The 144,179-nt window shown below is 45.8% G+C and overlaps 1 protein-coding gene across 7 annotated transcripts; it reads right to left on the bottom strand.

Annotated features, from left to right (window-relative positions):
* Positions 1-29,037: 29,037 nt before the first annotated feature.
* TGFA (transforming growth factor alpha) lies at positions 29,038-134,824 on the bottom strand. Of its 7 annotated transcripts, none has more exons than XM_021085860.2 (6): positions 134,594-134,824; positions 99,870-99,923; positions 47,647-47,764; positions 39,461-39,610; positions 36,739-36,848; positions 29,038-34,082 (listed from the first exon to the last, which is right to left on the bottom strand). In XM_021085860.2, exons 1-6 carry the CDS (start codon positions 134,631-134,633, stop codon positions 34,075-34,077), a joined length of 480 nt encoding a protein of 159 aa, XP_020941519.1. In that variant the 5' UTR covers positions 134,634-134,824; the 3' UTR covers positions 29,038-34,074.
* Positions 134,825-144,179: the final 9,355 nt, after the last annotated feature.

Raw genomic sequence — 144,179 nt, 5'->3', positions numbered from 1 at the left:
TCTTATGCAATAGCAAAAGACAAAAAGCCATACAGTATTGGAGAAACACTTCTGGACTTCCTGGCTGAAATACGAAGAAAATAATAAGGCAAAAAACTAAGAAGCATTTATCTATCAGAACAAGAATATTGGATTTCCCATCATGGCTCAGCGTTAATGACTAGTATCCATGAGGATGTGGATTCGATCCCTAGCCTTGCTCAGTGGGTTAAGGATCTGGCATTGCCGCGAGCTGTGGTGTGGGTCGCAGATAGGGCTTGGATCCTGCCTTGCTGTGGCTGTGGCATAGGCCGGTGGCTACAGCTCCGATTGGACCCCTAGCCTGGGAACTTCCATTTGCTGTGGGTGTGGCCCTAAAAAGACAAAAAAAAAAAAAAAAAAAGAAAATTGTTGAATGATGTTAAAAAAAAATGTTGCTTAGGGAGTTCCTGTTGTGGCTGAGTGAGTTAAGGACCTGACGTAGTCTCTATGAGGATCCAGGTTCAATCCTTGGCCTTGCTCAGTAAGTTAAGGATCCAGCATTGCTGCAGATGCAGCTTGGATCTGGTGTTGCTGTGGTTGTGGTGTAGACCTTAGATGCAGTTCTGATATGACCCCTAGCCTGGGAACTTCATATGCTACAGCTGTGGCCACAAAAAAATGAAAAAACATTGCTTAAGATTTGAAACAAGAAGTAGTAGAATGGAGGAGTTCCCATCATGGCTCAATGGAAACAAATCTGACTAGCATCCATGAGGATGCAGGTTTGGTCCCTAGCCTTGCTCAATGGGTTAAAGATCCGGTGTTGCTGTGAGCTGTGGTGTAGGTTGCAGAGTCAGCTTGGATCTGACGTTGCCGTGACTGTGGCATAGGCCACAGACTATAGCTCCGATTTGACTCCTAGCCTGGGAACCTCCATATGCCGTGGGGGCGGCCCTAAAAAAATAAGAAGTATTAGAATGGAGAGAAGAATGGAAAGGAGAGGAGGGGGCAGAGGGAAGAGTGAAGTTGGAGGGACTTAGTGGAATTATGCTCTTTGTTATATTCCTGAACTTCAGGCCCCAAAGTGCTGATGGGGGTGGGGTTGGGAATGGTATAAACATTGGACACGAGTGGCACATTTTAATACTGTTAAAGGGTCTTTTAGAGCCATGTTGAGGAACTTCGGGGATTTGGGAACATTGCATGGGAAAAGTCAGTGATGGATCAAAAAGCAGCAAGCCAAAGGGAACGATTTCTTTTTGAAAATCGAGTGAAGAAGTCTTGCTTTTATCATTTTCCTTATGTCCCAATAACAAATAGAGCTTCTGGCACATAAGGGAATCCATCCTTCCACACACAGCCCCCCCCCACACCCTCCCCCCACCCTTTTTTTCTCCTCTTTTTTTTCAGCCACCCTGAGGCATACGGAGTTCCCAGGCCAGGGATCAGATGCAAGCTGCAGTTGTGATCTCTGCTGCCGCTGTGGCAATACTGGATTCTTAACCCACTCTGCCAGGCCAGGGATTAAACCTGTGTCCCTGTGCTGCGGAGACACCCCTGATCCCATGTGCCTCAGTGGTTCCTCCCACCCTCACCTGGTTTTATTTCTGCATAGAACAGTTTCTCTGAAGGAACTCTTGTGGGGGTGGAGACAGTGCGGAAAGTAGAGTTCCTGTAGTTCAAGCAGGGCACCCCTAAACTCAAGGCCCTGTCTGCTGGCCTTCATGGTCCCTCTCCTCTTTACACAGGAGAATGGTTGATTGGGACGAAAGATGCTGCTCATTGTGGAGTCTATGAAAGGCCAGGAGCCAGTTTGAGGATCAGCAGCTGGGAAGAGAGCTCTGAACCAAGGCCTGTGAATAACAATGTTAGTTTTATTTTTTGTCTTTTCTAGGGCTACTCCTGCGGCATATGGAGGTTCCCAGGCTAGGGGTCTAATCAGAGCTGTAGCCGCCAGCCTATGCCACAGCCACAGCAATGCGGGATACTTAGCCCACTGGGCAAGGCCAGGGACCGAACCTGAAACCTCATGGTTCCTAGTTGGATTTGTTAACTACTGAGCCATGACGGGAACTCCAGCAATGTTAGCTTTAGCTGATGCTTTACAAATAAGTGCCCGTGGCTTTCCCATAGCTTGTCCATTTCAAGCCAGCTACTCTTTGTGGTAATTATGATTTTCCTTTTACAGTTGAAAGGTTCAAAGGCTTAAGTCAGTTTTCCAGGAACATGGACTGATAACGTGACAAAGCTCGGTGTTAGACCCAGTTGACCAGACCCCTACTCGCCTTTGGAGGGTGAGAGATGTGGCCAGGGAGTAGGCAGTCTCGCATCGGTAGGGGCTCCTTTGGGCCTATGTGAAGAACAGGGAGAAGGCCAAGGTGGGTGGTGAGACCAGCTCTGCTTGGGAGACAGGGTTTCACAGCTGGGAAAACACTTTAGATGACACTAAAACAGCTTCATAAATTTGGCTGCTCAGAAGCATCTAGACAAGTTAACAACAACAACAACAACAACAACAACAAAAGGCCATTTGCTAGACTCCGCCCCAGACCTAAATCAGTATCTCAGTGAGGAAAACTGAGAATACACCTGTATTTGTTCCAACAGCTTCCCTGGGGCCGGATGGAGACCTCTGAGGGGCTGGGAGCTGGGGCTACCCCCAGGGGCCCAATCCCAAGCAGCTGTGGGGAGCCCCCTGCACCCCCCTCCTCCCTGGGGCAGCAGGAGGGGCTTCTGAGTGGAAGGCCGGCGGGGGGGGGGGCGGTCCCGCTTGCTGGGTCCAGAGACCAGGTCCTGTGGACAGGACAGGAGCCTCCCAATTGCATGATCTGTGCTGCACGGACTAGTTTATTGCTGTCTGCCTGGGGACTGTGCTTACAGAAATGATTTCTTTGTCAAAACACATGACAGCAAGCCTGCTTTGGCCCCGGGCTTCTGTTTCATAACTCTTTTTATTGGAGCAGAAAGAAGCAGTACATTATTGTTCTTCTGCTCCACGTTTTCTCATGGCTCAAGAGAGCAACAAGCACTGTGTGCCAACAGAAAAGCCGGCTTTGTTGTCTGAGGACAGGGAGGTGAGAGAGACGCCTTTCACAGACCATAAAAGAGACACAGCACACAAAGCAGGCTCGGGGCGGATGGGATGGGTGGGAGGGCTTGGGAATGGCCGGAGCAGAAATCATTTGCACGCATTCACTGGCTCATCAAAGTTTCACATGTTTCAGTAGTAAAAGTGATCTGGGCAGGTATGTGTCGAAGCTTTCTGGCAGAGCCCTTTCTACCAGGAGGATCATTCCAGGGTGATTTTATGCAATGATGCTGTTTCTGTAAAAATGAGTGAGTTGATCAAGTGGTTGAGGACATTTTGATGTTTAAGGAACCTTGGTGCTGGGAACTATACTCAATATTTTGTAATAACCTATACGGGAAGAATCTGAAAAAAAAATATACAACATACGTATGTAAAACTGAATCACTTTGCTGTACACCTGAAACTAACACAACCTTGTAAATGAACTATATAGCAATAAAAAATAACAGTAATAAAAATTTTAAGAAAGAAACAAAAAGAAACCTTGGTGCTAATATATGATAATTTGTAGCAGGCTTTCCGTGTGTCACCTGTGCTTCATGTGACCTGTGAGGAGACAAGCTGGCTGGTGGCATCCTCAGCCACCAAGACTCAGAGGCTCAGTTCCCTTTCCTCAGCTCACACAGCAGAACCAAGTTCAGTTCCCAATGTGTGTGTGTTCATTTACTTTACACTGTAAAGTAAACCATTCAGTATTATATTTCCCCGATGTCATTGGTGTCATGAATCTGAATTTTTACACATTAGATTTTCTTCAGTGTGCACAGATGTTGATTCAACTGATAAATTAGCACAACCTAAGAAGATGTGTACATGACTTTGAGAAGTATTCTTCATTAACATAATTAAATGGTTTTCAATTGTGCAGAAATGAATAAACAAGTCAAAAATTCCCCCTGAGCTATGTCTCTTCTCTCTCCACCTCTGGACAAATGCTCCTTCAGGAACAGTGATTCTCAGATTGTAGGGAGCATCAGAATTACTTGGAGGGCTTGTAAATCAGATTGATGGGCATCATCCCTTGGGATTCTGATTTAGCTGGTCTAGGGTGGGGGCCTGAGAACTTGCACCGCCAAAAAAATTCCCTAATGGTGCTGAGGCTGCTGGTATGTGGACCTCATTTTAAACCCCACTGTTTTGCATTTTTTTTTGTCTGTGCGCATACAAGTGCATGTATACACACAGATTGTTAGATGTAGACCCATGATTTACTTGTAATTTTATTTATTTATTTATTTATGCTTTTTAGGGCCCTACCCAAGGCACATGGAGGTTTCCAGGCTAGGCGTCAAATTGGAGCTACAGCTGCCGGCCTATACCACAGCCACAGCAATGCCGGATCCTTAACCCACTGAGCGAGGCCAGGGGTCGAACCTGCAACCTCATGGTTCCTAGTTGGATTGTTTCCACTGCACTGTGATGGGAACTCCTCCTTATAATTTTAAAGTTTGTTTTCATTTAACAAAATAAGACATCATTCCAATCTGTAGATTAGGATCTGCATCATTCTTTTTTAAAAAAATTAATTTTCTTGAAGTGTAGTTGATTTATAATGTTATGCTAATTTCTGCTGTGCAGCAAAGTGATTCAGCTTTACCTATATATGTATATATACATATATATATACATTCTTTTTCATATTCTTTTCATTATGGTTTATCACAGGATATCGAACATATTTCCCTGTCCTATACTATAGGAGCTTCTTGTTTATGCATGTTACGTATAATAGTTTGCACCTGCTAATTCCAAACTCCCAGTCCATCCCTGCGTCATTCTTTTTAATGGTTGCATAGGAATCCACTGTGTGTCTGTGCCTTTATTTATTTGCCCAATCTCTATTACCGGATGTGAAGATTCTTTTCCATTTTTTTCCTACTATGAACAATATTACTGCTCTTTTCATTTATCTTTGCACATTTGTGCTAACATAACTGAAGGATTAATCTACACTAGAGAAACTTGGATGGATGATAGTGATTACATCTTAAAATTAAATACAACTGTCAAGTTATGCCCTACCCTCATAAAATTTGTTTCAAATTATATTTCTATCATTAGAATTTGAAAATCCCCCTCATCAACACTGAATGTTAAGAATCATTGTTAGGAGTTCCCATCGTGGCTCAGTGGTTAACGAATCCGACTTGGAACCATGAGGTTGCGGGTTGGACCCCTGGCCTTGCTCAGTGGGTTAAGGATCCGGTGTTGCCATGAGCTGTGGTGTAGGTCGCAGACTTGGCTTGGATCCCACATTGCTGTGGCTCTGGCGTACGCCAGTGGCTACAGCTCCCATTAGACTCCTAGCCTGGGAACCTCCATATGCTGAGGGAGTGGCCCTAGAAAAGGCAAAAAGACCAAAAAAAAAAAAAAAAAAAGAATCATTTTTAGAAGACCTACTGTATAGCACAGGGAACTGTATCCAGTCTCTTTGATGGAAAATAATATAATAAAAGGAATATATCTGTATATGTGTACGACGGGTCACTTTGCTGTACAGCAGAAATTGGCACAACATTGTAAATCAATTATATGCTAATAAAAAATTTAGAAAAAGAATCATGTTTATCTTTGCTTATCTCATAGGTAAAAAGTGCTCTATTGTTATTTTGCTTCGCATGTCTTTATGCGTGTAGTTGGGCATATGTTACTGGCCACTTATATGCCTGCTTATAGCCTTTGCCTGTTTTTCAGGGAAAAGAAGTTCAGAATGGCAGAAAAATGCATGATGGCAGCTTCCTCACTGTGTTGGGCACAGCTTGGGCTCCTGACATCCTGCTGAAGCCATTAGAAAGTGTCACAGAAGAGAAACAGGAAACAAGCCACAGAAATGAGCAGACGTGATTAAAGAAGTAAGTTTAGAAAAGCAAAATGAAGCAAGATTTTTCGAGGCCAGAGAATAAAAAAGTGAAGGGGCAGTGTGGAGGAGAAAAGGAATTCTTTTTTTTTTTTTTTTTTTTTTTGGTCTTTTCATGGCCATACCTGCAGCCTAGAGTTCGAATCAGAGCTGCAGTTGCTGGCCTGCACCACAGCCAGAGCACCACTGGATTCTAGATGCGTCTGTGACCTACGCCACAACTTGAGGCAATGTCAGATCCTTAACCCTCTAGGAGAGGCCAGGGATTGAACCCGCATCCTCACAGAGACAACATCCCATCCTTAACCTGCTGAGCCACAATGGAAACTCCAAGCCTCACATTTCAGAATGGTGAGTCGTTGGAGAATGGTGGCTGATGTGTATTCCTTTGACCAGCAACCTACTTCAGTTCTCCCAGGTGGGCTTTATTCAGTGTAAGGAAGGGCTTTCTGATTATATGGGCCAGTTCTAGTCTACATTTCTATTCTTAGAGACATTTCAGCTCAATTGGAGATCATTCTGGTGCCATTCGTCCTACACTTCAAATCATGGAGCATGAGCTTCCAAATAGCTCTGTGTTCCTTTTTTAAAATTAAGTTAGAGAAATTGGTCTGGTCAATGTGATTTTGTGTAGTTAAAAGTTTGAGGCTCTTTCCACCCCACCTTCTGCTGTGGTGATTGGAACCTTTCCCCTTCCTCCCTAGAAGCCTGGGCCTGCCGTGCTTACAGTGGCTCTGCCGTAATGTTACATCCTCTGCCTGGATGCTGACTGGCAGCAGCGTTCATATGACAGCAGCCCCACTCTGCAGCTGAGGCTTCCCCTCTTGCCATGGGACTTGAGCAAGGGTTTTGCACTCAGGAAGTTTCCAGCCATCAGGTAACCACCCAGATGTCAGCCTTCGCCCTGCTGTCTGTCTGCCTCTGCCCCAGTGCCATAGTCTTGGCTCCAGTCTCTTGACTGGGCTCTTTCCTCTTCCCCAGGTTTCTTTTTGTGCCCAGAGCATTAGTGAGCAGTGCAGAAAGAGGAGGGCACAGTCAAGGCCCTGGGAGCCTCTAGCTTTCCTTTCCTGTGAATAGAATTGGAGTCCAAGCTGGAAAACCCAGTCATCCCCAAGTCCTCCCAAACCCTCCCCTACCGTCTGTTTTACCAGTGACTAGATCTTATCAAATAACTCGAAAATATGTTCTAGTCTAAGTCCTTTCTCCCTTTGCTGAATGCATGCATTTGACCTGCTTCCTCCAATCACATCCCCCCAGACCATTTAATCATATACCATTCATTCATTCACTCATTCATTCATTCATGCATTCACTCACCTGCCATTCTGTGAGAACTGACATGTATTTGTGCTGAACCCACTCATTAAGTGCCCCAGGACTGTGAGTTATTAATTACAATGAAAACATCCAGGAAATCAGACCTCTTGGTTCAAAGGATTTGAGGGGCTTTCTGGGATGGGGTTCCAGAGGCAGATGAAATTGAGGTGGACCTTGAAGTGTTCCTAGGTAGGCAGTGCCATGAGTCATCCATCCAACAGTCATTCCCCATTCTTTTTTTTTTTTTTTTTTTTTTGGCTGCACCTGCCAAAAAACTTCATATGGAAGTTCCTGGGCCAGGGATCAAACCCACGCCACAGCAGTTACCCAGGCCGCCACAGTGATAATGCCAGATCCTTCACCTGCTGCGCCACCAGGGAACTTCAGTCATTCCTCATTCTTTTTTTGCCACAGTGGGGCCATTTGTTCCCATTCTCAATATGCTCTGGGAAGCTGCTTCTGACTTTAGCCACAGATAGGGAATCCTGACTGGTTGGAACAAACCACAGTGATTCCTGTTTCAGTGATTAGCTTAGGCCAACAGGACCTTAGGGGAAGCCTTCTGGTTAGGTTTTTTTGCCCTTGTGACAGTAAATGTATTTGGGAAGAAAAGGCCCTTCTTCTTCACAGATGTTACCATCCATGCAAGTGCTTCCTGAAACCACAGCAGCCAACTTGCAGCTGTGAGGGAAATATTGCCAACATGCTGAGATGGGCATCAAAAAAAAAAAAAATGATACAAATGAACTTGTTTACAAAACAGAAATAGACTCACAGACATAGAAAATAAACTTGTGGTTACCAAGGGTGGTAGGGGGGGTAGGGGAGAGAGAAATTAGTAGGAGTTTATATATACACACTATTGTGTATAAAATAGAGAAACAACAAAGACCAACCCTATGGCACAAGGAACTATATTCATTATCTTATAATAGCCTATAATGGAAAAGAATCTGAAGAGAATATATATTATTGCATATATATTTATATATATATATATATATATAACTGAATCACTGTGCTGTTCGACTGAAACTAACACAACATTGTAAATCGACTACACATCAATTTAAAAACATGCTTTTTTAAAAAAGCACTCACTAAGCAGCAATTTTCAACAGTTAGTCAGTCAGCATATGAGGCCCTTGTGGGGCAGGTGGCCCCAGGGCCGGCTAGAAGGGGTGTAAGTGAGGAGGGCCTACGGGAGTCCCTCAGGCATGAGGCTGCCTCATGGCTTCTGAGTCCCATCTTTGTGTCTGTCACCTCTCACTGCCCTCTGGTTTACAGGTGGGGGGCCCTGGCAGACACACTATGCCTGCCTTGTGACTACGTGTGCCTTCCCTAGGGCGTGTTCCCGCACCTTGTGCAATGACGGCTGAGTCGCCAGGCACAGGTCTGCATGTGTTTCCCAGGCAGCTGGCATGATGAAACCTGGCTGGCCCAGATCCCCTGCGAGGACTTGGCTCCCCTCAGCAACACAGTGTTCCCTTAACAGACACCTGACATGGTAGTGGGAACCGGCTTCAAAGATCATTCACAACACACCTGCTTTGTGTGTCCCTAACGCGTAACATGATTCCCAAGGATCAATGAGGGTGAAACCAACAAAACAAACGGATGTGCAATGCAGATTGTTTGTAGTGCTAATAATAACACAATAGCTATTTATCAAGCATTTGTTATGTGCCAGTCTTTGGACTAAGAGCTTTTAGGTGTTAACTCATTTAAGCTTCACAAAACCTCCCTGACTTAGATACAGTTAATATCTTCATTTTAATAATGAGGAAACTGAGGCCCATGAGAACATATTACAAACAGAAAAACGAAACACTTCCAAGTTGGCCAGGAGGGGTGAAGGAGAGCTTCCTAAGAAAATCGCATGAGAGCTGGAATGTTACAATTTTTTTTTTTAGATTTTTAGGGCCTCACCCATGGCATATGGAAGTTCCCAGGCTAGGGGTCAAATCGGAGTTGTAGCTGCCAGCCTGCTCCATAGCCACAGCAACGTGGGATCAGAGCCATGTCTGAGACCTATACCAGGGCAATGCTGGATCCTTAACCCACTGAGTGAGGCCAGGGATTGAATGTGCGTCCTCATGGATGCTGGCCAGATTCGTTATCACCGCACGGGAACTGCACGATGGGAACTCTGGAATATTACCAATTTTTGTAAAGCTTATATTTCAATTGGTGTATGAACAGGACTCTTTAAATTAATTGCAATGTATTTTTTAGTTCACTTTGCCAGGGTTTTCTAAGTGTACAATTAAATCACCATAACATTTTATTTTTTCAACATATATTTATATTTCTTTTTTTTTTTTTTTTGTCTTTTTCACCTTTTCTAGGGCCGCTCCCGCGGCATATGGAGGTTTCCAGGCTGTAGTCGCCTGCCTACGCCAGAGCCACAGCAACACTGGATCCGAGCCGTGTCTGCGACCTACACCCAGAACGGGCCTGGGGCTAATAAACTCCAGCTTTGAGAAACAATGCAAACTTGCCTCTACCCCAAACCTTGTCTATGGCCCTATTTTCCACTCCCCAAACTATAAAACTGCCTCCTAATCTCTCCCAAGGGGGACACAGTCTTTAAGGCATTAGCCTTGCTGTGGCCCCCTTTGCCTGGCAAAGCAATAAAGCTCTCTTTTTCTCCTTCACCCAACACTCTGTCTCCATGTTTCTATTCAGCAAAGATGGACTGGGGCTGTGTGTCGGGAACAGATGGACAAAAGAAGATCCCACAAAGTCTGATAACGTGTATACATGGGAGAGACCAGGAAAACTGAGTAACTCACCACACTGGCCGAAGCCTCCCCATAAATACCATCTTCAGCTAAAGACAAAAGAGGATGTTGGGCGTAGTGGTTTGGGACTTCACGTGGAGATGAAAAAGCAAATGTTTGGTAAATAAATAATTGGCAGGCCTTGCAGAGACAATGGGACAGAATTTTAATGTGAAGACTTTGCTGGATTCCGCCCTGTCTACACACCCAGTTCAAATTACAGTGACCTGTGGTGATGGGTCCCATCCTGGAACAGGTTCTCTATCTACATTCTTTTCTCTTTCTTTCTTTTTAGGGCCACATCTGCAGCATATGGAAGTTCTCGGGCTAGGGGTTGAACTGGAGCGGCAGCTGCCATCCTACACCACAGCCACAGCAATTCTGGATCCTTAACCCACCGAGCAAGGCCAGGGATCCAACCCACATCCTAACAGACACTATGTCAGGTTCTTAACTCACTAAGCCACAAAGGAAACTCCTCTACCTACATTCTTTAGGCAGTTAATTGAGATGGTCACAGTTCCTTCTTGAGTTTTTTGGGGGGCTTTGATTGCTTTCAGCTTGAAATAATCTGCATGCCAAGGAGACATATTGGGGGTGGCAAATTTTGTTCTTCTATGGATAGCCCTCTTGATTGTGATACTTTTTAAATAGACTTCAAATGGAAAAAAAATCTAAAAAAATCTAAAAAATCTAAAATTTTATTTAGAATTTTTCAATATCCATTTATAAGTGAGACTGAGTTCTCTCTCACTCTCTGTCTCTCTCTCACCCTGATTGGACACCAGTCACATTTGCTTTGAATTTGAAATGACAGCTTTCTAAACTCTGGAATGATTTTAATTCATTGAAGGAGAAAAGGAAGACTTTCCTAAGCAAGACAAGAAACCCAGAATCAATTAAGAAAAAAAATAGACAAAATTGATCATGTACATAACACTTTTTAACATGGCAAAATACATCATAAATAAAATCAAAAGACAAAATATACTTTGTGAAAGTATTTTTAAAACAGACGACAAAAATAATTACTATCACACAGACAGATTCTACAAGTTATAAGCAAAGAAAAACAAGCAGATTAAAAATAGAGAGGAATTCTCGTTGTAGCTCAGTGGAAATAATCAGACTAGCATCCATGAGGATTCAGGTTTGATCCCTGGCCTCGCTCAATGGGTTAGAGATCTGGCATTGCCGTGAGCTGTGGTGTAGGTCATAGACGCAGCTCAGATCTGGCGTTGCTGTGGCTATGGCGTAGGCTGGCGGCTACAGCTCTGATTTGACCCCTAGCCTGGGAACCTCCATATGCTGTGGGTGTGGCCCTAAAAAGACAAAAAAGAAAGAAAGAAAGATAGATAGAAAGAATCTGAATAATAATTCAGAGAAGAGGAAATCCAAATGGCCAATTATCATATAACAAGACATTCAATCTCATTAATTGTTATGGAATGTAAATTAAAATATCATTGACGTACTTATCCACATATCAGACCAGTAAAAACGAAAATGGCTTCTTACTACACACAGGGTTGATAAGGATACAAAAAATAGGCAGTCTTCCTCTGACAGATACGTGAATTATTACAATTTATTTGCAAACCGTCCTAGCAATACCTATTAAAATCAAACAAATGCTATGGTAGACACCGTTAGTTGTCTATCCAATACGCAGAGCTTTCTCTTCCTTGCAGTAGAATCCTAATTTTGTTTATGGAAGCAAGGTGGTAAATTGTCATTGATTTAAGCCATCATGACAATCCTGCTTTTTCCCAGTTATTCAACTTCTTAAATTCCCTTGCACTTGGTAGTGATCCCATAACCCAGTTTTGGTCAACAGAATGTAAGGGAAAGACTGCTGAAAGATCTCTGGGGAGGCCGCTGCCTTGCTGATGTAAGGTATCCGTGTAGCTGCTGCTATCTTTTTGCCTTTACCTTGAATGTGAACATGATTGGGGCAGCCATCGTGCAGTCCTGAGGAGGCAAGCATGAAAACAAAATGCCAAAATGCAATGTTGTGCGTGCTGATTTTATCGAGGAGCCTTACTGAGGCCTATAAGGCAGGAAAGAGCCTCTTAGATAGCTCTGAGTAATGGCTCCAAAGAGGTAGGGGAGGAGCCAGTATAGGTACAAATTTTTTGGCTAGGAAATACCTATAGTCAAGCATATAGCTTGAGGACTACTGCCAATCACACAGAGCAGATGTCTCAAGTTAATGATTTTAGTACTTTTTTAGGTATCTGAAGATGCAAGAATCTGTGGTTATTGAAATTCTTCTTGAGATACGAATCTTAACATTCTAGGGGCCCACTTATCCAAAGCACAGAATGCTTTATCCTGGTTTTTTCTCTCCTGAATTCCCCTCAGGGCTCACTGTAGGTGGGTGACTGCAGTGGGTTTTGACTTAACCCTTTGTGCAACTGGTTGATGACTAACACTGTTCTTTTTGTTCACACTAAAGATATCAGAGCAGAAAAACATACAAGAGCTTGGCTTTCTCACCCAATACCCACTACTTACCGCCAGATCTTTGTTATGTGAGAAAAACCAATCCTTATTTTTTTTAAACCTCTGTTGGTAGGGTTTTGGTTATTGATAGTCAAATATACCTCTAGTCAGACACATATATAACTTTTAACACAGCCATTCCCATGTGTGAACCCATCCTAAAGAATTGAAATTACCAGTATATAGAAATTTACATAGAATTTATATATAATATTGATTTGTGGAAGCAAACAACTGAGAACAAATGGAATGCCTATCAATAGCCATAGGGTTCAATAAAATGTAGTATATATTCATATAGTAAAATGTTATATAACTATTAGAAAGAAAGATTTGGATTGACGTCTATTGACCTTGGGGGAAGTTCATGATATATTATGTGAAAAATAGCAAATTAAATAGTTAGCATTTAAAGTATAATCTATTATTTGTGGAAAAAAAACTTCCGTAAGGGTATAAAGATTTGTACGTGTCTACCAAGCATGGAAGAGAGGGATAAAAATACCTGCAGGAATGATGGAACTAATACAATTGAGCAAAACAAGCCTGGTAGAAAAAACAATCTGCCTCAAGTATTATCAAACTATTTTTATTGAATTGCGAAGAAAAACATCCAATGTGATGCAAATACACATGATATTGGCAATTATCTTTTAAATATGGAGTTAAAAGAATTTTTTTAAAGGATATTTTTCGTTTTCTCATGATTTCTTATTCTTTTTTTGTAGAACATGAATTCCAATTTTATTTACCCTTGTATGAAGAATTCCAAGATTGGTATTATTTTCCTTTAAATAGATGTGAAGGTACAATTTAGCCTGAAATCCCTTCTGTAGTGGCTATACTTAGTTTTCAGAATGAAAAATACCCATTTAAAAGTGTGGTGCTCCTGGAGTTTTCTCATGTTGCAGTGGGTTAAGGATCTGGCATTGCCACTGCCATGGCACGGGTTCAGTCCCTGGCCTGAGAATTTCCACATGCCACAGGTGCAGCCAAAAAGCAAAAAAAAAAAAAAAAAAAAAAAAAAAAAAAAGTCGTACTCCTAAACAGAGATAGAATATTTGCACATTTTTTATTACTCAAATGAATTTATCACATCTGTAGTTGTGTAATGATCATAACAATCCAGTTTCACAGGATTTCCATCCCATAACCCAAGCACATCCCCCCACCCCCCAAATATTTGCACATTAAAAACAAAAAAACCTCTTTATAGTTCCTCATCCACACTATCTATATTAATTGAGAAAAGCCGCTGAGTAATGCTAATTTATTTTCATAATTTCAGTAACAGATTTATGGAATTCAGTTTTCACTCCCTCAAATTAAGAACGAACTTCAGATCATCACCTTCATTACTGGAAAACTGACTTTTGCGTGGGAAAGTGAGCCAGGTTATTTTTTCTTGGATAAGTTTCCCACAGACACAAGTTCTCTAGAATGAATAAACCACCCGTTTCAAATCATATATTTGAGGAACCATTTGTGAAGGCCCTTCAAAGTCATTTTGGAGGTATTGTCTTGACAAAGAAAAATGCTGGGAATTAATCCAATTTTAATCCATGGGTTGAGGTAGAGACTTGTCCTCGGATGACACGAGCCACACAACTTTCACTCACAAGTTAGAAAAATTGCCTTTGCATTAAGACACTAGTTAGTCACCAAACTTCTGTGTGGCACAGCAGCCCGCCACACTGTGCAGCCAATCTGTTGTGCCTCCTAAGGTCTGGGTCAAGCCAGGGCGGGGATCTAGTATACAGAGTTAATTATTCCATTCACCATGTGTTCTCTTTGTAATGTTTTAGCAGCAAAGAGGTTCCTGGTGAATGACACAATGAATTTAAATTCTGTTTCCATGCAGAATGAGGCCATCGTGGAATTAAATTTCATATGAAGTCCCAGGTTAACACAACATCACCATAGCACTGTTTGAAGCTATGCTGACTTAAAAAAAAAACAAACTTTTTTTTTGGTTGCAGCATGCAGTGGCTTGATGTGGGATCTCATTTCCCAGATCAGAGACTGAACACAGAGCACAGCGATGAAAGCACAAAATCCTAGCCACTAGACCACCAGGGAACTTCCCTAGGCTGACTAATTTTTCATCTGTGCATATTAGCTTTTCATAATGTTCTCAATGCAAAATAATTTAGTCCTCCATATTATGTATGATATGGGCATGTGTCTGAAGATTCTTCGCTTGTGTTAACCTCTAGTCCCCGTAAAAACCAAAACCAAAACCAAAAATACTTATTGGATTCCATGAATAAGTTTAGTTAGCTGTATGATATTTTTTATAACTACGTTCTCATCAATTACAAGAAAAAAATGGCAAATTACCTAGTCTTTTCTGCCTAACTTGCCCTGAATGTTTTAAACACTATCTTCATCATGCTGAGCAACAGTATTTCCGGTAAATGTGTATTCGTGTTGAGACAAAAATGATTGAAATGGTCCATTTCTTTAGTTGGGTGATTTTTTTTTCCCCATCTGACTGTTTTTTAGTTATCTTTTTGTTTTAGTAATAGTTTTATTGACATGTATTTGCTATACCATAAATTTTACCCACTTTAAGAATGCAATTAGCAGGTTATAGTATACTCACAAAATTGTGTAACCATCACCACTGCTTAATTTTAGAATTTTCAATACTCCCCCAAAAAACCCTATATCCATTAGCAGACACACTCTCTTCCCCAGCACATGATAACCCCTAATCAACAGATTTACCTATTTGTCATATTAGACAGTTCATGTTAATAGGAATTATGCCAGTATGTGGTCTATTCTGACCGGCTTCTTTCACTTAGTAGGATATTTTCAAGATTCATTTATGTTATAGTATGGTCAGTACCCTACTCCTTTTTTTTGCTAAGTAATATTCCATGGTATGGATATGCCACCTTAAAAAAATCTCTTCATTGGTTGGTGGACATTTGAATTTTTCTGTTTTTTAGCTATTATGCATAATGCTGCTATGAACATATATAGCATGAGTTTTGATGCTGACATATGTTTTCGTTTCTCTTGTGTTTATACCTAGGAGCAGAATTTCTGAGTCATTATTTCCATAATCAATTATTTGAGAAACTGCTAAGCTGTTTCCAAAGTAGTTGCAACATTTTTTTAAAAATTTTTTATTTTTTGTCTTTTTAGGGCTGCACCCTTGGCATAAGCAGGTTCCCAGCGTAGGGGTTGAATTGTAGCTGTAGCCACTGTCCTATGCCAGAGCCACAGCAATGAGGGATCCGAGGCACATCTGTGAACTACTCCACGGCTCACCACAATGCCCCGATCCTTAACCCTCTGAGCAAGGACAGGGATTGAACAAGTGACCTCATGGATGCTAGTCAGATTTGTTTTCGCTGAGCCATGGCAGGAACTCCCAGTTGCATCATTTTATATTCCCACCAGCTATGCATGCAGATTTTAATACTTCTACATCCTTGCCAACACTTGTTATCTGCCTTTTGATTCTGGCTGTTCTAGTGAGCATGAAGTAGTATCTCGTGGTTTTGATTTGCATTTTTCTGATGATTAATAGTGCTGAGCATCTTTTCACATGTGTGTTGGCCATTTGTATAGCTTTGGAGAGATGTTTATGCAAATTCTTTGCCCCTTTTAATTTTAAACTTGGGCTATTTGTGTTTCTGTTGTTTTATGAGTTCATATATTCCAGATATTTGACTCTTACTGGATATATGGTTTGAAAGTATTTTAGGAGTTCTCGTCATGGTGCAGCGGAAATGTATTCGACTAGGAACCATGAAGTTGAGAGTTCGATCCCTGGCCTTGCCCAGTGGGTCAAGGATCTGGCATTGCCGTGAACTGTGGTGTAGGTAGGAGACATGGCTCGGATCTGGTGTTGAGAGGCTGTGGTACCGGCTAGCAGCTGTAACTGCAGTTGGATTCCTAGCCTGGGAACCTCCATACGCCGAGGGTGTGGCCCTAAAAAGCCAAAGAAAAAAAAAAATTTCGTTTTGTGGATTTTCTTTTCACTCTCTTGATGGTGTTCTTTGAAGGACAAAAGATTTTAATTATGATGAAATCCAATTTATCTAATTTTTCTTTTGTTGCTTGTAATTTTATTGTCTTAGCATAGACTGTTGCTTAGCCCAAGGTCAAAGATTTACTCCTGTGTTTTCTTCTAAGAGTTTTATAGTTAAGTCTATGATCTATTTTGAGTTAATTGTTATCTATAGTGTGAGATAGGGGTCCAACTTCATTCATTTGCTGGGCTAGACATCTATTTGTCCTAGTACTGTTTGTTGAAAAGATTGTTTTTCTCCATTGTGTTGTCTTGGCACCCTTGTCAAAGATCAGTTAGCCATAGATGTATGGCTTTATTTATGGACTTTCAATTCTATTCTATTAATCAAGTTTTAGATCAATTTTGTCCATCCCTGTGCCAATGCCACACTGCCTTGATTCCCATCGTTTTAAGTTTTGAAATCAGGAACTATGAGTCCTTCTGTTTTGTTCTTTGTTTTAGCTACTCCGGATCATTTGCAATTACATATGAATTTTATTTTATTTTATTTTTTTGTCTTTTTAGGGCCGCACCCATGGCATATGGAGGTTCCCAGGCTAGGAGTTGAATCACAGCTGTAGCCGCCGGCCTACACCACAGCCACAGCAATGTGGGATTCAAGCCGCATCTGCGACCTACACCAAAGTTCACTAAAACGCTGGATTCCTGAACCACTGAGCAAGGCCAGGGATCTAACCCACATCCTCATCCATGAGTGCGGCCCTAAAAAGACAATACCTCCAAAATGACTTTGAAGGGCCTTCACAAATGGTTCCTCAAATATATGATTTGAAACGGGTGGTTTATTCATTCTAGAGAACTTGTGTCTGTGGGAAACTTATCCAAGAAAAAATAACCTGGCTCACTTTCCCACGCAAAAGTCAGTTTTCCAGTAATGAAGGTGATGATCTGAAGTTCGTTCTTAATTTGAGGGAGTGAAAACTGAATTCCATAAATCTGTTACTGAAATTATGAAAATAAATTAGCATTACTCAGCGGCTTTTCTCAATTAATACAGATACTAGTCGGATTTGCTTCCTCTGCGCTGCAATGGGAACTCTGAAACTTGTTGTTTATTCATCTATATATTCTAGTTTGCATCTACTAATTCCAAACTCCTAATCTTTTCCTCCCTTAACCCTCCTCCCCCTTGGCAACCACAAGTTTGTTCTCTATGTCTGTATCTGTTTCTATTTTGTCAATAAGGTCATTTGTGCCATATCTTAGATTCCACATATAAGTGAAATAATATGGTACTCATCTTTCTCTTTCTGACTTACTTCACTTAGAATGATAATCTCTAAGATCATCCATGTTCTGCAAATGGCATTATTTCATTCTTTTTATGGCTGTAATATTCCGTTTTATATATGTATAAAACACATCTTCCGTTTTATAAATATATATGAAACACATCTTCTTTTTCTGTTCATCTGTTGATGGACGTATAGGTTGTTTCCATATCTTGGCTGTTGTAACTAGGGCTGCTATGAGCATAGGGGTACACATATCTATTTGAATTATAGTTTTGTCTGCATATATGCCCAGGAGTGGGATTGCTAGATCATATCACACCTCTAGTTTTGGTTTTTTGCGAAACTTCCTTACTGTTTTCTGTAGTGGCTACACCCATTTAAATTCCCACCAACAGTGTGAAAAATTTCCCTTTTCTCCAATCCTCTCTTAACATTTATTACTTGTAGACTTCTTGCCATTCTGACTGTGTGAGGTGGTAACTTATTGTAGTCTTGATGTGCATTTTTCTAATAATTGGCAATGATGAGCATCTTTTCATGTACCTATTGGCCATCCATATATCTTCTTTGGAGAAATGGCTATTTAGGTCTTCTGCCCATTTCTTTGATTGGGTTGTTTTTGTTGTTGTTGTTATTGAGTTGTACAAGCTGTTTAGATATTTTGGAAATTACACCCTCGTTAGTCACCTCATTTGCATATATTTTCCCCCCATCTGTAGGTTTTTAAATTTTGTTTATGGTTTTCTTTACTGTGCAAAAACTTATAAGTTTGGTTAGTTCCCATTTGTTTATTTTTGTTTTTATTTCTGTTGCCTTAGGAGATTGACCTAAGAAAACATTTGTACGGTTTATGTCGGAGAATGTTGTGCCTATATTCTCTTCTAGGAGTTTTATAGTGTCATGTCTTATATTTAAGTCTTTATTGATTTGCACGTTGCTCTCCAACTTTCTCAACCCATTTGCTGAAGAGACTGAAGAACCCGCAACCTCATGGTTCCTAGTCAGATTCGCTTCTGCTGCGCCATGACGGGAACTCCCACTTGTGCAGAAGATTAAGATCTTCTCTCTCCACTCTGCTTCTGGAGAAAACACACGTGCACATGCTCTTCATGGGCAGAACCTAGGCTTCCCACACCCCTCCCGTTAGTCCCATCAACCCTCTAAGCAGCCAAGGTGTCTTGTCTTCCTGGTGCCAGGCCTTAGGGCTCAGGCATCCGATAAGTGGCTCTAACTCCCCAGGAAGGATTTCTGTCCATGTAATTTCTCTGCTCCTGCGAGTCCCCTCCCAGGGGTATAAGGCCTGATGTGATCACTTCTCTCTCCTTCCTACCTGATTCTGCATGGATCTTTTTTTTTTTTTTTTTTTTTTGTCTTTTTGTCTTTTTGTCTTTTTGCTATTTCTTGAGCTGCTCCCACGGCATATGGAGGCTAGGGATTGAATCAGAGCTGTAGCTGCTGGCCTAGCCACAGCAATATGGGATCTGAGCCGCGTCTGTGACCTACACCACAGCTCATGGCAGCGCCGGATCCTCAATCCACTGAGCAAGACCAGAGATCGAACCCACAACCTCATGGTTCCTCATCGGATTCATTAACCCCTGAGCCACAACTGCGTGGATCTTTCTTAAAGACTTGGTTGTGCAGGAGTCTTTCTGCCAGTCTCCAGTTAGCTTTCGGTGAGAATTTTTCCACATGTAGAGGTATTTTTGATGTGATTATGGGAGAGTTAAGTTCTGTGTCCTCTTGCTCTGCCATCTTGATCTCCTCCCTCTATAGTTATGTTTTAAAAATACCCAGTCTTTGAATTGTAACTGGAACATTTAGTCCATTTACATTTAACAAATTATGAATTTACTTGTGTTTAATCCTATCATTTGTCTCACTTTTTAATATTTTTTCTTCTCTTGTCTTATTTTGAATCAATTAGCTTTTTCTTTTCTTTTCCTTTCTTTTCCTTTTCTTTCTTTCTTTTTTGCTTTTTAGGGCCACACCCACGGCATATGGAAGTTCCCAGGATAGGGCTCGAATCAGAGATACAGCTGCCAGCCTACACCACAGCCGCATCAACTCAGGGTCTGAGCCAAGTCTGCAACTTACACCACAGCTCATGGCAACACTGGATCCTTAACCCATTGAGTGAGGCCAGGGATTGAACCCCAATCTTCACAGATCCTGGTTGGGTTCGTTCGTTACTGCTGAGCCATGACAGGAACTCCTATTTTTTTTATGTTTTAGGCCTCCCCCCCCCCATTAGCTTATTAATTGTATATTATTTTACTTTGTTTTAGTTAGCTCAGTGTCCTACTAAACTGGGATAGCTCCATCTTCAAAAAAACTTCTGGCTTACAAGAAAAAAAAATCCAGATTTCATGAAAAAAGTTGATTTTTATTACGATTTTTAATTAAACATTTAATAACTATAGCAGATGATTTTTTGTTGCATCATATGCTCTTGGACCATTTAATTTCAGCTGAAGCTTTGAAAGATTGTTCTACTGTTAGTGTCACACAGAGATCCCTAAGATCAGTGTGTTTGTGTTGGGGGTGGGTGGGTTGGGGGTGGAAGTTAATGACCCAGTGTCAATGCCTAACCAGTGGATTATAGATAAATGCCCCAGCCTTCGGACCTTCAGAGGCTCAGTTTGAGAGTGACATTCAGTGAGTGCCCAGTAGAACTTGGCCCCCATTTCACATAGTGGTAACCAGCTCAAAATACCTATCATTGGCTTTGCCTCATTCTTTATCTGATTACTTTTTGGTTCCTCACTCCAATTTCCTGGGATCACCTCCAAAATAAACGCTCTATCTTCAAGTTGTTATCTCAGATACGACTTTGGGGGGAACTCACATTTTATTTATTTTATTTTTTTGTCTTTTTTTTAGGGCCACACCCGTGGCATATGGAGGTTCCCAGGCTAGGGGTTGAATCAGGGCTGTAGCTGCCATCCCACACCACAGCCACAGCAATGCCAGATCCGAGCCGTGTCTGCAACTTACACCTCAGCTTGTGACAACGCTGAATCCTTAACCCACTGAGCGAGGCCAGGGATTGAACCCGAGTCCTTATGGATACTAGTCGGGTTCGTTACCACTGAGCTACAATGGGAACTCTGGAACGCACATTTTAAAGTAGACAAAATTTGAAGTTTGGCATTATGGAGGATAGACGTAATTTTGCAAAGTCAGTTGCTAGATTGCTCCTATACTTGCTGTACTGCCTATTTCCAACACTGAAAAATTGTCCTCTTTCAGTTGAAACAGGACTACAATTCACATCATTACCTGTTTTGATTGGAGGCCTCCTGAGAGAACATATTAAAATTCGTAGGAACCAACCTCAAGGAGGGAAATCATGTAGATAAAGGCTTAGGAGAAAACCCTCCCATCTTGCCCTCTCATCTCTCTCCCTATATAACCTTCTCCTTACCAGTCAGAAGCAGCTCACAGTGGTTAGGATCCACTAGTTTTCTGGAGGAAGACTACTGGGTATGGATTATCAGAGAGAAAATAAATAGAGCCACGAAAACAGTGCATATTGTCCGAAGAATCTGCTCTTTTCTTCCCTAGAGGGTAGAATGGTTAAGGATTTAAAAATTCCTGTACTTTAAAGTAGACACACTGGAATTCCTGTTGTGGCTCAGTGGAAACGAATCTGACTAGTATCCAGGAGGATGCAGGTTCGATCCCTGGCCTCACTCAGTGGATTAAGGATCTGGCATTGCTGTGAGCTGTAGCGTAGGTCGAAGAAGTGGCTAAGATCCCACATTGCTGTGGCTGTGGTGTAGGCTGGTGACTATAGCTCTGATTCAACCCCTACCCTGGGAACCTTCGTATGCTGCAGGTGTGGCCCTAAAAAGACAATAAACAAACAAACAATAAAGTAGACAGACACATAGAGTGATGGAACAGAATTTAAAGCTCAGAAATAAACTTTTATTTGTATCAACTAATTTTATATGGTCAACTAATATTTGACAAGGGAGCTAAGACTAATCAACAGGGAAAGGATAGTCTCTTCAATAAATGGTTTTGGGAAAACTGGATAACTCCATTCAGAAGAAGGAAACTGGACCCCTCTCTTACAACACTCACAAAAATTAACTTGAAATGGATTAACAGCTTCACTGTAAGATCTGAAACAGTAAAACTTTTAGAAGAAAACAGGAAAAAAAGTCTCACTACAGATAGGGTACCAGGGAGAGTCCCAAAGACCTATTTGACCTGTGAGATGCCTGAAGGTAGCATCCAATAGCGAGTCTGGATAAGGCAGCCCCACAGGAACCAGTGATCCCACATGACATTGCTCTCCTGCCTCCAGAGATGGACACTGGTCCAACCAAAGGCCAGTGTGGCTGAGGATTCTGTTCAACAAAAAGTTATGGCATCACCTTCCATGCTTCAGTCATCAGGCTAAATGTTTAGGCTACAAAGATGCATAGGACAGAAGGTTTTGACTTTGAGAAGCTCATCACCTGTTAGGTTTGCTGAGGGAGGAACGTGCAAGGCCTAGTTGATAAAGCAAAAGAGATTTATTAAGGCATCGGGGAGGGACCTGGGCTGAGTTCAAGATGGCGCTGGCCCTGACTGTGAGGAGGAGCTGAGCTTATAAAGGATCTGGGGCGGGAATCTGTGGCTGGAGTTCACGGTGGAAACGTGTGGAAGGAACGACAAAGAAGGAGGAGGAGGGGAAGGTCAAGGGAGGGGCAGGAGGTTGAGTCCTGGGACAGAGGGCAGTTAATCCTTGTAGGTGGTTAATCTATGCTCGACCTTCTGGGAAAGGGTTTAGATCTTGTGCTGGACCCTACCCCTGGCCGCCGCAGGTCTCCAAGGTGAACAGCCACATTTGAGGGGTGGGGTCTTTCTCCATCCTCCTGGAAGACTATCATCACCCAGGGCGCAAGATACTCCCAGGCAGAGGAGAAACCCATAAAAGCTTGACACCGAACAGTAACAGCACCGTGAGATGAGTCTCTTAACAGATTATGTACCAAGTGCCCTGGGTGCTGGGAAAGTTCTGCATGGAGGCTCCAGAGATAAAGAGACGTATGAGCCTGCTCTGGAAGGAACAGAGGTTTCTCAGGACAAGAAGCAGGAAAAAACATTCTCAGCAAAGAAAACTGTGAATGCAGAGAGGCGTGAAAATGTCTGGCAGAGCTGGCGATAAGAGAACAGCTTGAGAGTGAAGGCTGCAATCGGACGTGACCTGCAGACAGATTTCAGTGGGGCCACAGAGTGGCTTATAAATTTGAACCACATTTAGATATGGAGCTATTTCATGAAAAAGTCTAGATTTTCTGCTACTCTTGAAAGCATGGAAAATCTGGCCACCTACAGGATATCCATTGTGAACGGGAACTGAGAAGTAATTGCCCCCTTCAGAAGAGGTCGGTGCACCCCATTGTATCACCATGTCCACCTCCCATTCCAGATTCAAACTACTCATGGGCATTTATGCTCCCATCCAGCAACTGTACTACTTCAGACTGTCAGCTTCACTTGGAAGTATTTGCATGTTTAGCCTCTGGTTAAGCATTCCTGGAAATTAGAGAGGAAGGTGGAGGGGGTGGGGCGGGAGGTGAGATTGGCAGAGTTAAAACTAGCAAATGTGGGAAGCCATTTACCACCCCAGGGCAAAAAGAACAAGTGGAGGAAGTGGTGTAGAAGAAGTGATGAGAGGAGTTCCCATTGTGGTGCAGTAGAAATGAATCGACTAGGAACCATGAGGTTGCATGTTCGATTCCCTGGCCTCACTCAGTGGGTCAAGGATCCGGCGTTGCTGTGAGCTGTGGTGTAGGTTGCAGACACGGCTTGGATCTGGTGTTGCTGTGGCTCTGGCATAGGCCGGCAGCAACAGCTCTGATTAGACCCCTAGCCTGGGAACCTCCACATGCTGTGGGTGCAGCCCTTAAAAAAAAAAAAAAAAGAAGTGAGGAGAGGGGAGGAGGGACCTGAAGAGCCTAGACCTGGAGGTGTAATTACTGGAGATACAGCACTGGAGCAGGAAGGGAGTGAGGATAAAATACCTCGGTCTCAGACAAGCTCCAAGGAGATATTGTACAGCCCAGGGAAATATAACCATTATTTTGTAGTAACTTTAAATGGAGAATAGTATATAAAAACATTGAATCGCTAGGCTGTACACCTGTAACTAATATAATATTATTGGTCAACTACACATAAGTTAAAAAAGTAACAGAAAAGAATTGCACCATAAAAACAAACAGGAGTTCCCTGGTGGTTCAGTGGGGTGGGGATTCAACATTGTTACTGCTGTGGCCCTGGTCGCTGCTGTGGTGTGGGTTTGATCCCTGGCCCAGGAACTTCTGCATACCATGGGAGTGGCCCAAATAAACAAAAAAAAAACCTTGGTCTCTCCTCCAGGGCCTTCCAGTAACTGAACCAGAAGCCAGAGGGGAAGAGAGCCCTACAGAGGCTGTTGACAGTGGGGCACGGGGCAGAGGATGGTGGAGAGTGGCTCTGGAAGGGTATATCTTGGTACTTGGGGATCGAGAAAGAGCCAGGAAAGGCCCTCTCCTAACAGTCACTGAGGCTGTAGTCCCTGGGTATCTACCTGAGCAGGGTTAAGCCATAGGCTCTAAAGCCAGCAGGTGGGAAAGAAGGGGGCTGGGCAGGGCCTGAGATGCCCATCAATCACCAGGAAGCCCTGGGAGGCCAAAAGACCCACAGAAGGACAAGAGGAGGGACAGAGGTTTAAGTCTGGGCTCACAAAGACTATTCCAGAAGGATGCTGTGGGAACTGGAGGTCTGGAGCACTGGGGAAACACAGACCCATGGCCAGGAGATGGTGGACAGGATGCTGGAGGCAGACCGGCCCCGGAGGTCTTCCTGGCTCATGCTCTAGTTCACCAGGCTACCCCTGTGTTCCTGGTGATCACCCAGTCTCTCTGCTTAGTCACTTCCATATTGGGACATGCACTAGCCCAGGAGGCAGCTTGGATGATGAGAAAGACCCTCTACTGAGCTGAGGTCAACCTCGTTGCCTCTGGCCCTGCTCCTTGAAGCCACACTGAACACCTTCCCACATCCAAGGACCATTTTCCTCACTCCTTTGGGTCCTTTACCACTTCAAAGGTGGCGTCCTGGAACCACAACCCTCTGGATTGGCCTCCTTTATCACTGGCTCTCTGAAAATAGTCCTTATACACTCACCCCTCCCCGTGTCTTCTTTTATTAGGAACTGAATGTCATTGGAGGAGGTGGAGCAAGGATTCCCTTGAGTTGGCCAACATGTCAATGATGGCATTTAGGATGGCACCAGGTTTTTTTTATAATCCCGAGAATCAGGCTGGGCAAGTGGTAGTTTATAAGTTTTATCTCAACAGCTCCCTGAGCTCAAGAGGCAGGAGCTAAACAGACAGACATGGAAGGCTCAGCAAGTGTCAGTGACACCCCAGGGTGACAGCCAAGAAGCAGGGCTGCAGCCAATCCCATCTTTACTTCTGGACCACCTTCCATCACAGGGGCTCTGTTTAGGGGGCTTCTTTTACAGAGGCAAGTGGGAGAGCTGTGCTGCAGGAGAGGGGCACTGGTGCTTATTCTGTTCTGGTGGGACAGGGTTTAAATACACCAGCTCTTTACAGCACTGTCCTTCTGCGTTGTCACATTTCTAGACCCGAGGGGTCCTTCCCTAGAACATGCAGGGTAGACCAGCCCAGGGCGTGGAGCTGTTCCCTTGCCCTGTCTGCCACTCTACTCCCCTGACCTCCTGAGAGGGGCTCCCTGCCCTGGACTTGAGCTTGCCCTGGAGGACTTCATGGTGGCAGGGGCTCTTCCTGCCCTAGGGTACCTGTGTGGCTGCTTGTCTGAGCCTGAGGCTTTTATTGGAGTAAATGTCCCTGGAGAGAGGATTTTTTTCCTCTCTTGTTTACTTTTCAGTATAAATGTCACCATATTTTTATTCCTACTATCAAAATTTGGTTCCAAAAATCCATCACCCGGTTGTGCGTGACCTCAAACCCCAGCCATGTGGTACTCCTTAGGGGCCCCTCTTCCCATAGGTGTTATGTCACTTCTTTGCTTTACTTATTTATTTATTTATTTATTTTTAATTTTTGGGGGGTCTTTTTTCCATTTCTAGGGCTGCTCCCGCAGCATATGGAGGTTCCTAGGCTAGGGGTCTAATCGGAGCTGTAGCCACCGGCCTACGCCAGAGCCACAGCAACACCAGATCCGAGCTGGATCTGCAGCCTACATCACAGCTCATGGCAACTCCAGATCCTTAACCCAAGGAGCAAGGCCAGGGATCGAACCCGCAACCTCATGGTTCCTAGTCGGATTTGTTAACCACTGCGCCATGACGGGAACACCTCACTTCTTTGTTTTAGATGATCCCACTTGAAAGGAGGTCCAAGCCTCCATGCTTCCCCAGGTCTAACCTGCTGGATATTAATGGATACTTAAGCATGGACCAGGGGGTGGGTATTTCAGTCCCAGGCATCAAACCTCTCCTGGGCCATGAGCTCCCTGGGGCTTGGTGTATTCCAGAGGGCAGTAGGGATTGGACTAGAATCAGGGGAAAAGATTTGAAAAAGATACCCCAGGAGTTCCCGTTGTGGCTCAGTGGTTAATGGATCCGACTAGGAACCATGAGGTTGCAGGTGCGATCCCTGGCCTTGCTCAGTGGATTAAAGATCCGACATTGCCGTGAGCTGTGATGTAGGTAGCAGATGCGGCTCAGATCCTGCATTGCTGTGGCTGTGGTGTAGGCCAGCAGGTGTAGCTCGGATTAGACCCCTAGCCTGGGAACCTCCATATACCACGGGTGCGGCCCTAGAAAAGACAAAAAATAAAAAAATAAAAAAAATAAAAAAGATACCCCAGCTTCACCCCTGCAGATTCTAGAATTCAATTCATCTGGGGTGAGAGACACTAGCCTAGTGGAAAAGACATTGCTAGACCCAGTTTATGTGATCATGGGCACGTGATTTCCTACGTCTAGAGATAAAAGGCCGAGACAGAAAGCTCAGGGGCTAGGTACAGAACAACTCTTGCTGAGAGCAAACGTGGCAGAGGAAGAGGGAGTTTCAGGAGACGGGGAAAGAATGCTGGTGCTAGAATTCCAGGCTGCTGCTGGGCAAGAAGCCAGAGTGGAGGCAAGACTAGGTTACACTCCAGCACCCTCACTCTGGGCCAGGCAGGAATCAGGACATACAGAAACCAGGCAAAAGAGGGGTCTGATGTTTGGGCCAATAGCAGCCCAAAGACTAGGCTGTAACAGGACTAGGTCAGGTCACGGATTCAAGTTGGCAATAGCAAAATCACCTGGATACATGAGGGAAGGTCTGGATGATTCCAAGTTCATGGGGGCTTTTTCCAGCCCCTCAGTGCAGTGCACCTGCATGGCCACCAGACACTGGTAGTGGCAGAGCCAGTGTTGGCAGGAGGGCTTGGAAATCAGAGAGGAGGAGAAGGAAGGGGCTAAGTAGAAAATCCAATGATTTAGAAATTGGGGACTTCCCGTTGTGGTGTAGTGGAAACGAACCCAACTAGTATCCTTGAAGACAGGGGTTCAATTCCTGGCCTTGCTCAGTGGGTTAAGGGTCCGGCATTGCCGTGAGCTGTGGTTGCAGACGTGGCTTGGATCCCACGTTGTTGTGGCTGTGGTGTAGGCTGGCAGCTGCAGCTCTGATTCAACCCCTCGCTAGGGAACCTCCATATGCCATGGGTGTGGCCCTAAAAAGAAAAAGGGAAAAAAAAAAAAAAATCGGGCCTGGGGATGTCCCTGAAGACTGACTAGTGCCACCAGGGGGACACTGAGTATGGGCAGAGGTTTCTCCCTCTCGCTCCTCCAAGGTGGTAAAGGCTCTGCTGAGGGACAGATACCAGGCCAAGGCACTTGGAAAAGGCCGTAGCTGGGCTGCTGTCTCCCTGTAAGTTAGGCCAATCCCAAGCCCTCTTTGGCCTGGACCATGAGCTGCACCTGCTCATCCCTCATACACAGAGCGGAACCTTCCTTAGGACCCAGACCGTGCATCACACAGCAACTGCTTCACTTTCCACCGCTTCTCCCTGAGCTTATGCTGCACATGCAGAGTCCACAGGTGGGTCAGAGGAGCAGAGGCTTAACCAAGGGAACTCAAGCGCAGCCGTGCTTGTAAGAACTGGGTTGACAGTTTTGGAAGAGTTCCTTATGGTCAGAAACGGGGAGGTGGGGAACGGGGGTGTGAGTGAGGTGTGGAGGAAGAGGGCCAGGCTGTTTTTTTCCTTCAACTAGTCTGAACAGAGAAGAGCCAAATGAGTGCAGCCCTTCCTTCGAGATCATACTGTCTGATGGGTATTAACTCTTTTTCTTTTTCTGGTTAAGGCCGCACCCACGGCATATGGAGGTTCCCAGGCTAGGGGTCCAATCAGAGCTGCAGCCGCCAGCCTATGCCACAGCCACAGCAACACCAGATCTGAGCTGCGTCTGCCACCTGCGTCACAGCTCACAGCAACACCGGATCCTTAACCCACTGTGTGAGGCCAGGGACTGAACCTGGGTCCTCATGGATACTAGTTGGATCTGTTACCGCTGAGCCACAACAGGAACTCCTGATGGATATTAACTTTGAACACTAAGGGGTAAACTGTGTTTTGTTTCACCTCCTCTGAAAAGCTCTAGAAAGCTTTTCCTAAAAACTGCAGCCCCACATGAATTTGCCCTTCACCGAGCCCCAAAGCACAGTGGTTCTCACACTTGAGCATGTATCAGAATCGTCTGGAAGGTGGAGGGGCCTTGGGGCATCTCCAGAGTTTAATAGGTGTGGGGTGGGGTCTGGAAATTTGCATTCCTAAGAAGTACTCAGGTTCCCAAGGCTACTGATCTGGGGACCATGCTTGGAGAACTATAGCTGTGAACACACGCTCTCTATCTTACAGTGTTGGGCTTTATTTTCATTTTGTCTGGAATTAGTGTGGAATTCCTTTCTGCAGGTCCGTTGACCTTCTCAGCCAGATTTTGATTCCTTTGGGGGCAGAGATTATTTCAATTTTTTCCTTCCACACTAATTAGCATATTGTTGGACACTTAGTAAATGAAGTACTTATGTATTGAGAAGAACTTCAGAGAACTTTGTTTTTACAAGCAGACAGGGATCAACTATAGTTAATTTTAGGAGTCCCACATTTTGCAAAAGAGCATCTATTTTTTCCCCCCCTCATCACTGACATGTGCAGAGAAAAATCTTAATATGCTTCAGCCATATCCCAATCTCATGAAAGAAAAGCTCCAGTCTCGATTTAGGAAAAAAAAAAGAGTTCATTCCTTCATCCTTTCAAACAAGGTACAGTACAACTGAACAACAATACATATTACTGAAAAACACAACTGCATTTTATATCGCTCACTACTCTTTAAATAACTATAATTCAGATATTAAGGAAAAGAATGGCTAATCACATTAAGGCATTACAGAAATCAAAATTAACTTACCACACAAAATAAATTAAACATTAAATATTAACCTTTTCAGTGCAACATATACAGAAGTCAGAGTAACAAGTTCTTAAAAAAAAAGCATCAGGTTTGCTATCATAAAGGTAATGAAGAGTTGAATACTTCAGTAAATTATTACACTGGGTAGAGGGGTTGTTTTCAGTACCATGTGTGTATTTACCACGAGATCTTTTAGAAAGCCTGGTAAAATCAGTGGCTAGAGAGAACAGGTCTTACGTTAGAACAATAAGAACAAACGTATGTGTTGGTCCTGTTTCTGGGATGTCCCCCTCAGTCCTGGGCTTTTGAATCATCCCCCTGTCCCCTCCTCCACTGAGCAGGTTGGGAGAAATCAAGGCCCAGATCCTACTACAGGGTTGGGATCTCCTGAGCAGGGTTGGAGCCTCATTGAACAGTTGCTGCCAAAATTGCCTGGAAGAGCGGACAGGGGTTCGTGCGCACAGAGGCACGCTGGACCTCAGAAACCTGAAGATGCCAGACGCTTTCTCTGCCTGCAAACAACAGGCTCCCAAGAAACTCTAGAATCACACCTCCTCCTTCCCCAGTGTGTGTGGGGGAATGTCAATTCCACCTTCTCCTCCCACGGGAAAATAGATTCTGGGGACATTCCGCCCTGTCCTCTGCTGGCCACTATGACAAGCTCCTATCTGGCTTGCTTACACGTGACGTGGGTCCCGAAGTGTCTCCCAGATACAACAGGCTGCTATATAACCTTCCATCTAGAAGACGATGTTTCCGGCCAGTATGCTTAAGGAAGTCACAGCCCATGAAGCAGTGGGAGAATCCAGGCTCCATAAAAGATGTGGAAGCACTCCCTCCACCCCCCCTTTTTAAGCGAGGGGGTTTTCATTTCTCCTGAGACACACTGGAAACAGCTTTGTTCCCCACCCTCAGGTGTGTGGCTGCTTACCAGGTCAGCTCTTGGGAATGACTCCCTAATCATAATGAACTCGGCTTTTTTTTTTCCCCTTTTTACTGTGGCACCTGAGGCATCTGGAAGTTCCTGGGCTAGGGGTCTCAACTGGAGCTATAGCTGCTGGCCTACACCACAGCCACAGCAACACCAGATCCGAGCCAAATCTGTGACCTATGCCATAGCTTGTGGCAATGCTGAATCCTTAACCTACTGAGCGAGGCCAGGGATTGAACCTGCATCCTCTTAACCTGCTGAGCCACAACGGGAACGCTGAACTGGGCTTTCTAAAAGGCAAGGAAACACACGGTGCCTACAGAGATGGATTAGAAGATGATTTTTAACCTGAAAGGGGGGCACTTTTATAGCTAACCCAAGAAGTCCCAATACTATGAATGGCACAAAAATCTAATGATTGTTGGCCATCTGATTTCTGAAAGAGAAATCAGTAAAGAAGCGAGGTTCTCATCTCTTGGAGCATGGACAAAGGGCTGACCCGGCCTGCCTTCACCCCAGTTTCTGCTTCCAATGCTTTTCAGACCTGCTGCTCTGAGAGGCACTTCTGGGGAGGCACACGTTTGTGCCCGTGCACGCTGTGGTGGTACAGGCACAAGAAGGGAAGCACTGGCAGCTGGTACTTGCTGAACTGGAGCATTTACAGACACTGCAAGTGAAGTCCCCCCAGCGAACTGAGAAGGTTGCCTCTGCTTCCACCCTCATCTTCTCATCCTTCTGCAAAGGCTCTTGGACTTACACTGATCCTTCCATCCATGAGGGGGAGAAAACCCCACAGGATGTTCTCAACCTCAGTTCATGTTCTTTCAAGGCAACCAGACCTCAAAGAGTTTCTAAAAGACTGAGGCAGATTGTCCCAAAGTACAAGCGGGATCTCACATTAAAAACACATGATGCTACTCCACTTTCACGAGTCTCTCTGAACGGCAATCAGACTTTCAGGAGAGCCTGATGAGAAGAGGGAATACAAACTGGGGTCTGCAAACCAGTGTCAACTGCGATGGTCTCCTATGGTCAAGCCTCAGCCCGCAGATCTGCTGCTGTAGGACCGGCCTAAGGAATGCACACCTGAGCCTATGTTCTTTTATGACCAAAACCCCAGGAGCTGTGTCAGTGACACTGTCGAGGGCCAGCGGGTGAACAGATCCCATTTCTGCTCTTGGTGCCTCGGGCGCAGCATCATTCAATGAAAGTGCCAGAATTAAGACATGGGTCATATCATTGTCTCGGTTGTAAGGAATACAGAGAGAATTCATTGAGATAGACAGACTGGGGCAGAAGAATGTGGGGAGGACAAAATGAGTTGGTAGAAATTTCAAGCCACCTTGGCAGAGTTTACAGATCACTTTCTCGCTGTGAGGAGCTAGATGCACTGGAGGGTTAATAGGTAGAAATCTTCCATTTTTCCACTATTAGTGAATAAAGAGTTCCCTGACATGAGGAGTTTATATATTATTTCATTGTTATTCTGTTTCCAAATTTTATTTTGCTTATTTTATTTTTCTCTTTTAGCTGTACCTGCAGTGTGTGCAAGTTCCTGGGCCCGGGATCAAACTTGCGCTACAGCAGTGACCCAAGCTGCCGCAGTGACGATGCCAGATCTTTAACCCACTGCATCACAAGAGAACTCCTCCTGTTTCAGATTTTTTAAATTAAGCCTTTTTTTTTTTTAGGGCCGCACTCTCAGCATATGGAGGTTCTCCCAGGCTACAGCTAATCAGAGCTACAGCTGCCGGCCTATAACACAGCCACACCAATGCCAGATCTGAGCCGAGTCTGTGACCTGCACCACAGCTCACGGCAACACCGGATCCTTAACTCACTGAGGGAGGCCAGGGATTGAACCCTCGTCCTCATGGATGCTAGTCAGATTCGTTAACTGCTGAGCCACGATGGGAACTCCCTGTTTCAGATTTTAATGACAGTTCCTAGGGAGGAGCTCCTGTGTGCAGTTGAAGGAAACCACGCTTCCCAAAGGCAGGCCCACTGCGTTGAAAAGGACCCAAAGAACAATTTTTCCTTCTCTGAGGGAAAAGCGAGACCCACACTGCTGAGGTGGCTTGTTAGGGTTTTTGTTAATAAAACCAGTATCCTGACTGGAAAAGAAAAAAAAAAAAAATCACTTGGATATTTCTTCTAATGCTTGAAAATAAACAGGAAAGTTCAATTTCTCCTTTTTAAAAATAAAGCATCAAATCCACCAAGTCATAACATGGAAAATAAGTGACCGGTCCTGCTTCCATGGACGCAGACCCAAATGCCTGTGGCTCTCTGCTAATGCTCTGTTTCCAAACAGTTTCTTGGAGGGCCCACTAGAAGGGGAACATGTTTAAGAAGAGAGCCGTGCAGTCACTCTTGTGTTTCCCCAGGCAGAGGCACGCACACACACACTCCCTTCCTCGACAAGGTGCCAGATCTCCACTGACAGATCCACTAACTTTTCAACAGGAATGTATCCTGGGGCATTTACCTGCTTCAGGTATTAAATGGCATGACCTCTGAACCCTGATCTTTGCTCCCATCAGCAATTCATCTGCTTCCATCTCCACCCATCTTGGGCGGCTTTTCTCAAGCTTCAGCTGTCTCCCAAAGACCAGACATTTCTTTTCTTTTCCTTCTTTTTTTTTTTTTTTTTTGATGTTTTTAGGGCCACACCTGTAGCATATGGAAGTTCCCAGGCTAGCGGGTGAATTGGAGCTGTAGCCATTGGTGTACATCACAGCCACAGCCACACCAGATCCGAGCCGCATCTGCGACCTACATCACAGCTCACGGCAATGCCAGATCCTTAACCCACTGAGGGAGGCCAGGGATCGAACCAGCATCCTCATAGATACTAGTTGGGTTTGTCACCACTGAGACACAATGGGAACTCCCAGGCATTTCTAATCAGTATAACTTTCCAGCCAGCAATACATACATCATTACTGCACATGTCTGAAAGGGTTTTACTTTTTTTTCTTTTTTGTCTTTTTAGGGCCATACTCAAGGCATATGAAAATTCGAAGGCTAGGGGTTGAATTGGAGCCACAGCCGCAGGCCTACGCCACAGTCACAGCCAAGCCAGATCCAAGCCTCGTCTGTGACCTACACTGCAGCTCATAGCAATGCTGGATCCTTAAACCACTGAGCGAGGCCAGGGATTGAACATGTGTCCTCATGGATACTAGTCAGGTTCATTACTACTGAGCCACAATGGGAACTCCTGGTTTTACATTTTTGACATTGACTTAGGAGATTAAAAATAAAACCATTCTCCATCTACTAAATAAGAATTCATCTCTGAGGGTGGTGATGGCTTGGGAAGGTCTTCAACCTCATGCGACGATGGAAGACTTCAGGCTGGTTGAGGGTTTCATGGACAGAGAGCAGACGTGCCCTCCTCTGGTGTCTTCACGTAGCAAAAAGCAGTTATGCCTTTTCTACCTTCTTCCCCCATGAGCGGATAAGAAAAAAACTGTACCAACTGTGGGACTCTCTGGTGTCGGGTAGGATGGAGCCTTGTGGGAAGATAGGCCCATTAAAGAGAAACACAGCCTGGCATCCGTGATGGCAGAACACACCCACACAGCCCTGGAAGCAGATGGGACGCACACACCTCACTAGGTAAATGGGAGGTCCGCCCCGTGCTGGTCCTTTTGGACCAGTCGTTAAGCTGTGGTGCACTGATTTCTTCTCCAGGTCACACTGCATAAACCCAAGCAGACAGAGTTCTTGACAGAGTTTGGAAGAAAGGCCCACAAGAGATGCAAAGGCCGCATAGGCGATCGCAGGCAGAGTCGGGAAGGTCTGTGGGCATGTCCCAGGCCGCCCTTGCTGTCCCGACCTCAAGAAGTCCTTTCTTCCTCAGGCTGCCGCGGGCCACCTGGCAGGACTCCTCCTCTGGGCTCCTCAGACCACTGGACGGAAGGAAAAACAGGTTAAGCTCTGCGGGCCAGACCCCAGCCAGGCTGGGCAAACAGGCTTGGGACAGATACCTGGGGAGGCCCCAGCCAAAGTCACCAGCTTCTCTTGGGCTGTCCAAGCCACATTCTGAGGTCCCTCCTCAGGGGCAGCAGCTCCTGGCACTGTGCTTTCAGTGCCCAAGGCAAAGCGGACCGAAAGGGAAACGGGCTATGGCCGAAGAGGACAGGGGTGCATGCTGGGGTAAGGGCCTTCTCCAACGGGAGGTGACAGGGATGGCTTAGTGGGCAGCTCATGAGCTGGTCGGGGGCTCTGGCCACAAAATGGCTTCCTTAAGGCCCTTCAGACATAGACCCCCTTGCTTCTCAGGGCTGGGCCCTGAAGGCATCCTGGCTCTGTCATGGGGGGGCAGCATGCCCCCAGTCCCCAGCAGCCCCTGAATCCAGTCCAGTCTGAACATCTTCCTGCCCTGGTCCGTCCCATGGTTTCTCTGGAGGTGGGGAGGTACCTGTTATCTCAGAAGAGGGGCTTCAGCCTTGGTGACCATCTCTGGAAGGTCAGACCCATCCCAGGTTCAAAGCTAACCTACTCTTAGATGTGGGTGGAGCAGAAGTGACATGAATAAGAAATTTACTCTACCCTAAAGGACTCTAGAGAGGAGCAGACTGATGGTACAAAATCTACTCTTTTTTTTTTTTTTGCTTTTTAGAGCTGATGTGTGGCGTATGGAAGTCCCCAAGCTAGGGGTAGAATTGGAACTGCAGCTGCCAGCCTATACCAGAGCCACAGCAACTCAGGATCCGAGCTGAGGCTGCAACCTACACTGCAGTTCATGGCAACACTGGACCCTTAACCCACTGAGCAAGGCCAGGGATCGAATCTGCATCCTCATGGATACTAGCTGGGTGTAACCACTGAGCCACAACGGGCACGTCTACTCTAAATTTTCTTAAAAGGCATACACCCTTTTCCTATTGCTGCTAAAAGACAAAATAAGAACATTTGCCCTCATTAGCTCCATGGATGGTCCCCCGGTGTAGAGGAGGAGATATGAGTGGGGCCTTCAGAGGCCCTTGGTCTCATCCTAGCGCCCCAGGGCCTCAGGGTGGGACCCACGCAGGCCTTGGGCAGACTTAGTTTACACATGCCCTCCTCCATGAGGCTATTGTGAAGACTGATGAATCAGCACCTTCCTGAATCGAAAGACCGCTTATGCACAATGACTATGGATCTTGAAATGAAGACCAAGTAAAGGGTGCTTCTGGGCCTTCAGTTCCTTCCAGGTCAGATCACCAGGAGGCCTAATGAACACGGCAGCGATGCAGCTTCCCAGTGGCTTTTCTTTTTTTGGTCTTTTTTTTAAGGGTCGCACCTGAGGCATAGGCAGTTCCCAGGCTAGGGGTTGAATTGGAGCTGCAGCCGCTGGCCTACACCACAGAGCAATTTGGGATCCGAGCTGCATCTGCGACCTACACCACAGCTCACGGCAATGCCGGATCCTTAACCCACTGAGTTAGGCCTGGGATTGAACCTGAGCCCTCATGGACACTAGTTGGGTTTGTTACCGCTGAGCCACAATGGGAACTCCCTCAATGGCTTTTCTTCCTGCCCTTGCCAGGCAACCTTGAGCCTCTGGAATGCAGACTGTTAACTAGAAAAGGACGCCCCCAGGTGGACAAGCCTGTGGTGACTGTCTCCTGACCCCCCACTTCCTAACAAGGAATTTATGCTGGGCACTATTGGACAAACCAGGGTTCCAGAAATACTGGTGGGAGTCAGACTTTTCAGAGCTGGTCTGGATAAACTTGCTATTGGATTCCAGGAGCCCTGAGCCAGCGATGCTCAGATGAAGGCTCCTGCGACGTGGATTTGGCCTCATGTGCAGACATCCAATATTTTTTGTGGATGTTGGAGAAAACACTCATGAAACAATGGTCAACTGAATGAAGATCACAGGATTCTAAGACTTTTGCGTCCTTCGAGAGCTTCAAGAGAGGCCAACTCCCTCATTTCCCTGATGGGAAAGATGATTTCTCAAGAGAATGAACATCTGTTGCATGTCTGCAGCCTGTGAGACAATATACCAGGTACTTTATATCAGTACTTACTCAATTTGCAAATTTTTTAAATAAGCAAACAGAGGAGTTCCCATCGTGGAGCAGTGGTTAACGAATCCGACTAGGAACCATGAGGTTGCGGGTTCGGTCCCTGCCCTTGCTCAGTGGGTTAACGATCCGGCGTTGCCGTGAGCTGTGGTGTAGGCTGCAGACGTGGCTCAGATCCCGCGTTGCTGTGGCTCTGGTGTAGGCTGGTGGCTACAGCTCCGATTTGACCCCTAGCCTGGGAACCTCCATATGCCGCGGGAGCGGCCCAAAGAAATAGCAAAAAGACAAAAAAAAAAAAAAAAAAGCAAACAGAGGCTCAGGGAGGTTAAGTTATTCGTTAAAGGTCACACAGTCACCAGCAGGGATAAAAGAGGTCGCTTCTGAGTAAAATAAAGATTCAAATAAACTAAAGCTGACTTGGTGGGATAAACAGCCTCTTCTTTTTCTCCCTTCTTTCTGCTTCATCCTCCAAGAACTTCTGCCCTGATCCGGAGGAGCTGGTCCTTCTCCCAAGGGGAAAAGGCCCTTCCTCAACGCAGCCCCTTACCTGTTTCTGAGTGGCAGCAAGCGGTCCTTCCCTTCAGGAGGGCACTGGGCTTCTCGTGCCGGCAGATGAGGGCCCGGCACCACTCACAGTGTTTTCGGACCTGGCAGCAGCTGCAAAGATGCAGAGAACACGGTTTGGGGAGGAGCCTGGCATGAGTGCCTGGCTGGCACAGCGTCTGCCCAAGGGGCCTGCTGAGCAGCTCTGGGCTTGAACCCAGCCTTCCCGTGAGGCCTCTGGAGGGACAGACCCAGCAGGGGGCTGAGGAATTTGCAGGGCAGTGGCCTCTGGGGTGGGAGCTGGACACCCAAGGAAGCACCTGTTGGCCACCCGGAAGGACCAGTTCCATGTGGCCCCTTTGCTCTGGGTTGGCAGGGCAACCTGGCTCCAGTTGTCAGAGGGGACCTGTCACTCCCTGGCTGCTTGCTCTGCAAAGCAGCAGTTGAGGAACCCCAGAAATGAAGTAACAATCTCAGAACTGCTGTCAGGATCAGCAGTGGCCGCTTCAGGCTGGCAGGGCTGTGAGAGCTGGGAAGGGGGGGTCATCCATCAGGAAGTGCGAGCAGCGAAGCAGGGACTGCGGGTGTGGGCTGCGTGGACCCATGGAAGGAATGAAAAAATGAGTCATGCATCCCCGTGGCTTCAAGGCTTTTTCTGAGGCCGTGGAAGACTCATCTTCTCAGTGCACCTGCTGCCTGGAGTCCTGAAGCGTCAGGGCCATGAACGCTCTGGCCTTTCTCTGCAGGCAGGAATGAATGGTCTGCAGAGTCAGCTTGAAAAAAGAGCCAGACAGAGGACCCGAGAGAAGAGCAGAGAAGAAAGCACTATGACCTTAATCAGCTACAAACACTGATGCCTGTTCCCCTGGGACACCTCGGAGGACTTTGTTTCTGCTCAATCTGACACTGTATATACAATCTACACATCCACTGATGAGGGCTGGGCGGGTCTCCTGACTGACATGAGCCTGGAAACAGAGGAGGAAATGAGAGGCACTACCCCCGCCCCAACTCTCTCTGCACTGCCCTGAAAGGTTACTGGAGCTGCTGAAACTTTGGGCAGCAGAGCTGAGAAGGGACCCTGTGACGTTTCTGCCCAATCTGCCATGGGTGGCCAGAGCAGTGTGCCCAGGTGCCTCCTGAGGAACACAGTCTAGGTTGGGACCAGCTTACCCCATGCAAGAGGGAACCTAGGCCTTGATCCCAGATGACCAGTGACCGCTGTCTTGCAGTTACCCAGCCAGAGGTGCCAGCCACAGGCACTTCCCAGACAGTGAGATCCAGGCCTCTAGATCCCTCCGGCATGGGATGAACTGGTCCCAACCACCTCTGCCACTCAGGAGGGACTTGGTGCCTGGGCAAAAACAGCAGCCTGGAGGGAGTGAGGGCTTAGATGCTGCCTTAGCGATTTTGAACTTGATCTCTGGCAAGGATGGACTTTTCTAAAGGACAGAGGAGAGATGAGAAGGCTGTCTCCCTGGGACTAGAGGCTGCCTGGCTATCCTGGGTTGTTCGTGTCATCAGAGAGTATGGCACGAGTCTCTTTTCAGTTCCTCTGGGGAGGCCCACGAGGGCACCTAGTCTTAGGCCCTCCTGGCCACAGAAGCAGGGCTATGGGAATAATGGATGTGCACACTTAGCCAGCTGGGCATGAGACTTGAGGTCAGGGGTCATTAGATTGCTCCCAGGGGGCGGGGGGGCTGTCCTCATGAGTGGTAGAAGCTGAGCCATGTCCCAGCCTGAAAATACATTCGCCACCTGCCAACATGTTTCTCAAGACACAGGGGAGTAGACCATCCTGCTTGTGGAGGAAGGAAAGGCCAGCCCAGTGCAGACCTCAACCCGCTCCTCTTAAAGCTGGCTTGATCCGGGAGGAGGATGTGAGTGGGCCGTGGCTGCCGTCAACAAGCTGGAGGCACTCAGTTCATTACTAGAACCAGGAGTGTGTGCTTTAGATGCCTCAATAGCAACAAACCAATAAACAAACAGGATGGAGATTCTTATTTACTTGCCCCAAACCCTAGGCAACCTCAGAGGGCTCAAGTGTGGCTTCCTGCAGGAACACGCTGCCAGAAGGGCCTGTCTACTTATTGTCTCCACCACAAATTACTCTACGCTGAGCCAATCGCAGCCTTGGGCTATTGTGTCAGTCCCTTGCATGTGTCCAATGAGGTAACATACTCTGAGGGCTTGCTCTGTGACTTAGAGATCTCCAGAGAGTTCCAGGGAATAAATCTGGCCAGATGCTGGAAATACCACCACAGGGTCTCTCCCTTTGCAGAATAGTTGGGAGATGGGGGCAAGCAAATGGGGCTAAGGAATACCCAAAAAGGAGTTCAATTGGTCTAGGGCTCAGGAAGGCTTCCTGCAAGATGCCAGGCAGAGACTGAGTTTTGGAGGATGAAGAGGAGGAAGGCAGAGAAATAGGGAAAGGGGAAGACCTAATGTAATAGCAACAGTGGCTCTAGGATTTGCAAAGTGCCTTCTGCAGAGAGGAAGCGTGGCTATTGCTGTGCATAGGAGACTGGGAGCCATTTCTAGTGCCGTCTGGCATCCCTGCACACCCTCATCACAATGGTGTCACCAAAGTTCCTCTCTGTTTTGCTAACACCAATCAGATAACAGAGCAGTAAAGCGGTGACGACGTGACCCTGTTATTCAGGCTCCCTGCAGATGGCCCCAGGAGGGCAGGTGGGGTCCTGGCTTCAGGGGCAGCAAAGACTCACTGTATCAGCACACATGTGATGATGAGGACAGCCAGGGCCACTATGGAGACCACCACCAAGGCGGTAATGGCCTGCTTCTTCTGGCTGGCGGCCACCACCGCCAGGAGGTCTGCGTGTTCACAGCGTGCGCCGACGTACCCAGAGTGGCAGCTGAGAAAGACAGGGATGTCAGCACACTCTCCAGGCAGAAGTCTCATTCTCCCCACTCCCCAGGAAGGCTGGGCTGGAGGCACCCAAACCCAAAGGGGCTCCTCCAGCCTTTGCTCTTGGAGATAAAGGCTTCAGCAAAATCATTTCTACTCCCCTGCACAGGCACCTCTTGCTTGGAGAACAGGGGTAACGCATTAGCTTATCATCTGAGGGGGAAAGATGCTGCTGAAACCCTTCCTTATTATTGTTACCATGCCAAATCCTGGGGGAGTGAGGAAGGCGGAAAATGTTTATGACATGAAGTTCATTTTGGTAGTTCATAAAAATCCAGGTTATTTTTAAACTCAGCATGTGTATTCAGAATTTCTAGTGATGAGAGAAAGAAAACATGCTAAACCAGCAGGAGACAGACTGTGGTTTGCTTTTTTGTCTTCTTCGTTAAGTTTAATTAGTTTTGCAAGCATTTACTAGGTGGTCCAGTGCATGGGGTACTGAACTAGGAGCTAGCAACACTATCTGGTAATTGTAGGACTTGAAAAGCCAGTAGTCTCTTAGGAATCCTGGTCCTCATTTCCCACAAGGTGCCCTCTCTCCACTAGAGGATTAGTAAGGGCACAGAATAATTATTGTGAACGTGCATGCAGCCTGTAAAGGGCCATACCAACACAAGGTGATAGTATCACTGGTGTTGCTACTATTTGGAGACTCTTTGGCATCAATCTTTTCAGTAACAGCCCCCTCTAATGTACTGAAGGCTAATACTGCTTCTTCCATGTAGTTCTCACTTATGTTAAACTCCCCCCACCCAGATTCTGGGGTGGGAACTGCAGTGATTCTTGCATGATGATTCCTCAGGACATGTTCTAGTTATAAGGAAGTGACAGTCATTTTCTGCTGCAGACACTTTCTTTTTCTCCTCCAAGCATATGATTCTTCTCAGTAGAAAATACTTAGCTTACACAAGGTTCCTTTGTCTAGGGTGACTTTCTTATTGTAATAAAAATGTTTGATCACCACTCCCTTCTCAGGTGGGGTGGCTTCCTTCCCACACGGGACTTCCCCAAGGAGCGGTCTTGCACCAAACATCACACATGGGATTTAAAGGTTTTGTTCTACCCTCCAGACATGACAATGATAGTTAAACTTTTTTTTTAAGAGTCTATCTTTTGATGAAGTAACCTGCTTGTCACCTTCACTTTCAGATTAAAAGACCTTTGAAGAACAAGGAAAATGAAGGTGGATTAAGGGTCCTGGTGTGTGTGCTATTGTACTAGGGCTGGCTCCAGGGGTGTCGACATTTATGATTCCCTTAAACCTGGTCTCCTGAGCTGCCAGACCCCAGTTCAGATGCCAGAAGGAGTCAGAGGATAAATACAGTATATTTTCCTGGAACATAGATTTTTCTCAATGTTAACCAAACTTAATCATTTTAATGTTAAAGGAACAGGTACTGTATGGGCTTCAGATGATGGCAAACAAGGGATACTGCAAAAATTGCTGCTACGGCTATCACCTGTGATTCCGGAGCATATAGCTTCTGTCCTTAAGGCTGCTTAATGGAAAAGTCTCTTTATCCCAAAGCCCAATTTTTATGTACCTTATTTAAAGTTAGTCTTTCTTTCTTTCTTCCTTCCTTCCTTCCTTTCTTTCAAGAATATACTTGATTTACAGTGTTGTTGTTCTTTATTGGGGGGAGCAAGAAAAAGTCTGGTGACATACTTTTTTTTTTTTTTAATTTCCAAAGCCTCTACTAATATTAGACTTAATCACGCAGATTATTTTAGCACAAGTCACACAAGGAGGGGCAGAGTCACCTCACTGGTCACAAATGAATCATGCTTGACTCAGCTAGCTCCCACCTGGATGCACTTTAGAATCACCTGGCAAGCTTTGGAAAATGCCAGGGCCATGGTCACACCCCTGGAGATGCCCATCCACTTGGTGGGGGCCCCCAAGTGCCCCTAATGTGTGGCTATGCCTGAGCACCATGGAGGTAGAACCTGAAGGACACAGAATTGAGAACTAACCATTCAAAATCTGCCCCTCTCCCGTTCCCCACTTTCCAGTCTCTCTCTGGGCATTTCCCCAGGGTGGGAGCTGAACCCCAGGCCCTCTGGTTCGGGTGCAGGAGAGATGGGGGATGTAGCACCCTTGTTTAAGAAAGGAATCAAAACAGAATAGGAGTTTTTTTATCATGAAGAGGAATGGCATATGTGAAAGCCTGACCATTTTCTTTTTTCTTTTTTTTTCTTTTTTTTTTTTTTTTGTCTTTTTGCCATTTCTTGGGCCACTCCCGCGGCATATGGAGGTTCCCAGGCTAGGGGTCCAATCAGAGCTATAGCTGCCGGCCTACGCCAGAGCCACAGCAACGTGGGATCCGAGCCGCGTCTGCGACCCACACCACAGCTCATGGCAACACCAGATCGTCAACCTATTGAGCAAGGCCAGGGATCGAACCCGCAACCTCATGGTTCCTAGTCGGATTCATTAACCACTGCACCACGATGGGAATTCCCTGACCATTTTCTCATATCCTTGGACCATTCCATTTCATCTGTTTAGACTGGATATGGCCAAACACCCGGCTCTGGAATTCTGATTATGTCTTCTTAATTCTTAAAACGAGGCTCTGGAATTACATGCAGGCTGTTTCCCCAAAATAAGAATCAAGAAGAAAGAAATGCACTGTAAATCAACTATAAAAAAAAAAAAATAAAGTAGCCACACATGGCTAGTGGCTTCTGTCTTGGACAGCAAAAGTTCCACCTGCCTTGTGGTCACTGGGTCCTCATTACCATCCTAAGAAGTACTAATAGCCCCATTTTATACATCAGGAAACGGAGGCTTACTGGTGCCAAGTCACTTGTATAAGAGACTCAGGTCTGTCTGGCCTCCAAATCTGTGCCTTTAACCTGCTGCGTTATCCTGCCTGCTGTGCAACCCTCAGCATCTGCTTCTGGTGGGATAGCGAGAGGGCGGGCACTTTTTCCAGGCTTGTGGTTGGGTGATGCCCTAACTTAATCCCTATACCCCACCATCTGCTGGCTGATGAGATGACAGCAGATCTACATAAAGTGGCTCAAACACCCACAAGAAAACGACTCCCCAATCCTGATCTCTTGGGAGGCTGAGTTCTCTGTCACACAGGCTCCCGAGGGGATGGTGGTCCCTGCTCTCTGGGTGTCTGTTCTGATTCCCCCTGGAAGGTACCGTGGCCAGAGCCATGTGGAATGTTTTTCTTGGCTGACAGCAGTGTGTTTTCCCACTTTGCTGTGGGAAAGTTGTCAGGAAGTCAGTCACTGAGGAACATTCGGACACTTCAACCAGTTGCCACTGGCTGCCAACACTGGAACCCTTAAAATGTGTCACCTGGGTGGCTTCCTTCAACTGTTTTCCTTTGTTTGAAGGTTTCTGCAGGCAGCAGACCAACTGTTTGCAGAATCTGCCTCAGGGAAAAACTGGTGTCTGAGTCCTGACCTTGCACTTCTATGGTTTTACTTACTGCCTTTGGAAATTCTTTGCCTATTTGTCTTCTGAAGTAGTTGGCTACTAGTGGGGATTTATTAAAGGGGGACCAACAATACAATCTAGGGGTCATTTGCAGCATAAATGTTTAAGGATAATGTTCACTACCTTTGGTGATTTCTGACTAGTTGTTTTAAGTTTTTTTTTTTTTTCCCCTTTATTTCATATTTTAGTGTGAGATGTCATTTTCATTCTCTGGAAACCTGAGGACTATTGTTTTCAGGGAAAACAAAGCTTAAGAATGACAATATTTTAGAAGCGCTCCCTCTTTTCAGACTCTAATCTTGGGGCCCTGTGGGTTTGTCCTTGTAAGGCTCTAACGTGGCCTTACCTCAAGGTCTGTCAGTTTTATCGACTAGGAGTGTGTCAGCTCCCCAAAGTTGGGGTGGTTCTTAAGAGTGGGGACAACATATTTTGCTTTCTCTGCATAGACTCTGAGTTTCTGGACTAATGAGAATTAATGAATGAGAACCCTCTTCTAGGCACTATAAATACAAAAAGGTATGAGGCATGGTCCTGCTGCACTGAGCTTATAAGCTCATGCGGTGGCAGAAGTGAGCAAGGCAGGCTGGTGTGAGCCAAGTAGAGGGGACAACAGATATTGAGGGGCTGATGATGGCTTCAGTGTTGGGGAGCATCAGGGAAAGGTGGAAACTGGAGAATTGGAGGGGGCAGGCCGTGTTCTAGGGAAGCTGGGCATTTGCTTGGAGATGTGAAGCCTGACTTCCAGAATGCTAACAGCTAATTCAGACCACCAAAGAACAATATGGACCACTCTCCACGGCAGGTGAAACATGTCTGTGGAGTGAATACTGCCCCGGGCCAAGATCTACTGGGGAAACTGAGGCAAAGAGGTGGTAGAGGCTTGCGTGGCCACGCCTCCCCATGGACGGTCAGCTTTTTCTTTTTTTTTTATGATGATTTTAATTTTTTCCATTTTAGCTGGTTTACAGTGTTCTGTCAATTTTCTACTGTACAGCAAGGTGACTCAGTCACACATACATGTGTAAAATCTTTTTTCTCACATTATTATGCTCCATCATAAGTGACTAGACATAGTTTCCAGTGCTACACAGCAGGATCTCATTACTTATCCATTCCAAAGGCAACAGTTTGTACCTACTAACCCCAGTGGGATGGATTGGGAATTTGGGGTCAATAGATGCAAACTATTGCCTTTGGAATGGTCAGCTTTTTCAAACTGCAAAAGTATCTCGGCTGATTCCATAGACCCTGCCTGTGGCCCACAGGACGGATTCCTTAAGAGTCTGTGCTCTGGGCAATGAGCTGGGGAATGACCCTGACCTTCCTCTGGAGGGACGTTTACCTGCAGGGGGAAGGTGCCAGCACCCTTCCTGGAAACAAGAGCTTAGCTGTTTGAGGAGAATTTTGTGAAGACGAGGCTGCGTGCCCTCTGGGGCAGCAGCTGAGGACCTGGGTTTGGGGGTTGGAATCCGTGGGACTGGATCCCAGCTTTGCCATGTGCTGGCTCTGGGACCCTGGGTGAGTTGCCTTAAGTTCTCTGAGCCTCAGTTTTCTGATTTGCACACTAAGGGCGAGGATCTCCACTTGAGAGGGAGGCTAGGGGGACTCTGTGAGTCACGGCATGCGGACTGCTGGGAGCCGGGCCTGCTGCAGCGCTGCAGCTTTTACTGAGCGCTTCCTATTATTATTGTCAGTGATAGTCACAGTGTGAGTGGGGAGAGGGACAGGCGGTTGTCCTGATCCCCAACAGGTAATGCTGAGTAAACGTGGTGGACAATTATCTCCCTGTGCCACTAGCGGGGCTTGGGTCCCAGACTAAGGAGAACAAGAGAGCCACCTGCCCCCTGCTCTCAGAAGACTTCTGCCAGGCGATGTGTGCTGGGCCATGGGAAAGCTTATTGCCTGGGGTCATCTGCAGATCCAGGCTCCAGGCTGCCGGCTCTCAAAATTTCTGGTGGAAAAACTGAGCTTCTGATACTCTTTTGGCCAGAACTCCACTCTCTCTCCAAAGAAGAACCTCCCAGGGCACAGCCTGGGGTAGCGCGGGGCTTGGCACTGGGCACTGCTGGAGGGGAGACGGCCTTCCACCTGCTGCACTGGGAGGCCTCCTGAGATCTGGGTCAAGGGCAACATTTCTGGCAGGGCCAGTGTTTTTCCACGATGACCAGGCTACTAAGAAAAATACTCCCATCGTTCCCTTGGAGGCTCCTACGTGTATTTTAATAAGAATGATAATCATGAATGATGGTGGCGGTGACTCCTCTCATCCTTGTGCTTTGGATTTACGGGGTGGGGAGGGCTCTGAGCTCTGCAGATGCGACCTGGCGGCTCCACCCAGTCCTCCCAGGAGGAAGGTGGCCAGGCTGCCTCTCCAGGTGAGGCTGAGAGGCACCCCGAGGAGCCTGCCCAGGCCCACACGGCTGCACCTCGGGAAGAGGAAAGCCCTCCCCCACTGCTAATGGTGGCAGGCTCTCCCGGTCCCTAGTCCCTCCTGGGCTCCTCGTCTGATACCCTCACGCATCCTAGTTAAAAACACAGCTGCGGATGCCAGACAGGCCAGGTCTGAATGCGGGCTCTTCGCCCAACTAATGGGGTCATTCGGGGACCTAACATGTGGATGCTGCTTAGAGCGGTGCCTGGCATGAAGCAAAGCTCAGTAAATGCTAGTTTTTACTAACATTTACTATTATTTACTGGTATTAGGTAGGACCATATGAAATGCTGATTTTAACCATTTTCCACCTATAAAAATGGCAACTTCATAAGTGATTTTTAATTTTGCCTCTTCCCTCATGCCGCCCCAACCCTGGGGGACATATGGCAATGTCTGGAGATATTTTTGATTGTCATGACTGTGGGGGTGGGTAGAGAGGCCGGGGATGCTAATCCTTTAGTCCACAGGCAAACCCCAACAACACGGATTATCCAGCCCCAAATGTCAACAGTGCAGAGGGCGAGTATAAGGCCACCTAATAGTATTCTACAATGCACAGATTAATTTTCTTTTATTTATTTATTTTTGTCTTTTTGTCTTTTTACGGCCACACCTGCGGCATATGGAGGTTCCCAGGCTAGGGGTTGAATCAGAGCTGTAGCCGCCGGCCTGCACCACAGCCACAGCAACGCCAGATCCAAGCCACATCTGTGACTTATACCACAGCTCACGGCAATGCCAGATCCTTAACTCATTGAGTGAGGCCAGGGATCAAACCCACAACCTCATGGTTCCTACTTGTGGTTTCTACTGCGCCACGGCGGGAACTCCTTTTTTATTTTTATTTTATTTTTTTGAGATTAATTTTCTTAAAACATCCCTTTCAAAACTGACATGGCTCTGACTGCCTAGAGAATAAAGGCCCACTTCCAATAGGCTCTGGCCTCCAATTTGTCACCAATCTTGTCTCCTCCCTGCTGTGGCCACACTGACCTAAAACAGCAGGTCCCCTGACACTCCAGGCCTTGAGTAACCTCTTTGCTCTCCCCACCAACCAAACATAGACACCTGCTCCAGGGGCTTTCCTTATGTGCTCTTCTTGCCTGGGATGGTTGACTGTTGCAATCACTGGTGGTTCTTAATTAATGTGACCCCTGGGTCCCATTCCTGGCAATTCTGATTCACTGGGTTGGGATGGGCCTTAGCTATATTTTCAGGAGCAGTCCCCGGAGTTCCCTGGTGGCCTAGCAGTTAAGGATCCGGTCTTGTCACTGCTGTGGCTCAGGTTTGATCCCTGGCCTGGGAACTTTGGCATGCCACGGGCGTGGTCTTGGCATGCATCTTTATTTCCAATTGTTTTGTTCTGTTAACCACTCATGCATACCAATCCTTTGCATGCACTTCCAGACTATTTTATTAGTTGAACTGTAAAGATGCTGGAGGGACAGAGACCTCATCTTAAGAGACTCCGGCTATTCAAAGGGATCCAACCCAGTGCCTTGTCCTCTAGAAATTATAACTAGTGAATTAAACTTGAATCCAAAATTAGGAGTTTGGGGTTAACAGATACACCCTACTATATATCAAATAGATAAACAATAAGGACCAACAGCATAGCGCAGGGAATTATATTCAATATCTTGTTATAACTTATAACGGAAAAGAATCTGAAAAAGAATACAGATGTATAACTGAATCACTTTGCTGTACACCAGAAACTAATACAACATTGTAAACCAACTATACTTTTTTAAAAAAAGAAAAAAAACTTGAATGCAGGAATTTTCAGGCTTTGTTCACCAGGAGTCACGTGAGGTGCTTGTTAAAAATACAGATCCCCAGGCTCTAATCCCTAGGAGTTCTGCTGCCTCAGTGGCTCTGGACTGGGGCTCTGGTACCTGGGTTTTAACCAGCTGGGTTTGAAGCAGGTGTTGCTCAGCCTGCTGTTCTGATTCTCTAACAGATCCAGCTCCAGGGCTCTCAGGGATGGCTTGAGCATAAGCTGGCATGGCCTGTGGAGCTAAATGCTCTTTTAATTGGTTGCTGGGATGCCTGAAGCCCCCAAAACCCCAGAACCCCAGGGGACACTTACACACATGCTGGCTTGTCCTCCTGCACCAAAAACCTGCAGGTTCCATGGAAGCAGAACTGACTGTGGGAATCTGGGCAGTCATTAAAATGGGACACCACAGCTGCAGCTATGGGCGGGTCTGCTGGGGAGAGAAAAGACATTTGGTTCAGATCCAAGACATCCCAGAGGACCTAACCCCCCAGGAAGCCTGGATGGCTGGGGTTTCTTGTCCCTACCAGCATCTCCTCCTCAGCTCTAACTTTCTAATGGCTAGTCCAGGACCAGAAATGCTGCACTGTGAGCTTTCCAGTGGCGCGTATTTACTTGACTTTGTAGAAAATAAAAATCTCTCCAAAGGACTCAGTGCCATTCAGAGCAACCAGAGCAATTTTACTATTTAAAGCCCTCCCCCAGAACGACCTACTTTTACTTCTGCAAAGGGATAGCGATTTTTTTTTTTTTTTTTTAAAGGTTGCACTCACAGCTTATGGAAGTTCCTGGGCAAGGGGTGGTATCAGAGCTGCAGCTGAGGCTTATACCACCGCCACAGCAACTTGGTATCTGAGCCGCAGCTCAAAGCAATGCCGGATCCTTAACCCACTGAGTGAGAACAAGGATTGAGCCTGCATCCTTATGGTCACTATGTTGGGTTGTTAACCCACTGAGCCACGATGGGAACTCCCACTTGTGATCATTTTTAAAAGAAAGCTTTCTGAAGTGCCCATGGGGCACAGCAGAGTAAGAATCTGGTGTTACTATGGTTCGGGTTCCATCCCTGGCTTGGGAACTTCCACACGCTTTTGGTGCTGAAAAAAAAAAAAAAGATAGTTTTCATAAAAATCTGTTTTAAAGGCAAGAAAGTTACAAAAGAATACTCTATAGCCATTAAATTGATGATGAGGCAGAATAATGATGGAAAAAAATGTTCAGGACATATGACTATAAGTGAACTAGTACATTGCAATGTAATCTGCATAGCATGACTGTATATAAACCAACACAGAAACATAGATGCAAAAAAATCTGGGAAGGATACACATGCAAATGGTACCAGTCCTCTCTGGGGTGGTGGGAGTAGGCATGATGACACCACGAAGGACACTTAATGCACAGAAGTCCACATGGAAGTGGCACAGGCAATACTGGGAAAACCAAGATGGGAAAGATGAGGCAACAGAGGCGATTCCACTCACAGCCCCGGCACCTGTAACTCTCAAGAGCTTGGGGCATCACCACCCCTCTCAGAGTTTTCCTTTCTTGGCCAGCCAGGAGCACCATAAAGAACCACACATGGAGAGACCTGCTGACCAGCCCAAAGGGTGCTGTTCTGGATTTATTTGGATTTATTTTATTAGACTTCAATAGCCTTGTTCTGTCCAAATAACCCTTGAGACACAGTAGGTAGCTGTTTCAAGATGGCACAATAGATATTTCTGTTGCATCTTTGTTTTTTTGTTTTTTTTTTTTTTTTTTTTTTTTTTGGCTTTTTGTGGCCACACTAACATATGGAGGTTCCCAGGCTAGGGACTGAATCAGAGCTACTGCTGTTGGCCTATGCCACAGCAACACAGGCTCTGAGCCGTGTCTGCGACTTACACCACAGCTCACAGCAATGTTAGATCCTTAATCCATTGAGTTAGGCCAGGGATTGAACCAGCAACCTCACGGTTACTAGTCAGATTTGTTTCCGCTGTGCCATAAGGGGAACTCCACCTGTTGAGTCTTTCAAAGAGTCCTCTTATTTTTGTGTTTTGAGCATTTGAGGAGTGAGTCTTTCTCATGTATTTTTTTGGGGAAAAGAAATATGTGCTTGGAGCTCTTCCTCTTTGAGTGAATTAATACCCATTTCATGCCCATTCATGGGATTTTAGACCAACCACGTTGCTGTCTCTTTATTCATAAATTGCTTCTAGGAGAATCATAATTTTCTAAGTTTCATAATGCCAGTGGAAAAAGCAAAGGCTAAAAATACAGCAGAAGAGTTCCTGCTGCAGTGCAGTGGGTTAAGAATCTGACTGCATCCGCTTGGGTCACTGCAGAGGTGCGGGTTCTATCCCCAGGTCAGGGCAGTAGGTTAAAGGATCTGGCATTGCCGCAGCTGTTGCTCAGATTCAATCCCTGGCCGAGGGATCTTCCATAGGCTATGGGTGTGGCCGTAAAAGAAAAAAAATATAGCAGAATCTTTGATGCAGAAGGCAAGAAGGCACTTAGAGGTTATGAAGGTGGGCTTAGGAGACATGCATCTGAGTCTGCCTCTGCTACCTGGATGAAGTACCTGAGCTGCCACCTGGATGAGATGGGGAGTCCACCGCTTTGTGCTGGCTCTGAGGCTGAACGAGGCCAAGCTTGTTAAGTACCATTCTCAGCAAACTGGTACATCCTGCTCAGCTCTGTGCTCTTCTATTATCATCACTGACAGTCCCCCAAGGCTGAGTCCCTTCTTTAGCATATAATCTCCCCCTCTGGCCATAAATTCGGTGCAGTGCATCTAAATGTCCAGTGTGCCCATCAGCCCCTAATGAGAGTGACTTTCACATGTGAGGACAAGCAGAGAAGCCTAAAGTCAGGTGGAGCTGGAGACCCAGGGCTCTGCTGGCAGCACCTGGCTGCACCACATCCCTGCCCAGCAGAGCCCCCAGGACACCGGGTCAGATTGCCTTGGCTGGTTAGAGTTACCTGTGAGCCCCAGGCCTGGGGGGCTGATAAGTGGCTTGCCACCCACTGACAGCAGACACTGGGATGGTAAATGAGGCTGGAAGGGTCTGCTGTGGTTCACACAACTGGCTTCTCTGTGCTCACTCAACTCATCAAGGAGTAAGGATGGTGGAGACGAGTGCATCTAATTTGATTTAGACATTGAAAAAGGCTTTTGATAAGCTCCACAAAAAGCCATTTAGACAACCACCTCCAAGCAGCTAGTGGCAGCCCCTTGTCAGGACTGAGAGCCGGGCTCCTCAAAGTGTGGTCTGTGGCCCAGCAGTTTCACATCCCCGGGAGCTTGTCAGGAAGCCAAGTCCCTGGGTCCCACCCTGGACTGTGGAATTAGGATCTTTGGAGTGGGGCCCAGGAATCTGTGTGACAAGCTCTCCAGGGGATTTTTAAGGTAATTAATTAATTAATTAATTAATTTGCTTTTTAGGGCCACACCCGTAGCATATGGAAGATCCCAGGCTAGGGGTCAAATTGGAGCTCCAGCTGCCGGCCTACACCACAGCCACAGCACAAAAGTGATCCGAGATGTATCTGAGACCTACACCACGGCGATTTTTTATCTTTATTTTTATCTTTGTCCTTTTTTGGGCCACAACTGTGACATATAGAGGTTCCCAGGCCTACACCACAGCTACAGCAATGCCAGATCCAAGCCGCATCTGTGACCTACACCACAGTTCATGGCAACGCCAGATCCTTAACCCACTGAGCAAGGCCAGAGATCGAACTCGCAACCTCATGATTCCTAGTCAGATTTGTTTCCATTGCACCACGATGGGAACTCCAATTTTTTATTTTTTTATTTTTATTTTTTACTTTTTTTTTTAAGGGCCACATGTGCAGCATATGGAAATTCCCAGGCTAGGGGTCGAATGGGAGCTATAGCTGCTGGCCTACACCACAGCTACAGCCAATGCGGGACTTAAGCTGCGTCTGCGAACTAAACCACAGCTCACGGCAATGCCAGATCCTTAACCCACTCATGAGGCCAGGGATGGAACCCACGTCTAGTCGGGTTCGTTACCACAGAGCTACAATGGAACTCCCTCCAGGTGATTTTCCAAAAGCCAGGTTTACTGGATAGAATTGATACACAGTACTGTTTGCCCTCTAGGTGATGCTGGCGTGCACTCATGTTTGAGAGACAGGCTTGTCCCACAGGAAACAAAGGACAGAGACAAAAGGCCTCTCAGAAAAGTCAAACCTGGGGACCCTGAAAGGAGATCCTTGTTGGAGCTGATCATCTTCCAGCTCTTCAGACTCCAGTGTGATTGACACTAAAGCCTGGAACCTGCTAAGGTTCTTTGTAGTAGAGGGTCAGGTCAATAGAAACGCATTAAAAGGAAAAACTCCGGATCCGGCTTTGGGAACTGAACTCTCCAAAACTGATGCGGGAGGGGCTGACTCAATGCCACAATCTCGTTTAATCTGTATTCATGGATATTTTGCCTCATCTCATAAATGACTTGTGGAGGCTTTATAAAAATAGGTACCATAAAGGAGTCCCCTCAAGGCAGTGGTTAAGGACTTGGCATTGTCACTGCTGTGGCTCAGGTTTGATCTCCAGCCCGGGAACTTCCACATGCCATGGGTGAGGCCAAAAGAAAAAAAGGACTAAAAAAATAGGTAGCATAAAAAGGAGATGCAAATGAGTAAGACGTGTGTGTGTGTGTGTGTGTGTGTGTGTGTGTGTGTGTGTGTGACAGACACACACATACATGGAGATGGAAGAAGGGACAGAGATAGAGAAATGGAGTGGGGGCAGAGAAGGGGAGTTGGGGAGAGAGGAAGAAACATGGAGAGAGCGACAGAGACAGGCAGTGAGAAAGGGAAGGACAGAGCAGAGCAAAGGATGATAAAGGAAGGGGTCAAAAAGAGTGAAGAAGTCAGGGATCAGGTTGCTAACCTACCGAGACACACGTCAGAAAGTCACAAGCACGTGCTGAAGCTCCAAGCCTCCTGGCTGGGTAAGCAAGGATGCACACTGCTCATGAGGCAGAAGACTGTTTAGCACATGCAGAACGGGCTTAGCTTTGCCCAAGTCTAAGGTTAGAAAGCAACCTCTATTGGAGTTCCCGTTGTGGCTCAGTGGTTAGCGAATCCGACTAGGAACCATGATGATGCGGCTTCAATCCCTGACCTTGCTCAGTGGGTTGATGATCCTGCGTTGCTGTGGCTCTGGTGTAGGCCGGTGGCTACAGCTCCGATTAGACCCCTAGCCTGGGAACCTCCATATGCGGCGGGAGCGGCCCAAGAAATGGCAAAAAGACCAAAAAAAAAAAAAAAAAAAAAAAAGAAAGAAACCTCTCTTTTGCAGCTACTTTTGAAGGGGACTTCCTGTATTATGTCTGTCCTCCGGGAAGACAATGCAGGAGCATCCGCCAGTGTAAACCGTTTGTCCTTTAACAGCTCACTAGAGCCAAAGAACCTGGGTGATGAGGAAACACCCTGCCCTGGTCATAGTGACAGCAGTGAACACTCACTGATTTGCTCCCTGCAGTCAAGACAGGGCGAGATGGGGAGTCAGATGCTTAGAATGCAAGCTCCTGGTCCTCCACAATCCCACTGTTCCAACTTGACCCAAAGGGCTTGGGGGACCCTGATGCTAGTCAATGACCATGATGCATCTCTAGAAGATTATTTAAAAAAATTTTTTTTCTGCTTACGAGAGTGATACATCACTGTAGAAACGTTTTGTAAATGCCAACGTAGAATAAAAAGCATCTTAGAAGACAAAACCCATCTTTAATCCACCACTTAGGGAGAACTATGTAACCACATGCTGTGTGCTGTAACACACACACACACACACACACACACGCACACACCCACACAAACACACACACATACACATCCATGTCAACTTTCTGTTTTATTCTGTTACTTGAGCTTATCTTCCTGATGTAATTCCAAATTATCTTAAAAGTGAGTGTTTAGTGCAAGACTCTGCATAGGTGCCGAACTGACCCCTAACTCTGAGCAGCTCAGTGGGTCCTGTTTCCAACAGCACATTCAGCAGGTGGGGGAACAGAGGATGTGGTTTGCACCGAGGAAGTGGGTGGGGAGGAGAGGACCAAACACTGGCCCTCCCCGCTTGCTGCAGCCTTAGAGGGAGGCGTAGGCCCATGTGCCTGGGTGTGCTGGGCAAGCCTCATGGACTAAGGGATTTAAAAGCCCTGCCCAGACTGTGAAGCTCCCCATGGGTCAAGGGGAGGCACTGTTCTTGTGTTGGGGCTTTTAAAGGTGTTTATTGCAGATCCCACCAGAATCAGCAATGAACACGCCCACACTACTGCATGGTCAGCCCATACAGACAAGACAGGTCCTACTGATGTTCCCAGAAGCTTTAGGGACGTTCTGGAGGAAAGGGACAAGGAGCAAAGAGGAAAAAGGTCACCACTTTCTAAGTGCGAGTTCCATGTCAGGTACTGTCACTACATTGAGGCAGGTAGGTGGTTGCAACAGGCAGAGGATTTGCCAGTAACTTTTTTTTTTTTTTTGTCTTTTTTTTGGGCTGCACTAGGGCATATGGAAATTCCTGGGCTAGGGGTCGAATTGGAGCTACAGTTGCAGCAGAGGATTTGCCAGTAACTTTTTTTTTTTTTTTTTGTCTTTTTTTTGGGCTGCACTAGGGCATATGGAAATTCCTGGGCTAGGGGTCGAATTGGAGCTACAGTTGCAGCAACGGGGGATCTAAGCCACATCTGCAACCTACACCATAGCTCACAGCAACGCCAGATCCTTGACCCTCTGGGCGAGGCCAGGGATCCAACCCAGTTCCTCATGGATACTAGTCGGGTTTGTTACCGCTGAGCCACAGTGGGAACGCCACCAGTAACTTTAATACTAAACAATAAGCTTTACAAGGACCCCCCCCCACCAAATGTATTTATATATATTACTGGGTCCCTTTGCTGTACAGCAGAAATGGACAGAACACTGTAAAGCAACTATAATAGAAAAAAATAGAAATCTTACAAAAAAGGGAAACCTCCCAATTCCCCATCTTCCTACAAATGTCTCACAGCCTCTCTCTGCCCCTTTCTCCTTTCCTCCTTCTCTCTCCTCTCTACCCTCCTCGACTGTCTTCCCCTTTTAATTTTTCTTTCTTTTCTTTCTCAAAACTCAAGGTAATAGCATGCCAAAGAAGGAAAGCCCTAGACACTCAAAATGGAAAAACAAACAAACAAAAAAAACCCCCTAACCCACCTTACTTAGGAAAGGATGGCAGTGAAGCCGACAGGAAAACTCCAAGGAGGCCCAGGGATGTCCGGCGGGGGTGGGTGGGTGGGTTCCCCAGGGATGAGGGGGTGGGCTCCCCACTCTCCCGGGCCCCGGACCCTGCCCTTTTCTCCTCCAGGCACCGGGTCTGATGAGCACTCGGGCTGCTTGGAAAATCAAATGCTCTGGTTTGCGGAACAGACCTCATACCAAGCCCGTCCACAGCTGGAGTTTCAAAGCTCCTCAGTTTCTGTGGCTCTGAAATTTATGAGCGGCCCCTCCGCTTGTTAAGCCAATGCCTATCTTGCAGACGCCACTGTTCTCCGGAGAAGCTGTGAAAAGCTCTGCCCAGAGACCACAGACCCGCTAATAGGGGCTGGAGCCTTGCCCTGCTCACCGGAGGAGAGTCTGGAATAGCACTCGAGGGGCGCGGAAACCAAGGATTCAATTCACAGAAGGGGTCTCCCCAGTTCAGAAGCGCCAGGAGGCAGCCATCTGGACAGCACCTTCCGACAGCCCGGTTCCCTGGGGAGTAGTGTCCACACCACCAAGGACGGTCACCCCCGTGAAAAGCATCCCTAATTGGATGTTCTGCTGGGCTGGTCGCTGGGAGCCAGCTCCTCACTCCCTTCTCCAGATGTCAGAAGTTGCGAACGCATTTGCCTGTTGCAAAGCTTACATCATTTATAGCCATTTCATTGCTTCCTTGAATGTCATGCCTAACTTTCTGATGATTTAAGAACACCACCTGGCTTTTTAGTTGGAAATTTCAGCCAGGTTTTTGACCCTGGGCTAAGTATTTTCTCTTGGAACACAACAATGGGAAAGCCAATGAATGCTTCGGGAATGTCTAGGAGAAAAGACAGTTGATGAACTGAATGAAGATGGGAGCTGGTCAGCGGTCCCTGTGAAACTAGGGGAGCGTATGGACCGGACTGCATCTAACATCCACACTCGGAAGCTCCCAAGTGCCAAGGCCTCCATCCACCCCAGGGCTGAGCTTAAGACACAGACTGTTGTGGGCTCAGGTCCGGGACGGAGAAGGCTCACTTTAGGCCCCCAGCAGGCCCATTTTACAGGAATGGAGCTCCAAGCCCGGAGGAGGCAGTGCATGATCCTGCAAAGCTAGCCGGCGTTTGGAGGAAAGGCTGGTACAGAGGCTTACACCTGGTGGCGGAGTGCTACCAGTTCCTAAGTGCCAGGGCTTAGAGAGACTGGAAGTACAGAACACAGGCACCTCTCCAGATGAAGATCGGTGAGCGGGGGCCGGTCCCCCTGGGATTTTGGGGTGAGAATAAGAACTTTTCAGAGTTTTAGAAATGATCCCGAAGAGGAAGAGCAACCCTGCCCGCCCTTTACCACAGGGATGAACGGCTGGTCAAGGAAGACAATCTCTAAGGGCATTTCCTGAGGCTGTGTGAGGAGGCAGAAGAACTTGGGGGCAGTTTTCAATTACGGGGAAAAAAAGGAGTAACCATTGTGGCTCAGCGGTAACAAACTGACTAGGATCCATGAGGACTCAGGTTCGATCCCTGGCCTTGCTCAGTGGGTTAAGGATCTGGTGTTGCTGCAAGCTGTGGCGTAGGTCACAGATGTGGCCTGGATCCTGCTTTGCTGTGGGTATTACGCAGGCCGGAAGCCGTAGCTCTGATTCGACTCCTAGCCTGGGAACTTCCACTTTTGCCCTAGAAAAGACAAAAAAAAAAAAAAAAAAAAAAAAAAAAAAGGCATCGGAAGCTGGCAGAGTACAGAAGAGGAATCCCAGCTACTTTCTAGGAGTTGGAAAATGCATCTTATTCTTAAGGGCTACTGACAAGGGGAACTCTATTTTGCTAATATGGGGATGTGAGAATGCTGGTGGGATGAAATAAATATAATCACTCAACTCAAACCCAATTAAAACCAACAACAGTGAATACCTGAAAAACAGTAAGTATAAAGCAATTTGAAAGCATTCTGCTTCACAATAAGAAAGAAGGGTCATTTGTTTTAATTAAGGAATGAGAGAAAGGTAACTCTCAGGAGCCTTGCACTTCCTCCTGCCATCCTACTGATGAGGTGGGGGCTGGTGGGGAGGGTGGCAGGATTTGTTTTCAACTACCACCCCCCACCCCCAAATTCTCAATTTTATGAGTAAATCTTATACTTGAAAGATATATATATATATATATTTTCCCTATAACATGATCCCTGAACACACTTATTAAATTTATTTTATTTTAATTGTTATTATTATATTTTTTGACTTTTTAGGGCCACACATGTGACAAATGGAAGTTCCTGGGCTAGGGGTTGAATTGGAGCTGTAGCTGCCAGCCTACACAACAGCCACAGCAACATTGGATCTTCAACCTGCTGAGCGAGGCCAGGGATTGAACCTGCCACCTCATGGTTCCTAGTCAGATTCGCTAATCACTGAGCCACGACAGGAACTTCACATCATATTATCTCCTAAAACCTCAAATCATCCTGTGGGATAAGCCTTAGTATTCTCTTTTTCAGATGAGGCAAGGAAACTAAAGCTTTGATAACCTTACCACTGCACGTAGCTAGAAAGTACTAGAATTGGAATTTAATCCGTTCCCTCTGATTCTAACAGCATCAAGAGGTATAGAAACAGAGAATGCTATTCAAGTCCAGGAAGACAAATGCTGGGAAGGCACAGAATCAAAAATCTATAAATCATGTGGCCAAGAGGAAGGGGAACATTTAGCTTGGTAGGCAGTTAGGAAACTAAATTACTTTCTAGTAATCAAAAAGGGTACTTTTAGGAGAAGCAAGAGGAAGTATTACTTTATCTGGGGGAGGAGTGGGGAACTACACAGATGGAACTTATTATTCCCACAAGGGAGCAGTGGCTGAAAAACATAGATGCAAAAGAGATTCTTGCCACCCGCAGATGAAGGTTAACTGAGGAGTGCTTGGAAGCAGGGTGGGAGCTGGTCCTCGGGGGACAGGACTCAGTGCTCTCCCAAAGCATGCCCTCCCCTCAGCCCCAACCTCTGGGCTGCACAAGGCTCATGACCAAGAAATCGGGAGCTTCTGGCTCAGAGCAGGGCTCACATGGACTCTGAATGGCTTTTGCAGCTTTAAATCAAATGCTGGGTGAGGGGGGGAGGGACCTAAGGGACATCTGAGCTAATTTAACTCCCTCTGAGCATTTCTCTCCTCAGGTAAAACCCCAGGGGAATCAGATGAGATGGAACCAAATTCAAAGAAAGGTCTCAGTGAAGATGCAGACAACATAGATAATGTATTTCCTACTTTCCTCCAAAGATGCTGGTTTTGGGAGTTCCCCTTGTGGCGCAGTGGTTAACAAATCTGACTAGGAACCATGAGGTTGAGGGTTTGATCCCTGCCCTTGCTCAGTGGGTTAAGGATCGGACGTTGCCATGAGCTGTGATATGGGTTGCAGATGTAGCTCGGATCCGTGTTGTTGTGGCTGTAGTGTAGGCCGGTGGCTACAATTCCGATTTGACTCCTAGCCTGGGAACCTCCATATGCCTACGGAGTGGCCCAAGAAATGGCAAAAAGACCGAAAAAAAAAAAAAAAAGATGCTGGTTTTTAACAACACCTCTGTGTGTGTGTGTGAGAGAGAGAGAGAGAGAGACACACATTCAGAGCTAGAGTCACCGGTAGTACTTGACCCCAATCCCGGTTCATCCTGAGTGTGCTTCTTTCTAAGGCAAGAGCAGACTCGACATTATTTTGATGCCTTTTTCTAATTCAACAGAAGAGGCCCAGATAACATGAACAGAACAAATCCTGGGCTAGGTTCCCCTCCTATCTAAAGTACCTGGACTTGGAGATTTCCCCAAGGTGGATTTTCTGAGGTTGGACTACAATAATGATGACTATTACTATTAATAATACCTCCTACATACAAGTGCCATGCCCAGCATTTTATACAGAGAATTCTGTTTAAGCCTCACAAAAATCCTGTGAGCTACTCAGCACTATCCCAGGCTTACCGATGAGGAAAGTTTAAAGGTGATGAAAGAGAAACGGTACCTTTATGTAGTTTTAATTGAATTTCTCTTAGGACAGATACAATTAATTTTTTTTTTCAAATAAAAAAAAAAGCTGAAGGAGGTTACGTTTGTTCGATGTGGCTAGGTTAGCAAATGGCAGAGTTGAAATGAGAACTCATGGTTGGCAGCCTCTCAACTGTCACACTGGCAGTCTCATCTTGTCACTTTGGGGAGTGTGTGTGTGTGTGAGAGAGACAGAGAAAGCGAGGGAGAGAGAGAGAGAGAAAGAGGTGAGGAGAGGGAGAAAGAGAGAATGGATGAGTTGAGGGTTAAATTCTCATGGGCACTTCCTGTAGTTCAGACAACTCTTTCATTTGGAGTGTAAACAAATCAGGAATTACCATGAAATTCTCAGGGCTATTTTAGAATTAAAAGAACTACAAGTCCCAAGGCAAAATGGTTTTAATTAGCAAAGAAGCCTTAGGAATCTAAAATAAAATCTCAGTGAAATCAAGGGAAGCAAAGATGCACAGCATACAGATTTCAATTTGACCTCTTACCTGTGTCCACCTGCAACACCGCCTCCTCCCCCCAAAGCGCATGAGGGACAGGCATGCGTGAGACATGCCCCCCAAAGCCCCCACCCTGCATTTTAAACTTACAGACGGTTAAAACAAGAGGGAAACAGAAGGGAAAGGCACCAGACTCAGAAGATCACCTCCTCCCCAGTCAGCTCTTCTTTCTCTTCCCCACAACCCTGTTCTCCAGCCCCTTCTCGCTCTACCTTGGCCTTGGTGATGTGAAGCAAAAAAGCAATTAAGAAAATTGCCGGTCATGATTGTGCTTTGAAGACTGAAAGCCAAGCCTCCCCTCTCTCTCACTATTTAATAGTGGGATTTCAAAGAGACGGATCATCTCTTTCTTTCACTCTTCAAACCAGAAAGTCCCTTTTTCTAATTACATCCTCTTGGGTGTCAACCGGCATTTTGAAACTACTTCACCTCAGATTTCCATTTACAAAGTACACAAGGACATATATGTTCGGCTCTCATTGGCCAGCTTTGAGTCAAAATGTGAACAGCTCTGGGAACTAGAGCTGAGTCCTGCTGGATGGGGAATTCTGTTTGGGCTTTGTTAGAGGAACAGCCCCGTTGGAGCCTGGGGCTACCTAGGTTTGCAGTCTCTGTGTGTCTCTGTTCTCCTCTTTATTTCTATAAAATTGTTAGGTAAAGGGGTTGGCAAGAAACCCTCAATCTCCCCTTAGGAAAAAAATGCTTCCTCTTGTTGAGTCTTTGAACCATAATCCCTTCAAACCCTTCATGGAGTACATGGAAGCACTACTGGGATGACTGTTTTTCTAGGACATTCTAGGCCCTCAGAAGTTGTAACAGATGCCTTTTTCATTTACCATCTGCAGATACAGTCTGGGTTGATGAAGGGGGCGCCTCATGTTAAATGAGGAAACAGAGGCATCCAGGGGTAGATTTCATGCAAAGCTTAGCAGCCTTAAAAACATAAACGCAATTTTGGGGCTAGGACTTTGTCTCGTGATAAATATGTGACTCTTCCTTTTCAAGGTGTTATATTGATGATTTTTGGCTTCCCTTATATGAAAGTCCTTTAATCAAGATGATATTCCAGAAGGAAAACACTGAGATGTCGAAAGAGTGGTGGGGGGAGTTCCTGTCGGGGCTCAGCAGAAATGAATCTGACTAGTATCCATGAGGATGTGGGTTCGATCCCTGGCCTTGCTCAGTGCATTAAGGACCCGGTGTTGCCGTGAGATGTGGTGTTGGTTACAGACGAGGCACGGATCCCACGTTGCTGTGGCTGTGGTGTAGGCTGGCGGTTGGTAATAACCTTTTGGGGGCCAGGAGTGACAGGTCCTTGCTGAATGTTTATGAGGTCAGTACTTGTAATTGAGCAAAGCATATGGATGGGGCAAAGGCTACTTCTTTGAGTGTAAGTCTGAGAACACAACAAAATATAAAGCACCTCTACCACAACTGGAGGACCCAGCTGTCTTGAAATGACACAGTTGATGTCAATTTACTAGATTATCAAAATCCTCTGGACAAAGAAATCACCAAGGTAGGACAGCACTGTGTCTGCCTTATCTTCAGTCTTCCTAATATAGAAAGTAGTGCCCTTTAGTTTCTTCAAATTGCCACATCTTGCATCTTACCAGTTACGAAAACTTAAGTCACCAGGAGAAAAAAATACATAGCAATTTAGCTCAGACTATCTTGATAATATCTCATCAATATCACTGGGGGCTTTCCATCCAGCCTTTGTTTTATTGGTAGTGGGTTACATATAAAATAACTTTTTACAACAGCCTAAGAAAGAGCTGTATAATTTATTTAAAAAGTAATACATGTTCACTGTAGGAATTTTAGGAAATACAAACATCCTAAGAAAATTACTTGCCATAACTGAGAAACAACCACGGCTTTTACAGAACACTTTACAAATGCTGATTATTTCTAGCAGTTTTCCCTTTTTGCTGTTGTCCTTTACATAAGGGACTATGTTTCTTTGACTTCTTTTCCCTTATAATGATTTAGCATACATGTATTCTCTTTTTAATCTACTGTGGTTATCTTTAGATTAAAAATATTTAACTTATTTTGTCTAATTACTATGTTAAGAATGAAGTTGGATGTTTCATTAGATGAGAAATTTAGTGTATTTTGACTTCTCCTTCCTCTTGTTTCCAGTTCCCACTTACTACAGTCTGATTTTCTATCTTTTTTACATTTTTATTATTATTTTGCTTTTTAGGGCCGTACCTGTGGCATATGGAAGTTCCTAGGCTAGGGGTCGAATCAGAGCTGCAGATGCCACCCTACGCCACAGCCACAGCAACGTGGGATCCAAGCCATGTCTGCAACCTACACCACAGCTCACGGCAACGCCTTATCCCTGACCCACTGAGCGAGGCCAGGGATCGAACCCGCATCCTCGAGGATATTAACTGGGTTTGTAACTTCTGAGCCACAACGGGACCTCCCCCTTTTACATTATTATTGTGTAATTTTGACAGTTTTGACACCTGTACTAACTACATCAACAACAGTTACTTGTACACATATTATCACTCTTTTTTCTACATCACGTCTGTCCCATTTTGGGGCTTTTTATCTTGGTACAATTGTTATCCAGCTGCAGAGGATCTTTGAAACTGAATATTTTTTCCAGGACGGGCAGGTGAGGGGTATTGTCTACATCATGAAATCCTACGCATCTGAAAACATCCTCCCGTGTTCTCATCCACATTCATGGCTTTGTATGTAAATGACAACTTGGGTCACAGTCTGTAGACCCAGAGACTTCCCACCACTGACTTGTGGCTTGTAGTGGATGAGAAGCCTGAAGCTCGCTTTCTTCTATTCTTTTGTAAGAATTCTGCTTATTTTCACTTGGATTGCATATGAGATTTTTTCTTTGTAATGAAAACTTACTGAGTTACGTTGAAACTTAATGCTTTCAGTCTTATTTTTTTGTGTGGTTTTTGGGGCCACACCCTAGGCATATGGAAGTTCCAGGGTTAGGGGTCGAATCAGAGCTACAGCTGCCAGCCTATACCACAGCCACAGCAATGCCAGATCTGAGCCATGCCTGTGACCTATACCACATCTCACAGCAACGCTGGATCATAAACCCACTGAGCAAGGCCAGGGATCGAATCTGCATCCTCATGGATACTAGTCAGATTCGTTCCGCTGAGCCGCAAGGGGAACTCCCAATGCTTTCAATCTTAAGGACACATAGTTTTCAGCTAAAGAGAGTTCTCTTGATTTCATCCATGACTGTGTCAACCTGAATTGGCTTTCTTCCTTCTTCTGTTGGAATAATTATTATCTGCTTATTGGATCATTTAATTCTGTTTTTCAGATTTTTCTCCTCGGTATTATTATCTTTGTGACCTTCTGAGCTCTAAGAGATATTTCCCAGGTCATTTTTAAAAAATTCACTGATTTGATTTGCTGTAATATCCAATCTGTTACTCACTGGTCCATTGTGAATTCAAAATTGGTTGCCGTATTTTTTCACCTCCTTGCAGCTGTTTTTTACAAAGAGCTCCCTACTGCAGTTTCACAGATGCAATGTCAGCTTGAAGACACGAATCAGAGGTTATTCAACATCTTCTTCCTTTTTATTTATTTATTTATTTATTTATTTATTTATTATTTATTTATTTATTTTTGTCTTTTGTCCTTTTAGGGCCGCACCTGCAGCATACGGAAGTTCCCCAGGCTAGGGATCTAATTGGAGCTGTTGCTGCTGAGGCTATAGCCACAGCCATAGCAACATCAGATCCGAGCCAAATCTGTGACCTACACCACAGCTCATGGCAACCCCAGATCCTTAACCCACTGAGCGAGGCCAGGGATCGAATCCGCAACCTCATCGTTCCTAGTCAGATTCGTTTCCACTGCACCACGATGGGAGCTCCTCTCATTTTTTTAGAAGGAGACATAGTCATTGAAATTCCTCAAGAATATTCTTCTCATATAATATATCTTTTCATGTGGCCAGTAATTTCTTGCATCATCATCTTTACAGACACAGATCTACTTTGTTGAGTATGAGGGAGAGTTAAGAGAGCTTCCATGAGAGTGTGGCCTTGTCCAATTTTGGGGGGCCCAGATAAAGAGAGAAAAGGGAAAGTCTAAATACTGGCCTTAAATATCTGGGAATCTGTTTGGTAGAAGAAGAAGGCACAGAAAGTGCCGAAGAGGGTTTTATCTTTGGGCCAGAAGGTTTTCTCTTCCCTTGTCTGCCACGCACCCATGCCGTAGGAGTAAGAGCTGACCAAGTACAGCACTCAGTGTGGCCCTGACTGGTGTCCTCTCTTGAGGTGTAGACGGGACCCAGACAGACCACCCCTAGCCCCACTGCCACATGGCCAGCTCTCACCCCCATACCCTGGCCTTCCAAGGTTGGACTGTTGGTGTGACTCTGCTCCTGACAATCCCCTGCCCTCCTTGAGAAGTGGATGCTGCTCGGGGGGCAGGGAGGGTCCCATCTGCACATGCCCTGGCGGAAATTCTTCAGAGCTGCTGGTACTGATACTTGTTTAGAAACAGTTCCATGTTCCATTGATCACTCACTCATTTCAATGAGACGCTAAGGGCAGATGGGAGAAAGCAGCAGTGAAGGTGGGATGCTCAAGTCCCCCTTCATTTGCCTATAGACGTTTGCTACACTATGTGCGCACAAGGTGATGAAAGCAATACTGCCTCTCCACCAGGCACTGATGTTTCTCCAGGGAACTATTTTATTTAATTTTTTTGACTGTATAATTCTTTAAAAATTTTATTGAAGTATAGTTGATTTACAGCGTTGTGTTAATTTCTGCTGTACAGCAAAGTGACTCAGATATATATACATATATATTCTTTTTTTTTTTTTTTTGTCTTTTCTAGGGCCGCACCCACTGCGTATGGAGGTTCCCAGGCTAGGGGTCTAATAGGAGCTGTAGCTGCCAAGCCTAAGCCAGAGCCACAGCAATGTGGGAACCGAGCTGTGTCTGCAACCTACACCAGAGTTCATGGCAATGCCGGATCCTTAACCCACTGAGCAAGGCCAGGGATTGAACCCGAAGCCTCATGGTTTCTAGTTGGATTCATTAACCAATGAGCCACAACGGGAACTCCATATATTCTTTTTCATATCCTTTTCCATTATGGTTTATCACTGGATGTTGAATATAGTTTCCTGTGCTCTATAGTAGGACCTTGCTATTTATCAGGAAGCTATTTTAAACATGAGTGCATTCTCAGTTCTCCCTGTAGAATCCCCAGCGAAGTCTCAGCAAGTGCTTTTGTGTGCTCAAAGGGTGGACTGTTTTCTCGCTATGGCAGATGTGTGAGCCTCACTGGGCCAGTGTCCCCCAGAGCTGCATCCTCACCCCTTCCTCCAAGGTCTGCTGGGATTCCCAAAGAGAAAACTCATGGCCAATGATTCTGCCCCTTCCACGAGCTAAAGGCTTTTTCTGGTAAAAAGTTAGATATTCCTGTTTAAACCCCACAGGTTAAACCAACCACATCAGAACTTTGTTCTTAAAAAGAGAAATGTGAGGGAATTCCAGAAACCCCAAGGTCATTTTATCTTTTAATAGTTTCTCCAAGTCACATTGGTTCAGAAATGAAGATCTTACATTTTGATTCTTTTTAAAAATTTTTAATTAAAAATATGTATTTGTTTATTTTGCTGTGCCTGTGGCATAAAGAAATTGCTGGGCTGGGGATGGAACCTGCACCAGAGCAGCAACTTGGGCCGCTGCAGTGACAATGCCAGATCCTTAACCTGCTGTGCCACAAGAGAACTCCAAGATCTTACATTTTGATGAAATATGTCTTTTCCATCAAAAGTAAAGTAGCAGAAAAAAAAGTTAAAAAAAGAAAGTGAAGTAATAGAAATAAATCCCTAAAGAGTTCCATCTCCCCATATCCTTCCCTAGCCCAGAAATGAAATATTATAGAGATGTCGGTGAACATTGGGTTGTTTCCACGTCTTGGCTATTGTGAATAGTGCTGCAATGAACATGTGGGTGCATGTGTCTTTTTTAAGGAAAGTTTTGTCCGGATATATGCCCAAGAGTGGGATTGCTGGGTTGCATGGTAGTTCTATGTATAGATTTCTAAGGTACCTCTGTACTGTTCTCCATAGGGATTGTACCAGCTTACATTCCTACCAACAGTGCAGGAGGGTTCCCTTTTCTCCACATGCACTCCAGCACTTGTTATTTGTGGACTTATTAATGATAGCCATAAAAAAGAACGAAATAATGCCATTTGCAGCTACATGGATGGAACTAGAGACTCTCATACTGAGTGAAATAAGTCAGAAAGAGAAAGACAAATACCATATGATATCACTTACATCTGGTATCTAATATACAGCACAAATGAACCTTTCCACAGAAAAGAAAATCATGGACTTGGAGAATATACTTGTGGTTGCCTGGGGGTGGTGGTGGGAGAGTGGGATGGATTGGGAGCTTGGGGTTAACGGATGCAAACTATTGCTTCTGGAATGGATTAACAATGAGATCTTGCTGTGTAGCACTCAGAACTGTTTAGTTACTTACGATGGAGCATGATAATGGGAGAAAAAGTATGTACACATGTATGTGTCACTGGGTCCCCATGCTGTACAGTGGAAAAAAAATTGTGTTGGGGAAATAACAATAAAAAAAATATTACAGAGATGGAGGTGCTCAAGTTTAACTCTAGCCAGCCCAGAGCCCTTCTCTCCCTCTGGTGTCCCTGAGCGGGCTCCCTGCCTGTGCTCCACTCTTCTTGTACACAGGGGCTCACTATCCCCAAGACAATTCCTTCTATTTGGAACAGTTTATTGCAAGGAAGTTCTTCCTTAGGGCAAGTTGACATATGCCTCCCTGAAACCTCTCTGCATACTAGTTTGACTCTGTCCTTGGAAGCCACACAGAATAAGTCTCCCTCTTCCAGAAAACAGTCCTTTTGTGTATCTGCAGTCAGTTTCCAAATCTCTGATACTTTGTGGTGATAAATTTCCAGCAACAGCCAGCCTCCAAGATGGCTCCCAGGGATCCCCAGGTCCTGGCGTCTGGGGCCTTGTGGATCTGCCTCCCACTCTGTCTCAGGGTTGGGCTGTGTGACTGAGAGAATACAGATAGTATGTGACTTCAGAGGCTAGGTCAGAAGAGGCATTGTAATGTTTGCCTCTTCTTCTCCTGGGTCATTTACCCTGGAGGAAGCTAGCTGCCCTGTCATCATGTCATCAGGACATGCAATGGAGTGGTCCATGTGGCAAGAAACTGAGATCTCCAGCCAAGAGTTATGGGATGAGCCATTATCCTGGCCCCAGTCAAGCCATCAGATGACAGCATCTTCCATAAAAGACTCTGAGCCAGAACCTCCCAGTGAAGCTGCTTCTGAATTCCTGACTCCCAGAACTTGTGTGAGATAAATTTTACTGATTTAAGCTGCTAAATTTGGGGGTAATTTGTTACATACCAATAGATAACTACACACACTTTTTAAATTCCTATAAATGCTCTTGAACTGAGAAAGTCTGTAAACTTTTTACCTCAGGACAGATGCTGACTTTTTGTTTTGTTTTGTTTTTGTGTGTGTGTGGTTTTTTGTTTTTTGTTTTTTGGTCTTTTTGCCTTTTCTAGGGCCACTCCTGTGGCATATGGAAGTTCCCAGGCTAGGGGTCGAATCGGAGCTGTAGCCGCCGGCCTATGCCACAGCCACAGCAACGCGGGATCTGAGCCGCGTCTGCAACCTACACCACAGCTCATGGCAACGCCGGATCCTTAACCCACTGAGCAAGGCCAGGGATCGAACCCACACCTCATGGTTCCTAGTCAGATTTGTTAACCACTGCGCCACTGTGGGAACTCCTAGTGTCTTTCTTAAAACAGTCCACTGCCAGGTAACAGTGATAACAACAATAACAACTATTGCAAAAACATTTACCAAATGCTTTAGGGGTTGGGCTCGGCGCTGAAAGTTTTACATGCACCATCTAAGTTAATTCTGTAAAAGTCCTGTGACATAGTTCTATTAAGTCTAACAGTTTTATAGATGAGGAATACAGGCTTAGAGAGGTTTAGGGTCTTGGCCAAAGAATTAGAAATAAGTAGAGGGGAAATCCAAAAACAGTGGCATGACCCTAGAGCCCACACCCTAAAGCTTTGGGCAATGGAAGCAGAGGACAGCAGGAATCCATCTCCTGTGATGCGATTTCTACACTAGCATAACTTAGTTCTTCATCAGTGTGCTAGCAATTCTGGAACACTGTTGGGTTATATAGGCTTGTGGTCAACTATAGCCATTAGCTTTTCTCCACGTAAACTCTTGTCAGACTTGGTCTCTTATCCTTCCTAATTAAATGGTTATTCTTAACCTAAATATTGTTGACTGTGTCACAGCTCAATGTAGTCTAGTTGGTTGGCTTTGATCCATTGTTCTAGCTCAATACTCTCCCCACCCCCACCTTTATTCTATCATCCAACCCTTCAGGTATCATTCCGGGCTTTTGTTGCCTCTAAATTTGATAAATTGGAGTTCCTGCTGTGGCCATTGGGCTAAGGATCTGGCATTGCTGCAGCTGTGGTGCAGCTCACAGCTGCAGCTTGGATTTGATCCCTGACCAGGAAATTTCCACATGTCATGGGTGTGGCCAAAAAAAAGTAATTAAAAAAATGAATCGTGGTGGCACAGTGGTTAAGGAATCCGACTAGGAACCATGAGGTTGCGGGTTCGGTCCCTGTCCTTGTTCAGTGGGTTGAGGATCCGGCGTTGCCATGAACTGTGGTGTAGGTTGCAGACGTGGCTCAGATCCCACGTTGCTGTGGCTCTGGCGTAGGCCGGTGGCTACAGCTCCGATTCAACCCCTAGCCTGGGAACCTTCATATGCCTCGGGAGTGGCCCAAGAAATGGCAAAAAAAAAGACCAAAAAAAAAAAAAAAAGAATTTGGTAAATTTGCCTTATATGTCTTTTTTCAATTCATTCATTTAATTCTTAACAGGAAAGGAAGACAAATCCTGCTGGTGGACCCTTGAAGCCCCCTCCAGGTCAATATGAATACATCAGCGAAGATTTTCTGGGTGTGTTCTGATTACAAACTTGCCGCTCTTCCCCAGAGTTGACAGTGAACCTTTGTAGGGTTTGCCTGGGGATTCCTCCATTTAGGAAGTCACTCTCATTGTTCCATTTCGCTGACCGGCCACCCTTTTAACTCATCTCTCCATCCTTTCCTACCAAATACCTGGATTTTGTCATGTGCCTTGCTAAATCAAACTGTATTATCTGGATCACATTATCCTAGCAACACTGTTGCTACCAATCCTATAACATTAAAAAGGAAATAAAGTTAGTCTGCTGTGACTTTTTTTTTTTTTTTGCTTTTTAGGGCCATACCTGCAGCATATGGAAGTTCCCAGCCTAGGGGTCAAATTGGAGCTACAGCTGCTGGCTACTACGCCAGATCCGAGCCACATTTGCGACTTACTTACACCATAGCTCACAGCAACGCCGGATCCTTAGCCTACTGAGCGAGGCCAGGGATCGAACCTGTATCCTCATGGATGCTAGTCAGATTTGTTTTTGCTGAGCCACAATGGGAACTCCGCCAAGTATAGTTTTTCAAAGCCTTTTTCTTGTGTGGCCGATAGCCACGTGGAGAAGCGTCTGTTTCCCATGTCCTTCAGTTTTCCTGACATTCTTGTAAACACCTGCCAGCACCCAGAGTAACACCTGCCTCCTAGGAGGCATCAACAGGCTTGCTGACTCAACAAAGTGCCATTCAGTACTGTTCTTTGTCATCTCTTGGGACATGTCTTTCTTTTAATCTTCTCCGTACCGCTTATTAAATGGTACAGCAGAAAACTCCCTCTCTGGATACACACAGGTCTTCTTCAAATGTTTAGTCCTTGTCTTTCCATGCATCCTCTGACTATAAACCAGTATGAGTCCTCCAACTCCCCCAGGCCATATTCCTTTCTAGAATCCTACTCATGGGACCACATTTGGGTTTTACCTGAATTTTTGTAGAATTTACTTTTCTGAAGTTGAACTATGCCTAGGGTTTCCTTTTTCCTGTTAGAAACTTTAAAATGACTGGGTCACTAAGTGATACTGTACAGCAGAAATTGATACCACACTGTAAATCACCTAGACTCTAATAAAAAATTAAAAAAAATAAAATGACACATAGACATACCAACTTGTTATCCTTTCTAGTCAAGACGGCATTCAAAAAAGCAGGTGCCTCTGTCTTCTCTACCTTCTGAGTAATATGACAGCCAACAAGCATGTAAAGAATTTTTCAGGTGTTCAATTTGTGGCACACTGAGATTTCCAAAAAATGTAACAATCTGATGCTTGCCGTCAAACCACATTCTATCCTCATGACTACTTTATAATCAGAATCCATGCAGGATTAGTCAGTTACTTGGACAAACCATCTATCCATAGAATTGATCCACAATGATGTTGCCTTTGGTATTCCTTCTTTTCATTTTTTTCTTTCACCACACCTGCAGCGCATGGAAGTTCTTGGGCCAGGGATCAGACCTGAGCTGCAGATGCCACCTACACCACAGCGGCAGCAATGCCAGATCCTTAACCCACTTTGCCATAGCAGGAACTCCACTATTCCCTCCTTTTTCTCTTTTCTCAAACATCCATGTCTCTGTTGAGCTTATGCGCAACAATTTGGGGCTGCCTAGCAAATATTTCTCCACTTCCAAATAGGACCAGATTTTCTTTGAAGGAATTAACCTTTTCCACCATGGGTTTATACTGCATTATGGCCACAATCAGACACTTATCTTCCCTCATAGCCTCTCTACCTAGAATTTGAATCTTGGGAAGACACAGAGATCATGCAGGTGGAGTTAAGGCCTTATAACTACGGTGTGTTGAACAGTTTTGTTCTGAGATGGATTTTGTAATGCCCAATTCCTGGCTCCCTAGCTTTCTTCATTTCCAAGTATGATTCTCTAGCTTTCTTGCTAGCCTTCCAACAAGGCTACTTTTGTTTAAGTTAGCCAGATTGATGTCTGCAACCAAAGAACCCCAGGTGATATGAACAAGGCATATTCTCCAATGACTTAGTCCAATGATGTCCTTCCCATCAAGTCTCCAACACCCACGGCATCTGAGAATCACCCATTTAATTCACTGGACTCATCCATTTGTTTCACAGTAACATTTCCCTAACAAGCCCACAAGGCATAAACTGGATTAAAATGTCAAATTTAACTTATTCATTGCCTCCAAAGTGAGCTCAAAGACTATAGTGACCTGAATTCTTAAGTACTGTTTTTGTTTGTTTGTTTTGCTTTTTAGAGCCACGCCCGAGGCATATGGAGGTTCCCAGGCTAGGAGTCGAATTGGAGCTACAGCTGCTGGCCTATACCACAGCCATAGCAACGTGGGACCTGAGCAGCGTCTGTGACCTACACCATAGCTCATGGCAATGCCAGATCCTTAATCCACTGAGCAAGGCCAGGGATCAAACCAGCATCCTCATGGATCCTAGTCGGATTTGTTTCTGCTGCACTACAATGGGAACTCCTTAAGCGCTGTTTATCGTAATGCTGTATTGTGCATTAGTAATGTTCTTTCTTAAGCTCTCCCTTCCTGTATTAATAAATAGCTTCATGGCCTTCTTTAATGTTTTCTGAAATTTAAAAATAAATTCAATATTTTACTGAAAATTGAGAACCAATTCAAAGGGGCTTAGTGGTGCTTAATTTTCAAATTATACCTGTCACCCCTCTCCATAGCATCTGGCTTTATAGTTTTATTTGAGTCTTTATCTTTCTTCTCCCAAGTTTCTGTTTAAGGACATATGGATTAGCTTGGAGGGGTTCTTTCCCCAAACATGTGCTTATGTCCCTGTAAATAACCTATCATCCATCTCTTGCTGAAATATTTATAGGCCATGTTTATATATATGTGTATATATACATACATATAAATAAAAACTAAATTTTATATAAATATATAAAATGTTTCTATGGGCAACAACCTCATTTTGATGGTTGCGTTGGCCATTCACCACCGTGTCTCAGATAAATGGTCAAGAAAGACCAGATACCTACTAATTAGTTACATCAGGTCAACACCATACCCTTCACCAGGATTCACAATTTACAACTGTATTGCCTCCTCCTGGAATTGAGGACTCTTAGGGTCTTTTACTCTTCCAGCTGTCAAGGTGATGGTATTTGAAAGGCAAATGCTCACACAGCCGGTCTCTTAATTAACCTGTCCTGCATATATTTTTCCTAGCCTGCCAAGTCAACAAGTTATTGCTTTCTACTGTCCACTGGAGCACAGCTGTTCTGCAAGTACCCACTTGGGAGATACTTTTCATGAATGGGAAGGTCTATCTTTGCCTCTGGACAACTTAGCAGAAATGCCCTCTGTAGACCCAGGCAGTGAAACCACGAATGTTCTGATGTATTCTACAGTGGCCCTAATGGGAAGGAGGGCCTGGGGAATAAGGGCAGGATACTTTACCTCGTTTGGCTCTGGTTTGGGCACTTCTAGGGTGCACGTCTCCTAGTGGTACCAGACCCCAACCCCAAGTTCTCACATGGTCTCTGAAAGACAGCTGAGAAAATCCCACCCAGATTCTTACGACAGCACCTCCTGCCTTGCCTTTTTTCCCCTTGTTTTAGTAACTTTTTGAAATCTGCAAAAGCAACATATATTCAAGGCAGAAAACTTGGGAAAACAGAAAAGCACAAAGAAAAGAAAAAAAAATGTAATCTGTAAGCCCATCACTCAGGGATAACCACTGTTGGCCCATCACTCAGGGATAACTGGTATTAGCCCATCACTTGGGGATAATCAGTATTAGCACTTTGAAGTATAACCTTTGTCTTTAGTCTGTGCCCCTACTCTGTTCCCAATAGGAATAAAATGATGCTATCATGAACATTTCCCCAACTCCGTAATATTATAGGAAAAGGTAATCTTCAATGGCTGAGGTTTCCCACTGATCCATTTCCTTTAAATCAGTTTCCTCTTGTTGGACATTGTGATAGCTTCCCAACAACTCACTCTTGCAAATAAAATAGAACGGAATACCCTTCCAGGTAGATCTTTGTTAATGCACATTTATGATTATTTTCCTGGGAGCAGGATTAGTGTGACAAAGGAATGCTCATTTCCAAGAGTTCTGAGACATATCACATTAAGCTGCAATCCGAGACATTCTTTTTTTTTTTTTTTTTTTTTTTTTTTTTGGTCTTTTGTCCTTTTAGGTCCACACCCATGGCGCATGGAAGGAACCAAGCTGTTGCTGCTGGCCTATGCCAGAGCTGCACCAATGCCAGATCCAAGCCGAGTCTGCGACCTACACCACAGCTCACGGCAATGCCAGATCCTTAACCCACTGAGTGAGGCCAGGGATCGAACCGGAAACCTCATGGTTCCTAGTCAGATTCGTTTCTGCTGCGCCATGATGGGAACTCCTGCAATCCAAGACATTCTTAATGTCTTCCTTCCATAAGGAGGAGATAAACGTTTGTTTCTCTCCTTCCCAACATTAGATATTACCTTCTCTTTCCCCCTTGTTAATTTCATATGGGAATCTCCCATATAAATTTGTATTTTCTTGATTACTTACAACATTGAATTTTTTTCATATTATCATTAGCATTTGTATTTCAACTTTGCTGAATTAGCTGCTTATATCTTTTTTCATTTTTGTATCGATATGTTCTTTATTATTTATTTGTAAGAGCTCCTTAAAATAATAAGAATAACTTGGTATCTTGTTATATATATATGATGCCAGTAATCTGTGGTTTGTTTATGCAGAAATCACCTCAGCAGTATGATTAGAGGCTTTCCCTTCCTTAAGATTATATAAATATTTATCTACATTTTCTTCTACTATTTCACTATCTACATTTAATTTTAAACAATCTGTAATTTATTTTAGTGTATAGGGTATACTTTATTATTTTCTAAACAGTCAACCAATTTCCCCAACACCATTTATTGACTAGTTCATCATTTCTCTATTGATTTGAAAGGTTACCTCTATCATAACCATACTTATTTTTTTGGTTTTTCTACTTAGTTCCCTTGAGATTCTATTTTGATATCAGTACCAAACCCCTTTATTTCCTGTAACCTTACAATACAGTTTAATATCTGACAGTACCAACTGGCCATTCTCCCTTGAGCTCACTCATGTTTGAAAACAGATAATTATCGGCTAATTTTTTCCAGTTCAACTTTAGAATCATTTACCAAGTTCCCTCCCTGATATCCAAATCTTTTGGAGACTGACATTAGAAATTAGTGATAATTGTGTAGCACAGTAAGTTAAGGATCTGGTGGCGTCACTGCAGCAGCTTGGGTTGCTGCTGTGGCGTGGGTTTGATCCCTGGGTCAGGAAATTCCACATGCAATGGGAGCACCACCCCCCCTCCAAAAAATAAATTAGAGATAACTGGTTCATTTAAGTATGAAGTTTTCCTAATCACAACCATGCTCTGCTTTTCCATTTATTCAAGTCTCCTTTTGTGCATCCGGTAGTAATGCTCCTTGGAACTCCTGTACACCACGACCGTTGCTGTCCTGTAATGCCCTTGGCATAGAGTTAACCATTCCTGATAGGAGCTGCAAAGGCCTCCAGGCTCGCTGGCCTGCTGCAGCCTTGCGCAAAAGAGGCTGCAACAGTGCGCCAAGGCTGGAGGGATGGCAACACGAATCACTGAGTTGGCAGCCTGAGTCCTGTGGCGGCTGGGACACCCCCACTTGATGACTTTGGCCCAGTCACTCCCTTTCCTGGGCCTTAGCTTACTCCTCTGTAAAATTGGTTCCCCCGATACAGCTCAGGTTCCCTTTCTCTTAAAACTCTGATTCTATCAAAAGTGAGATGGTGGATGAGAGAGCCCTTTGAGGAGGCTGGAGTCTCATAGAATTTAAAAGGTGATGTCTATGCTGGGTGCTGAAGGAGTAGGGATAAAGGCAGCTCATTTAATCTGAGGAAGCTTGTTGGAGAAGCGAACTTGAACGTGGGCTCTTCATAAAGGCACAGGAAATATATGGCATTGGTGCCCCAGGGCAGAACAGATGTGCAAAGGAACAGAGGCCAGAGGTGGGGGAGCAGCTGGGGTCTGGTGTGCCTGTGAAGTGGGATCCACAGTAGACTCAAGACTAGAGAGCAGTCATGTGGGAAAACAGAATTTGGGCAAGTCTTCATACGTCTCTTTCTTTTCGCTCAGGCTTGGGAGGCTGTTCTACAGAATTCACCCACTCTCTACAGAGAGGGCCTAATCCAGAAAGTCCAGTCCAGTCCTAAGATTTCCTTGCTTCCAAGAGGGTCAAAGAATCCAGGTAAACCAATTGAGGGGTCTTGACCTTGAATCAGACCTTGGCAGGCATTGAGAGGGCGTGCGGAACACAGAGCAAGATGCTCTTTCCTGGCCCAGGACACAGGCTGGGGCCTGGAGACCTACTTGGGGTGCCCAGGAGGAAGGCGCGGGCAGGAGCTGCCCCTCCAGGCCACACCCAGGCTGCAGAGGGAGGCGCAGACAGGCCAAGAGCCCAGAGCCGGGCCAGGCCCCTTCCTGCCTCTCGGACACAAGCGTCCTGATGCCCCACACCGCCGCCTCCCTTGGCAGGTGAGCGTCTGCTCCCACCAGCTGTGGGCGAGGTGGGCGTTGGAATGCTGCTCGGGGGCACCCTGGCCTCGCTCAACCTGGCGTCTCACACACCCAATCCTTAACCTCGTTCTCGGCCCATTTCATTCTTCTTCCCACACACTGTTTACTAAGATCTCTCCTCCCCACCAGACGAAGCACGAGACCAGGGTTCCCGGGGGCAGCCTGGGGAATGTTCCCACAACTGGGCGAGCCACCGGTGCACAGAACACAGGTCACCACCCTGCAGACTGTGGAGCCCGGACAACCGCTCAAGGGTGGAGGACCCCAATCTGCACCTCGGAGGGTGACTCCTAGTTTTAAGGACAAGACAGCCATCAGGCGATGTCTGAGAAAGAGGCGCTTTTCCTTTGGGGTTTGCAAATAACAACAATAATGTTAAAAAACCTTACAGAAAAAGGAAGATTAACGCTGGTGGCTTTGCTGTTTGTTTACACAGGAGGTGACAGGTGTCAGAGGACAAGGGAGAACCCAGGCAGCCTTTGATCATCGATGTTCTGCAATCTGGCCTCTAGCTGTATTATCTCTTCTATAGTCCAGGCCTCGCGGCCCAGTGTGGTCCACAGACCAGCAGCATTGGCACTGCCCAGGAGCCTGCTGGAATGTAAAGTGCCAGGACCCACCCCAGAGCTGCTGAATCAGAATCTGCATTTTAACCAGACCCTCGCGACTGCTACTGGTACCGCCCTCCCCCCACCCCCGACGCCTCATGGAGGGTTGTGTGCACACTGCAGTTTGCTAAGTGCTGCTCTGGTCCAGCACTTCTCAATCATGGCTACACACTGGAATCACCTTGCAGAAGTACCTATGCCTGGGTCCGCCTGCAGAGACGACGATTTAATTGTTCTTGGGTACTGTTGGGACACTGGGAGGTCTTTAAGACCCCACAGGTGATTCTAATACGCAGCAAGTGTGATACCTAAATATATTGAAAGAAAAAAATTAAATTCCTTCCGGAATTCCTGGACCGTGAACAGAACCATAGAAAACTTTGCAAACAACTAAGCAAAATTCTTTGAGAAGAAACTAAACATAGAACCGCTTGTGTGATGTGCTTTTCCCACAGGGTGTTGATAGATGATGTCCTCAAGAAGAAAAAAATAAAAACAAGGTTGAATCCTACTCTCTTCTTGCAAACCATGGCAAGAAGGAATATTTTTGTTCTTCAGTCTTATTTGAACAATTATTTTTGGTTGCGCCCTTGGCACATGGAAGTTCCCTGGTCAAGGATCGAACCTGTGCCACAGCAGTGACCCAAGCTGCTGCAGTGAGGCTGGATCCTTAACCCACTGTGCCACAAGAGAACTCCATGAACAATTTTATTTCTGCCTTGCAAATCTGGGGTCTGATAATGCACTCTGCACCATGGTTCCATAAGAACAGTGGCAGTTCTTGTGTTCCCTTGCAGAATACAGAGTTTCCTTTTACTCACATACTCCTTTAATGTAGTTGGACATCAATCTTTCTAGCCTAGAAAGGAGGTTTTATTTCATTGCCAGGGAACAGAAGTTCCAAAAAACACAAATGTCTTTCAGCATCATGTTGAGTAAATAATCAAGGGGGTATGAATTGGTCTCTCTCTGATTTCCTGCCTTATTTTGCTTTAAACTCATAGGTGAACTATGAAACGACATCTGCCCTCGCGTTTCAGCCACCTGGGCAGGACACCCAAGTCTAGGCTTAGAGGGCTTCCTGCACTTTGCACGTTTATCTGGTCCTGGGGCCAAAACAACAAGGTGTGGACATATCTGTGTACCAGTCAGCGCTTTTCCTTTCAATTCAAGTCATTCATAAAAGTGACTCAGGAAAATCTAAAGTGACTCTTGGCTCAGATCTCCCCAATCATATCAGGTTTGACATATGACATGACCATATTCCCTGGGAAATGACAGTGGAAAAAACAGTCACTATTCAGTATTTCAAACCCAGGGTAGCCCAGAGTTCACTGACCCACCCATCCACCCCTCATTTAATTGCTAAAGAAGGCACTGTTAGCTCCCGCACCCTAGCAGAAACCCAGCAAGTTCTTTGAGAGCTGGGCTGAGGACAAGGACTGGACCTGCTGGATGGTCCTTGTCCCAGATATTCAGCATCAGCAGTGGCGCCCGCATGGATCCCCCACCAGGACGAACCCATGTGGAGGGTCAATGTGACAATGATGAGGTGTCACGAGACTGGCCAGGCCCAGTGGCTTACAGTGTACAGGGGACCAGCAACTTTCCAGACTGAACCAAACTTTGCATCGTGGCATGATCTAGAAGTCACTTCACCATGCATGGGCAGAGGAGAGCTGCTCAACCCCACAGGGCTCCCCTCAAGCCCACCTGCGCTTCCATGAGTCTCCTTGAACTTGAAATGGTCTATATGAAAGTTGCCTTTTAAAGACATTTATTCCCTCATTTTCTTCTTCTTTTTTTTTTTTTTTTTTTTTTTTTTTTTTTTGTCTTTTTGCCTTTTCTAGGGCCGCTCCCGTGGCATATGGAGGTTCCCAGGCTAGGGATCAAATCGGAGCTGTAGCTACTGGCCTACTCCAGAGCCACAGCAACTTGGGATCCGAGCCGCGTCTGCAACCTACACCACAGCTCATGGCAACGCCGGATCCCCAACCCACTGAGCAAGGCCAGGGATCGAACCCGAAACCTCATGGTTTCTAGTCGGATTTGCTAACCACTGCGCCGTGACGGGAACTCCATTCCCTCATCCTCTTGAGAATTCAAAAGGAACGCATGTGTATACTATGAGAAGTCTCTCTCACCCTGTCCCCAGACAGCCAGGCCTCCTTCCTGGAGACAGTGGCAAAATAGGGTCCTATGCCCAGGACTGTTGATACTACTTTCCTTCCCAGGAGGGCTCTACTCCAATGAGTGAGAGTCTTTCTTTGCTTTCTCTGACACCCCCCCCAACCAAGAAAAGGCTCATATACAGCTTGTAGTGTGGAAGATACTACGATTCTGTTTCCTACTGAGTCCCTTGGGAACTCCCGGGGCACCATGCCACACCTTTGTGGCAAGAATTCACAAAGCCCAGGAAATGAGTTGCATGAGGATACATCTTCAGTGTCATGGAGGTGAGACCTTCAATTCTACAATTTTTTTTTGGTCCGTGCCTGTGGCATGCCAAAGTTCCTGGGCCAGGGATTGAACTCATACCACAGCAGTCACCAGAGCCACAACAGTGGATCCTTAACCCTTTGAGCCACCAGGGAACTCCAATTCTACAATTTTAGAAAACCAAATATTAACTGAGCTCTTTACCTGTGCAGGAAAACAGTATAGAAGAGAAAAACCATGAGCAACACATGCCCTACTTTCAAAGATCTCATACTTGGGCAAGGTTAGTACCCGCACTCCGATCTGTGCTGATACAAAGGAGAGAAAAACAAAGGTATCAAGAAGATGAGAGGAGGGAGTTCTCTGGTGGTCTAGTGGTTAGGATTTGGCACTTTCAGTGATGTGGTCTGGGATCAACCCCTGGTCTGGGAACTGAGATCCCACACTGAGCCACTGCATACTGAAGCCAAAAAAAAAAAAAAAAAGATGAGAGGAAAGGAGGCAAGACTATAGATAAACCTGAGCCTCGGCACAATAAAGGAAAGACAAGGGGAAGAAGAGCGACAGAGCTTGTCTCCTACTAATGGGAGCCTTCCACAGCCTACCATGGGCATTAACAGGTACTCGAATGTGGCTTTTGCTTCTCCTCACCTGGCCAAGGTGGGGCCTGGGGGAGGATTCTAGAGCAGGAATGAATGAGCTCCTGCATCTTGGATCATGGTCAGTTGAGTGTGGCCCTGGCATCTTCTCGTCTAGATGGTTCATCCATTGAGGTCAAGCCTGCACCAGATGAGTGGCCATCTCATCCCTATTTCTCATTGCTACCAGTCAAGCAGGTAGTACTTTTTCTCATTTAATAGACAAGGAAACAGATGCAGGAGATTAAGTGAGTTGCCCAAGGTTGCTCTGCTGGTTGGCACCAGAGCCATGGAAGGGACTGTCTCGTTAAGTAACCAGAGGATTTTTCCCCCCTTGTTTACTACGCTAGCCTGTTCTGTTCCCCTAGCTGTTCCTTGATAGCCCTTTTGATTACTGAACTGACTCTGCGTAAAGGAGGGGTTTTCCATATTCCCATCCTTCACTTCAAAACCCCAGTTCCATTTCACAATGCCTCCCCATGTTGGGATAACAAGTTATAACTTACGACCCCCTGGCATGTTTCTCAGTTACCAATTATGTGCCGAAAAACAAAAGTGTCTTTCAAGCTATTCCCTGATAAACAAAGCTTTACTTTTGGTGTGAATGGGAAATTCTAGAGTGGTTTGTTCCCAGGGGGGAAGACATTCATTCATTCTCATTTTATTTTTTATTTTCTTATTTTTTTGCTTTTTAGGGCAGCACTTGTGGCATATGGAGATTCCCAGGCTAGGGACCGAATCAGAGCTATAGTTGCTGGCCTACACCATAGCCACAGCAATGCAGGATCCAAGCCACGTCTTTGACCTACACCTCAGCTCATGGCAATGCCAGATCCTTAACGCACTGAGAGAGGCCAGGGACTGAACCCGCGTCTTTGTGGATGCTAGTCAGATTCGTTAACCCCTGAACCACGACGGGAACTCCCATTCTCATTTTAAAATGTAGCCTGGATCCCTTATAGACACAAGCTTCAATTTGCAAACTAGATGTATATATTTATCTTGAACATAGTCAAACTCAAACAATAATGGATCTTGATTGTGGTTCTTGCACTTATATGCAGAGCAAAGGATGTATGGGATAAAACCCCAAATGCCCATGTACCAAGTTACTAAACATGCAAACACCCTGTGGTATCAGGTGGTATAACTCTCCCTGCTAGTGTTTTGGACAGTTTTCTTCAGCAACAATCACCCTGTGCCTTCTGTGGGCCAGAGAGCAGACTGCATGTGAGGAGAGATGAAGAAGGTCCACTCTCTCTCTGGGCAGGTCCTGTGGGTGTGCTGGGCTAGTGACTATGGACACACGGGTTGCTCCACAACAGGGGCTTGATGTGACATTATAATCTCAAACTTCTCGTTCTGTATGTGCAGAACTTTGCAGTGATTTGGAGTAGGGGGTCTGAGTAAGAGGGATTTTCTAGGAAAAAATTCTTCTAGAAAGCTCTCAGATAACTACGGGAGAGTCCCCCAGGCTTGCATGAACGATCTTAGGGCACTTCACAATCCAATCATTATAGTTCTCATGGCTTCAGACCTCTGTGTGTATCTTCACTTGATTCCACTGCACACACTGCGATAACTCCAAGATCTGGCCTATGAGAATACCTCATACCTCGGCACACGCCCTCAAAAGGAAAATGCTAACAATAGTGCAGCCAGTGTCCAAAACAAATCTAAAATCTATTTGCCAGCTGCACCCACACTTATCAGTGTCATAACAATCATATATCTAATGACAGTAAAAAGATGCTGAAGAAGGACCAGAAGTTGAGATGTGACCCTCAAGGATGAAGCAATGTGATCTAGAGAGGTGACTTCCCAAGGTTGTGACCAGATGCTAGGTCTCTGAACTTCTTGCCCAGGACCAACTAATGTATAACTGCAGCTCAAGTATATGTTTGATTTTTCCTTCTTTTCCAAATATTTCTGGTTTCTACTTCGGCTATGCCAAATTACCACAAACCAAGTGACTTAAAACAGCACAAAGCTGTCATTTTACTGTTCTGGAGGTCAGAGGTCTTAAATGAATCTTGGGCTAAAATCAAGGTGTCACCAGGGCTATCTTCGAAAGACTCTAGGGGGGAATGGCTGCCTTGCTTGTCCCAGCTTCTAGAGTCAGCTAGAACTAGTCTTTGATTGGGAACATCATCGTTTCAACCTCTGCTTCCCTCATCTCCTCGTCCTGCTCTGACTTTGGGCCTCATGCCTCCCTCTTACGAGGCCCCTTTTGATTCCACTGGGTCTACCCAGATAATTCAAGATAATCTCTCCATTTCAAGGCCCTTAATTTAATCAATCTGCAATGTCCCCTTTTCCATGTAAGGTAACATATGTACAAGTTCCTGGGCTCAGGATGCGGCCATTCTTGGGGAACCCTTATTCAGCCTACCGCACCAAACAAAACGAATTCTCTTCTGTTTGTCCAGTTATCTGTTGTCTGCAGTAAATACTTGCAAGCTTGATAGCCCTTCTCACATGCAAAACTAGGTAGAGCAGGAGGAAGAGAAAGTCTATGACTTTGTTCATACAATTAAAGTCCAAGGACCAATACAAATTGGACATTCAAGGAAATGATCATGTCCACTAGAATGACACAAACCTAAGCAAGTGTTCAATAGTTCAAGACTGTACATGAGAAATCTGGCCTTCAATTCATAGTAACCTGATACAAAACTGAAAAACTTCCATCAAAATGGAAAAACAAAACAAAACTCCCAAAAGACAGGCCATCAAATGCATCACTGCTCTTTACTTGTAAGTTTCATTTGAGTCTCAGATGGTGACCTGAGCACTAAATGTTCTGTATGGTCCAGTAATACGGACAAAGGCTCTGTCCATTCATTTCAAAGCCATCCCAAACCTTCCCCAGCACCTCTTACCATCTCAGCACTTGGAGGTTTCCTGATACATCACTGTAGCTAAGTCACACAAACCTACCCGTGCTTGTTTCCTTAAGATTTATTCTTAGAAGTGGTATTTCTGGGTCAGTGGGTAAGTAGGGCATTTTAAAGCCTCACGATGAGTGTCATCAAATTGTTCTCGTACACGTGAGACTTATGACACACATGCCCAACAGTATGATTTTCCAACTTTATCTACTTTGTACACCAATCCTTATTGTTATTATTATTAATATTATTATTTATTGGTATATTATTATTTATTGGCATGTGGAAGTTCCTGGATTCAGGGACTGAATCCAAGCCGCAGCTGTGACCTATGTAATCCCTATGTGGGATCCTTTAACTCACTGTGTCAGGCAGGGACTGAACCTGTGCCTCTGCAGTGACCAGGGCTGTTGCAGTCGGATTCTTAACCCCCTGTGCCACAGCAGGAACTCCCAATAATTCTTTTTTTTTAATCTTTGCTAATTTGATCAATGAAAATGATATCTTGCATTAATTTGCATTTCTTTCATGACTAGCAAGACTGGACATCTTTTCCTTATTTATTGACATTTGTGACATCTATTCAAATAATTCGCTTGTTCTCTTACTGGTATATTAATTTTTTTGTTATTGGTTTGTAAGAAGACTCGAGGCATTAAAGATCTTAATCCTTTCTAGGATTCTAATATTGGCAGACATTGTCTCAATTTTCTTTACAGTGTTTTTTGTGACATCCAGAATATTATGATTTTTAGATTTCTATTTCCCTTTATGGCTTCTGTCTTCAGTGTTCTGATTAGTTCTCCTTTTGTGTAAGTTTTCTACCTATTCACGTATCTTTTTAAAGATAAATTCTATGCTTCCATTTAAGGAATATTCCAGTCAGCTAGAACTTATTTTAAAATGTCACTAGGTTTTCATTTATATCTTTCTCTCTTTTCCAATGTTTAGCCTATGACCTCAGAATCATTCGTGACAACACCCTCTCTTTCCCTAGGGGTGTGAATGCCACTTTAATCATGTCAACCTGTTATGTGTAATTGGTTCGCTTCTGGAGCTTTCCACACTGGCTCATGTATGTATCTATTCTTGTGCCAGTGTCACAATGTTTAAATCTGTGCAGCTTACATTATTTGTTACTATTTGATGGTACAAATCCCTCCACCCTTTTTTTCCCCTTTCTTTTTAGGGCCGCACCTGCAGCATATGGAGGTTCCCAGGCTACAGGTGGAATTGGAGCTGTAGCTGCCTGCCTACACCACAGCCACAGCAATACAGGATCCAAACCTCATCTGTGACCTACTCCACAGCTCATGCCAATGCCAGATCTTTAACCCACTGAGTGAGCCTGGGGATTTCATGAACCTGCATCCTCAGGGACACTACATCAGGTTCCTAACCTGCTGAACCACAATGGGAACTCCCCCTCTACCTTTTAAAAATTAATTAATTAATTTAGTTTTTTCCCCTCTACCTTTTAAAACAATGTTTTCGTGTGGCTTATTCTTAATGGTAAATTTGAATCATTTAGTCAAATTCCCCCTTACTCATTCTGATCCTGTGGGAAGACTTACTAGAACTGCCTTAGGTTTCTAAAGTAATAATAGGGAGAACTAACAATTCATACCATTGTGCTTTGCTATGGAGGCATGGCTCTCTTTATATTTAGTCAAAAAATTACATCCAAAGGCAAGCTTTAGGGGATTCTTCGAATAGATTCTGAGCATATCTTTTAAGGTTTATTCCTACATTGTCTACAGTCTATGTTTTGTAACTACTTTCTTTTCCTCAGTACACTTTTAATTCATTATTAGGAAACCACTGATTATTTTCGTACTTGCGCCCTACTGGATTCTCTTAATATTTCTTTCTCTCTTTCTTTCTTTCTTTCTTTCTTTTTTTTTTTTTTTTTTTGTCTTTTTAGGGCTACACCTATGGAGATTCCCAGGCTAGGGGACTAACCAGAGCTGTAGTCGCCGGCCTACACCACAGCCACAGCGACATGGGATCCGAGCCTCGTCCACGACCTGCACCACAGCTCATGGCAATGCTGGATCCTTAATCCACTGAGCGAGGCCAGGGATCAAGCCTGCATCCTCATGGATGCTAGTCTGGTTTGTAAACCGCTGAGCCCTGATGGGAACTCCGTCTCTTCATATTTCTAACAGGCATTCTGGTGATTTATGTGTGTTTTCTAGGTATATAACGATATGGTTTGTAAAGACAGTAATTTATCTCCTTTCGAAGCAGTTTCCTGGGCACCCTCTGTCAGGCTTCTAGTCTAAGAGGTCTGGCTATCACAGATCTCAGGGACGCTGCAGAGCTGCTGCTACATCCACATGGATGAACCTCAGAAGCTCCTGCCACTGGGAGAACTGATCACTAATGTATCTGGAGCTTGGCCCTGCTTTCCATTTGCTGCCATCATTATTTTTACTTTACTTTCCAAAAACTAGGCTAAGACGTGCATTACTTCCGTTGTGCAGTGGAAACGAATCCAACTAGTAACCATGAGGTTGCAGGTTCAATCCCTGGCCTTGCTCAATGGGTTAAGGATCCGGCCTTGCCATGAGCTGTGGTGTAGGTCGCAGATGAGGCTCAGATACCGTGTTGCTATGGCTGTGGTGTAGGCTGGCAGCTACAGCTCTGATTCGACCCCTAGCCTGGGAACCTCCATATGCCACGGGTGTGGCCCTAAAAGGAAAAAAAAATCATCCATAATCCTCAGGCTGAAGCAAAGATCTATAACTCCCTCCAAAATATGCTCCTGCTGGAACACTGCCTTGTTACCACCAGGTTCTTTTGCATAGAACTGTAAGAAATGATCTATTTCAAGGGCCACGGACAAGAAATTTTGAGCCATAGGAATAAACAAAACACTTCCTATTAATAAATCTATGAAGGTACAGAATAAGGCAAAAACTTGAACCAAAACCTCAGTCCTGCCTCTGAAACAAACTTATGCAGATAGGCAGGCAAACTGAGATCAAATCTCAGCTCTTTATTACTAATTCTTTTTTGGCTAGGGGTCCAATCAGAGCCACAGCTGCCAGCCTACACCACAGCCGCAGCAACGCGGGATCTGAGCCACATCTGTGACCTACAACCACAGCTCACAGCAACGCCAGATCCTCAACCCACTGAGCAAGGCCAGGGATCAGACCCGAAACCTCATGGTTTCTAGTCAGATTCGTTTCCATTGTGCCAGGACAGGAACTCCTTTCTTACTAATTCGCACCTTGGGCAAGCCCCTGAAACCCTCTGGGCCTCAGTTTCCCTATGTATCCACAGTAAGCGTGGTAAAGATGCAGTGGTGATGTGAAGTGCAAATTCATTTCTTTCTTTTTTTTCATTCATTCATTTCTTTCTTTACACACTCACTTAAATATCAAGTATCTTCTATGTGCCAAGCATCGTGTTGGGCACTGCGGGGCCATTAATGAACCAGCCCGACCAGATACTGGTCTTCAAGGAACTTAGGTCGACTGGGGAGGCAGGCAAATTCTAAGTAAATAAACACATGAAATCATTACAGACAGCAGTGAGTGCCACGCAGGAAAGGAGCGGAGGTGTGATGGAGAGCTGCTGTTGGAGGTCACCATTTGGGGACGACTACTCTGAGAAGGTTCTGGAAAGAGAGCTGAGACCCAAAGGACACAGATGAGTCAGTTATCGGCAAACTGGGGGAAGAGCATCTAGGCAGAAGGAACAGCAAGTGCCAGAGCCTAGAAATGGAGATGGGTGTGATTCCTCTGAGAAAAAGAAAGGAGGCCAGAGACTTGGACTCTGGAATTCGGGAGGAAAGAGATGTGAGCTGCAGCTGGAGAGGGTCAGGGGGCTTGCAGGGCTTGGATTTGAATTTTCTGAGAATGTGGATTTCCTACAAGGCTCAACCCACCAGCAAGCACGAAGGGTGCTTCCTGTCTGTCCTGACATGAGACTGGTGTGTCCGTGGCAAATGAGCTACAGGGAGAGGCTGGAGACAGGGCTCTGAGGGATTAGAGGGGTAAGGCACAGGTCTCAGAGTGAAGGGAGAATGAATGGTGAGGCCTGAGAAGCCAATGGCACAAGAAGAGCCCTAGGCTAAGGGTCTTGGGACAGACAGGGGAGGGGAAGATAGAAGTGGGGAAGGGAAAGTTCCCCTTGTGGTGCAGTGGAGACGAATCTGATTAGGAACCATGAGGTTGTGGGTTCGATCTCTGGCCTTGCTCAGTGGGTTAAGGATCCGGCATTGCCGTGAGCTGTGGTGTAGGTCAAAGACACGGCTCGGATCTGAGGTGGCTGTGGCGCTGGTGTGGGCCGGTGGCTACCACTCCAATTGGACGCTTGGAACCTCCATACGCCGCGGGGGCGGCTCTAAAAAAACAAAAGATGGGAGGGGGGAGAAGTGGGAAGGGTTTTTTTTCTTTCTCTCCCCTTCATCACCAAGATGAGCAGAGGGGCTGGAGAAGGGACCTCCACCCACACCCCCGCCACCATTTACCGCCTGCAAAAGAAGGCACATGCTAGCCTATGGAAGACACTTTCTTCCCCCTCCTGGCTTCATGTGGGGGAGGAGAGAAATGGCAAAAGCATATAAGAATGAACATGAATCCAGTTTATAAAAAGTCCACACCTGCCAGTGTATAATTATAGCTGATGTGTGTTCAATATTGTAGCTGACAAATACTTTCACATTTGTTAGATCTTCATTGCCATTGACAAGGTCTGCAAACAGAGGCTCAGTCTCTACTGGCATCACAATTCAAAGGCCTTTGCTTTTTTTTTTTTTTTTTTTTTTTTTTGCTATACCTGTGGTTCCCTACTCTGGTCATTGGAACCCTCTGGGGAGACTGAACAACGATGGAAGCCTGCACTTCACCCGTAGCCCCTGTGAATGAGGATCTCTGAGGGCAGGGCCTGGACATCAGTGTTTTTAACCTGTCTCCCCACCCTCATAATTCTAACATGCAGCCAGGGTTGAGAACTCCTGTCCTACCCAGTGGCCCCCAAACTTTAGTGTGAATATGGACCACCAAGGAGTCACAAATGTGGATTCCCTGGCTTCCCCTCAGAGATTCACATTTGGCTTGTGTATCAATATATAGTAGTATATGCAATATACACAATATATTCCTTGACTTATAAGCACACAGGCTTGGTCTTCCCAGCCTTTTGAAGTTAGGTATGGCCATATGAGTTGCTTCAGGTAATGATCCAAACCAGATCCAAGCTGTGTCTGCAACTTACACCACAGCTCATGGCAATGCTGGATCGTTAACCCACTGTGCAAGGCCAGGGATCAAACCCGCAACCTCATGGTTCCTAGTCAGATTCATTTCTGCTGCGCCAAAGCCCACTCCCCTAACAACACCCTGGCTCAGGGGATTCTATTTACCCACAAAGTTATACTACTTAAGCCAAGTTAAAAAAAAAAAAAAATCCAACCCACAGCATCAATGGCAAAATAGACCTTTGAAGAATTCCTTTGACTTCATTAGCCAATATGACTTTTTACAAGGGTGACGATCTGGATAGCTTTGTAGTACCAACCCTCAGGATCAAAGCTGATGACTTTTTTTTTTTTTTTTGTCTTTTCAGGGCTGCACCCTCAGCATATGGAATTCCCAGGCTAGGGGTCAGACTGGAGCTGGAGCTGTTGGCCTACACCACAGCCACAGCAACGCCATATCATTAACCACTGAGTGAGTCCAGGAATGGAACCTGGATCCTCATGGATATTAGTTGGATTTGTTACTGCTGCACCACCACAGGAACTCATAAGAATATTAAAAAAAAAAAAAATCTTAAAAAAAAGTCAACTCAAATTGGGCCAAAGATCCCTTCAGTATAATGTCTTCTTTCTCAAGGGTTCCAAATAACCTTTTTTTTTTTTTGGAGCAGATACGATTTTTCTGGCATGTTGTTACCGGATGGTTAATCCTAAAAGCCATTTAATCCCAATAGCACTACTTCCTCAATGAGCTCTGTTCTCAGTTTAACCATCTAATTATTTCTCCATCTTTCTGCATGTCTAACCTGTGCTTCCACTTAGGTTCTGGAATCATTCGAATCCAAAGAGGAATTAGGAGGAAGTCTTCTCATAGAATCACTATAGGAGTTCCCATGGTGGCTCGGTGATAACAAATCCAATTCATGTCCTTGAGGATGCGGCTTTGATCCCTGGCCTCACTCAGTGGGTTAAGGATCTGGTGTTGCTGCGGCTGTGGCGAAGGCCGGTGACTACAGCTCTGATTCCACCCCTAGCCTGGGAACCTCCATATGCTGAGGGTATGGCCCTAAAAAAAAGAATTGCTGTAAATGGTCCCCACATGCCATCACGGGAGAGAAGGGCAACCCATGCACACTTTAAACAGCAGTGTCAAAGGTCTTCCACGTAATGAGAATGCTAAATCCCTCAAGCACATAACTGTCTCGTTTCCACCTCTGTACTCCCGCAGCCTGTGATGTGTACCCCTTCCAGGGAGCCGAGAGCTTCGCCTTCCTTTTCTGCCCGCCGGTGCCTCGGGTCCTCCTGCCTTTGGCTGTTCCACATGGTGGTTTGGTTTCCCCAGCTTCGTCTACATCCTTCCTAGATCTCACTGCTCTGAACAGAGGATGACACTCCACATCTCCCATCACTGTCACCGAAGGGCCAGGCTGTGTTTGCTCTCTGTCGGGTTCCACAATTCTAAAAGGGAAGTTTCATTTTTTGGCATCTTCAGGTAGCAGGTTGTATAAGACCACTTCCCAGCAGGCTGATGGGCTTCCTCTAACCTGTCCTTTAAGTTTTGAGGGCAAGCCCCTGAGAGTTGAGTTATGTGGCTAACCCTGGTGTAGTCCTTGATCACGTTACTGCCTTTTTTTTTTTTTTTTCTTTTTAGGGCTGCACCTGAGGCATATGGATTTTTATTTTTAGGCATCTTTTCATCAAGCCACATTTAAATAGGTGAAAAGGCATAATTCCCTCTCCAGCTAACGAAAAGCTGAACTCAAGTGAAACTTAAGCTTCAAGAACAACTGAGAATTTCTAACCTAGAAACCACCCCACTGGATACACACTTGAGGCAGCCAGCTAATGGGGCCACCACACAGGATAAGACTACAGAGCAGGAGGGCTGTGTTATTACCCACATGGACTCTGTGACCGTGGAACCCTCTAGATTTAACCCCTTGTGTTTCAAAAGCCTAGTCATAGGCATCTTAGATAAATCTATAAAAAGGTCCCTTTAGGAAGCACCTCTCTGTGATTGGATCTATGCAAAACATTTACATGATAATAATCTATATACCTCAGGACAGAGTCCATGCACCATCGTTCTTAGCTGGTTACTGCTTTCTTCCAGCCTCACCTCCACACACCTGCAAGCACGTCCTCTCCCCCACAGTCTGTCTGCCCAACTCCATCTAAGCCTCCAAAGCTCAGTTCAAGAGCCACTTCCTGGAGTTCCCGTCGTGGCTCAGTGGAAACGAATCTGACTAGGAACTATCAAGTTGCGGGTCTGATCCCTGGCCTCGATCAGTGGGTTGAGCATCCAGCGTTGGCATGAGCCGTGGTGTAGGTCGCAGACGCGGCTCTGATCCTGTGTTGCTGTGGCTGTAGTGTAGGCCGGCAGCTGTAGCTCCAATTAGACCCATAGCCTGGGAACCTCCATAGGCCAAAAGTGCAGCCCTAAAAAGCAAAAAAAAAAAAAAAATAAAAAGGGAAAAAGAGTCACTTCCTCTAAGAAGTCTTTCCTGATGCCTCCCAAAGAACAAGTTTGGGGTTCCCCTCTCTCTCCCTCCCTCTCCGGGCACCTTGCGCAGCCCACCCGACAGAGCAGAGTGTGATTATCTGTCAGCTGAATCGTTCTGCTCTGAGATGCCGAGACTCTTGACAGCTGCGGAAACGATCCCTGAGTTGTTCCCCTGGGACTCCGCATGTCCCAGCACCGAGCCAGGCCTTGTTGAATGGAAGAAGGAATGTAGAAAGGAAGCTTCTACAGTTTTGTGATAAGAAGAACATAAATTGAACAGAAGCTTATGTATACATGTGCGTGCACACACAGAATACTCATGTGGGCACAGGTGTATACACACACACACATGTATATGTGCCCATACTTTGCTTTAAGGTGTAGATCTAACTTGTAGTGGAAAAGAGGATTCAAAACCCAAGCAAGTAGTTTCCCATCTGTCTTGTGGAAGGTGAAAAAAAGAGAATCAGAGTTATTTAATGGTAGGTGTTTATAAATCTTCCTTCAAGCACTATTTGTGGTCCCTATGAGAGGTATGTGTATTTCTCTCTCTCTCTCTCTTTTTTTTTTTCAGGGCTGCACCTTCAGCAAATGGAAGTTCCCAGGCTAGCGGTCGAATCTGAGCTACAGCTGCCGGCCTACACCACAGCCATAGAAACACAGGATCTGAGCCATGTCCGCGACCTACACCACAGCTCATGGCAAGGCCGGATCCTTAATCCATTGAGCAAGGCCAGGGATTGAACCTGCAACCTCATGGTTACTAGTCGGATTCATTAACCACTGAGCCATGACGGGAATGCCCTGAGTGTGTAATTTCAAAGCATAGTAGTGAAGTGCTTACATGCTGCTGTTACCTGGGTTCAAAGCCCAAAGCCTAGCTCTGCCACTTTCTATGTGGTCCAGGAAGTTACTTCTCTGTGCCTCAGTTTGCCAACTGTAAAATGGGGCTAATAATAACACCTCCATCCTAGAGTTGTAGGAATTAAATGCATGTATATATTCAGCATCCAGCATATAGTGAAGTGAGTGTTCCATAAATGTTAGGTCATATCACTATATGAAATCTATTGTGATCTATAAGATACAAATTCATTTTAACATGTGATTGAGTTCTCATAGCAGCCTTTATATAGTAATGAATTAATTATTATTATTATTTTTTGTCTTCTCTAGGGCCGCACACGTGGCATATGGAGATTCCCAGGCTAGAGATCTAATCGGGGCTGTAGCCGCCGGCCTACGCCACAGCCACAGCAATGCCAGATCCCCAACCCACAGAGCAACGCCAGGGATCGAACCCGCAACCTCATGGTTCCTAGTCAGATTCGTTAACCGCTGAGCCATGATGGGAACTCCTAATGAATTTAATATTAAAGGCACAACTACTATCTGTGGGGTGTCACATACTTTGATGTTCAAACTGGGTCTTGATTCTGAAGAAGGTTAGGAAGCAGGGACCTCGGGTTACCTCCTTAGGAAATGCCTACAAGGCTGACAATGATGTGGCTATCACCTGATTTGATATGCACCTTGGTTTCTAGAGCCTTTTGCGCTCCTGGGTTGTGTTTATTTAATGGGCTATCAGGCGGAAAGCCGGCTAGACCCAGACTTTTATAGGGGCTCCTGTGGATGGTTCCATGACTCATGATTATATTTCCATTTGTTACATCCCAGAGCACCAGGAAGATGCGTCTGTGGCAGATTTCATAGTAAGAGCTAACATTTTTCACTTTCAGGATTCAAAAAATGCCTTCCTAGACCTACCATGTAAGGCGGGGAGAGATGTTTATTATATCCAACCCCCCAGCAGTCAGGACAGAAAAAGGCCCAGAAGGAGAGCTTCCTAGCCCAGGCTAAATGACAGCTGGCAAGAATATCATCCTCCTGAGCCCCAGCTCCAGGGAACCAGCGTGAGGGGACCCGCGCCCTTCCTCCTGTTTCATCCTGTCTGTTTTTTCCCTTGTTCAGTGCTAGCATGTTTTGGTATTTAAGAAATATTTAGTCCTTTTAGTGATGAAATGGTCAAGATGTGTGAAATCCCCTTCTATTATACATTCTGATAAAGTTGGGGCATAACTTTCGAGACAGGAAATGAAGAAGAGATTCAAAATGAACTATAAATTAAACAGTTACTGAGACGGCTAAGGAGGCACCTGAATTCAGCTTGATGACAGCCAAGGACATCGGTAAATAACCAGACAACCTGAGCTGTTCCCCAAACTCAGAAACTGGAGGTTTGGGTTGGGTGCTCAGAAAACAAAGCCGATGCCTTACTCAAAGCTGCTGTGCTCATCATTTCATCACAGCAAGGTTAACAGGAAAGAGGATGTTTCAAGGTGATGGCCCAAGTTCTGAGGTTTTGGATTCTCTTTGCTAAGCTTCCGGGTGAATGCTAGAAAGTCAGCCCTGAACACAAACATTTCACAGACTCCCAGAAATTGGCAGTGTCCCACTGAGGGGGGTGCGTGAGTTCCAGGGATGGAAAGGAGCGGCTACCTTAAGAAGAAAGGCAGGTACCACCACGAAGGCAGGTACCACCATGAGGGTGTGTGCCACGCAGCTTCTTCCCTTCTGGCCTTAGCAAGGGCAGATGTCTGGGCCACATGCTGATGGTGGCCAGGAATCTGCACTTCAACACATGCTGCAGGATGACTTCTCTGCACATTGAAGCGTGAGAACCGCTGTCTTAGGGCTTAACTGCTGGTAATAAAAGCACCATGAAGACACAGGTCTTGCGTCATAATACCTGTGTCACCAATAACATAGTAAGAGTGGAAGCAGCAAAGCACTTATGTGCGTGTGCACAGAGCTCCGAGTGCTTCACATATAATCTCTTAATTCTCACAAACAACCCTAAGAGCAGGTAAGATCAGATGCTTATTTCATAGATAAGGAAGCTGAGATACAGAGAGGTTACGTAATTTGCTTAAGGTCTTCCAATTTGTTAGGTGGCAGAGGGGAAATTTGAACTCTGTCCAGTTCCAGAGTTTTCAGATTCTAGAGACTGACTCTAGGGCTGGGGGCCCGGAAAAGCCCAACCTCTCCTTTGAAACTCAGAGATAAAAATGGATCAGGATTTAGGAGCCACTGAAGAAGAGTTTGGATGAGCATCCCTAGAACTTGGAGGTGAACCTAGACTTATTCTGTTGGGGCCAATCTCTCCAGACAGTGAGGTCCTGAGGGTGGGCGCCAAGCTATAGGGACCAGGGTGTGTGTGGGGGGGTGGCTCATGCAGGCCAGTATGGCAGGTCCCTGTGCTCCAGAAACAGCAGCACTGCCCGAGCCTCAGTGACACTGCAGCTCTGGGACAGCAAGACCAAGGCAGCCTGCACTCAACTTGTGCTGGCCAGCAGATCTGCAGGGTAGCACAGCAGCCATGGCCTTTTTTTTCCTTTTAAAAAATGTCACTCCTTTTATTTCTGATTATAGTATTAAAATATGCTCACTGGAGACAGGGTAGAAAACCAGGCAAGAACAAAGGAAATTAAAGTCATTCATATTCCTATTAACCAGAGATCGTTAACGTTAATACTAGAGGATCTTTGCCTTTATTTTTGCATCTGTGTGCGTAGTTTATATGCACCCTCTTGTAACAGACTGGATGGTCAACAGGGACCTGCTGTATAGCACAGGGAACTCTACCCAATATGCTGTGATAGCCTACATGGGAAAAGAATCTGAAAAAGAATGGATGTGTGTAGGTGTGTAACTGAATCCCTTTGTTGTAAAGCAGAAATTGTCACAGTATTGTAAATCAACTAGACATCAATAAAACTTTAAACAATGGGAAAAGCTCAGATACATCACTCAATTTTATTACTTTATCTATTTACATGTGCATTCTCCCACATCATTAAATATTCTTCTTCAAAATGATTTTAAAGGGCTTTTCTTTAAAATCTATTCACCTGCCCCATAATGATTTCCTTCTTGCTGACATTTGAACTGGCTATATTTTACTATAATGGATATTAATCTCACGTCTCTGATTATTTTTGTAAAGTAGATGCCAAAAGTCTAATTGTTAGGTCGCAGGGTATGGACAATTTTAATGTTCTTACTAATACGAAGGAATCAAGTCCCCCGTTAATACTAAGCTCTTTCCCAGAAAGCTAATATACACAGCTATAAATAATACATGTAGCTGCCTCACTTCACACACACCAGCACTCAGTGTTTGCTTTCCCCAAACTACGCCTGTTTGATAGATTAAAATGTAACAGAGTATCTATCTTTCCCAGTGGAGTACAAGGTTCTTAAGAACAGAGACTTTGCTTTGATTAGGATTTAGCATATATCAAGTGCTCAATAAATCTTCATTGACTGAATGAACGATACAAAGAATCACTCTGGACCAGGGATGCTGGTCTTTGCCTCTTCCACGTCTAATGAGGAACTCTGCCTGCCCAAAGGCTACACTGCTTTTTGGCACCTTGTTCCCAGTGCAGCCTCCCCCTCCCAACACTGCCACAGCTGCTGGGTAACCACTTGACCGAGGAAGCAAACCCATCCAATTCTCTCTCTTGAGACTCTGAGCTAAGAGGCACGGGGATGGAATGCGCTGGTATTAGAAATATCTTCACAGCAGGTTCAGAGTAAATGGCCACAAATTGCGGGGCCTGGCTACTCAGCAGTAAGTCTGTGCTAAATAGATATCAAAAACTAAAACGTGGGAGTTCTTGTCATGGCTCAGTGGTTAACAAATCCAACTAGGAACCATGAGGTTGTAGTTCGATCCCTGGCTTTGCTCAGTGGGTTAAGGATCCGGTGTTGCCGTGAGCTGTGGTGTAGGCCGGCGGCTACAGCTCTGATTAGACCCCTAGCCTGGGAACCTCCGTATGCCGCAGGTGCAGCCCTAGAAAAGGCAAAAACAAAAACAAAAACAAACAAACAAAAAAAAACAAAGACAAAAACAAAAACAAAAAAACCCTAAAAAGTGGAGGAACAGGAAGGCTTCCATAGGCCTTGACTTTTAGAAATCTATGAGTTGTGTCACTTGCTTTGCTTTTTTCAAAGCTGGGAGATACTTTATCTGACCTCAGCTTAAACCATGGCCTTGATTTACCCAATCGATCCTTTCCATTCCTCTGTTAAAATGTCTAGACCTAGGTCCTCAGCAGGCAGAAGCTCAACTAGTTGGTTACTCTAGTTTACCAGCCCATTTCTGTTTTACCACTGAAGCTATATATTTACCAAGAGGACATTTGTGTTTGTTCCCAAACCTGTTTATGTCAGTTGTCCTCATTACTGTATTTACGTAATTTAATTACATATTACATAAACTAATGAGATATCTATGCATAAGGAAGGACCTGTTGTTTCTGTTATAATAGTGGCGTGTTTTGGACAGACTTGACAAGGGTGAATAAATGAAAAGAACTGTTGTCAAATTAAGGGTGAACAAGACAACTATAAAAGACTAGGTGTGTGGGGGGAAATGTACAGGTTTGTAAAGACACTTATTCTGCAAGTGTCTAAGTTCTCTGAAGAAATCAAATCTGCAAATTACAGAGGCGGCAACATGGGTGCAGCTTATATAAGTGAACAAATTCAGAATGCTAATATATAATCCACGAATAACTAAAACAAGAGTGTCATAAAACATTATCCGTCTTTCCTTCATGTCATGCACTCTGAAATTCTCTAAACTATTAAAATCATGAGGGTTTTTTTGTTTGTTTTTGTGCCCGCATCATGTGGAAGTTCCAAGGCCAGGGATTGAACCTGAGCCACAGCAGTGACCCCAGCCACTGCAGTGACAACATCAGATCCTTAACCCACTAAGCCACCAGGGAACTCCTCAATCCCATTTTCAAAAAGGTTGGTTGTGACCCGCCAAGGGGATTTTGTGACTCACAGTTTGGAAAGACACTGCTTTAATCCCACTCCTTCATTTTATCGAGGGGAGAACTGAGGTTCAGGGAGATTGAAGGGCACTATAGATATCACACAGCTCGTGAGTCAGAATTATGATCCTGGATTCCATGTCCTATGGCCCCTCTACTATGCGGAACAACCTTCCCTCTGCCCCAGCACAGTTACCTTTGCAGAAAGTAGCAGGCAAAATGAGGAAATGAGACGCATGTACCTGGGTCTCTTTGCTGTACAGCAGAAATGGACAGAACACTGTAAATCAACTATAACAAATTTTTAAAAAAAATAAAACTAAAAAAAGAGGAACTGTACAACACGAAGAGATCCTAAAGACGAAAGGAGGCTCCCTCCTTCTCTCCAGAGGCTCTAAGTGTCCCAAGCTAGTCCCAGCACTCAGCGATGCATGTGCCTTGAGCCCGCAAAGAAGACAAATCAAGTCTCTCGTGCTACAGACACTTCTTTGGAACAGTGAACCGTGTACCTGGGTGGAACACGTGAGTCTTCTAATTTTAGAATGACTTCAGCTCCACATGGGAAAGCTCCAGACAATGGAATGGGGAAGCAGTTTGCAGCTCTGAAAAGCTTTTGTTAGGCGAGATGAGCAATAAACAGATCCCTTGCTTGCTGGCTGACCCGGCTTCTACCTGTTTCTCAAACAAGTAACGCCTTCAGAGGCTGCTCCTTATAATCTGATTTGCCCTCCTCTGGCGGCCTCGACTCCCCCTCTCACCATAGCTAAGCTCAGTGTCCCTGCCACAATCTGACCACCATCTCCCCAAGCAAGCTGATAACAGCGACCTTCCCTGTCAATAACAGAGTGGTGAATTCTCCACGTTCTAGCATCATTGCCTCTGAAAAGTCTCCCAGATGCTAAATTAAGCAAGGCTTCAAACCCTGCCCAGTTCCAGGTGGGTGGCATGAGACACAGGCTAGAGGAAGGAACAGAAGTTCAGGTTTAAAGAGCCACCCCGGGCACCCGATCATGCTGGGCAGGTAGCAGAGGGAAGCCCGGGGCCTGGCTCCCAGGTGCCTGAGCACAGCCCTCACCACACCCCTCAGTCATTAGAGTGAGTCTCATGAAAATATGAGAACCAGATGGGCAGCCTGGGAACTATGCAACATTTCAGAGGGTTAAGCAAGCAGCCACCCAACAACTTAACCAAGATGCATTCTGTCCCTTGTAAGGGGCATGAAAAGGTGCCTTTGAAGACAGGTCATAGCTCTTCCCCTGCGAAGGGTGTGAAGTTCTAAGCTATAGGTGCTGCCACCCTCATCTTGCCTCCAGCTAATGTTTCTCTGCATGCTCTCCAAACGGACAACCAACCAGATCCAAATTTTCTGTCCTGACCCTCAGACTTTGCTCCTGTAGCAATTATTTTCTAAATCAGGTACCAAGCAGTCAGCTGTGGTTGCCTTATGTCACTTTGAGGATCTCATTGTGGGTTCCCATGCTGTCTTTTCACCTGTGTGGTGGGCTCTCTGAGGACAAGGACGTAGAAGTTGTCCAGTGACTATAATGTTAGAACCTGAATGTAAAACAGCATCTGACTCCAAAAGAATGAAATACATGGCAGTCACACTGCCACTAGCCTACCTGAGGCCCGTGGCAGGCATCACCAGTTGATCACCACCATCACACTACCACTAGCCCACCTGACGCCTGTGGCAGGCATCACCAATTCATCACTGCCATCACACTACCACTAGCCTATTTCCTAACAGTTTGAAGGTAGCCTTGTAATCCTTACCATAGCTTTCCAAGTAGTCTCTATCAATCCATCAGAGTGGACATGTGAAGAGTCTTACAGGCTATTCTGATTCAAGGCCAACAGATGAAGAAACTAAGATCCAAACAGGAACCAGATGAATAATTTGCCCAGGGACTTGGCAAAACTGAGACCAGATGGGTCCAATACCCAGGATTCCTAACCTCCAGCCTAAGGCATGTATCCTTCCAATGTCTCACCCAAAGCAGATGTCTGAGAAGCATTTGCTGATGACAATAATGCCAGGCTCCTATGCCTCTGGCATCAACTACCCTCTGCATTTGGGGATTTAAGAGAAAGGATGATTGGAGGAAACCAATGAAACCTCAACTACAAAGTCTAAGGGCAACTGTGAGGAGTCATGAGGACATGGAAATTTTTTTTTGAAAAACTCAAAAAAGCCACATGGGGTTCAGCTCCCATTTCATCAAGCTTGTGTTCTACCCTTAACTGGCACACAGAGTTTGGAATTTTCTCTCTCTGCTGCTCTGTCCAGTCAAATTGTTAGAACTTCATCCTGAGTGTGCCTGCAGCCCTTGGCTCCAGCAGCATCAATCCGAAATGTACCAAAACCTGGATGTGAGGGTGATCTGGCTGCGACATCTGTCACCCCATTGATCACCAGGGTTGATTTGGCTGATGTGGCTGGCTAGGCGGGTGTCCCCTTCTTCCCTCACCGCTCCATGTGCATCCCTCCCGAAGCTACACGCTCAGTCGAAGAGGATGACCATGCCCGATAGAGGAGGACCATTCCTCGGTCAAGAGCATATGAGTAGCTGCGCTCCCCTGATAGAACCTCCAAACAAACTCTCAAGGAATGTACCAAAACCTTCTTCTTTTCTTCTTTTTTTTTTTTTTTTTTTGCTTTTTAGGGCTGCACCTGTGGCATATGGAAGTCCCCAGGCTAGAGGTTAAATTGGAGCTGCCGCTGCCGGCCTTTGCCATGGCCACAGCAATGCAGAATCCGAGCCTCATTTGTGACCTACACCATAGCTCATGGCAACATCAGATACTTAACCCACTGAGTGAGGCCAGGGATCGAACCCACATCCTCATGGATACCAGCTGGATTTGTTACCTCTAAGCCACACAGGAACTCCCCCAAACCTTCTTATGTCCATCACTCTTTCTCATGTATCACCAACCAACTCTGGGATCTCAAGGTCCCCTGGACCCAAGAAGGTATGGCACTGCCCCTGCTCTCACCCACTACATTGAGCCACAGAATTGCATTCAGCCAGTTATAGGGTCATGGGCCAAAGAGCAGGACACGGCTACGGTTTTCTGAACTTACATCATCCTGAGGGAGAGGAAGCCTCAGGTCCTTGTTGACACCAGAGACAGTCTCAGAGAAGCAAGGCCAGAAAGGAAAGATGGAACAGAGATTGCCCACCACTGCAGCAAGGACAATCATTTTCTGGATAAATGTCACAGGTCTTCCCATGGCTACCCAGGAGAGCTTGGGAAACCCCAAAGGGCCTGGGCAGGAGCCACACCAGGCCCCTGAGGGAAACTACCATCCCCTAGGCCTTTCCTGTATGATGGATGGAATGGGAGGAGCTGATAAAGTAACCAGGAGTACCCATCCCCTTGGAGTATTTGCCATTGCTGCAAACTGTCACCTGCAAGTGACAGAGGAGAACCCGGCTCTTGGCTTCTAGGTCCTCCAGTGAGAGTCAGGAGGGCTGGAGATGCACGTGGGGGTAAATGCAGCCCGGGGCTGGGGGGGGGTGTTGGGACAATTCTGAAAAGAGTCCGGGGGAGTCATCCAGCTATCTCCCCCTCCCTATGTAGTCACATCTGAGCCCTTCATGATGGGGGACGTAATGAAAAAGTGAAAGAACGACTTCATGGAAACTCTGGTAGACCCTGGACTCTGCAAGCACTGCTCTCGGATGGACAGACCCTTCCACCCCCAGTCCCAACAAAGTGTAACACCGAGGAAGAGAGGAATTTTCTTCTGTGGCATCATGGGCCACCAAGGGGCCTGGGTACCTTCAGGGTTCAAAGGCATCAAGGATAATAACTCCAAGGGGAGGCTGTGGGGCTGGTACCCAGTGGAAGTGGCAGCATCACTTCCACTGCATTTGGAAGGAAAGAGAAGAGCAAAGTACCAAGGACACTGTGTGGCTGGTTAGAGAATTTACGAATACACAGGACCACCCCCTGCCATGGCTCCTCCCTGAAATAACCAGGGAGATACAGCAGGGGCCACCACAGTAACAGATGGGAGTATATTCCATGTCAACCAGGGAACAGTGAAACTGGCAGATTCCTGTATTGTTGGCAGAAAAAATCAGCTCAATTCACTTGGAAAGCTCTTCCACAATTTGCTACAAGGGTCATAAATATAGTTATTCTTGCTCCTGGAGATTATGTCCTAAGGAAAGAATCCAAAAGAAGGAAATCGCTTCTAGGCATCAAGCTGCAGCATTATAATTTAAACCCGAGGCAAAAAGAAATAATCCAATGGGAAATGCCTATTTAAATCACGCATGCCCATTTTAATGGAACATAGTGACATTTTAAATGGATACATTTCAAAGTGGAAAAATGCACAACTCCTAACCTTGAGTTGAAAAAGCAGGCATCCAAATAGCTTTCTCACCGCGACTAATTGTAAAACAATATCAGCGCATGTGGACAAAGGCTAAAATCCATGTGCAAATGGTGCAGAGACTGCCTCTGTGATCCTCTGCCCGCAAGCGGTCTGCCTCCCACGTTCCCCAACTTTCCCATCTGTTGATCAAGGATCTTGAAAATGAAACAAGGGAAATATTGCTACAAATGTCAGAAGAGAAACTGGAAAATAACTAAACAAAGATCAGCAGGCAGAGGTAGACAAGCGGGTTTAGGAATCTGGATTCTTCTTGAGATGGATTATGATGTAAGGGTTCCAAGCCTAGGGATCCTGCAGGCTTTGCTTTCCGGCAGCCTTGCCCACAGTGATTGTTGGATCAGAGATGGGAGAAGGCAAGTCCTGAGGGAGCAGGAGCAGGAGCAGCCACCCGGGGGGTGGGGGGTGGGGGGTGGGGGGCAGCAGTTAAGACCACCCAGGAGTGCTCCCTGGGCCCCTGGCACAGAGGGCTCAGAGGACAGCTGTGCCTCACTGGGCAGGAACCCCCCCGAGGCAGCTTAGGGCGCACCCAGGCTCCACAAAGCAGCCCGGGTCTGCAACCACCCCACATCAAGGGGTCAGGACTCACCACTCAGGGCGGACGTGCTGTTCTCCAGGGCCTGGCACACGGCCAACAAGATACCTGTCGGGGGGAAGATGAGAGGACAGGTGAGGGTCTGGTCAGCAGTGGACTTTCTCAGGCTTCGAGGGTCAGCCCCCAGCAAGGGTGAGAGTTGATATTTTACAAAATGGGCAGCAGGCAGGTTTAGTGACCGAACTGGCGGAGCTCAGTGCAAAACGAGTATGTGGGACCCTTGGTTCAAAAAGCAGGGAAAAGGGACCTCTTAGGGTGAATACAATGTGAAGCTGTTCCCTGCCTGTCTTTCTCCACATGTCATGGTGCTCCTTGTTTCGTTTTTGTTTTTGTTTTTAAACACTTTATAAGTATGTGGTAAAATATACACAGCAATTATTATTTTAACTCTTTTTGAGAGTACAGTTCAGCGGCTTTAAGTACATACACGCTGTTGCGTGCGTCAGGATGTATTTTATTTGTTCTTTCTGGTCTGGCTGTCTTTGAGGTATGACACGACTTGCAGTAGGGGGTGGGGGCGGAGCACGGCCCCTTGGAGGGCCCCCGGGCCCCAGGGACAGTGCACAAGTGCGCATGTGACCATGAACTACGGGTTTTCCCCTCGGCCAGCGAGGGGATGGATGTGTGTGACCCAGCTGGAGGCAGGGAAGACTGGTCAGGGGTTTCTTCTTCCCAGAAGTCAGTTGACCCCACCCAAGGTGGGCAGTGATCCCCCCGAGGGTGCTGCAACATCCACCCTGGGAAGCTGGATAGGGGAGGGGAGAAGCTTGCCCCGTCCCTCATCCAAGGAAATGCAGCGGGGCTGCCAGCCTGGATGGGGCGGTTGTCACCACGCCCTGCCCAAGATGCCGTGGGGGTACCTGCACCTCACTCCAACCTTTCTTGTGTCAACTTCCTGAGTGGCAGGCAAGAATCCACCCAGAAGAGGCAGGGAGGTGGCAGTAGCTGGGAACACAGGATCTGAGTGCCCCCTCCCCAGCCCCCTCATATTCCACTGTCCCAGGGAACTTCACTCACAAGATACCAATGCAAAGACAAAACTGTTCAGAATTTCAAGACTGCAGCATCCTGGTGTTAGTCCCCAAGGCCACCTGAGCCCAAGGATCTGCGACCACAAGGGTTGCATACCCATGAGGGTGCCCCTGCCAGCAGATGACCTTATGTGTCTGCACGTTACAGTACTGGAGATTTCTGGAAACTGAAGAAGGAACCTCTATGCGTTATGCAATCAGCATGAACTAAGTTAGAATGACTTCCTAAAACTGAACTCTGAAAAAAGATGCTGGGATGGCCATACAGAGGCTGTGCCACCTGTGGGGTAGCCCGGAAACGACAAAGACAGGCAAACTTCTGCGCTGTGACCCGCCCCCCCACCCCAGTGCTCAGGATCAGTGCCCCCTGCCCCGGCCGTGCATGCTGTGAGGGCTCCTTTCCCCTTTTACTCAGAGTGTAGACACAGAAGCCCTTGACTCTCAAGGAAGAAACACGCTTGGACAGATAAAGCAATTTGCTCACAACTTTCGTTTAGGCTCTTGACATGAGAAACATCTCAGAAACTTCAGACTGCTTTTACTGCAGGCCTGGCCTGGATTTCCCAAATATTCCTACAGAGTGTTGAACCACTCATCTGGGCTGGAGTTGGGTGGGTGGGTGGGGGGACAAAATGGGGTGGGGGACGAGGAGAGAAAGGTAGTAAAATCACACATCTGCCCCGAACAATTCTTTCTTGCCGCTCAACAGACACTTTTTCTTTTGGCCATCCTGTGGCATATGGAGTTCCTGGGCCAGGGATCAGATCCAAGTCACAGGTGCAGCAACACGGGATCCTTAACTCACTGTGCTGGGCCAGGGATCGAATCTGCGTCCTGGTGCTGCAGAAACACTGCCGGTCCCGCTGTGCCACAATGGGAACTCCTGTTTTTGTTTTGGTTCATTTGAAAAAAAATTTTATTGGAATATAGTTGACTTACAAAGCTGTGTCAATTTCAGGCATTAAGCAAAATAAATAAGTTATATGTATACACATATCCTTTCCTTTCCAGATTCCTTTCCCATATCAGTTATTACACTGTATGGAGTAAATTTCCCTGGGCTATACAGTTGTTCCTTGTTACCCGTCCATTTTATATGTAATAGTGTGCATATATCAATCCCAACCTCCTCATTTAACCCCCCCCCCCCCGTTTCCCCTTTGGTAAACATAAGTTTGGTTTCGAAATCTTTGAGTCTGTTTCTGTTTTGTAAGTTCTATTGTATCATTTCTACTAGATTGCACATATTACTGATCTCATATGACATTTGTCTTTCTCTGAACAGTCACGAACTTTGGAAGCACGCTCTTGGGGGTCCCCTGGGCAGATCTGGGAGGCCAGGTTTGTAATCCACGCACCAAGCGTTAAAGTGAGGCTTTCCTTCCAAAGGCAGGAAAAATCTGAGTGGTTCCACACAGTCAGCTGGGAACTTGTCACCATCTGCCTTTGCTGGCACTGCCACAAACCACTCTGGGTCAAAGGTAGCCAGTGACCTGCGGTACCGAAAGGAATGCTCTGCATACCTCTTGAGAGGAAGTGCCACTGGCTTGTCACAAACCATCCCTGAAAGAACAAACTGACTTCCCACCTTCCTCCCTGGCCCCGTATCCCACCAGTCACTACAGTGTCTGGACTCCACACCAACCTTTGCTTAAACAAAATTGCCACAAGAAAGCAAACACTGCCTGACTGCAGCCAGGACAGAACAGAGCCACTCACCAGTCTCCAGGGAGTGCGGTGGCGGCGGCGGCGGGGGTGTGTATGGGGGGGTACGGGGCTGAGGGGGAACTGCCCCAGCCTCAGAGCGAGTTCCTTCATCCCCTCTGCTCCTCACCTGGATGCTCCCAGCCGCCAGACTTGCAAAGATGTTTGGAGAACTAATTAGAGTTTGCAAAACCACCATGATCCACAGATGAAAGACACTGGGTTTTTATTCATAATTGAAGCAATATGAGAAGAATGGTTCCTTTCTATACCCTTATATCCCATGGAAAACAACTTCTTAGTGCTCTGGGCTCTCTCTGCAATCTTCAGTGGAGACCCTGTGATGGGAGGTGAAGCCTCTGCTTTCCCTAAGAGGGTCCCAAATCAAGAAGACAAGGTCAGGCCTCTTTCCCTTCTCAGGTGGGTGGGTACCACTTATTGGGCAGGTGCCAATCCCAGGCTTAGCACCAGGCTTTTTACAGGGATTATCTTATTTAGTCTTCACTATAACCCACAATATAGGGCACCTCCCGGCTCCCCTGCCTTTTGGTCCAGCCCATGGAAACACCCAATTTTACAGATGAAGAAACTGAGGCTTAGAGAGGTTGTGAAATTTGCCCAAGCTCCTGCAGTCAAATTCATTTCTTTCTTTCTTTTTTTAATAACTTTTTTTTTTTTTTTTTTTTTTGTCTTTTCTAGGGCTGTACCCGCGGCAGATGGAAGTTCCCAGGCCAGGGGTCGAATCGGAGCTGTAGCCACCAGCCTACGCCACAGCCACAGCAATATGGGATCTGAGCTGCATCTGTGACCTACACCACGGCTCACGGCAACGCCAGATCCTTAACCCACTGAGAAAGGCCAGGGATGGAACCTGCAACCTCATGGTTCCTAGTCGGATTCGTTAACCACTACGCCACGATGGGAAGTCCCTGCAACCAAATTGAAACTCAAGTCTGTCTACCTCCTGTGCCCGAGATAGTGTTTAATTATTACCTCCCCACACAACAGTTACTTGGACCATGGCCTGTCACGACACACTGGTAGGTGTGTATTTACCATTTTCATCCCCTAAATGAGCCCAGACAACAGATTCAGCAGACCTAGCCTCCACATTTGATCCGCCTCTTCCACAGGTCACTTCTGAGGCCTCTGGGCATTTTCCCACTGCCTCCAGGGGCCCCACCCCCCACGAGCAAGGTCTGCTGAGAAGGGTTAAGGGTGTGACGCCAGACTCCAGACCGTCCCATCTTTGTAAGGCCAGCTGTCCCAGACTGCCAGCCCCCAGGGATCATGCCTGCAAAAGCTGGGCTGTGTAAAGGCCTTCCAGAAACATGTGGCCTTGGCAGGCTTCAAGCTCCTCAGACACACAGGAAATCCCTCCCTGGAGCACCTGTGTGGGACAGTATAGCTGCAGGGACAGCCGCCACAGTCCGTGGCTGGGGGAAGCCAACACACACCTCAGATGGAGGCTTGGCAGCCACTGAGGCCTCTCACCTGAAGTTCAAAGCTGGACGCGTGTGCCACAGGGCCACCCAGCCAGCCCCCCTCTGGTATCCCTGCAAGGCTGCTCCTGCCAGCATCCTATTTCTATTTAAATAGCTGCAAAGAGGGGAATCCCTGGATTGTGAACTTGAAAAAGAAAAAGGGGGTGGCGGAGAGGGGAAAACCATCTGCAAAGGAAGAAAGACCTTGTGAAAGGGGGATCCCCCACCTCAAGGTAGAGCAGGAACCCAGCCCGCCCTCCAGAAAGGACGGCAGTGCTTCTAATTCCGCTCTCTGGAACACAGAGAGATGGTTCCAACGGAAAGAATGTCGAGAGAGGCCACCCTATTTATCTGCTGAGCCCATGAGGTGCAGCCACCATGAAGCCACCCACCACTGTGCCAATGGAAAATGCTGCTGACAGATCAGGGTGCCCATCACCCCTGGGCCACAGCGCAGGGCACCCCCTCCGTGCAGCTCCTCATGCATGACGGATGGGGACCCAGCCTGTGCCTTCAGCATGGGATTCCCTCATCCTCTCCCCTGACATCGGCCTGGTGACCACCTCCCCTCCTCTGTGGATACTCGGCTGTAGTGCCCTGACCTGGGAGAAGCATCTTCTGGTCACCCTGGCAGAGTTGACCATGCCTTCCTCTGGCCTCTGCTGCAGCCAGTACCTGCTTCCAGGCTCCTACCGACTCCACTCTACAGACGGGTGGTTCGCTCTAGAAAATTGAGGGCTCCATGTCTCACCCATTTTTAGATCCCCTAAGCTAGGCTTCCTAAGGGAAGGTTTTGGTGTCCTAAGGTGAGGTTTTGGTGTCGAGGATGTGGGGAGGATGGACTGAGGGTGCAGCAGGTCCTTGGGGATGACGGATGTCTTGGATTTGGAGGGGGTGGTGAGGAAACAACTGATGGAGGCGGGAGGGGCGGGAATCAGGTGAGAGAGGCAGGAGGGCGTGTGGGTGTCTGGAGGGCAGCCAGGGTCCCCCCCACCTCTCCTACTGTGCTTGGGGCTGGGGATTCATAAAGGGCAGAGCAGGAGCTCAGCAAGTGAGGGTGGGACCTAGAAGGTGAGAATCCTGCGTCTCAGCACGAGGTCTTCAGGTGACGCCCATGGACAGCCATGTAGGGCGCAAAAATATGTCTAAGTGGGTCACGAGGAACTCAGGACCTGCTGGCGCTATGATACCTTCCGGCACCAAGTTCTAAGGTAGTTTCTCCTGTGACTTATATTCCAACATTGGGATTTTATCTGTACACAGGGCGGGATTGCTAACTGCATAGCAAAAACTGCAATATTGGGAGTTCTCATCGTGGCTTAGCAGAAACAAATCTGACTAGCATCCAAGAGGACCCAGGTTCGATCCCTGGCCTTGCTCAGTGGGTTAAGGATTCAGCATTACTGTGAGCTGTGGTGTAGATCACAGACGTGGCTCGGATCTGGTGTGGCTTTGGCTGTGGTGCAGGCTGGTGGCTACAGTTCTGTTTGGAACCCTACCCTGGGAACCTCCATATGCCACAGATGCGCCCTAAAAAGACAATCAACACCCCCACCACCACCAAAAAAACCAACCCACTGCAGTATTGTGTGACTTTTTATATCTCAGTATTTTGAAATGCAAGAGGTTTGACAGCCAGGTGAAGATGCTGGCTTCAGGGTCAGAACCGATTAGGTAGAAAGAGGCAGGCAGAGGCAAGGTGGGAAGATGGCAGGACCAGGAGACTGGAGCCACCCCCTTTCTGCCCCCGAGAGAACATCCATAAAGGTCATGATCAAAAGCAGCCACACAGCATCCCTGTTTCCTCAGTGCAGTATTTCTCTCCAAGGAAGGGGTGACAGTTCCCATGTGCCCCCGCTTACAGAGACACCAGTGACACGGGCTTCAGAGGATGGCAGGCCAAGGGGCAGAGGAGTTTGTGGCAGAACTGGCCAGACGGGATTAGGAAGGCGCAGGGGAAGGCAAGGAGGGTTTAGAAATATGTGACAGGGGAGTGAATCACCTTGGGCAGACGGGCTCATGGGACAGAGGGTTCTTTCTTTCACCATCCCAGCAGCTGGAACACTGCTTTCAAAACACAGATGGGTCCCTGCTACCCAAGGAGAGTCTTCTTGAGAAATTATTTGAAATGGTTTGTTTTGTGTTTCAGGTGGCGGGTCCACACGCACAGAGCAGAGAAACCAACTCTGTTGGGGGGGGGGGGTCCTGACCCTGCACCCAGATAGCCATGACGTGGGACAGGTGAAACAGGAAGACACTTGTATGCCAGGGGGGTGGTAGAGGGAAGATCCCCAGAGCCTGTTTGGTTTCCTGAGCTCCCTCCTCACATTGTTCAGCCATAATTATCATTGTGGCTGACAGTGTTATTTTTTAAACTGAAGAACATTTACAATGTTGTGTTAATTTCTGCCATACAGCAAAGTGATTCAGTTACACATGCGCATGTGCACCTCCCCATACACATTCTTTTTTAAAATATTCCTTTCCATTATGGTTTATCATAGGACACTGAATATAGTTCTCTGTGCTGTATAGTAGGACCTTGTTGCTTATCTCTTCTGTGTATAATGAATAGCTTACATTTGCTAACCCCAACCTCCCACTTCATTCTCCCAGACACCCCCCACTTGGAAACCATAAGGCTGTTCTCTATGTCTGCGAGTCTGTTTCTGTTTTGTAGATGGGTTCATTTGTGCCATATTTTAGATGCCACATATAAGTGACATCACATGGTATTTGTCTTTCTTTTTCTGATTTACTTCACTTAGTATGAGAATCCCTAGTTGCATCCATGTTGCTGTGAGTGGCATTATTTTATTCTTTTTTATGGCTGAGTAGTATTCCATTGTGTGTTTGTACCACATCTTCTGCATCCACTCATCTGTTGATGGACATTTAGGTTGTTTGGCTATTGTCTTGGCTATTGTGAATAGTGCTGCTATGAACATAGGGATGCATCTTTTCGAATGATAGTTTTATCTGGATATACGTCCAGGAGTGGGATTATTGGATCATATGGTAACTATGATGGCATTATTAATGATAATAGCAGAAACACCTGAGCATGTAGGACACATGCTGAATCATCTCATTCAATACTCAAAGCCAGTCCTAGGAGGTAGGTAAATGATGCTTCCATTACATTTATTTATTTATTTATTCATTGCTTTTTAGGGCTGCACCCACAGCATATGGAGGTTCCCAAGCTAGGGGTCCAATTGGAGCTACAGCTGCTGGCCTACACCACAGCCACAGCAACATCAGATCTGAGTCTTGTCTGTGACCTATACAACAGCTCACGGCCACACAGGATCCTTAACCCACTGAGTGAGGCTAGGGATCGAAACTGCAACCTCATGGTTCCCAGTTAGATCTGTTTCCACGGTGCCATGACGGGAACTCCACGATGCCCCCATTTTAGAGGTGAGAATATGCAGGTACAGGGGACTGTCACCTGCCCAAGGTCACCCAGCTTGTAACACTGCCTGTTATGGACCCAGCTGTCTCTATTTTTCTTTCCTTCACTCTTGTTAAGTACAGCCAAGACATGCCAGAAAAGTCCTCCCCCTCCTCTTTTCTCCTGGATCTAAGCCAGTTGTACTGTGATGTGGGCAACACCCGCTAACCGGGAGCCCAGAGATTAGGGTCATCTGTGAGTGGTGTCACCTTTACCAAGTCCCTTCTTCACTCTCATTCCTGGATTCCTTATGTTTAAATGACAACGTTGGGCTAGAAGATCTGCCTGGTCTCTAACGATACAGAGCCGTCTGTCTTCCTCAACTATCTATCTGGGGAAAGGAGGTGGACATACTTGGCCTCATTCCACTGCTCATTCCATTATGGAGCCCTTGCCTTGAAGAAGGATCAGGCAAGACGCAGGGTGTGAGTGCTTGTCGCCCTGAGTGTGCTTGGTTTACGATAATTTTGTCTTCCAATTTAGCATGGCATTTCCATCAAATATCAAAAGATGGAAATGATCCCAAACTGAAACCTAAAAGGGCACTTTCTATTTCTACATTTTCAATGCAGTCTTGACATTGGCTTGATGATATATTCCAAGCCTACAGTCCATGAGGAGTGCTCTTGGGTCGGTGAGCTTGGGACCCTCAGCTTCCCTGCCTAACGATCCCCAGTGGTCATAAGCAGCAAAGTCCAACCTGATGAGTCTAAGGCAGAACCTCATGACTATGACGTCACGGAAAATAAGCTCCTGGGTAGTTTCCATATCTGTGCCCATATAAACCAGAATGCGAAAACCCACGGTATTCAGAATGAACCTTCAAGATCTGGGAGGTGGGAGAGACAGGCAGGTGGGTGCCTGCATTGCAACCCTGTACCATTTTCTAACCCTGACTCAGGGTCTATTACGGTGGAGCAGAAAGGAGCCTTGGATTCGAATCCTGGCTCTGCCACTCCTTAAGGGTGGGATCTCGGCCATGTTACCTAACCTTGCTGAGCCTCTGTGTTCTCATGCACGAATATGGATCACACTTCCTCACGTGACTACTGCAAGGATTAAATAAAATGAATGGAGGAAAAAGGACTCCTCCTTGCTATAGCAAAGGCAGATGAGCCTGCGCTGCTAAAGCCAACACACAAAACCCATGTTCCCATGTCACTGCCTCACTTCCAGGCCCCAGGCACCGTCTCCAGCCCTGACCCTTCTCCAGTGGCATGTCGCTCAAACCATGTGTTCAAAAATCACCTGGTCGTGTGACCTGTTCCTCCTCCTGGGTCCTGGGTGGGGCTGAAGACCCAATAGCCATCAAGGACCCCTCCCTCTGCTCTACCCTGTATCCAAGCCAAGGCCTCCTACACATCCTGCCTCTACCTTCCCCTTCTTATCCGTCCCCCTGCATCCCTACTGCCACTGCCCCAATTCAGGCCTCATCATCTCTCCTGGGCTATCACAATAGCTGCCTAACTGGTTTTCCTGATCACAGCTTTTTTCATTTCTTTTTTTTTTTTTTTAAACCTTTGCTCCTGTTGGCAGAGTGAGCTTCCCAGGTGCTTCGGGACCATCACATTGCTTTCCTCTGAACCCCGCGCACGTCCAAAGTCCTGAACAGAGACTCCAGGCGCGTGACCTGGTCCCAACCGCCACTTCCACTTGGTCCCTCCACCCTACTCCTGTCAGGCACCCTGCCTCCAGCTGCCAGGCACTGTCCCCCTTCCCCGCACACGACCTGTCTCCATCCAGCTTGGTGCCTTGGGCTCACGCCACCGGGGTCCTAGCTCAAGTCCTTGCAGCTGTCTGACCTCTGTTTAGTTACCTGTGTTTCAGTTTCCTCTGCTGTAAAGAGAGCAAGCCAGCCATCTGCCACATGGTTACTGTACAGATTAAACGAGGGGGCTCCCGCACATGCAGTACATGGAGCAGACGAGTCACAAAGAGGCGGGGCTGTTTGGCCCACCCCCTCCTCTACCCGTGGGAATCAACTTTGGCTCTGAACCCCGAGCCCAAATGTCTGGAAGAGTCATTTCTTTCTCAGAGTTGTCCTTAACCTTGAAGTTAAGCCCTTAACCTTTCTTAACCTTGAAGTTAAGAAGCTTTCACATCTCACCCCGCTTCCCCTCTGGTGTGGTCGGCAGCCGAGTCTTACTCATCTTTGCCCTCACACTTGGTGCAATGCCTGGCACCTACTTAGATTTTGGATGCATACGTGTTGAAGTGAATTCATCTAAGAGGTCACGGGCTTGCAAACAGAGTTGGAGGCAGGTGAGGACTGAGCATGCGCAGGTTGCAGCAGGCCAACCCTCTGACTCTCAGGAAGTCTCCCCTCACTTGTCCCCCAGCGACAGCTCTAAGCACCAGTTCTTATTTCCATCTCAGTGGAGCTGGAGAACATGGACATGTGACTGTCACTCATTCAACAGCATTCATTGAGCACCTGCTACTCGGCAGAGACTATCCCAGAGGCTGCAGAGATCGAGAAGGGCTCAAAGTCCCTTTTCTCACTTCTGCACTGGACTCTTCTTATGGAAATCATCCTTCTGACTCTTGGACACCGTCAGGCTAAACTCCGTTTATACACGTCCGGCTGTACCACCGTCTGGTTGGGGGCTGAGTTACGATGCCTCTTCTCTTCCAATCATGGTGAATGAGTCTCACTAGAGTATAGAGGGGACCACGGAGGATGGGAGGTATCACCCTTCACCTGAGCCTGGACCAAGTCCTTGGAACCGAGATCACACCAAGGTGCTCCTGAGCGGGTCAGTCACCTGAGCCGACCCTCTGAGAGGTTTTACCCTTTTAACTTGTCAGTTTTTCCTGAAATCTTTATGAGAAAGCCTGAAGACACAGTGGAAGCAAACACTTACCTGTGCTCCGAGAGCCTCTCCCACGCTCCCTATTCAAGCCCTTTGTTTGACCCCATGTGTCCATCGAGACCCAGGTCTCCTAAATAGTCTCACTTGCTCCTCTCACCTGCCTTGCAAAACACTTAGGCTGCCCTGACCTCACTTCCACGCAGCTGCCCAAGCCCAGACCTCATTTCCCACCGTCTCTGACTTAGGAGAAAAGAAAACTACTTTCCCTTCCCTACTTCAAAGGGCAAATGAAATATCTGCAAAACATTTTGGGTTCCTTAGAGTCAAAGTCCTATTAAACGCCCAGGACTTAAACCACATGCACAGGCATCAGAGAGGTAACACAGCTATAAAAGCGGGTGACATGCCCTTCCTGACTTCTGGAAAAGTAAGCGAAAAAGAAATGACCAACTAAAGAAGCTGCAGAGACCCTTGCAGGAGGGGGTGGGTGCTGCCCTGTTGAGCAATCTCTGTTTCTAAGGCCTGGCAGGTGTGATGCAACACCTCACACTGCTACAGACACATCTTCCTCTCTGCTCTCCCCAGGACTCACCCATGCCAAAGCCTTACAGAGCAGGGCTGCCCACTGATTCGGTGGTCTGAGAACACCCCTTCCTACAAAGCCAGTAGCACACGGGGCAGAATATCTTTGTCAAACCACCAGTTAACCAGGATGCGCCGAGCATCTCCTCTGGGTGAGGAAGGCCCTGAGGCCCTCCCATCTGTGCCCCACCCTTTCTTGTTAGGAGGAAGCAGAGTTAAAAGCCTTACTGAAGACCTGGACCAGGGTTGGGGGCTGAGTCAAGCTTCCTCTTCCGCAGGCCCTGCTCCCGTGCTGGCTGGCCAGGGAGTCCTAGCCGGGGATTGCAGGGCAGCAGGGCAAGTATCGCCGAGGCCTCCTGGGCTGGCTGGAGTTCTCTGGCTGCTGAATCACCAACAGGTTCTACCAGGGCCGAGCTCTGAGGTGGCAGAAGCTGTGCCAAGCTGAGGTGCTCGCAACCCTGTACCAGCCACTGACACTGATTTGAGGCATCGAGGTGTCTGTGCAAAGGGCTACCCTTGACTTTCCCAGAGTCCCAGAGGAAAGGGGTGGGAGAGCAGACTAGAGACAGGATGGGATCAAGTGGCCGATGCAGTGGCACCGTCCACAGGGCCCTCTGCACTGTGAACCAGTGGAGCGTGGACCCAGCCACTAGGGAACTCAGGAATCAAACAGCAAGCCCCTCCTGCTCCACGGAGACCCACTGGCCCTGCCTCAGCTCCCTCTGGCCTTGTGGTGGCCCCATAATTGCCATCCTCTGGGCTCAGGGTCATCAGTGGCTCTGCATATGTGGCCCTCAGACCAGCAGAATTAGCCTCTTGGCAGCCCCATCAAAGCCAGGCCCATCCCTCAGCTCGGTCAAGGCCATATGCACACATCGCTCACCACCAGTGGTCTGGAAGTAGGCTATGAGTGGGCAGGAGGTAAAAAATAAGCAATCCTTGAACTCTGCCCCATTTCCTCCACGTGAATAGCTGAGTGATGACAAACTCGCCCCTTCTCACCACTGCACTCAGGACACCCCTGGAACCACCCCGCAGAAGGCACAGTGAGGCTTGGGGTTGGAGCCAAGATAAATACCGGTGTGACTGGAAGAATTTCAGATCTACGCAGCATCGGCCTTGGGGGCTGGGGGAGGGGTGGGCAGAGGGGATGACGCTGCACCCATGTTAACCATCACGGTCACACGGCTGGCTTGTTCTGTGTTCTCAGGGCTGCACACAGAATACCCCTTAGGAGACCTCATTTGACTGCGTAAGGACCACGATGGAGAAGCAGAGTGCAAATGGAGGAAACAAAGCCTCAGAAGCACAGATTTTCAAGAGTTGAGGAGAAAACACCCTGAAGTTCCCTCACCGCACCCTGCAGGCTGGGACCATGTCTAAGTTCTCCTTGGGCCCTGGAAGGGAGGGGGCAGGAGGAGGAAGAAGAGGAGACAGCAGACGAGAAAGGGTGTGGGTGACAAGAGCAGGTACCAGCTGCTGAGAAGGGCCTGGACCAGGACAGGGCAGGAGGCACTCGGAGCGACCTCTCACTGCGAGACCCTCACCAGACCACCCCTAGCCCGGGGGTTCTCATCCTTCTAGCACCTCCAGGGAGCATCGGATAACGGGTGGGGTAGTTTTTGATTGTCACAATGATGTGGGCTCTCCTAGCATTCAGTGGGTGAGAGCAGTGATGCTAGATTACTGTAAAGCACAGGCCTTTGGCCTGCTTAAGATGCTAATAATGTGTCCTGTTGAGAAATTCTGCACCCCAGCAGGGCAAGTCCCTTCCACCTCAGGTCATTCAGCCTCCAACTGCAAGGGAAACGGAACAAGCTGGCAGTCACATGAATGGACAGGGCGGCTCCTGAGAACCTTGCAAATGGTCTAGGGGAGCTCGCCATGGGACTGTGGGTATCAGCCTGCCCTCAGTACACTGGGATGCTCCCTTGCCTGTTCAGCAATTCCCTCTGATCTACATTCATGTGTCTGCCTCTCTATAACACCCTGAAGCATCTGGGTTGGACAATAGGAAGCCTATCTAAAAAGTAACGAGATGGACAAGCCACAAACAAACCTGCTGCCAGTGATTTATAGTGGCAGGGGCTCCAAACAGTCTCCAGGGAGTGTGGAGAGAGAGGGATGTGATGCAGGGGTGGTGATGCAGGCAACTGAGTCTTGGAGCTCTGCCAGACTGCAGGGCCCCTGAGGTATTTCCCTTGGGGCCAACGCATGTTCTCATATAGCAAAGCTGTTTCGTGAATGCCCCCAAAGCACTTAGTCGTTTGGGAAGCATCTCACTTAACTGACTGGAGACAAACCAGTAGAGAACAAGGCACGCCTGACCCCAGAGTTTTGGGGAGGAGAGTATCACATACCTTTTTGGGGTGTCAACTTAATCATTTTATAGGAAGATGAAAAAAACCCCTGTGGACTTATGGTAGCTCTTCCATGCGAAAGTGGGAGTGGGACCTCCCCTCACCAGCCCTGCTCCTGTGCTCTCCCCATTTACCTCTTTGACTTTGGGGGGTGAGGAAGGATAGAGATGCGAAGCCAAAGAAAAGGAAGAGGAATAAGAAGAGGAAGTTTTCTGCTGGGATGGTTGAGCTCTGGCAAGAAAAGGAAAATGACAGAAAGAAGAATGCAGGTGGCATCCGTGGAGAAGTCAGGGTATTTCCAAAGCACTTCCCAGAAAAATCAGACTCTTCTAAATGAAAGTGGTGTGGTGTGGGAGTCAGAACCAGCTGATGAAATGCCACAGCCACTTTAGAGGACAGTGTGGTGGTCACTTTGGAGGACATAGGCTTACCATATGGTCCAGCAATCGAGCTCCTTGGTATTTACCCAAATGATTGAAAACTTATGTACACACACACACACACACACACACACACACACACACAGAGAAAGCTGCACACATGTTTACAGCAGCTTTATTTATTGTTGCCCAAACTTGGAAGTAATCAAAATATCCTTTGGTAGGTGAATGGATAAACTGTGGCAGACAATGGAGTATTATGTAGTGATGAAAAATGAGCTAACAAACCACAAAAAGGCATGAAGGAACCTTAGGGGTCTATTCCTAAGTGAAATAAGCCAAACAGAAATGGCTATGTTCTGTGATTGCTCACCCCCAGATAGATCCTAGGAATCTTAGTCCAAGGGAACCACAGGCTTCCTTAGGAGAGTCACATTCAATATCCAGGACAAGTTGGCATCCAGACAATGATGGCTGTGCTGTAGGTTTTCTGGAAGCCTACACAGTCATCCCACTCATCCCTCTGCTACCACCCACAGGCTGGTCTAAAGCATCTTAGACTCAGAGGTGAAGGGCCCACAAGGAGCAACATGAATAGGCTCTGAGCCAACCCGCAACCAGAGCATGTGCAGCTGCAGATGTACAGACCCAGAGGCCACTCTCTGCCCTCCGTATCCTCCTCTGCTGCAACCTCTTTATGGCCCTGTGGATACGGCCTTTCTCTTTACTTTCCTTCTTATCCTCCCCACAGTGCCTATGGGGGACAATGAAACAGAGATGGTTGCCCCCAGTGATACGGGAGTAAGGATGCTGATGGCTGCTGGGGGCTGGGGGGCACCACGACACACTATGTATCCTCTGGGGAAAGGAGTCCCTCTTTCTAAGAAAGTGAGGTATCAGTGTTCCCTTCTGACTGGGAGGCAGCCAGAATACTCCTGCTAATAACACAGCACGGGCCCAAGATCAGCAGATTGACCATCAATATGTCATTTGCGTTATCTGTGGTTTTCTGCTTCTCACTCTGAAGGGAGGCAAATACCCCTGTGATCTGAATGACAACAGGATGTACCAGTCTACACCCACACAGGCTCTCTGCCTTTCTGGATGCTAATCCTGCCTAACAGGACTCAGTAGCACTTCTACATGGTTATGGTATTAGGTTTATAGAAAGCCTTTAAAAAATCAGACTACTTTTTAAAAGGCAGGAAATGTAAGCAACATAAGTGGGAACATCTTCAACTAATTCCATGGAGAAACATGCCTTTCTTTTTTTTTCATTCTTGAAAAGCAGTCCACCACCTAAAGCAGGAATGCACGTACATGGCACATGTGCCACTACTTCCATATGGAGCCCATGACAGACATTGCTAATTGATCACAGCACTATTTCCCTCTGAACTCAGAAGCAGCCTCCAAACCCTTAGAAACAGCCACTTCTGGACTATCCCATGTGGCAAATCTGACTAGTATCCATAAGGATGTGGGTTCGATCTCTAGCCTCCCTGACTGGGATCTGGCGTTGCTGTGAGCTGTGGTGTAGGCTGGCAGCTGTAGCTCTGATTTGACCCCTAGCCTGGGAACTTAAATACGTGGTCTGTGTGGCCCTAAAAAGCAAACAAACAAACAAAAGAAATAGCCACTTCTAAGTGATCACAGTTGGCCTAGAAAATGTGACTATTTCCCACTTCCGCTCAAAAAATAGCTGCTGGAGTTCCCATCTTGGTGCAGTGGAAACGAATCCAACTAGGAACCATGAGGTTGCTGGTTCGATTCCTTGCCTTGCTCAGTGGGTTAAGGATCTGGCATTGCTGCGGCTGTGGCATAGGCCAGCAGCTGTAGCTCCGATTGGACCCCTAGCCTGGGAACCTCCATATGCCACGGATGCGGCCTTCAAAAGCAAAAAAATATATATATATATAAGAAAAAAAAGTACCTGCTGCTATGTGAATGATGTTTTGAAAGTAAAAGGTGGGGCAGGGAAGGAAGGAAGAGAAGAGAGAAACAGAAAGACTCTGGGGGTGAATTACTTACCATCAATAAAGATGTATGGATCAACCATTAAATGTTAGATATTGTGCAAGGCCCTGCAGAAGCTGAGGATGGGGGTAAGAGGAAAGGCCCGTGAAGTAGGAAATGAAACTTCTAGATGAAACACACACACACAGCCTTACCCCCTGGCACACAATTATTGTCAATGGAGTACGATGCCTTCTGTTGGCATGACTAGAAATGAAAGTCGATTCTTCTTTTGTCCCCCAGGAAAAGAGAGACAGTATCTGAGTATATCAGTAATTATTGACACCAGTTTATCCACCTCCTTACAGCAAAACTTTTGTATAAATCAAAGCCCTCGGAGTTCCTGTCGTGGCGCAGTGGTTAACGAATCCGACTAGGAACCATGAGGTTGTGGGTTCGGTCCCTGCCCTTGCTCAGTGGGTTAACGATCCGGCGTTGCCGTGAGCTGTGGTGTAGGTTGCAGACGCGGCTCGGATCCCGCGTTGCTGTGGCTCTGGCGTAGGCCGGTGGCTGCAGCTCCAATTCAACCCCTAGCCTGGGAACCTCCATATGCCGCGGGAGCGGCCCAAGAAATAGCAACAATATATCAACAACAACAACAACAACAAAAAAAAAAAAGACCAAAAAAAAAAAATAAATAAATAAATCAAAGCCCTAGGGTTTGGAAAATTTCTGCATGTGCTACCTCTGAAAATATCTCAGGTGATAAACAGCCCAAGTGAAAACAGTGACTGAACCATTTACAAAAGACGCGAAAGTGGAGACAACCAGGAACAGCACAGAGCCACGGAGTTTGAACAATGCAGAGTCCTTTAACGCTTTCTCATGAACTTACTGGGAGCCCAAACATGCTTATTCACAAAAGTTGACGACTTTATCTTCAAGGCCAAACAGCAAGGCCATTTGCTGGCTTTTGCTCTGCTTGCAGTAGACTCAGATGACATCACAGCCCCCAGAGGACACACTTGGCTAATCCAGAACCTGCCTCTGGGGTCACAGCACCGCTCAGGGATGCAAACCATGCATCTAGGAGGGGGTTACACCTTGTGGCCTGACCCTCCCCCCTCTTTCTCCAGCGCAGCCGGCACCTGCCTTGTTTAAGGAAGTATTTTCAAGGGAGGGCATATATCATATACTACTTTCTGGGATAAAAAACATACCTGTACAGACAACCCTGGGGTTCACTTCTAAAGGCTGGAGGCTCAGATAAACTCTCCATCCGCAAGGCGGGCTCACGGGACTCTCTGTGGCGGGAGCTGCCTCTCAGACCCACCGTCTCCATCCCTGGCCTGTGAACAGGCAGCCACTGGAGCAGAACCCTCTCCCCCATTCGGGCAGTTCCTCCCACAGGAGAACAGAAAACAGCCGGAATAATGCTGTTCCCTGATGAGGCGGTGAAGCGCATGTATGAACAATTATGTTCTTCCTCTTGGAAGCCTCGCCCAAGTCTTTTCCGAGTTATCAAGCACCAGCTCTGTGCAATTTTGGTTCCTTGAGTTCTGAGGTGCACACTGAAAAGATGAAGACATTTTGACCCCAAAGGATTGCTCTGTTCCAAAATGTTTAAACCGTTCTCTCTTTTTTTTTCCGCTTTCTGTTGAATATCACAACTAAAGAGCATCAGTCCGTGAAAGAAACACTAGAGAGCGGATCACTAAGAGATTAGCTGAAACAAAGATCAAGGAAGCTGGTAGCCCAGTGTGGAGAAGACCTATGGAAAATTCGAGTAGGCCCTCTGCTCTAAGAACAGCAGGACTTTTTATAAGCGGCTACTATCTGTGTGGGTAACTTGCAGGAGAGAGCTTCGTTTCCTGGCTCCCTTGAAACATCAACTTTTCCTCCCTCACGGCCAGCTGGAGGGGCTTTTTCACAATTACCAACTAGCCAACTTTTTTTTGGGGGGGGGTCACCACAGTAGAGGCATCCTACTTCAGGCAGACCAGAGATGTGAACGATTTGGACTTACAAGCCAATTAAGGAGAGACTGTTCTATGAAGGGATTATCAAAGTCCTTTAAACAAGATGCACATTTTTTTTTTTTTTTTTTTTTTTTTTTTGGTCCATGGCGTGTAGAAGTTCCCGGGGCCAGGAATGGAACCCGAGCCACAGCAGTGACCAAAGCCACAGCAGGCCTTAATCTGCTGAGCCACCAGGGAACTCCTAAAATACAGATTTTTTAAAGTTACATTTTTTTTTTTTTTCCAGGAGCTCACTCATTACAAAAGAAGTCCATCCCGATGGCTGCTTTGTGTGTTAGTGATACACTGATTGCCCATCATATGACACCCTTACTTTTTTTTTTTTTTTTTTTTTTTTGTCTTTTTGCCTTTTCTAGGGCCGCTCCCGCAGCATATGGATGTTCCCAGGCTAGGAGTCTAATGGGAGCTGTAGCTTCCATCTACACCAGAGCAACTTGGGATCCCAGCCTCCTTGTCTGAGACCTACACCACAGCTCATGGCAACGCCGGATCCTTAACACACTGAGCAAGGCTAGGGATCAAACCCACAACCTCCGGGTTCCTAGTCGGATTCGTTAACCACTGAGCCATGATGGGAACTCCATGACACCCTTGCTTTTACCTAAAGGAAAACAAACAAACACCTTTACTCAACCTCTGTAGACTGTCCAGGCTGTGGCACTGTTCTAACACCTGGGTACCCAGATACAAAACCATCTATTCAGAGGGACAAAGGCCATCAAAAGAGCTGCCATCGGAAATGAAGGAGGTTCCTATGTATAAGTGAAACAGTAAATGCTCTTTTTGTTCTGATCTGCGGCGATTCTATCAAGTCAATGGAAATGCCTGTGTTAGCTGTGGGTGCATGTCATTGCAACAGTTGGGGGTGAAGAGTCTGAACGTAAGCCAGCTATTAGCAAATGTGCAAACACAGATTCTATCTTTAGTTGGACTCTGAGGAACTAAATGTATTAAAGAGTCTTCCACCTTCCACTATCATTTGGGGAAAATGCCAACCAGGGAGGCTTGAAAGGGTGTGAGGAGGGCGGAGGCAGCCCCCTAGCAGAGAGTCTTGGAGGCTGTAGTTCACGTGTGCTGGGACCTTTGGGCATGTCATCCACTGGGACAGGCTGCCTGCAAAAATGGAAGCGATCACCCTTCAAAACAAAAACCTTTCTAAAAATGTATGATGGAAATGGGACCTGGCCTCCATTACCAAGTTGACTATTAGAGGCTCCCTGGTTACAACAAATTATGTTAAGTCACACACACTTCATGTGATGATCTGTGATCTGTGTCCTGAACATCTGAACTTGGTTGGTTCTTTTTTTTTTTTTTTTCTTCTTAGGGCCATACCCAAAGCATATGGAGGTTCTCAGGCTAGGGGAACCTCAGCTCCAGTTTGGAGCTGCAGCCTCTGGCCTTTGCTGAAGCTATAGCTATAGCAACGCAGGATCAGAGCCATGTCTGTGAACTACACCACAGCTCATGGCAACGCTGGATCTTTAAGCCACTGAGCGAGGCCAGGGATCGAACCTGCGTCCTCATGGATGCTAGTCAGATTTGTTAACCGCTGAGCCCTGACAGGAACTCCTGAACATCTGAGCTTGTGATTGAAGAAGGCAAAAGTAAATAAGTAAATAAATAACCCCCCCCAAAAAAAACCCCAAAAGAACAACTCTGCCACATTTGTTTCTTTACATTTTATGTCTTTGGGAAGTAGCAGTATTTCTTTTCAGCCAGCAGGATGATTACTTTCATCACAGCTACTCTCAATGCAGTAAATATTTAGGGGAGCAGCTGTCTGAAAGTCTGATTATACTTAACCTAATGTCTGCTACGAAATGGCATTCTCACACATGACTGATGCTCTCAGGACCCACAGTCTTCCATGGATGACATGGAGAAGCAGAAGAGTGGGATGACATGGATAGCATGCAAGGGTCCTGGGATCAAATCCTTGTTCTCCCACTTGGGACCATGGGAGCTTGGGCAAATTACTTAATGTTTTTGAGCATTAGTTTCCTCATCTGTAAAGCAGGGATAATCATATATCATAGGATTGCTAGATGGGTGAAAGTAATTTGTGCGATACATAGGGCATTTAAAGAAGCAGGGAACTGGAGTTCCCATTGTGGCGCAGTGGTGAACGAATCCGACTAGGAACCATGAGGTTACAGGTTCCATCCCTGCCCTTGCTCAGTGGGTTAACGACCCGGCATTGCCGTGAGCTGTGGTGTAGGTTGCAGACGCGGCTCGGATCCTGCGTTGCTGTGGCTCTGGCGTAGGCCAGTGGCTACAGCTCCGATTCGACCCCTAGCCTGGGAACCTCCATATGCCACAGGAGCAGCCCAAAGAAACAGCAAAAAGACAAAAAAAAAAAAAAAAAGAAAAAAAAGAAAAAAGAAACAGGGAACTATATCTAGTCACTTGTGATGGAACATGATGGAGGATAATGTGAGAAAAAGAATATATATATATATGTATAGCTGGGTCACTTTGCTGTAGAGCAGAAATTAGCAGAACACTGTAAATCAACTATAACAGAAAAAATAGAAATCTTAAAAAAAAATTACCTGTCAAACACTGTTTTAAATGATGGCCAGGCATTGCTCTGAATGATGCCGTATTTCCTCAAAGGGTGCCTTGCTCTGCCATACCAGGAACCCTCCTGCTGAGCCCAAAGTGGTTACTTTGTATCTGACGTCATATTGTGAAAAACCCTGTTTTTTTCTGCCACAATCTACAAAGAATTCAGGGGCTGGGAGCAAGGGCTAGGTCATAGTCCTCTTTGCATTAATATCACCAGCAGAAGGTCTCATACACAGTTAAATGTTTGCTGAAGTGAAGCGCCCATGTATAAAATAACATAAACAAATAAACAGCATCCCTCACTTGGAGCAGACAGATTTTTGTTATTTATCTCTTTTGGGTCTACAACACAACAGTAAGTAAATAAAGTAGCTACCTTGGGTGAATGACAAATAAAACATTACGTTAGGCCCAGTTCACAAAAATCACAACCTCTGTTTGACCACTTAGTTGTATTCTACATAGGATGACAGGAAATGCTCCTGTTATTGCCGTTAGAAGAAAAGTGTCCTGCCTGTTATCTAAAATCCAAAATATCCAAAGTAATTGAAAGGACTTTTTATTTTCTCCTAGGTTCCACAAGCAGGGGAAGGGAGGTACTTCACAAGAAAATAAGCTCACATTACATAGTGAGTTGATGTTGTTTTCCTAAGCGTAAATCTCTAACTTTCAAGTGATTCACTGGGGCATAAGCAATCCATTCGCCAAAACCTTCTACAACCTACAGAGGGTTCAAAATAAGAACTTATTTGAAAGGACGGCCTCAATTAAAGAAGGTTCTATCTCGATCCTAACAGCACTGGTCCAGGAACTTGGAATAATGCCTTTTATATGTTTTTTTCTCTCCAGAAGGAAAGTTAAAATAGAGCAGAGTTCTAGGAGTTCCCGTTGTGGCACAGCAGAAATGAATCCAACTGAAATCCATGAGGATATGGGTTTGATCCCTGGCCCTGCTCAGTGGGTTAAGGATCTGGCATTGCTGTGGCTGTGGTGGAGGCCAACAGCTGCAGCTCCAATTTGACTCTAGCCTGGGAACTTCCATATGCTGTGGGAGAGGCCCTAAAAAGGGGAAAAAAAAAAAAAAAAGAGCAGGGTTCTGCCTAAGTCAGGAAGAAAGCTCTTCTCATTCACTTGTAGTAATGGTAATTTTGCATTAACTGCATGGGGACAAAGGATTTACTAGTGAGGATCTTCAGGCACTGGGGATACCCTGAATCATTAAAGAACAATAAAGTTATATGACAATCTTTAACCTGTATACACCTAACTATAAAATATCAAAATATATGAGGCAAAAATGAATAGAACCTCAAGAAGAAAGAGCCAAATCCTCTATTATAACTGGACATTTCAACACCCCTGTTTCAGATATGGCCAAATCCAGCAGGCAGAAAATAAGCTGAACTTGACAACACCTCCCAACATCATCAACCAACTGGATATAATGGACATCTATAGACTACTTCATCCAACAACAGCAGAACACATTCTTACAAGTTCAGAAGAACATTCAAGTTCCCATTGTGGCGCAGTGGTGAACGAATCCAACTAGGAACCATGAGGTTGCGGGTTCGGTCCCTGGCCTTGCTCAGTGGGTTAACAATCCAGTGTTGCTGTGAGCTGTGGTGTAGGTTGCAGACGCGGCTTGGATCCCGTGTTGCTGTGGCCCTGGCATAGGCTGGTGGTTACAGCTCCGATTCGACCCCTATCCTGGGAATCTCCCATATGCTGCGGGAGCAGCCCAAGAAATGGCAAAAAGACAAAAAAAAAAAAAAAAGACAAAAAAAAAAAAAAAGAACATTCAGCAAGATAGACCACAGTCTAGGCCATAAAACATGCCTTGACACATTTAAAAGGATAGAAATCACACAATGTCTGCTCTCAGACAATGAAAGAGTTAAAGTAGAAATCAATGACAGAAATATAGCTGGAAAATCTCCACATAGTGGAAATTAAACAACACACTTCTAAACACATGAATCAAAGAAGAAAGCTCAAGAGAAGTCAAAAAGTATTTTGAAGTAAATAAAAATGGAAAAATGAAGTAACTAAAAATCAAAATTTGCGAGGTGTAGTGAAAGCAGTGCCTAGAGGAAAATTTACATCATTGACTGAATAGATTAAAAAAGAAGAAAGATCTAAAATCAAAAATTAAGTTTTTACCTTAGGAAAACTTAGAAAAAGAAAGGCAAGGAGTTTGCAGTGTGGCTCAGCAGGTTAAGGACCCAACATTGTCTCTGTGAGGATGTGGGTTTGATCCCTGGACTCACTCAGTGGGTTAAGGATCTGTTGTTGCCACAAGCTGCAGCATAGTTACAGACGCGGCTCAGATCCAGTATTGCTATGGCTGTGACATAGTCTGCAGCTGCAGCTTTGATTTAATTCCTGGCCCAGAAAATTCCATATGCCGCAAGCACAGCCATAAAAAGAAAAAAAAAAAAAAAAAGCAAATTATATCCAAAGCAAGCAGAAGAATGATGAAGTTATTTGTTTTAGTTACTATTTGCTCACTTTTAAGTATCTGAAAATTAGTCATCCACATGGGTGAGTACTTCTCAACCTTTTCCATTAAAACCCCCAAAATGCAAAGAGAAGGAACTCATACACATTCCTCTAGAGTCTTGGGCTGCAACCTGAAACAACTGAAGGAAATCAATCACAATTTATTTGAAGTCTTATACCTACGAATTAATTTGGATAGTTCAGTCTTGCATTCTCTTTGCTAATATACTTGTGTTTGCTTTCACATAGACTTTACAGTTATGTTATGACTTCCTAATTAAGTTCCTTCTTGATTCTTTAATTATTTCCTTTAATATATCCTGGGAGATATGCCAGGTTTGGTCTGTGGTTCCAGGTGGACAGCCCTCCCAGTTGAGAAGGGGGCATGAAAATACACAGTTTAAATTAACCAGAATGTCACATGGAGGACGCAGGCCTGCCTCGTGACCCCCAATTCCTGCAACACACAAAGTTCCAGGCAGAACAGGAGGGCAAAGGCAGGTTGGCCATGCCTTTGAGGACACTGAGACCCAGTGCCCAGCATCTGTAAGCACACTGAGGGATGAGGCAAGGCATCCTTTCTCCCCAGAGGTTAAAACATGGAATCCTTCCCCCCACCACGGTAAAGGGACCCTTTCCTCCTCCTCCCCCACAAGCATTTCCTCCTCCAGCAGACCCTTCCTCAGAGGGATGTGAGGTCTTGTCATGAAACGGAGAAGCGAAATGACACCCACTATAATACACTGTCTCCTTGCCTACTTCTCAAGACTTTTCCACCTCGACTTCCTGGGGCAATGACATGTTCCTAACCCAAAAGAATGGTTCATTACGGGGCGAGCCCCGGGTTAATGGAACAGAAGAGAGACTCCAAAAAGACCCAAGGGACGCCTAAGAATGACTCAAGCGGCAAAAGCAGGATTCAAAATCAGTGTGCAGAGAATGGATTATTCAACAAATGGTGTTCAAGTAACTGGATCATTCTGACAAAAAAAGCAAGTTAGGTTCTCATCTCCCAACTTGCACCAAAATGCATTCCCAAAGAAGTGAAATTTCAACTCCCAAAGTAACAACATAAAAATACAAGGGGAAATGAGCGATCGATGGATCAGAGCAAATCCCTTCCACCGTAAGGTGAAAGTAGAAATCAAAGAAGTGATGCACAGATTTTAAGTCCTTAAAAGTTAAAAACAAAAGCATACTTCTGTAACTCAAACATAGCACACGTAAGTTTAAATAGCAAAATGACAAAATAAAGAAAATATGTAATATATCTTTTAAAAAAGTGCTTCCGAATCAGTAAGAAAATAATTTGCCAACCCCAAACATGATCTAAGGATAGGAATGGGTGAGTCTCAAGAAAATAAATTCAAATACTCAAACATGAAAAAGGACTCAATGGTGCCAAACTTTGGTTTTAACCAAAGAAATACAAATTAAAACAAAGAGATACCATTTTGCCCTCATGATTAACAAAGTCTAGAAAATAATAATGTTCATTGTAGGCAAGTTTGCTGATAAATAGGCACTCATGCCTGGATGGAAGGATACATCTCTCTAGCTTTTCTAGAGGGCAGATTGTCAGAACATATTAAGAGGTCACCTAGTAATCCATTTGACTGTGGAAAATAATTCAATGATGCTGGCAATAATTTAGCTGTAAACATATTCATTTCAGGTTTGAACATTGAAAAGTTTGAAACAACCAGAAGCTCCTCTGGTGGCTCAGTGGTAACAAGCCTGACTAGTATCCATGAGGATATGGGTTTGATCCCTGGCCTCGCTCAGTGGGTTAAGGACATGCCGTTGCCGTGAGCTGTGGTGTAGTGTAGATTGAGGATGCGGCTCGGATCCCCGGTTGCTGCAGCTGTAGCTCCGATGCCACCCCTAGCCTGGGAACTTCCACATGCAGCAGGTGTGGCCCTAAAAAGCAAATAAATAAATAAGTAAGTAAAAGGTTGAAACAACCTACATCTCTATCAACAGGGGATGAATAAATACACAATGGCAGAGCTGCATAATGGAGGGGGTTAGTCATTAAGAATAGATCAATAGATATATTTGTTTCTTTGCCACAGAAATATTTTCCCAACATGCTGTAAGCGAAAAGCAGATTCTAAAACACCACATGCCATTTTTGAGGGAAATCGAGTGAATATGCAAATATCTGTAACCATACACACACAGACATCTGGGAAGATCCCTCCCTTGCTGTTAAACCTCATATGAGGATGCCTCTGGTGAGCCGAGCTTGAGGGTGTTTTCTAGATTCTTCTGTTTGTAGATTCTGATTCCTATTTCCCTGTGGGAAAAGGATGAATGGGATTTAGCCAAGGCTGGCAGAGGAGTGTACCCTGAGTGGCCCACTCGGGGAGGTGTGACCGGAGGGTGTGTGTGTCCTGGTAACACTCAGGGGCCTGCACTGGGGCCAGCACAAAAGGTGTGTTTTTTTGTGGGGGCAGGGGCAAGGGAGTGGTTGGTGAGGTTTAAGGGAGAGTTCAGATCCAGAAGGATTCCCCATCTCTGTGATTTACGACTGTACCTCACCTCCCTTAAAAAAATGCTCAGGCCCTGGGCTTGCATTCATTCCAGTTCAGGGACCTATGATTCATCCCCTGAAACCTTAATTATAACACCCAAGGTCTGCTCTGTGCAAAAAAACATCTGTCATTGTTCAAATTTGCTGGCAGGGAGTGTGTACCGTGTGCTAACCGGCCCCTTGATGTGCCCCTTCAGTGCCAACGTGGTAACCCAGAAAGCCGCCCCAGGTGTGAGGTGCCCGAGCCCAGAGTTTCCAGCTGAGCTTGGGGACAAAGTGACCAGGTATGTCCCTCCAGAGTGCACATGCCAATTCCTCAGCGCCACGGCCAAGGTGAAAGCTACAGGTCTTATGCGGTTTCTTTCAACCAAGAAAAGTATCCCAAGTGTGTGTTTTCCTTGTTGGTTGCCAAGGCCTCACAGTGGGAAGGGAGCAGAGTGTGTAATTGCAAACCTCTCGTTTATCAGCTTTGGCTGCTTTTGTGTCACCGCATTACCCGTACCATTTAGCCGGTTAATCTCCTGTCCCTCTTGGAAGTACAGTAATTACCCAGAGGGTGCCTCAGCCCTGGAAAGAAATGACGAAAGAGCAGTAAAGGTATATCTGTCCTTCAAACACCCAGGAGAATTGTTTACCAACCTTATTCAAACACAGATTAAAGGCCTAAAATCCAAGATGAAGACATGGTCTCTTTGTAAGAACCCAACATTTTTACCTAGAAGTACTGATCTTAAAAACACCCCCCAACACCCCCACCCCGACATCAAAAAGTAAATGAGCAAACAATAGAAATCTCCTATCTTGCTCCAAATACTACAGTAGGGCCTAATGGACCCAAAGCGGATTTGGAGATTTTTTAACTTTTTACAGCTTAAGAAACCATCAGGAAGCCACGGAGCAGCCTCTGCTAGAAATGACAGTGTCGTGAGCATCCAAGTCAGAAATGGCATCACTATAACAACTCTGGCACATGCATTTTTGCAAATAAACTATCAGATATGAAATTTTGACTTGAATTTGGCTAATGGTTAAAAAGAAGTTGTTCTTGGAATACCCGCTGTGGTGCAGTGGGTTAAGAATCTAACTGTGGCAGCTCGGGCTGCTGTGGAGGTGTGGGTTTGATTCCTGGCCCAGCACAGTGGGCTAAAGGATCCCGTGTTGCTGCAGCTGTGGCATAGGTTGCAGCTGCAGCTCAGATTCAACCCCTGGCCTGGAAAGTCTATATGGTGTGGGTGCAGCCATTTAAAAGAAAAGTGAAAAGAAGAAAAAAAAAAGAAGAAATTTTTCTTCAAAATATTATCAAGAAAAACAAATTAAATATATATTTTATTTGGGGGGCCTAAGTGCTTATTTTGTTTCATATTTGTTAAAGTCATGTTAACTGAGGTTCCAGATGCAACAGAAAGATTTTTAATTAAAAGGAGATCATTTATAAATCTGTGCTAAAGCTTTAAAAATCTGAATTGAATAGATTGTGAGGAAATAATTACCAAAAATGACTCAAGAAGTAGAAAACTTGAACTGACCACTTAAAAGGGATCAGGCTCACAAGTTTCACAAACAATTTCTTTCAAGCCTTTAAAGAACCATTTGAGTTCCATGGTATTTTAGCTACTCCAGAGCATAAAACAGATGGAATGGTTTAAAATTTATTTTGTAAAGCTGACATAACACTTTTTGATATCAAAACCTAAAAAGAAAAAAGGCCTCAAATACTTCAGAATGGATCAAATCTACCAGTAGATACAGAGAATAACACTACATAGCCAAGAAGGTTCATTCCAGGAATTTAAGAATGGCTTTAATTTAATCGAGTCAATAAACATCATCAAAACATTAAAAAAAAAACACCAACACATTATCTCCCCTGCTTTAAAAAACAAGCAAAATACCAAATCTTTTAGTAAGTTATAAAGAGAAGTATATCTTAACAACACAATAAAGCTTATATGTATACACACACACACACATATAGTCACGTGTATACACACACACAGAGTCACATGCATATGCATATTATATATGAATAACTGAAAAGTCAGCCTCATACTTGACTGCTACAAAAATTATCAGTATGTCAAGCAAGATACAAGGATATTTACTGCTTTTTAAAAAAATGTTGTTCTTAAAATTGTAGCCAGTACAATAAGAAAAAGTAATGAGACAAAAATACTACAGAGGCAAAGTTATTGCTATTCAAGATTACATGATCCTCTACCTGGGAAACCTAAGAGAATCAACTGGAGGACTATTAGAATTAACAAAACCCATTACAAAATACAACTGATCCTTGAATGACACAAGTGTGAACCACATGGGTCCATTCATATGTAAATTTTTGGTAGTAAATACTACAGTACAACCTGATCTTCGGTTGATTGAGTTTGAAGATGGGGAGACTTGATTATGGGGAAATTGAGGATGTAAGGGCCAACTACATATTCTAGGTGGATATCTGGAGGGTCAACCCCCCCCAATCGTAATGCTGTTCAGGGATCAACTGTAAATATATTTTTAAAAAAAGCTTTAATAAATCGGCCATAACCAATTAGAATATGGAGCAAGGGAAAAGATCTCACCCACTGGAACACAAGATCCATGAGGACACAGATCATTCCCGGCAGATTCCTTAACACTCAGAAGCAGTTTTAGCACAGAATAGGTGCTCAATAAATGACTGTAGACTAGATGAATAAATACATTCACAACAAAGACAAAAATAGAAAATGAAAGCACCAAACTGAAATTCCACAAGCAGATTCAAGTACTTAGAAGAATTTAGCATACGATAAAAAATGGGATTTTCGACCACAGTAAAAAGGATAGATTATTCCACAAATGACAATTAAGAATGTTAATGGGTTGCCTGTTTAAAAAAAAAAAGTGAAACATAAAAGAATGTATATACATGTATGACTGAGTCCCTTTGCTTTACAGCAGAAATTGGCACAACGTTGTAAACCAACTATAACAGAAGACGTGCTGCATATAAAAAAAATGAAACATGAGTTGTATCTTGCACCATACATTAAAATAAATTATAGGTGGAATAGTTCAACACAATGATACTATTAGGAAAAAAAAAAATATTTGCCTCATCTTAGTATAGGGGAGGTTTTCCTAATTACACAAGTAAAGGTAGAAAGCTTAAAGGGGAAGATTTATAGTTTCTGCCACATAAAAATAAAACACCTAGGCATGTCAAAAACACCATAAACGAAACAAAAAAACAGTAAAAGACAAACAATAAATGGGGGAATACTTGCCAAGTATTAATAAACTGTTTATATCAGGTGTGTTATAAAGCTCCAAGAAAGGATGATCAATCAATAAGAAAAAGTTTTGAAAAGGTTAAGGTGCAAATAGTTATTGCTTATATGTTAGATGACAAATGACCTACAAGCAAATTTACTCACCCTAAGAAATATTAAATATGAAACTGGGTTGAGATTTTTTTTTTTCCTCCAATCAACTTGGCAAATGTTAAAACTAATTTCTGATTGTGGAAGAGTCCAGAAAGTGAGCATTCATATACTGCTAGTGGGAGAAAAGGCCAATTTCTAGAAAATGATCCTAAATAATCAAAGATGTGCCAAACATTTTTTAACATGTTTTATATTTTTTTTTTATTTTATGCCCACGACTGTGGCATAAGGAAGTTCCTGGATTAGGGGCCGAATTGGAGTTGCAGCTGCTGGCCTATGCCACAGCTCACGGAAAGGCTGGATCCTTAACACACTGGGCAAGGCCAGGGATCGAACTCGAATCCTCATGGACACTAGTCGGTTCTTAACCTGCTGAGCCACAACGGGAACTCCATGCCAAACATTTATGTATAAGAATGTCTCTTGTGGAGCTCCCGTTATGGCTCAGCAGAAACAAATCTGACTAGTATCCATAAGAACACAGATTTCTGGCCTCGCTCAGAGGGTTAAGGCTCCAGGACTGCCGTGCGCTGTGGTGTAGGTCTCAGATGTGGCTCTTGCAGATGTGGCTTGGATTCTGTGTTGCTGTGGCTGTGGCAGAGGCCAGCAACAGGCTGGCAGTTGCAGCTCCAATTCGACCCCTAGCCTGGGAACTTCCATATACTGCAGGGGTGACTCTGAAATGCAAAAAAAAAAAAAAAAAGAAAAAAAAAAGTGCAAACACTAAGGTGAGAAACCTGAAAGCTTTTCAAGGTAAGGGGACAACAAAAAATAAAGGCAAAAGTAACAATACACTTGATTAGGAAAGTAAAAAAAAAAAAGCTATTTCCTCTGACTTAAGAGAAAGAAAAGTAGTAGCAGAGACATAAAATTCCATTTCAGTACACTTCCAACTTTTTCTAAGTCCAGGTAACAACTATTAAGTAATATTTAATATTACTAATTCATGATACTTCAAAAGAATTTACCCAGATTTTTAGAGTTGGTTTAAAGGGAACGTGCCTTGTGCTTGACATGAAGAGATGGCTCGGGTAGTCTAGATTTCTGGTTTTCCTGATTCTACAAAAGATTTTTGTCCTTTTTTTCTGTCTTTTCTAGGGCCACACCTGAGGTATATGGAGGTTCCCAGGCTAGGGGTCTAATCAGAGCTGCAGCCGCCAGCCTGTGCCACAGCCACAGCAACGCCAGATCCAAACCACACCACAGCTCATGATAACACTGGATCCTTAACCCACTGAGCGAAGCCAGGGATCGAACTCTTAACCTCATGGTTCCTAGTCAGATTCGTTAACCACTGAGCCACAACAGGAACTTCCTACAAAAGATTTTTTATACTTGACATTTCATAGAGAAAAAAAATCAAGAGTCACCATGAAAGTACCCTAGTCCTCTAAGATGCTATCTGAAACATACCAACTTTAGCACAGAATTACATTCAGACTTTAAAATGAAGTGATTAAAAATGTTTGAAATGACAGCAAAACTCTGGTCATTTTTTGGTAAACCATAGGAAAGAAAGCATGACATGATTAGTATAGGTCAGCTTAAGTTTAATAACATAGGATCATTACCTTTTTCATGGGAAAAGTATAAGACCACTTAGGACAGTTAAGAGTTCTCAGCACGGCTTCTGTCTGGTCAATAAGGCCGTGGAAGTGCCTTTAATAATGGTGGTTTAGTGGTATTTCTAAACATCAGAATGTACCTTAGACAAAAGGCAACTGATTAAACCAGAAGCTTCCCTAACAGCGGTTGTGGAGTGGTGGGTGTCAGGGTTCCTTTCCTCTCCCCTGTCACCAGCAGCATAAACCATACCTGGGAACTCTCCCACCTGCCCAGCCATCTGGTTTACCAAGCCCTCTAGGTGGTTGTGATTTAAAGGCACTGCTGGGGAAAAGACTACAGAGCTTCTGAGTGTGAAATGAAGCACAAGATGCCCAATTCAGTGTGTCAGGCCAGTTATAGTTCGGTTGACACAACCTCCTCTTCCCAATACCCGTTTCTTTTCGTCGGCAGCCCAAAGAGCAGGATCTTGTTCAAAACATACTTTCAAAAGGCCCTTAGAGATAGGTCTAATGGAAAAACCATTTATTTTTCATACGTGTTACCATGGGAACAAGAAGCATCATTTACTCCTATAAAAAGGTCTCCTTTGCAGGGGACACTGAATATTTACAGAAAAGATCCCTTTATCCTAAGAAACCAAATTTTGGAAAAGCAAATACAGGAAACTTAGCCTCCAAGCCTTCCATATACACCTTTATAGCCCTTATTCGAAGTCAACTTTCCCTAATTATGGCTATCCAATAAGGAAAACATGTGTCCTGGGCAAACCTCCCCGGTTCATTCTGAAAGACATCATTTCCATGTCATGGAAAAGAGAGCAGTCTTACTTCATGCCCCCTACTGGTCCCTCTGCCCAGAATCCCCAGGGAAGCTGACCTGTTTCCTCTCTCACCACAGCCCTTATGACATTTCATGTCCTAGAACGTCCTTCTTTCAGTTTACATCCAGCCCTACTTCTGTGCAAGGCCATAAAAATCATAATGTTTATTTCTGGATTATAAAACCCATTTCTGTATTGTACGATCCATGTCATTTTGTGTGTAGCCCTTTATTTTTAAAGTTTATAAACAGCTTCCACATTTACCCTCTCGTATGATTCTCATCACCACCTCTAAGACGGGTACAGTTTTATTATCCCCACTTTATAGATAAAGAAAACCGGAACGCGGTGCTGACTTCAATAAACAACTGACCACCGAACAATAAGGAGGAAATGCAAATGTTTTGCATCAAAAATGAGAGAATTCATCAAGTCCAAAAGAACTCCCAAACTTTCTTGAATTTTTCATCTGCCGAGCGACACTCACAAAAATCACTACATATGTTTAGTTTAGGTGGCAGTTTTTATCTTAGAAAGGGCAGGGAGCTGGGAGATGAGACAAATAAGACAACCTCTCTTAGTTACAAAGATCTAACCTGCAATGATAGCTGGAATCCTATGAGGTTCAAAGTGACAAAGACAATAAGGAGGGCACCAAGATCGATTCATTAAACTCTTCCTATGTGCCAGGCACCATTCCGGGTTCATTAATTATATTCAATAATTATATTAACACCACCATTTTCCAGATGAGCAAAACAAGGCCCAGAATAGCTAAGTAACTTGCCCAGGCTTACACGTCAGGGAGGACATGGGACTGGAGTTGCCAAGCCCCTGCGAGGTTTGCCCCGCCAGTGACGTAAACCTGACATGGGAGGGCAGCCGCCACAGGAACCTGGATTTCCTTCTCAGTGTTGCCATTTAAGTAACAGTCTCCACACTCTCTCCGCCAAAACATCAATCAAGTAATCGGGAGAATCAACGGAGACTCCTAACAGTTCCTCCTCAGACTGTCCCCACAGGGGTGGGGAAGAAGGGGAAAGATCCCAGTTTTCCAGACCTTGACTAGTGATGGAATACTGGCTGATTTGCCTGGAACTGCCTTCAACTAATTTAAGAAAACTTAGAGAGAAAAGCAGCTCTGGAGGAAATGTGCAGACTAAAGATGCATGGGGCATTGATGAGTATTTAGTAATCTAGCAGAAAATGAGATGGGAGGCAGAAGTTGTAGTTAATGCACAGAACTAATGGCTTTTATATTAGTGTAAATTACCCTTGCCTCCTTCTTCTTCCACTTTTTTTTCAATTACTCATATTTTGGAACTGTATGAGCCAGCTTTTACGTTACTGATCAATTTTTCTAAGTTTATACATCTTTTTCATAAGGAAGCAAAGATCGAGTTGAACTCTTAGGTAATAGACAAAAATTACATGATGAACAAATGTGGATTTCATGGGCAAGTATACAATGATGGGGACAAGAGCATTTTTTTTGCTTTTTTTAGGGGTGCATCCACAGCATATGGAAGTTCCCAGGCTAGGGCTGGAATTAGACCTACAGCTGCTGGCCTACACCACAGCCACAGCAATGAGGGATACCCAAGCCATTGAGCAAGGCCAGGGATCGAACGTGCATCCTCATGGATACTAGTTGGGTTAGTTTCCGCTGCGCCACAATGGGAATTCCCATGGCTGCTTTAGCTTTGCTTATCTTCATCATTTCTTGCTTCAAATTGTCACTGAATAAGACCTAAGACCATCTCGAGATCCTGGGAGTCCACAAGAACACCCAATCAAAAGCAAGTTCCAAAGTATTCCGTACAACTTTGCCTTGAGAAGTCTGAATCCTGGGAGATGGAGTGACCACAGTTAGATGATTTTTAGCATCTGCATTCCTTCCACACTCTCATAATTCTGGCCCAACTAACATACTAACTATGGGGCCATGTGCATCACTTTCTTCCTCTATAAAACGGGGATGGTAATACCTTCTTCATCAGGCTGATGGGAAAATTAAATGAGTTAGTACATGTACGGCACTCAGAACAGTGCCTGGCACAGAGTAAGAGCTCAGTGTTAGCTATTATTGTTATTGCTACTGGCATTCACACACACACACACACACACACACACACAATTAGAATTGGGACCCATATCCAGGAGGCTTCTACTGTATTCCTAATGACTTACTGCTTAAAAAAAATCTAAAATTAGAACCACCATCAATACAAAAATATAAACAGGTCTTGGAAAAAGGCGGGTTGGGGGGAGCCACTCATAGTCATGTTGGTTGCGTTGGTGAGTTGGTGAGTTTTAGGTGAGGGTACACCTCTGAGCAGCCGTGGAATCCGGTTCCACGACTGCTCTGTATTTCCTTCAGATGATGCCTCCCCTTCTGCTTCGGTTCTTAATCAGCGTTTCATGGGCAGGATTACGGGCGGGTCCATGAACCCCCTGAAACTGTACACGGAACTGGGTGGGGCTGCGGCTCTGGGCATTTTGGGGTTGGGGGAGGGGTTCCACAGCTTTTCTCAGGCTCTAATAAATGATCCTGTAGCGAGTAACTTGCTTTGCAGGGCTAAACTCAGGAGAGAGCGACTGAACAATTCATTTCACGGAAGCTACGGCCATGACCAGGACACCTGGGCTGTTAATCTCTATCTCAACACCCGAGAGACCTGGCACCGCGAGAGGCAAGAGCCTGCCGGGCAGTGACCCTCACTGTTGAAAAACTCACCGGCTCCCCAGACCCGACCTGGGTTTGCCGGGTTTAACTTCCCCTCCCTTCCCCCATCCTTCGTTCTCTTCCAAGAACAAACTCCAAGGAAATTGGCCACGCTGCGTCTAGGGTTTCGCTCCTGGCCTCGGCTGACACTTAAACCACTTCTCCCAGGGAAGTTAACTAAAAGAACAATTAATCCACGCAAAAATCCAAAACCCACTCCACAGCTCAAGAACTCGCAAAGTTAGAAGACTGAGGCGCCGCTGCTGAGGGTGAGCTCTGCAGGTCACTGAGGCTCACGGGGTACGAAAGGGAAGTAGCCAAGGTCCGGTCAGAGGGTGGGACGCCGACAGCACTCTCCGAGTCTAAGCGCTACCGACGCCGGTGGAGAAGGGCTCGCAGACAGCCAGGTAAGCAGGTAGGTGTGGGCAAGTGTACAAGCACCCAGCCGCGGCGGATTAAAGTTCAAGCCTGTTCACACACCGCTCCCCCTTCCCCGGCGGGCGTTCTCACGACTGCTGGGCGGCCCCTTTCCAGGGAAAGCCTGGGCGCTCGATGGTCCCCTCTTTGGAACGGGCTCCCCAAATCCCTAGTAAAGCCGAGTGACTCCCCTTGCCTCCCAGCCACCAAGCCTCAAGAAGCATTCGCCTCCCGTTCCTCTCCTAGGCGGGCGCAGAACACCCTCGGGAGAGAGAAATGGAGGGGACAGGGAAAAACGGGGTGTCGCGGAGGGCAGGTGGCGCCGGGCGCGCAGCAGGCAGCGTACATACCCAGCGCGAAGAGGGCGAACTGTCCAGCCGAGGTGACCATTTTACGGGCAGCGGGCAGCAGGCACTCCAGCCTCCTGCCCTACCTGTGGTGCCCGAGTGGCGAAGCGGCGCCGCGGTGCGGGGGAAAAAGGCGCCGGCGAGGCAGGGCCAGCCCCCGGCGCGGGCGGGCGGAGGGAGGACCGCGCGCCTCTGCTGGCACTGGCCCCACCGCGCCGCCGGCCGGGCGGAAATGGGAAGGCGGTTACCGTCACCTCCGCCACTCGGCGACCGGGACCGGTGGACCACCCTCCCGCCTCGGTGGGGGTGCCCCCCCGAGGGCACAGGGGTGGGGCGGGGGCGGGGACGCTGCGCGCACAGTGCGGGGTGCGGGCGGCGGGGCGGGGCAGCGCGACCCGGGAATCTCCGAGCCCGCCGCGCGAGCCTGGCACCCTGGCGGAGAGAAAGGCAGGAAGCGCCCGACCTCAGACACCACCCTCAGTCTAGCAGCTCAGTGCGGAGCCCAAGTGGCTGGGCGCGGTGGCCGCTCCTAGGCTCCAGGCGGGGTAGCAGAGCCACTTCAGCGAATGTCACCTGCGCCGACAGCCGCTGCAAGGGGCTTTCCCGTGGCCCGGGACGAGACTTGCGAGCTGCGCCCACGCCTGCCGAGACTTGGCTCAAGAAAAGTGCACCCCAGAATCAATCTAAGGATTTGTTCAACCACGTTTCCCACCTGCGCCCCCATCCGAGGGAACACTGGATTCTGGGGACGCCTGCTGCCCGAGCACAGCCATCCCAGTTCCCAGGCGGGCACACTGTTAAATCAGCGGGCCCTCATACCTCTGGCCAAGTGCTGACAATGAAGACGGGTCTTTGTCTATGGGGGCACCTGGTTATCCATCACCACCAGTACCCCCGCGCCACCGCACCCCATCCTGCCACAGCCAGCTGAGGCCAAGAACAAGGTAGCATGCAGCCACATGCCCCTGAGAGAGGGGTGTATGGGCTGAAGCTACCTGGATGCTTCTTTCAAGGACTTGTGGCCTTGTGCTGGCCCCTGGGGCTGGAGTTTGGGGAAATGGAGGGGCAGAGGGAAGACATTCTGGGCAGAGAATGGAAGGATCATAGGGGACGTCCATAGGGGACAGTGTGCCCTTGAGAGTCAGTGACCAGTGTATTCTCCAGATGCCTGGAACTCGGGGACTAATTCTTCTCCTGATCCCTGCAGCCTACCTGAGGGGCTGAGGGCCTGAGGGCCTGAGGGCCTGAGGGGCTGAGGGGCTGAGGGGCCTAGTTTCTAAAAGGAAGTACCAGACGATTGGCCTCAACGTTTGAGCAGGAAACATGAGTGTAGAAAGGGATTTGGGAAACAGTGTAAATTTACTTTGAGAAACCATTTCTTGCAGTCCATTCATCAGAGGATACTTTGCTGCTCTTTCAACCCTTAATAATCTGTGGTGAGGGTGTCATGATAAGTCCTCATCCATGGATGTACAGGACATACACACACTCTCTTTAGTGAGTGGTCCCTGACTGCCTTCAGCACCTGTGCCTTCATCCTTCTGACCAGTCTTGACCTGTTCCTGTGGCTCTTCTGACTGCCTAGACTAGCCTGCCTTGGCTAAAGGAGGGAAGAAGTCAGGCGTTCTCCATCCCCTTCTCCTGTTCTCCAGGACCCCCAACTAGGACTGGAAAATTGACCTATCAGCTTGTTTCCTACTGGGACACCCACATCAAGTTTACTGTGGCTGAGGGCTGACTGTCCAAGCTGGCTAGAGCCAGGTTCAGCAGTTTCCCCCTCTCTGCCCGCTGCCTGCATGCAAAGTTGTGGATGGAGGGAAGGTAGCAGTAAAATCAAGCCAATGAACTTGTCCCCTTCAGGATTATAAAATATTTTTCATCAAGAGATAAGTTGATATCTTGTAGGCTAAAGAATACCCAAATCAAAGGACATTTTAATGCTTGGGAATCATTAATTCTTCCCCAACATTTTCAAGAGCCATTCTACATCTGTAGTTTTATTAACGTGCCAACTCCTTTAAATCAAAGAGGTAATCAGGTATTGCGGTATTTTTCTAAACATCGACAACATTTTTTTGTAAACTGAAAAATAACTATTGAACATTTATACAACTAAGAGGAAACCCAATATTCTAAAGTGTTAACACTCTGGCTTTGGTATCTTATATATCTCCTTTAGTCCTTACAACAACCCTATGAGATAGAGTCCATCCTCCTTTTATGTGAAACCAGTGGAGACCTAGAGAATTTAGTAGGTCTAACTTTCCGAGGTAGAAAGCCAGCAAGTGGCAAAACCCAATTTTGAAAGTGGGACGAGCTGGTTCCCAGGCCTATATGTTGGCTTCTGAGTTATGTTGCCTCAGTTCCCATGTTTTTAATAAGGATAAGACTGAACTCATGGGGTTAATGTGAGGATTAAATGGAAGAATTTATTTGTATGCTTAGCACACTATTTAATATCAACAAGTATAGCTATTATTTAAACAAAACTCAGTGAAATAACTTCCCCCCCTCAATGTCCTACTCTTATAGTTTTTTTTTTTAATCATTTCCATATCAGTTCCTTCGTTTGTGCATAGGTACACTTTCCTAAAGGGGGTAGTTTAACAGGTAAATCAGGAGCTATGAATTTTCTCAGCCTGTGGTGTGAGAGGAATGAGAAAAAAATTACAGACTGTGGTTTAGAGCCAAGAAATCATTTTTCCTGCAGGGTGGTGTGATGTTCTTTGCGTTTCAGCAGTATGGAATACATTGCATTCCAGGCTGAGTGAAATTCCTGCAGAAGCTCCTGGACACTGCATGGGAGGAACCACTGTGTTCCTTCACCTGCAAGCACTGCAGCTGTCTGGCTTGGTCACTAAGAGTTCTGTTTGTGTGTGCACATGAACCCTGGCCGCTCTGTGGCCTGCCTGCTAGGAATATGCCTGGGCCACCTTTGCACACACTTGGTTCAGCTGGCCTTGAGCTCAAGGATAATCCCTTCTATAACAAGCCACTCACAGCCTCTCCTCCCCGTGCAAACAGGAGAATCGTGTTATGTTCCATTCAGAGGCCAGTGAAGTCCCACTGCCAGTTTTCCCTTTCCTTTCTTCTGGATACTTATTACAGAGTGTGTGTTTAAAGGGTCCGCTTCTTCGCTGTAATCAGCCTCTCCCTCCGTCCTGATTCATTCGTGGAAGTGTCGGTGAGGCCATAGGCACTGGAGTCCTCCTGGAATGATTCAGGCCAGCCGAGCTCGCTGTTTAGATCGGCACTTACCCCAGCTCTCAGTGAATAAACAGCCCAGACATTCTTAGGGAGGAAGCACAGCCATGGGCCACTGCACTGAAGGAATTACAATTCCTGCAGACAAGCCTTAGAGAGCAGTGAGCAGAGAAGGCTTCAGGTGGCTGCAGGACCTTCCCGGGTGGGAGCAGCAGAGACAGGGGGACTCAGAGGGAAACCAGAAGAGGGTGCCTGACTTTCCTGTTTGCCTAGGATGTCAAAGGTCAGATGTCATCTGGGTCTGAGAGAGAAAAAGAGAAAAGTTTTATAAAGGATTCCAGAAAACCGTGTTTAGGCAGAGTGAGATTTTAATGTCTTATGAGACTGAGGAGAAGAAATCTAATCCAAAGTAAGGTATTGTTCAAGTATCAGGCCCTTTTGAAGCCTCAGCTCTTAGTGTAGTCCTTATCTCTAGCCAACAGGAGACGTAGGAAACCTTATACTGACTCCGTTCTCACAGTTTTCATCACCAGCATAATGGGTGGGTACAGAGCCATCAGAGGCGTTTGCTTTGTCCTCAGCTACCTGGGTGGTTTTCATGCCAGTGTGATCCAAAGACTGGTCTGACCTTCTTCTTAACTTCTTCTACCCCCCAGCTCTCAGATGTACCTTGGGAATGCACATTCAAGTTGTGCCTTCAGCTTGAATCCTTCCTTCCCAAGAGCTATCACAGGATGGCTCAATGCCCAGTATCAAAATCTGGAGGTTGATGCTTCCACGGATGGTCCAAGCAGCTCCAAGATGTCATGGCTCTAAGACTCAGAGTTACCACATGGCTGCTGCGACTAAAACCATTATCATCTCCTCCAGCTCGTGAACTGCCTAGTTGACCAGGATGCAGGAGAGGTACCCAGAGGATTCAGCACAGCTGATGTCAAACCAGTCCATTAAGCATGCATGGAGGCAGGAGAGCTAGGTGTTCAATTCTGCTTTTGCTTTCTTGCTGTCCCCGACCCCGGCAACCTTAACTATAGCTCTGAAGACTGGAAAGATTGCCTCCCATATTCTCAGGGGTGCTAGTGCCAGGGAAGGTCCTGTGTCAATGCCCAGAGATCCTTAGACAAGTGGAAAGAATGATGTTGATGGAACAGGGTAGTGATGATCGAGAGATGCAACATAGCAAAAAACCATAAAGAATTGAGGAAGGAAAAATCAAAGAAAGAGAACTGCAAAGGGGGCTTAATAATTTATCTTTTAGTGGTGGATTAATCTGCCTGATAAGCACAAGAATTCTCCCCGAACTCAAAGGCAAAGGGAAAAAAAATACTGAGAGATAAAATATGAGACAGAGAAAGACAAAATCAAAATACCCCAAATATTTTTAATAGAGAGCCCAGAAAGGGAGCATATTGCTGAAAGAGAAAATACTCCTGTCTTCTAAGACAGGAGGGTGTCAGTGATGAGAGGTGGAGGTTATATAGCCCATAGGTCTAAAAGAGGAAGGGGACTTTGTCTAAAAGTGAAAAGTTCAAGGACTTTTTCGTTCTGTGAGAGACATTTAAACTGTCACATTGAACTTCTCATTCTGCCTCTCTTCCAAACTCCCATTGAAACAGCCAGAGGAAAATCATGGTGGGGGAAATCTGTCATTGTTCAAAACTGAAAAAGGATTCCACCCACATACCAGACATTTCAAGGAATTTCTCTAAGACAACGCTGATGAGACCAGCTTAAGAGAGGGTTTGACAACCTTCAATTCATCTCACAGAAAAGAAAGGCATCTCCAGGGAGGTACCCCCACCAGGGCTCTGGAGGCTGGTTGTGACAAGAGCTGACAAAAAAAAAAAAAAAAAAAAAAAAGAGAATCATAAGGGAGAGAGATGGGGCAAATCTCCATCCTCTTGAAGCATCCAGGTAGTGCCCAGCTACTGGGTTGCACACAGGACACGGACCCTATGAGGGATCCTGGCACAGAGAGAACATTGCCAAGGAGGGAATGGTGAGGGTAGCCACACTGGCTGCCCACTAGCATTATGTGGTTGCAACATGCAGGAGAAAGAAACTCTTTGATTTAAAGGTGAAATTGATCTTTCGAGAGTTCCACAGACATATGGCTCTCGTTTTCTTTCATACCTGCATTCCACACACACATCCATGACAACAAGTCTGTTATGTTCCAGGCAGTGGGTGAGGCACTAGGGCTTCAACAATGGCCACGTGAAGTCTGCCCTGTGAAGTCCCTCCGGCAAAAGAATCAGGTAAGCTCTGAAAGAAATGTCATTTTCATGCTTGCTACATAAATGCCCCAAACAACAAAACATGGAAACTGCATTTGGGGGAAAAATGATTGTGATGCAGAATTCTGTTTCTTAACCAAGGTATTTCAGACAAGCAGCTATAAAAAAGTAGACTATTCAATATGTATCACCTCAGCAGAAGAAATAAATAAATGAAAAGGCTCCACAAGAAAATATTCCAGCCAAGCAAATAAACTCAATGATGTAAAAGAAATACTACAGAAGCAATGGCAGTGAGTGATAAAGCAGTAAAAGCTTCTGCTGAGCCTAACTCCTAATGTTTACTATCTTGTGGTACTCCTTGCTGGATGCCAACAGAATGAATATTTTCCTTTTCTTCCTGCTAACAAAATCCCAATTTTGTGTTGGATGACATGCTGTGACCCAGAGGATGAAGCAACATTATTGATAATTGGCTTCGGGCTGGGCATGTGCCTAAGCTCAGGCCAATAAAATGTCAGGGAAAGTCTCTTGTTAGGCTTCTTGGGAATAAATTTGCTTCTTTTTTCTTTTTAATTGAAGTTTAATTGATTTGCAATATTATATTAGTTTCAGGTTATGGACTAGTGATTGGGTATTTTTGCAAATTCTACTCTGTTATAGGTTGTTACATGGTAATGGCTATAATTCCTTTCAAGATACAGTATATCCTTGTTATCTATTTTTTTTTTTTTTTTTTTTTTGGTCTTTTTGCTATTTCTTGGGCCGCTTCCGCGGCATATGGAGGTTCCCAGGCTAGGGGTCGAATCAGAGCTGTAGCCACTGGCCTACACCAGAGCCACAGCAACGCGGGATCCGAGCCGCGTCTGCAACCTACACCACAGCTCACGGCAACGCCGGATTGTTAACCCACTGAGCAAGGGCAGGGACCGAACCCGCAACCTCATGGTTCCTAGTCGGATTCGTTAACCACTGCGCCACCACGGGAACTCCTTTGTTATCTATTTTATACATGGTCGTTTGTACCTGTTAACCCCATACCTCTAATTTGTCCCTTCCCTCTTCCCTCTCCCCTTTGATAACCACAAATTTGTTTTCTGTATCTGTGAGTCTGTCTCTCTTGTGTATACATTCATTTGTGTTTCTTTTAAAGATTCCACATATGTGAAATACAGTATTTGTCTTTCTCTGACTTATTTCACTAAGTATAATATTCTCTAGATTCATCCACATTGCTGAAAATGGCAGAATTTCATTCTTTTTATGGCCGAGTATATTCCATTGTGTGGAACATTACTCAGCCATATACACACATGGATACACACATCTTCTTATCTGAATACTGGAGTACAGGTATCTTTTCAAATTAGTGTCTTAGTTTTCCTTTTGCAGATATATACCCAGGAGTGAGATTGCTGTGTCATATGATAGGTCTATTTTCAGTTTGGGGGGAATCTCCATATTATTTTTCAGAATGATTGCCGATTTATATTTCCACCAAGAGTGTACCAGGGCTCCCTTTTCTCCAAGTCCTCTCCAGTCTTTATTATTTGTACACATTTTGATGATAGACATTCTGACAGGTGTGAGTTGATATGCCATTGTTGTTTTGATTTGCATTTCTCTAATTATTAGTGATGTTAAGTTCTTTTCATGTGCCTGATAGCCATCTATACGTCTTTGGGAAAATGTCTATTCAGGTCTGTCCATTTTTTGATTAGATTGTTTGGAGTTTTTTTTTTTTTGGATATCGAATTCTATGAGCTGTTCATATATTTCGGATATTAATCCCTTGTCAGACACATCATTTGCAAGTATCTTCTCCCAGCCATAGGTTGTCTTTTTATTTTGTTGAGGTTCCCTTTGCTGCACAAAAGCTTTTAAGTTTGATTAGGTCCCATTTGTTAATTTTTGCTTTTATTTCTTTTGCCTTAGGAGACTAATACAAAAAATATTGCTGTGATTTATGTCAAAAAGTGTCTTGTCTGTTATCTTCTAGGATTTTTATGATTTCCATTTTTATATTTAAGTTTTTCAACCATTTTGAGTTTATTTTTGTGTATAGTGTGAGGAAATGTTTTATTTGTGGCTGTCCAGGTTTCCAAGCACCACTTGTTGAAGAGACTGTCTTTTCTCTCTTGTCTCCTTTGTTGTAGATTAGTTGACCATAGGCACGTGGATATATTTTTTTGGCTCTGTTCCATTGATCTATCTATGTGTCCATTTGGAGCCAGTACCACACTCTTTTGATTACTGTAGCTTTGTAGTATAGTCTGAAGTCTGTAGGATATAAACTTCAGACTTTGTTATTTTTTTCTCAAGACCACTTTGGTGATTCAGGGCCTTTTTTAGTTCCATACGAATCTTTGGATTGTTTGTTCTAGTTCTGTGAAAAATGTCTTGGATATTTTGTTAGGGGTTGCATTAAATCTGTAGATGGCTTTGAGTTGTATGGCCATTTGAACAATATTAATTATTCCAATCCAAAGCACAGGTTATCCTTCCATTTTTTTGTATCATCTTCAATTTCCTTTATCAGTGTTTTATAGTTTTTAATGTATAGATCTTTCACCTCTTTGGTTAAGTTTATTAGGAATTTGCTTTTTGATAAACAGGCAGTGAGGTAAACTGACTTTTCTTCCTGTCTTGAAGATGGTTGTCTAAGGATGAAGTATCTGGAGTGTGGCATCCATCTTGCGACCATGAGAAGGCCAAGAGAATCTGAGAGATGCCCACATAACACCTTGACATTTAAGAGCTGCTGAACAAAGATAAATCTTCTTCCACTCACTCTTCTTTCTATATGGTGTAACTAAATGTCCTTAATATCTGAGCCACTCTGAGGTAAAGCTGAAGGTCTGGTTGGAAACTTGATAAAACTATTGAAGATTATACTTGAAAGAAAATATGTATACATGGATTAGGAGTTGGGGTTAAAGCATAAAATAATCTAAATCAGGCATTCCTGTCGTGGTGCAGTGCAAACAAATCTGACCAGGAACCATGAGGTTATGGGGTTTTTTTTGTTTGTTTGTTTTTTTGTCTTTTGTATTTTTTTGTTGTTGCTATTTCTTGGGCCGCTCCCACGGCATATGGAGGTTCCCAGGCTAGGGGCCGAATCGGAGCTGTAGCCACCGGCCTACGCCAGAGCCACAGCCACGCGGGATCCAAGCCGCGTCTGCAACCTACACCACAGCTCACGGCAACGCCGGATCGTTAACCCACTGAGCAAGGGCAGGGACCGAACCCGCAACCTCATGGTTCCTAGTCGGATTCGTTAACCACTGCGCCACGACGGGAACTCCAGGTTATGGGTTTGATCCCTGGCCTCACTCAGTGGATTAAATATCTGGTGTTGCTGTGAGCTGTGGTGTAGATCACAGACATGACTCAGATCTGGCATTGCTGTGGCTGTGGCATAGGCTGGCGGCTACAGCTCTGATTGGACCCCTAGCCTGGGAACCTCCATATGCTGTGGGTGCGGCCATAAAAAGAAAAAAAAAAACCCAAATCTAAAGGCCCAGATTATTGTCATAGAAACTGGGAGGACAGGGTGGCAGAGAAGGGAAAGTAACAATGTGCTTCTTTTGTTATCATTCATTGAAGAGAGTCAGTAACTACTATAAAACTATTTTCTTTGATAGATATATGAATTCATTCAAAAATTTAAAAGTAACTACTAATGGAATGAAAATAAAACATTTAACATCCAAATTTCTAAAGGAAAAAAAAGGTGCATAGAGATAGAGTCAGCAGGAAGAGAAAATGAGGAAAAGTCCAAGAAATGTAAAAAATGACATATATATCAGATGGCAGAAGTAAGCACAAATGTACCTATATTCCAATTAAACATGAATAGTTTTAATTCCCCCTTTAAAATACAAAATCCAACTAAAGGCTTTAAAGAAACTTACCTATCAGTCATATAAAATCAAAAACAATTGCCCTGTAAATACAAACCAGAGGAAATCTGGTGGGGTCACGTAATTATGAGAAAACTAAAATTCATAGCAAAAAAATAAATTCATATATAAACAAGATTATTTTGATCAAAACTAAGGGAAATATAAGGATACCTACAAAGACAAGTTATCATCCTATTGTGTGGTAGATTGTCACATCAGTGGCCCCCCAATGACCCAAACTTC

This window comes from Sus scrofa, chromosome 3, assembly GCF_054392235.1.
Source record: "Sus scrofa isolate SSC_HxYL_T2T_F1_AM1 chromosome 3, Sscrofa_HxYL_maternal_Yorkshire_Landrace_v2.0, whole genome shotgun sequence".
In the NCBI taxonomy this organism is placed as follows: domain Eukaryota; kingdom Metazoa; phylum Chordata; class Mammalia; order Artiodactyla; family Suidae; genus Sus; species Sus scrofa.
This window is presented reverse-complemented; position numbering and strand designations above follow the sequence as displayed.

Excerpts from the sequence above, each read along its gene's own strand:
- TGFA (XM_021085860.2), bottom strand. The coding sequence starts at position 134,633 with ATGGTCACCTCGGCTGGACAGTTCGCCCTCTTCGCGCTGG. Across the intron at positions 47,765-99,869 it reads CAGCACGTCCGCCCTGAGTG|ACCCGCCCATAGCTGCAGCT; the intron begins GTGAGTCCTGAC and ends TCTCCCCAGCAG. Across the intron at positions 36,849-39,460 it reads ATCACATGTGTGCTGATACA|CTGCTGCCAGGTCCGAAAAC; the intron begins GTGAGTCTTTGC and ends GCATCTTTGCAG.